This window comes from Natrix helvetica (assembly GCF_964273705.1).
Source record: "Natrix helvetica genome assembly, chromosome: Z".
NCBI lineage: Eukaryota > Metazoa > Chordata > Lepidosauria > Squamata > Natricidae > Natrix > Natrix helvetica.
Genome location: NC_138554.1, coordinates 52,907,705 through 53,027,891, shown reverse-complemented (window position 1 = coordinate 53,027,891; position 120,187 = coordinate 52,907,705). Strand labels below are relative to the sequence as shown.

The following is a 120,187-nucleotide window of genomic DNA, read 5'->3' as shown; positions in this document are numbered from 1 at the left end:
AAAAAGAGAGTTTCTATCACAATACTTTAATAGGAGGAGAGAGAGAGAAATTGAAAAGTTGCTTCAGCTACAGTGGAAAACAAAATGGTCGGCTGGTAGGAAATAAAAATTGAGTGAAAAGACATTAAAGAACAGCATGATTATGAGTAAATAAAGTACAGGTAGTCCTTGACTTACAACAATGTATTTAATGACCAAAGTTACAACGGCATTGGAAAATGTGGCTTGAGAGTGTTTTTCACACAACCATTACATCATCTCCATGGTCATGTGTTCAAAATTCAGATGCTTGGCAAATGATTCATATTTATGACAGTTGCAATCGCCCGGGGTCATGTGATCACCTATTGTGATCTGTCAAACAAAATCAATGGAGAAGCCACATTCACTTAACAAACATGTTACTAACTTAATAACGGCAGTGGTTCACTTAATAGCTGTGGCAAGAAAAGTCATAAAATGGGGCAAAATTCATTTAACAACTCTCTCACAAGGCAACACTTTGGGCTCAGCTGTAGTTTTAAGTCAAGAACTATCTATATACAAATATAAGAGCAATAGCTAGGCAAAAGGATTGATTTTCATTAGGATTTACTCCTGAAAAACATATATCTTACCCATCATGATGGATTTTGTAGAATAATTATAAGAAATACAGAACTAATTAAAATTATCTGCTACAATGTCCTACCTGTCAATGACTACGTCAGCTTCAACCACAAAAATACACGAGCTCACAATAGATACAAACTTAAAGTAAACCACTCCAAACTTGATTGCAGAAAATACGACTTCACCAAAAGAGTGGTCAATGCCTGGAATTCTCTACCTGACTCTGTGGTTTCTTCCCCAAACCCCCGCAAACCTTAGACTGTCTACTGCTGACCTCACCCCATTCCTAAGAAATCTGTAAGGGTCGTGCATAAGCACACCAAGGTGCCTACCATCCCAGTCCTAATATTCCCTTTTATTCATATCCATTTCATGTATTCAAAATCATGTTTGTATTTATATATGTTATCTAATACATGCTTGACAAAGATAGATAGATAGATAGATAGATAGATAGATAGATAGATGATAGATAGAATAATTGTAATTACCCTATTGCAAAATGGCACCACAAGCAGCAATAAGAGATTTAATGGGGAAGATTTGATCTAGGAAGATCAGAGCTATTTTAACAAAGAAGACTGTCCTTCTCAATTGCCTCATTAGTTTTAAAAGAGCAAGTGGGAGTGGAGAAGTTAGGAAGTGCCTGGTTTGAAAGGGGAACAAAACCCACCATTCCCAAGTATTTCCTTCTTTTTGATGGGGCAGACAAATGTATTCCTTCTGGAAGCCTTCGTAGAAGGCTGTACCATCCAGCCGCATTACAAAGTAGAGCAGCCGAGTTACAAGACGATCTGATACTTGACTAGCTGCCCAGAGGAGTGAGTGCCAAAGCTGAGAGAGAGGAGGATGCTACCTGAAGAAGCCTGAGGGCCTCAGGTTTCACCATGACCATTTGAAGGCAACAGCAGCTGTTCTGCCAACAGGCACAGCTCGTCTCCAAGCTCCCACTCCCGAAGCCAGTTAGAAGGGAGTGAAAATTGGACCCTAAAAGGGTCTTTGGTGGGATATTGCTCACACCGTCAAACAGTAAGTAGGCAACAAAATCCCAGTTGCTGGCTGGCAGCTTTCATGCCTCACAAATCGTCTTCTGCTCTTTTCTCTCCCTGGTACAGGATGAGTTCCTTAACTTCCATATCTTCTTGCATGGCTGATTATTCATGTCTAGCTTTGATCGCCCTGGGGAAAATTATATGTTGTTGTTGCTGCTGCTGCTATTCCCATCTTTGGCAGAAGGAATGTTTGGTTATGTGTGTGTTTCCCCCCTGCCCCCCCCCCCAAAAAGCAAAAAAATACCTTCCTCCTTTAAATCCCTGGTGATTATAACGGGTGACAATGTTACAATGTGGAAAGGAAAAGAAGAGCCTGAGGGGAGAAGTGGGGAGGGGGCAAAATAGAAGAGAGTTTTGGAGTGAAAAGGGGTCTCTGTGGACCAACTCCATGTGCAAGAAGAGGTAAAGGACATGGCTGAGATGTCAAAGAAGCTGCTTAGGACTTACAACGTGCTAAAACTCCATCCTCTTCATGCTTCGCAGGATGATTTGGATCTTGGCTTTAAAAGCAGAAATACCCCAGCTCCGGGCGTCTTAATCTATCACTCTAAATATAAATTCAGGCCACACAGGGGGTTACATGGAAGGACGTATAAGTACTATTTGCTAAGGCAGCATTTAGAAAGGAGGATATGTTCTGAATCTGGATTTCAACTGTGAAAGCATCAAAGTAAGAATCCAAACCTTCTGGTATCCTCTTGACCTGGAAATCTCAGAAATCAACTAGGTCACCCAGTAGCTGTTACTCAATTAGTACCAGAGACAAAAGAGACTTCTGTCCAAATTCAGAGACATTCTTCTCTGCATTGTTTACTACATGTTTGAAAGATGATTTAGGATTGAGACCAATATCCTGAGGGAAGAGGGAAAGTCAATGAACTGTTCTTATATTGGGTGAATGTTATTTCTTGCTTAGATATTACTGATATTCCCTGTATGCAATTTGATATGATTGGATCAAAAGCATAAAAACATTACTCAAATGTTGTGGTGCATGTGTAGTATCACTAAAAAAGGGATCTTTGTGCCCAGTTATGACATGATATGATTCATTCAAGTGCTTAATGGAGAACAAATGATATTATTTTCTGCCTTTTAACTGTGGAGGGCAAGACACGTTTCAACCCAGCCCTTTGGCTTTTTGACGGAGGAAGGATACAGTTTCTGCTTGTTTCCCAAGGAGTTCACATCCATTCTGCATTGGAAGCTGAAACAGGCAAGCAAACTACTCTTCAACTACCCCGCTCCCGAACCCTGTTAAAACGGGAGGGGAAACAATAGTGGATATCTTTTTTGCCTTGATGGAGAATTTTGTGCTAGATGAACTTACCATTTTCCCACACAGAATATCCAGAAAAGAAAAGAATTGTTTATGTAATAGCTTTCTTAAATAACAACCGTAATTCTTATTTTCCTGAAATAACAACTGTTGGGGCTCAAGCCAGTGTGGAATTAGGTGAGAAAAGTATTTAGCATAAGATCAAAGGTACTTTAAAATGTGCACATTGTTCAGTTAAACTTGGCTCTTGTTGGAGTCTGCTAGCAAATCATTGTTTTAATTAGGACTCATTCAAGAACCCTGATTGGTAAAAGCAGAGGGGGGAGGGCGGAGGACAATATAGGAAGTCTTTGACTTACGACTACAATTAAGCCCAAACTTTCTGTTGCTAAGCAAGACAGTTAAGTGAATTTTGCCCCATTTTACAATCTTTTTTGCCATGGTTACTAAGTGAATTGATGCTATTATTAAGTTAGTAACATGGTTATTAAGTGATTCTAGCTTCCCCATTGACTTTGCTTGTCAAAAGGTCGCAAAAGGTGACCACATCATGAACCCGGGACACTGCAGCCATCGTAAATATGAGTCAATATCCAAACATGGGATTTCTGATCATGTGACCATGGAGATGCTGCAAGTTTGAAAAATGGTCATAAGTCACTTTTTTCCGTGCCGTTGTAACTTCGAACAGTAACAAAATAAATCTAACTCAAGGAGTACCTGTATATTAATCTGTTCATTTAACTATCATACTTCATGCTGATATTTTCTGTATATTTTCAAAGAATTTTGAGAATTATTATATACGGAAATGCTAAGAATCTGTATACCACTAAAACTCTACTGTTTGCTTGTAACCTTCAATTATTTCTTCATAAGACAACAATTTTTGAATGAATTGTATCTCAGGTGAGTTATCCTAAGGAAACCCATCCAAAATCTGGGAATAGTTACTCCCGTAGAATTGAAAATTTGCAAAGTTGTCAATGTGATCATCATTTCCAATACTCCCTTCCAGCTTCCCACAAGGAAAATAAATGTGAAAGCTCGCAGGAAGTTGGAAGTCACTCCTACTCACACTGCTGTTTTGCTTGCCCATGTCAGTTCTTAGTTTAGCTAAGGAAATGTCTTTGAAACAATGACCCAACAGATCATGTTTGTCTAGTTTTCTATTAAAGACCCTCAGACCTTCAGATCCTGCATTCAGACAATATGCTAAGGTAGGCTAAAGTGTGGTTTATATGTTAATTCTGAGAATCTAGCCATTTCTAAAAATGGGAAATAGTCAATCACATATTATACGTATATTATATACGTGTAACTGTATGTTGCTAATCAACGTTTGAAGTTCAACACATTGCATAAACTCAGCTTGAGTGCTATAGTTCAGAAGGAGCTCCTCTTATAGTTCAGGAGTGCTTCTCAAGGTTTCCTTAAACCCAGTGTCAAGGTTCTGATGATGAACCCAATCAAACCAGCAAGTCAAGAACCCAACCAAACCAGATCTCTTTAAGCATAACTTTATTGAGTACATCATTTCAGCATGCATAAAGCAAAACCAACTCTAAGTAGTTCCCACAGTTTTTGCCTAATTAAAGAATGAATTATTTCCTCCCTTCCTTTGTCCAGGTCACATTGTCCAGTTAGGTGTTCTGGTGTCTCTATGGCAGCTCCTTCCAATCCTTGCCAAAATCTGTTGAGATGACCTTAGCTCCCATGGGATGATTTCTTGTTTTCATCTGGGCTAGCATTCCCTCCCCTCATAGTTATGGCAAACTGAGAAATGAAAAGATGGCTGCATAGGCACGTTTTGAAGTTTTCAGCTCCCTAGAAAGTAAGAAGCACCTGAAAAATACTAAGCATATACATTAGCTATTTCAGGGGGTAGGTTGTCTGTAGGAAGGGTCCCTTGGCTTCTGGGGATATTTCTCATGAAATTTCTCTACTAATCTATCTACTCTTACGTTCTGCACTTTTACCCCTTGCCTCTAACATTAGGGACCCCTTCCACTGGCCTAGGTATTGGAGTTTCCCCTTGTATAGCCTTGAATCCAGAATCCATTTAACCTCATAGTTCCCCTCCCCTCTACTGTAATCAGACTTGGGACAATCTTAGCCACTGACCTTTGTTCAGACCCCACCACTGACTTTTTATGACTTTTACTATGGGGAAAGGTCCTATGTACTTTGGACCCAGGTTTTTGCAGCTTCAGCTTAAGATACGTTGTAGTTAAATATACTTTCTCCCCTACGTGGAATGGTTTCTGGGGCAACTGCTTCTTGTCTGCCTGAACCTTTTGACTTTTGGTCACTTTAGCTAGTGTTTGCTTTACACTTCCCCAGGCATTTTGAAGGAAACCCACCCACTCAGTCAAGCTTACAGAGGAAGGGGGCTCCCTAGGGTACTTTGGCATAGATACAAATTCCACCTCGTAGCTACTTTAAAAAGGGTGAGTCCTGTGCTGCTATGCAGGAAGCCTGCCAGTAGATTGCTGATAGTTGACATAGCAATGTAGGTATTTTTCTATCATGGTGTTTGCTCATTTGGTGGTCCTGTTCATACTCGGATGAAACACTGAGCTAAGCTCTTGGGAGGATCCTATCAGTTTTACGAATTCCTTCCAGAATTTAGCAATGAATTGGACCTCCCAGTCTGAGATGATTCACTTCAGCACCTCGTGCAATTGGTAAATGTGGAAGAAACGTCTTAGCCACTCTCTGCGCGGATGGGAGGCTTGAGCAGGCAGTGAAGTGACCTTACTTGGAAACTAAGTCTATTAGTGTCCAAATCAGAGTATTCCTCCCACTTTCTGGGAGCTCAATATAAAGTCCATTGTGATTTTTTCCCAGGGCAGGGTTAGCTCTGCCACTTGATGCAACAACCCTGGGCTCTTCCCTGGCCTTTTTTTCATTGCCACTGCACAACTTTTCACATAGCTCTCTATGCCTTTCTTCATCCTTGGCCACCAGAGCTGTCTCTTAACCAAATGCAAAGTCTTTAAGAACCCAAAATGGCCAGTTTGCTTGGTGTCATGGCTCCATTGCAGGTCTTGGACTCATAGGCTTTGAGAACATATAGCTTGTCCCTCTTCCATGCCAGCCCTTTTCTTGATGTTAGTTTACTCTCATGGACTCCAAACCAGGTATCAGACTGTAATTCCTTTTGCATCGTTTCAGTCAGCTCATGCTGGGATCTGGCCACATCTTCCTCATCTGTTGCCTTGTAGTTGCTTATGCAACCTGCTGCTTGGGGGGGGGGGGGATGATTTCATTTACAGCTTCTTCTTGATTACTTTTGTCCTGTGGCATGTGGGATAGAGCATCGGCTAGGAAGTACATCCCTCCACTGGGGTGTACTTCAATTCAAAGTCAAATTAATTAAAGTACTGTGCCCATCACACTTGTTTCAGGGAGAGCCTCGGGGGAGGGGATGTTCAGTGCTTCCAAATTTTTATGGTTAGTCCACACCTCGAAAGGCACTTTACTTTCTTTAAGAAATTGCCACCAATGCCCACCTCACAGCAAAACTTCGTTCTTCCACACTGCCCAGGGCCTCTCAGTCTCTGTGAGTTTTCAGGAGGTGTAAGAGCATGGCTGCAACTTTCCCCTCTCTGTTTTTATGTAGGAGCACTGCCCCCACAACCACATCACTGGCATTAGCTTGGATGATGAAAGGCTCCTGGGGGTTAGGGTGTTTTAGGACAGGGTCCTCTGTGAATAGTCTTTTCAGTTACTCGAAAGCTGCTTGGCACTTAGAATCCAGTTTAGCGGATAATTCAGTTGGGGCTTTCCTCTCTCTCCTCCCGTTTTTAACAGTTCTGTGATCGGCAGAGCAATTTTTGTGAAGGTGGGGATAAATTGCCTGAAAAAGTTTGCAGACAACAGGAGGCTCTGTAGCTGTTTGTGAGTTCAAGGAGGTTGCCACTCTAATATGGCTTCCACTTTCCCCGGATCCATTTATATTCCACCACCGATAGTCCAGGCTGGTCTTCTGGAATTCACATTAGGATAGTTTGGTGCACAGGTTTGCCTTCAAGAATTTATTCAGGATCTGGCACACTAATTTTATGTGTTCCTCCACTATCTCCATGTAAATGAGGATGCCATCAAGGTACACCAGGACTCCTTTGTACAGGTGGTCATATAGCGCCCCATTAATTAGCTGCATAAATACTGCTAGAGCTCCCTGGAGCCGAAATGGCATTACTTTAAACTGGTAGCTTCCTAACAGGCAGTTGAAGGGTGTTTTTCACTTGTCACCCTCTTTGATCCTCACTCTATAGTAAGTCTCTCTCAAGTCTAGTTTGGTAAAGATCTTCCCCTTGTCCAAGTGGCCCAACATGTCCTTCATAAGGGGAAGAGGGTATATGTTTCTATGCGCACCCTGTTTATTTTCCTAAAATCCATGCATAGCCTTAGTGACCCATCCTTCTTCTCTTAAATAGCACCAGGGCTGCCACACAGGATTTGGCTGGCTGGATAAAACTACAGGCTTTTGTCAACATAACTCCTCAGGTCCTCCATCTCTTTTGGGATCATGGAGTACATCTTTGGCTTGGGGACCTTCGCTCCTGCCAGGATCTCAATGGTGCAGTCAGTGGGGTGGTGGGAGAGCAGGATGTCACATTCCTTCTCACTCCTCCTCCAGGTCTCTGTACTCTTTGGGGATGGGCAGAGTCCCTGGTGGCTGCTTGGAGGCAACCTTCAAGTGCTCAGGTTCCCCCTCTCCAACTCTCTGTCACTTCTACTTCCCACAAGGCTTCCTTGCTGAAGGGGGGGAAGGGTCATCCACCTCTCTCCTTTTCACCACCATGTGGCAGGGACCCATTTGTCTAACCAGAACACCGTAGTATGATTGCCTCCATCATCTTTGGCACCATCATGAACTGGATGCTGCCCTATCTCTAGCTTCATGGGCTGTGTTAGGTGCGTTGCCAGAGAGCCCCGTATCACTGATCCATCCACCTGCTTGAATTTAATAGACTGGGATAGCCTCTTCACTTACATCCCCAGCTTCAGCACCCTCTGCAAACTCATTAAAAACAGGGTGCAGCATGAGTCTATAAGCGCTTTCATCTCTCTCTGGACTCCCAAATTTGGCACTACAATCTTCACCGGGATTGACAAAAGGCTGATGATCCCACTTACCATTGGAATGTTTTCCCTTTTGCCTTCATTCTTGTAGAGGCTCAGCTGCTGTTCTGTCCTGGGCATAGTTCCTCTCCTTTACTTCTGGGGGAGAAGATCTCTATGACCTGGTGCACCACATTCAACTTCTCTTGCCCCTTCTTCTGTGATTTCTTCAGCTTGGCAGGGGCAGAAGCCCTCATTGCAGTTCAGGGTGCCAGGTACTCAGCTGCCCTGTGGTCCTGCTGGCCACACCAGAAGCACAAGCCAGCTTTGCACCCTGGGGTTCCTGAGGAGGAGGCTGCCAGTGCAGATATTGGTCTCCTTCCTAACTGGTACCATCCTCTGTGCTAGCATTCGAAACCTTTCCCTCCCCCATAGTCTGCGGCAAGCTGAGAAATGACAAGATGGCTGCAACAACATAGGCACATTTCAAAGTTGATACCCTGCACACTACAAATGCTGAGAACCAGTTCATAAAAGTATCAGAGCAGGGCTTCCCTGAACCATTAAGTTATTATTATTATTTCCCCAAATTTAAATGAGATAAATGCATTGTTTTGATGTCTCTATATTTTAAGTTTTAAAGACGTGTTCATAATGCTTTATTTTCAAGGCTGCCCTAGAGAAGAGAAAGATTTATGCATTACTGTTGTGAGGTCCAGATATACCGCATTTTTCAGAGTATAAGACACACCTTCCCCCCCTAAAAGAGGGTGAAAATTAGGGTGCATCTTATACACTAAATGTAGCCCCATCCACCCACCCACCGGCCCCCATCCTTTGGCCTCTGCCTCCCAACAATTTACCTCCTTGAAGCAAATGGGAAAATGGGGCTTGCAGAAGTGGCAATAGGCTATGGCAATACCTATAGCCTGAAACAGCTGATCATTGAGAGGCCCTGCTGAAGTTGAAAGTGAAACTTGCTGTTTGCTGCAAGAGGCAAATTGCTGGGAGGCAGAAGCAGAATTTTTTCCCTTCTAATCAGGCTAAACTGAAACAGGCTGTTTGCTATTTGCTTCAAGGAGGTAAGTCAATAACTATAAATGGCCATAGAATGTTCAAATTATTAGACTTATTTTTTGAAGACTGTTCATTATTGTTCTACACAACTTAACAAAATGAAGAAGCTTTTTAAAATAAATGCTTGATCTGAAGAGGCCTAGTGCTATTGTATCTTCTTTTAAATAGCAGAGAATAACGTATACTTCCAGAAAGCCACATCAATTTTAACAGCATCTGTACTAGTATAGTCTGAACACCACAAACAGTGTTTATCGTCTGTGCTGTTTGCTGTTTGCTGTAAGGAGGCAGATTGCTGGGAGGCAGAGGCAGACTTCCCCCCCCCCCTTGCTTGCCAAAAGGAGGTGCAAAGTGGAAGACTTATGTTGTACAAACCCATGTGCAGCATTCCCAATATTCCAGAATTTTAAAGAATAAGGCAGATGCAAACTTAAAAATTGATTTTGTAATAATAAAATACATTCAGTGAATTGTAATAATAACATGTACAGGTAATACAGCAGATAACAAGTGAACTTAATAAAAGTGGTATTTTAAATGGCAGATAATTGATAGATATAAGAATGGGAAAAGTGGACCAATCATTTAACTTTTGTGAGAATCATCTTCATTGTATTTTTTGTTCTACTCTCACACCTATTAGAGGTATAGTTTCTGTCCTGACAGGAGGGTGAGACTTATACTCCTGATATGGTTGTTTTTAAACATTTTCTTCTTTCACCTGATGAATGCAGAGTGTTCCATTTTGGGGAACTATGATTTGCAATGTTTTTATTTCAATTTTCCCTAAAAGTTGAGAAACAGAGAACTATAATTAAGTATTACACCAAATAAAATCAATTGGAAAGGTTATTAGGTAAGAGATCAAGACATTAAACCCTTGCTACTAAGAGAGGAAATATTAAGGTTATCATAGGAGTCAATAAAACATTTAAGTACATTTTCAGAAACACGGATTCACCATCAGAGCCATTCATTTGCATAGTCTACAAATGTTTAAGAAGAGATTGTATTTTTTTCTGTTGCAGAGTAAAATAGCAGTCCTTTAAAGACAAGCTTCATGAACTTGGCATACTGATGATGTATTCGGCTTGGTTTTCACCAATCTCAGTACACACTAAGTAAACACTTCTGAAATAAACCTAGGGTGCCTTGGAGAATAGTTTGATTCCCTCTTCTTTGTGGCAACCCCTGAGATATTGGAACACTGCTATCATGTCTCCCCTAGTCCTTCTTTCTCTTAAGCTAGACATACCCAGTTCCTGCAACCATTCTTCATATGTTTTAGCCTCCAGTCCCCTAATCATCTTTGTTGCTCTTCTCTGCACTCTTTCTAGAGTCTCCACATCTTTTCTACATCATGATGACCAAAACTGAATGCAGTATTCCAAGTGTGGCCTTATTTTCTATTTTTTCTTTTTATTACTATATTTTATCATTATCCATCATCTCTTAAACTTTTTGGAGTTCCATCATTTATTGATTTTTTAATCACCCTTTTATTTCTCTCTCTTGGATTCTTATAACTCTTTTTGATATTTTTATACCTACTGAACATTTCTTTCGGGTTGCCCTGTGTCTCTTTCTGCTGTATTATTTGAACACCCATTGATAACACTTTCTTTTTTTTTAAAGAGATTTTTCTTTTCTCTCTCTAAACCTTTCTTTTTTTAAAAGCAATTTTCCTTTTTTCCTCTGTTCTATTGTAAGCTTTTAAGGAATTATATGATTGATTCTTACTCATTAATCCTTTCTCTTCGTTATTTTTATCTTCTTGCATCTTCTTTTGATTTTTTCTTTCCACTGTTTCTTCTAATTTCTTATCTATTTCTGAATATCAGGTTCATCCCCGCCCCCACCAATTGTTGAGTAGCTTCTACACTGATTTCTTTATCTTTAGACAATCCCCTTGTCTCCTTATTGTTATTTATAGTTTCAGGCATGTTTTTGAGCATCGAAAGACCCATAGCTCTTGATTGCCCTCATAGTTCTCAGTTGTTATGATGATTCCTATGTAACGCATGTTTTTAGAATCAGAAGAAAAATGATAGCATCCTAGACAAATCTTACTGCATTCTTTGATAAACTGACAAAATTAATAGAGTAGAGAAATGCTGCAGATATAATTTACTTGGACTTCAGTAAGACATTTGATAAAGTAAACTACAACCTACTACTTGATAAGATAGAAAAATGTGTGATAAACAGCATCATCACCAGATGGATTTGTAACTGGCTGATCAATCACACTCAATATATAGGCCTCAATGGAACTGCATCTACATGGAGGGAAGTATGCAGTGGGGTACCACAAACTTCTGTTTTAGACCAGTAGTTTTCAATATCTTCGTCAATGATTTGGATGAGGGGATAGATGACAAACTCATCAAATTTGCAGATGACACCAAGCTGGCAGGAATAGCCAACACTTCAGAAGACAGGCTTAAGATACAGAAGGATCTTGACAGTCTTCAACATTGGGGGCTATCTAACAAAATTAAATTAAATAGTGAAAAAAGTAAGGTTCTACATTTAAGTAAAAAAAAATCAAATGCACAGAAATAGAATAGCGGTTACCTGGCTCAATAGTAGTAACTGTGAGAGGGATCTAGGACTCCTAGAGGACAATCACTTAAATAAGAGCCAGCAGTGTGCTGCAGCTAGCAAGAATGTCAATGAAATCCTAGGCTGCATTAACAGAGATAGAATCAAGATTACGTGAACTGTAAATACCACTTTATTTATTTATTTATTTATTTATTTATTTATTTATTTATTTATTTATTTATTTATTTATTTATTTATTTATTTATTATTTATTTATTTATTAATTAATTAATTAATTTATTTATTTATTTGGATTTCTAAACCGCCCCCTCTCCCAAAAAGGGACTTGGGGCGGTGTACAGCCAGATAAAATGCAGATAAAATACATGAATAACAATATAAATAATATAAAAACAATTAAATACTAAACATTTAGATGGAGGAGATGAGACTGTACAAGAAATAAATATGCTATGGAAACCCTAAAAAACATCCCCAATTAAAATACCCAAACCCAATTAAAATATATCCCCGGGAGGCAAAACTAAGAGAGTGCCAGGCCAGCTGATTGAAACAGGTGAGTCTTTAATTTTTGACGGAAGGAGCGGAGGTCAGTGGTGGTTCTGATATCGGGGGGGGGGGTCATTCCAGAGGGTTGGGCCCATCACAGAGAAGGACCTACTCCTAGGTGTCGCCCGCTGGCATTGCCTAGCGGACGGCACCAGGAGGAGTCCCTCCCTGTGTGAGCGGATTGGTCGTAGGGACGTGTGTGGTAGGATGCGATCCTGCAGATAACTAGGTCCTATGCCATGGAGCGCTTTAAAGATGGTAATCAATACCTTGAAACGCACCCGAAAGGCCACAGGCAGCCAGTGCAGCTCGCGCAGGAGGGGTGTTACGTGGGAGTATCGTGTACTCCCCATGATGACCTGCGCGGCTGCGTTCTGAACTAGCTGCAGTCTCCGGATGCGTCCCAAGGGAAGCCCCATGTAGAGGGCATTGCAGTAGTCCAGGCGAGACGTCACCAGCGCATGAGTGACCGTGCGCAGGGCACTCCGGTCCAGTAGGGGGCACAATTGGCGCACCAGGCGGACCTGGTGGAACGCCCCCCTTGCCACGGCTGCCACATGGTCCTCCATTGACAGCCGGGCATCAAGGAGGACGCCCAAATTGCGTGCCCGTTCCACAGGGGACAGTTGTTCGCCCCCTATGGCCAGCGATGGTGTCAGCTGGCTGAACCGAGGTGCCGGTAGCCACAGCCACTCAGTCTTGGAGGGGTTGAGTTTGAGTCTGTTGTCCCCCATCCAGACCCCGACGGCCTCCAAACACCGGGACATCACTTCGACAGCCTCGTTGGGGTGGTTTGGGGTTGAAATGTACAGCTGAGTGTCATCGGCGTACAGGTGGTACTCAACCCCAAAACCACGGATGATCTCACCCAGCGGCTTCACATATGCGTTGAACAGGAGAGGCGAGAGGACCGACCCCTGTGGCACCCCACAAGTGAGTGGCCTCAGGGTCGACTTCTGCCCCCCTGTCAACACACATTGCTTCCGGTCGGAGAGGTAGGAGCCGAACCACCGCAAAACGGTGCCTCCGACTCCCATCCCCTCCAACCGGCGCAATAGGATACCATGGTCGATGGTATCAAAAGCCGCCGAGAGGTCTAATAGGACCAGGATAGAGGAACAACCCCTATCTCTGGCCCTCCAGAGATCATCAACCAACGCGACCAAGGCTGTCTCTGTGCTGTGCCCGGGTCGGAAGCCGGACTGGCGTGGGTCTAGATAATCGGATTCGTCCAGGTGTCGTGGAAACTGCTGCGCCACCACATTCTCAACAACCTTCGCCAAAAAGGGGAGGTTGGAGACTGGACGGTAATTAGCTAGCTCCATTGGGTCGAACGAAGGCCTCTTGAGCAAGGGTCTCACCACCGCCTCTTTCAAGGCGGTTGGTAAGTATCCCTCACCCAATGAGGCATTCACCAGGCCCAGAAGCCAGCCTCGTGTCACCTCCCAGGCTGCCAGTACCAGCCAGGAGGGACACGGGTCCATTGAACATGTAGTGGGCCGCAGCCGTCCACGCAACCTGTCCAAATCCTCGGGGGCAACAGAGTCAAACTCCTCCCAGAATGGTCTCTCAAGACTCGCTGTTGACGGCTCGTCTGGTCCACTGACAGAGGTCCATCCGCTCCGGATCTGAGCAATTTTGTCCTGCAGATATTCCCCAAACTCCTCTGCTCTTCCCTGTAAGGGTGCCCCCCGCGTCCCCTGCGATAAAAGGGAGCGGGTCACCCGAAACAGGGCGGCAGGGCGGTTATCCGCGGACGCAATAAGGGCGGCACAATGCCTACGCTTGGCCGCTCTTATTGCCACAAGGTAAGTCCGCAAATAGGCTCTTACCTGTGTTCGGTCAGATTCGGAGCGCGAGGATCTCCACCTGCTCTCTAGACGTCTCCTGTGGCGCTTCATCACCCTGAGCTCCTCAGTAAACCAAGGAGCCCGGGTGGGTCGATGCCGCAGGAGAGGTCGCAAAGGCGCAACCCGGTCCAAGGCCCCAGTCGTCGCCCTATTCCAGGCGGTCACTAGGTCCTCGGAGCGGGAGCGGGACAGGGCTACAGGTATTGGCCCAAGCTCCGTCTGGAATCTATCTGATTCCATCAGGTGCCTGGGGCGGTACCAGCTTGTAGAGTCTGGTTCCGCCTCCTCGCGGTGGGGGATAGCGCCAGGGAAGTCCAGCCGGAGGGATGAGTGATCTGACCATGACAGGGGCGTGATGACTAAGTCCCCTATTCCCAGATCACTCGTCCACTGTTCAGATACAAAAATGAGGTCCAGTATGTGGCCCCCTTCGTGAGTGGGGCCCTGAACTAATTGGGTCAGGTCCATGGCCGTCATGGAAGCCATGAACTCCCGAGCCACCTCGGAAGCCGCTCCCATCGACGGCAAGTTGAAGTCCCCCATGACCAAGAGTCTGGGGGTCTCAACTGCCGTCGCTGAGATTAGCTCGAGGAGCTCGGGCAGGGCTGCTGATGCATAGCGAGGAGCCAAGTATACAATCAGCAAGCCCCACTGCCTCCCTGGGCCCCAGTTCACACCAAGGGACTCACACCCGGGTATCTGAGGGACAGTGAACTCCCTCGGCTCTAAACGTTCCCGAATAACCACCGCCACCCCACCACCCTTACCCAGGGCCCGAGGCTGATGGAATGCCCGGAAACCTGGTGGGCACATTTCCACGAGGGGTAAACCACCCTCGTGGCCCAACCAGGTCTCCGTTATCCCTGCAAGGTCTAGCTACCCCTCTGAGATCAACTCATTGATGAGGGGGGCCTTGTTGGTAACAGACCTTGCATTGCAAAGCATCAGCCGCAGGCCCTGGCTCTGTAGTTCCTGTCCACCTAGACTGCAGGGGTTGGTACAAGCGACCGGGCATAACCAACAGCCACGGTCTCCCAACCGACCTTGGGATCTTATCCTGTCCTCGCATCCCCCCCTCCCCACGACAGTTGTAATAGGACAACCCTCTGTTCGAGTGACCTTTGTTTCCCCCCCTCCACCTCACCCCCGTCCTTCCTGGACTCACCTGTTTGCCTGGCACTGGCTCTCCTCCCGGTCTGATTGGCCCTCCCCCCCTCCCTGGAACCCCCTAAAAAAGATAAAAAACATTTTACTAAAAATCCCCTTAACTTCCGGCTCCTACACCTCTCGGGGTCCACGAACCCGTCCTCGAGGCGGGCCCTTGAAAGAGCCAAGGGCCAAACCTGCAAGAGAGGGGCCTCCCGCAGGCGGAGCAAGTCTAACCTTGAATAGGTTATTATCAACATTCCAGTGGGGGTTAAGGTGCTGTAGATGGTAAAAATAAGTCAGTCTGGGGGGGGGGGTAAGAGGCATTGTCCCCATAAGTCAGTCTGGGGGGGGGGTAAGAGGCATTGTGCGGGATCATTCTTCGATAAAGAGTGGGGGGGGGGAGAGCAGGTGTCCAGATGATGGGGTTAGACGGATGCGGCGAAGATGGTAGAGAAAATGGTAGAGAAAATGGGTGATAGCCCTAGATGGTAAATAGCAAAATAGATGATAACCCTCGATGGTCTTAGGTGGGCATAAGCTCAGGAACAAAGATTCAGGGTCCTCGGTGGGTGGGTGGGAGGCAGTCTTGGCCCAGGTATCCAGGTATCCATGATCCCAGGCAACCTTCCAGCCTCTCCATGGTCATAGGCCAAGTCCATGGCCCTAGGCCAGATCTTCCAGAGGCCTCAGATGATCCAGGCCCCCCCCAGCCACCATAACCACCATCCTATCCCACTCTGTCCTGGCTACCACCTGAAGGGTCCAATAATCCAGGCTATCACCCAGCGCTCACCCAGCGTTCCAATGTTCCTGGCGTTGGTCTTCCGGCGTCTTCTAACAACGCAGGCCTACAGGAGTCACCGGGAGCCGCCAGAGGATGACGAGAAGCCTCAGCGAAAAAGCCTCAGCAAGGCCCTTGGCAGCGGCATCTTTGCATGCAGCCGCTGCTATCTCCATTCCGCCTGGCCTCCGGTCTTCTTTCGGCCTTTCCTTGTCGGCTGCCTCACCTCCTTACCGGCCGCTCTGTCGCTCCACTTGTCTTCCTCTGCCAGCGCACACGCACAAGACGCTGAAACGCTGAACGCTGTTGTGCCGCCGCCATTCCTCGTCTGCTCTCACTCCCCAGCCTCTTCCAGCCTCTTCCACGATCTTCTACGACCTCCCATCGATCACCTCGACCACCCTGGCGGACCAAAATAGGTCCAAAACCAGCCAGGGTGGTCTATCAGTCCGACTCTCGGCCCTCCGATGGAACGAGGGCCGGAAACAGCACCCATTGCCCCATTGGAGCTCCGTAGCGTCTCCCGGAGCTCAAGAGGCGACCGCCATTGCCGGAAGCTCCTCCTCCTCCTTGGAAGGAGGAGCTTCCGGAAGACCATGCTTGGAATATTACATCCAGTTTTGGTCATCATGTATAAAAACATGTTGAGGCTCTAGAAACAGTGCAGAGAAGAGCTACAAAGATGATTAGGAAACTGGAGGTTAAAACACATGTAGAGTAGTTTCAGGAATTGGGTATGTTTAGTTTAATGAAAAGGACAAAGGTGATATGATATTAGTGTTCCAATATCTAAGGGACTGTCACAAAGAAGAAGGATCAAGCTCTTCTCCAAAGGACCTGAAGGTAGGACAAGAAGCAATGTATGGAAACTAACCGAGGAGAGAACCAACCTAGAAATTTACTGACAGTTAGAACAATTAATCATAATTCAAGGAAATTGGAGGCAGAACTGGAAGTTCTAGTCTTTTTCATAGAGACAGTTAAAAACAATAAAAGTGATGGTTGCAATCATGGCATGATCAAAGTTCTTTCTCTTTTTAATATATAGCACTATTTTTACACACATACACCATGGATGCCCCTGTCCATCGCTAGAAAATCAAATTTCATTGGTCTATGCTGGAAAAAAATTGAGATGGGACAGGATTTGCACCCATATTATATAATGTTGTCCTCCACTCACATGATCTGCCTACACTGTATCACTCTATGTCACTTCCAGTTTGCTCGGAGGATTGTTTTGACCGCTCCGAAGGCTTCAGGGACCGTCCGAAGGCTTCCCTGACACATCCGGGGGGGAGGCTGTTTTCGCCCTCCCCAGGCTCCTATAAAGCCTCTGGAGCCTGGGGAGAGCGAAAAAAGAATGTAAAAATGGGGGGGGGGGGACGCCTATAGTGCACGCACGCACACTGAGGGTTGCGCATTGCATTGTGGGTGCGGCACGCCTGTATACGACCCCCCTGCGCTCCCCCCACTTATGGCACGCGAGCCAAAAAAGGTTAGCCATCACTGCTCTATGAGATGCTTCTTTAAATACAAAATGTCCTTATCTTCATATCATATTGCCCATCATAATACTCAGTATTACATTGGTAGCTGTGAACAGACTGTCTTCTCTGCCATGAGCATGAGCTGTGCAGGTAGCTACTGTATCAATTATCAAAACTTTCTGTATTCAAATTACTAGTAATTTCCACTAATGGTTTACATAATTGCAGTCATTGTTTTGCAAAGATGCTAAGTTGTTATGAAAAAGTGGAACAGAAAATGAATAAGATATAGAAATTTTGGCTTTGTTAAGTGCCTGCTCCAGTCCAAACATTCATTAATAGTATCTGCTTCTTTATTAAGCATCCTTGGTACTGTGGATTTAACATTCTTTTATCATGCATTTCTCTCAGTAGAGTTTCTTCTGCAATGAGAAGTTTGTAACATCACCCAGGTTATGTCCTGGTGTTACTTTTTGAACTGTTCTCCGGAAGGGTATTTTAATACTGGCTCTTATTTCACCTCTAAGATTCTCATCCGTTAGGAGTTAAGTCCGCTTCCTTCAAGGCATCACATAATCTCAGAAAGTAAAAGAACATTCTTTGTGCAGGTTTCAGAGCAGGAAGTTTAATGTCTGACACCAGAACCATAGCAGGAAATAGACACAGCCAACCCACATTGGGTTACAGGGACATTTTAGGTTTGGTGGAAGTCTGCTTTTTAGAGTTGCCCTTCAATCCAATACTTAAAGTTAAACATTTGGAAACCTGACTTCTTCCTTACTGATTTTCTTACTTATTTCCTTACTGACCACTCTGTGATTGTTCCCAGATGTGTGATCTGGTTATACTGTACTTACAAATTATACAAGAAACTCATATAGTGTTCATAGTGAGAGACATTTTCAAGATTGCTTGATTAAACCCAACAGTGGTTGTTTCCCAATCTGTTCAACACTCCTTTTTTTCCAATCAGCTAGAAACAGAATTCAATACAGGTAGTCTTCAACTTATGACCGCTAGTTTTGCAACCTTTTTTTGCCATAGTTGTCAAACAAATTGATGCAGTTGTTAAGTGAGTTGCACAAATGTTGATCATGTATCTCTGTGGATGCTGTGATGGTCATAAGTGTGAGGACTGGTTGTAATTCACTTTTTCCATGCTGTTATAACTTCATACAGTCACTAAACAAATGGCTGTAAGCTGACTACCTGTAATGATTTAACAGAATAATACCATGCTATTTTGCAATGTCCATCCCACAATCAAGATCTATCTAAAAGATTTTGAGAATTCAGCTGGGAGAGCTGCAATGCTAATTAGTAGCTATCTACTTATAGCTGTGATGCCTTTTATTTCTTTCTATTAGATGAATAGTTCCTGATTAATTAGCAAAGAATAATTTTAGAAAGAGAATTTAAACTTGGTTGTCTCTTTTATTTTCAAAACTGTCCAAAACATAGTGATTGAAAGTATATGTTACGTTAAGAATGTATATCAAAACAGATATAGCTGAAGGGTCTGACCTCCCTTATACGACTTAGAAAATGAAAGCCATATAAATAGTAAAAAAACCCATGAAAGTTATACAAAATAAATTAAAATATAGCTACAAACAAATTAAATACCAGAAAAGTTTTTTCAGTAAAAATATTTGCACCTAATGCTAAAGTAATAACAAATCTCCTTAAAGAGAGAATTTCTGATGTTGGAAGCCACAATAAATGAGGTACAACTTCCATTTATAACCCACCTTACTTTAGAAGATCAGAAAGATCCATATAGATATAGAAACTGTTAACATCTCAAATACCCTGGACAGAAGTTCAGCAACTATTACCAGGAAGGCTAACTCTGATGTTGTGTACTCTACTCCATGGGGAGATGTTACCAGCTTGGGGAAGGCAGGTTTTGCAGTTAAAAGGTTAAAAAAAAACCTTTGTTCTTGAAAAAGACCTGATCAAAAGGTGTGTGAGCTAGTGAGATATATTTTATTTATCACTTCATTTTGAGTATGTATTTTTGTACTGTTGAGATGAACCTGAGGGTTTAATAATCAATGGCTTTAGAAAGAGCAAATAGGGAGGAACAACATAAGATAGATGTGAAAAATCAAGTGGTTAGTATGAATGAAAAGTTAAAAAGGTTAGAGACTTTACACCACAAAGATCTGGATATCATGGTTATTACTGATTCTGCATAGAATGATTTTAAAACTAGATGGCAAATTTATGGTTTAAAAGCAATTTTGGTCTGAAATCTTTAAAGGGAAATTCTTGCTTAGTATAGGTAAATAGTTGCCTATTTATTTTTAAATGGCTGCATGGAATTCTGTTGCAGATCTTGTGACCAAAGCTGAATGCTTGTGTGGCAATATGGGCTTAATCTTGTTCCTGTGTTACAAATGCTGAAGTCACTGCATTGGCATCCTTTTGACTAGGGATGGTCTTGCTTTCAGTCTGAATCTCTGCAGCAAGAAAACTTTAGCAATCACACTCATTTTGGCTTCCAACTGCATCTGGGGACCTGTAGCTAAGACCCCCACCCATAACTTGATAGGTCTCCTTGAGCCTTCATTTATACAGTATTGCCCAATGGCATCCATTTGCCTAGGAATTATTTATCCTCTATTTTTTAAAAAATGAAACTGTTCTTTTTAGCTAAGGAGGATTTGAAAGGACATGACTAGCTAATAAGCTATGGCATGCAATAGCTGTGGTCTGTGAACTGAGGCAGGCTTCACATTATTTGGAAAGACCACAAGCAGCTGTGTAAAGCAGGATATGAGTAAAAGGAAAAGAGGGAAAGCAGCCTAGGAAATAGACTGCAGGTAAGGCTGTCAAATGGCAGGGTAGTGAGCCTAGCCTTGTTTTTCTTGTATATGGCTCATCCTGCTTCTGTCCTTTCCTCCTCTTCCTTAGGAGGAATGGCCTGAGTCATCTTGTTGCTGAAACCCAACACTACCTATGATGGCTCACAACAGCTGGAGAAAAAGCAAAGTGCAAAACTCTCTCCAAGGCTGACTGCCTAGAGAAGGCAAGACACACACTACCAACTCCCCTCCCCCATAGAGTTTACTTTGTCATGTCTAAAGGAAGGAGAATTCCCTCTGCTACTGGAGACCCCATCTCTCTTACAAACTGTTCTAGATAGGTCAGGTTCATAAATTTAGCATCAATACAACATAATATTCACAAATATACAGTTTACATCTTTAAAGAGTTTTATGACCTTTTTGATTTCACACACAATTTTCTTATATGATAGGTCATTGTTACTCTGATTTCTTAAGTTGGGTGATGAAAAGCCTTTCTCTTTCTACATAATACCTTTTGCTTGATTTCCTTTGGCACAAACAAAAGGCATAGTTACTTGTTTCCTGTCTATTGTGTTTTGATGAGAACTGGAGATGGTATAAAGTTAGGCCAACTGTTTGAACTACAGTATGAATAAATAAATGAGCTTAGTTAAAACTTGATTCTCTCTGCCTCATTTCTACATTGGTATCTATAGCAGGAGTGACTGTAGCCACTTAACATTATTATTTGAATAAAGATTCAAACTGATGCATTGAATACTTGTAAGCACTTTATAAATGCTTATTATTTTTATAATAGTTTATTCAGGAATTAGGACCAACTCATCTTATGTTCCCCCCTTGTATTCATCTTATGTTCCCCCCTTGTATTCAATGGATTTCATTTGCAGATTAGGGACAGCATTCTACGTGCCATTAAATTATTTTGAACTGGGGGTAGAATAAAATTCCCTTTCAGGTTTTGTGAATCCCAAGACTTCTAGAAAAATTTGGAGACATTTCTAAAATAATATGTTCCCAATTTCTATAAAATAAATTGGTTTTTTAAAATCTTTGCTGCCATTCACAGCAATAGCAAATCTATAGTTTATAATACTCCCAACAGCATTCTTTGTAAGAATAGTAGAGTGGGAACAGTGGAAGTACCAGTGTAGTGCTGCCCCCTCTAAGGGCACTGGAGTCAGGGTTCGTCTGGCCTTCTTGGTATGGCTGCTGGTCCACACTGGTCCGTTGCTCAGACATCTCTACTGGCCTGGGTCATGTAGTGGAGTGGTAGTCTTTTTTTCTCTCTCTCTTTCCCTCCCCCTATCTCTTCCCCCCTCTCCCTCTCCCCCTGCCCCTAATTCCCTTTTGCCCTGCCCCTTTTCCTATCCTCTCAGGCCTCTTTCACCATTTCCCCCTTAAGCCTCTTTTCCTATCCTCTCAGACCTCTTTCGCCATTTCCCCCTTAAGCCTCTTTTCCTATCCTCTCAGGCCTATTTCGCCATTTTCTGAAAATGCAAATAAACCAGGACATTGGTTGGCTTACAAGATGAACAAGGAAAGAGAAAAAAGGCTGAGAAGTCAATGGTGGATGAAAAAGGGAATATACAACATTTGAATGAAAAAAAGAGAAAAATAATTGAGAACTTCTACAATAAGTTGTATCAACATGAGAGGGTTCCAGAAGGGGAAAATAAGACAATATTTAGAGAAAACTAGAATAAACAAAATCCCAGAAAAATTTAAGAAGGCACTAGAAGAAAGAATTACAATGATGGACATAACAGAAGGCTTCAAAAGGTAAAAGAAGGGAAAAACACCAGGGCCAGATGGATTACCAGCAGAACTGTACCAAACACTACAAGAAGTATTAAGCAAGGTAGTGTTGGAACTATTCAATGACTTATTAAGGGAGGCAAAAATGTCAGAAACATGGACGGAGACATATATAATGCTTATACCAAAAGAAGAGTCCAATCTATAACAAGTAAAGACCTATAGACCTATTTCACTATTAAATGTGGATGATAAAATCTTTGCATCAATAATGGCAGAAAGAATGAAGAGACTTTAAAATGAATTTATACACATAGACCAAAATGGATTTCTCCCCAAGAGACAGATCAGAGACAATATGTGAATTGTATCGAACATGCTAGAGTACTATGAACCCACCCAGAAAAGCAAATGGATTTGTTGTTTCTGGACACTCAAAAGGCCTTTGATAATGTGAACTGGCAATTCATGATAATGCAATTTCAAATGATGGAATTTGGTGAGGGATTTATAAATATGATTAAAATGATAGACTAAACGGCAAAGGTAATGGTAAATGACAGGAAAGATAGCAATTACGAAGGGAACTAGACAAGGATGTCCACTATCGCCATTATTATTTATACTGACACTAGAGATTTTGAATACAGAAATACGACAAAATAAAGAGGTAAAAGGTATGAGGGTTAAGAAAGAAGAATATAAATTACAAGCATTTGCGGATGATTTGGTGTTTATTATGGAGGATCCAATAGAAACAGGGCCAAAACTAGTTAACATAATAGAAGAATATGGAGAAGTAGTGGGCTTGAAGATTAATAAAGATAAAACAAAAATTCTGGTGAAAAATATGACAGAAAAACAGAAAAGAGAGTTGATGGGGAAACTGGATATACAGGTGGTGAAAAAAGTGAAATATTTGGGTAGCCAATTGACATCAAGGTGTATAACATTAAAGGAGGATAACTATTTTAAGGTGAGAAAATAAATAGAAATAGATTTAGAAAGATGGAAAAACCTACAATTATCATTGATGGGAAGAACAGCAGTAGTAAAGATGAATATATCACCAAGATTGTTATATGTATTACAAATAATACCAATAAAACTAGAGAAAAAATTCCTTGAAAGTATGAATAAAATAGTGGGGAGATATATATGGCAGGGGGAAAACGCAAGAATTAACATAAAAATGTTGCAAGATGAAAGGATTCGAGGTGGATTTGGATTACCAAACTGGGAATTGTACTATCAAGCAGCGGGACTAGCTTGGATGAAAGAATGGATTTTATTGAGAAATACAGAATGGATTTTATTGAGAAATTATTGACACTGGAGGGACATGGTTTGCAATTGGGTTGGCATGCTTTTTTGTGGTATGATAAAATGATAAAGTAGGGCACATGGGGAGGGGGTTTAACATCGCTACAACACGACATGCAATCTTGGGGCTCCAGGATTGCTGTTGATATCTCTGTTGCTGGATGATCCTTTTTGGATCTAAACCATTCCGACGGAACGGTGATAGTGAAGGACATGTCCTGCTGATCTCAGGGGCATCACAAAGCCCCTGATTGATCCAGGAAAAAGCTGTTTTTGCCGGATACAAGAGAAGCAGCCAATATGGCTGCAGAAGGTTGGGGCAAGCCCCTGAAGTGGAAGCAGCACAGGAGAGACAGTGTGTCAAAATGGTGAGAAAAATCTTTATTATTAGAGAAGAGAAAACCCAAAAGACTCAGAGTTAAAATAAAATTGAAGACCGAAGGAAATAAGTGGCGAATTTACCCTGGTTTAAAAATATTGTGTTATATTTTTCACTTTAATTTTGTTTGTTTTTTATGGACGGACTTTTTACAAATGCCTCTTACTTTTAAATTGGACTGGTCTCCCCCCCCCCCTTTCTTCCTCTATACTTTCCCCATTTTTTGTGTTTGTGGATTAAAAGCCTCTTTTCTCGCAAGGCTCAGCCAGATCATAATCTTTAAACATTTTTTTTCCCTTTCCGGAGAAAAACTCTTTCCAGAGTTCAGAGTTTAGAAAAGAGAGCCAAAAACAGAGGGAAAAGATGTAACACTGCCATCTAGTGGCTAGAGGCTTGGCAATATCTGATATTACAAAGCTATTTGCTTGGTTTACTGAAAGGGTCAGTGGAAAAAACTTCACTGAATTTGTTTGAAACCTAGCAAAAGCTTTGGATATTTTAGTGGCAGTGTTTATAACTTGGAAAAATGGCACTATATAAAGAAGAAAAGGAACTAACATTGCAAAAAAATTATGTTAGAAATTCAAAAACTCTTAATAACTATAGAAAGAATTGAAGAGAGTCTTGAATTTATAGATCAAAATACAAAATATCCAAATACAGAAAGTACAGAGGGAAGAGTTGAGAATACTTACAAAACAATGATGAAATTTGAGGACAGAATTACAGAGACATATGAAAGTGATAAGAAAATTGTTGACATTGACAGCAGATCAAGTGTGGAGGGAAATGATAAGTGCAGAATACGGAAAGGAGAGATGGATGAACTGGAACTCAATCTCAGATGTCAAAACATAGATGAAGAAAGGGGAGAAAATTTGGCAGAAACAATGAGAGTAATTTCAGCAGAAGCACCAGTGATAACAGAAGTCAAGCAGATGAACAGATGGAGGGTTTCAAATTCTTTTAAGATATCCAATGAACAACAAGTTGTCAAGAGAAGTCCACATAAGACATCAAGAAAAGACTTAGAATGCAGATTCTACAAATGGCAAGAGATATTGGACTCCACTATTTCTGGAAGGATACAGGATGATGAAATGAAATGTCATAATAAAATTTAGTGAAATGTAGTTAAACTTTGAATATTATGTATTCAAATAAAGTAATAATAGCTATAGTCAAATAAATGATCAACAATGATAATAAAGCATTTATATATACTAGATTGATAATATTAAATTTTATATAAACTGTAAGTGAGGATGATGGAGATGATGTTGAAAAACCTTTTTATAAAAGTTAAATAATTATATATAGAATAGAATATAAAGATGTAATATCATTGGATGATTTCAGGATGATGTAATGAAATGCCATAATATAAATTTACTTCAAATTTAATATGCCTCATATAAAAAGGATGTAATAATAGCTATGCTTAATGGAAGTTTAACAATTATAATAATTTGTATAAATGTATATTAGATTGATGATACTAATAATGGAAAAAACATGGAACTGAAAATTATTAGCAAATGTTATTAATGCTAAAATAATAGAATGGTTTAGAATAGGATACAAAAAATTCTTCATTATTGGATATATTGAAGATGATATAATGAATTATTATAATATAAATTGATACATATTTAGAATACCTTGTTTAAAATGGTGAAACAATAGTGATAATTAAACAAATGAAGTACAATAATAATGTATACAAAGATATTTGATTGACAATAAGTGATTTTTGATAAAGCTCAAGTGATGACTATGGAAAGGACGGAGAAAGATTTTATAACCAATTGACACACTGTATGTAGTTGAAGAGGTTTTTTATGTTATATGTTTTGCGTGTTTATGTTTGAAAATAAAAAAATATATTTTTAAAAAAGTAGGGCACATAGCTATTTTCACCGACATTATGTAAGGAATGGATTATTAACAATATGGGGAAAAGTGAAAGGGAAACATTATTTAGAAATACCAATGTGGCTTTCAACAATGGAAGCATTGACACATCCAAATATTAGTAGTATGAAAAATATTATTAGATCAAAGATATCTTAACAGAAAGAGGGGAACTAATACAAAAACAAGAATTAGAAAAACAAGAGATTGATATAGGTTGGTTTTCACAACTGCAAATACAATCAAGATATGAAAAAGATAAAAGGGAGTATGGTTTTAACTTAGGAAGTTCGGAGTTGGATAAGATACTTATGGGAACTGAAGAAAGAATAATCAAGGAACTATATAGCAACCTATTAAGAACTATGTTAGAAGAAGAAGTGCTTAAAAATACAATGGTAACTTGGGCAAAGAATTTTGGCCATATGATTGAACTAGAAAAGTGGCAACAACTATGGGAAAGGAGTTATAAATTAACCATGTCAACAGCTTACAAAGAAAACGTATATAAAATGTTTTACAGATAGCACATGTCACCAGGAAAACTAGCAAAGATGTTTAAAGACAAGTCAGGGAAATGTTGGAAATGTCAACAAGCAATAGGTTCATACTATCATATGTGGTGGACATCAGTGACGTGCGGTGAGGTTTATGGCTGATGAGGCATTGACACAGTGGTGGTTTTCAAAATTTTTTAGAGCCTCTTCTGTAGGTGTCACCTGCTTTGTGGGAGTGGCTTGCTGGCCATGTGACTGGGTGGGAGTGGCTTGCCAGTCATGTGACTGGGTGGGAGCAGCTTACCGGCCACGTGACTGGGTGGGGTGGAAAATGTGGTGAAACTCACTTAACAACACTCTTGCTTAGCAACCAAAATTTTGGACTTCTTTCTTTCTTTCTTTCTTTCTTTCTTTCTTTCTTTCTTTCTTTCTTTCTTTCTTTCTTTCTTTCCCTCCCTCCCTCCCTCCCTCCCTTCTTTCTTTCCTTCTTTCTTTCTTTCTTTCCTTCCTTCCTTTTTTTCTTTCCTTCCTTCCTTCTTTCCTTCTTGTGTCTCTCTCCCCAACTTATTTTCTTTTCCTTCCTTCCTTCCTTCCTTCCTTCCTTCCTTCCTTCCTTCCTTCTTTCTTTCTTTCTTATCTCTCTCTCCAACTTTCTTTCTTATTCTTTCATTCTCTCTCTCTCTCTCTCTCTCTCTCTCTCTCTCTCTCTCTCTCTCACACACACACACACACACACACACACACACACACACACACACACACACCATTTCCCTCATGTCTGCCAGACTGCCACTGACAGCTCTCAAAGAGAAGGAAGGACTCCTGCCTTGGGAAGGGGTTGGACTAGATAAATCTTATCTGTCCAGGGTCTAAATGGATGAACAGATTCCTTTTGGAATCCACTCATCCCACTGGCCAATCAAGCCAGTCACATGGACAATAGCTTAAGATAGCTTACATCCAAGAGATTGCAGGGAGGAATTTATTTCTCTTCTTCTTCATTCTGTCTGCAATCACCTAGGATCTCCTAATCTGGGATATGAGAATGCTTTGGAAACACTTTGGTGGGTGCTGATAGAAGGAAGGAATGAAGGAGGCTGCAGGGCAGACTCATTTGCTTGGCTAGGCTATCTCGTTTTGTGAGGCAGATGGAGAACGAAAGGAGATAGCCGAAGCAAGTGAGCCTGCAGACAGAGAAGGCAGCATTGGTAGCGGCGCATTGCTGGGCAGTGGTCAGGGAGGGGGAGGGCATAGCATTGCCGCCCTTGCCGTTGGGGCTCTTCTTGTGGGACATGCTGGCTGGCGCTGCTTTAGGGCGCTCTGGCCGCCAGCTACTCTGCACGTAGCCCGGCTCCCAGTGCGAGCCGCTCAGGGAGGAGGGGAATGGGACTGTGTGTGCAGGAGGCTCCTCAGCGCTAGCCTCAGATCAGCACAGCCGCGGTCCCATTCCCCTCCTTCCTGAGCGGCTCGCACTGATCTGAGGCTAGCCATAAGGAGCCTCCTGCACACGCTTGTACGCTTGCAAAGATCAAAGTTGTCACAGTCCTCCCTTTTTAGAGGCTTTTTTAAGCCTCACCTCAGCATTCGCCTTTTCCCTTTTACATTTGTTTTCTTTTCATGAGAGCGGTGAGGCTCTGCCTCTCCTGCCTCCCCTGACTGCATGTCACTGGTAGACATGTGCAGAAGCAAGTAAATATTGGACTAAAATAAGAGTATGGTTAAAGAAAACATTACAAGAAGAAATAGAATTTAGACCAGAAATATTTTTACTAGGTATTATCCCAGAGAAATACAAGAAGAAGGATACTTATTTGATCATACATGTAACTACACCAGCGAGAATTGTATTTGCCCAGAATTGGAAATCAAATAAGCTACCAGCAGATGAAGAGATAATAAAAAAGATATTAGATTGTGCAGAGATACATAGGTTGACAATGAAAATAAAGGATAAAGAGGAATTGGACTACTTCAAGACATGGGAAAGATTTTATGATTGGCTAGAGAAAGCAAGCTAGAAAAGAGAGAGAAGATAAGGTACCCAGACGATGCACTATTAAATGGAAAAGAGAGGGGTGGGGAAGAAGAGGAAAACAGAAAAGAAAATATTAAATATGTGTATATATTCAAGAGCGAGATATAAAGGGGGGAAACATAAACAGGGTAGACTAACGAAGGTAAGAGAATAAGAAATGATACTAAATTATATTTGGGTTGGCGGAAATACCATCCCAAGGAAGCAGGGGTGGGTTCCTGCCAGTTCTAACCTGTTCTATAGAAGAGGTTCCACAAATCTACAGTGCCGTTTAGAACTGGTTCCAGCTCCCTCCCCCTGCCCATCCGCACATCATCAAGATGAAGAGCGAGAGGAGGAATTCTGGGAGTTGAAGTCCACAACTCTTAAAGCTGTCAAGTTTGAACACCCCTGGATTTTTTTTTCTAAAGGGTTAGGGGTGCAAGAGTTGTAATTTGACAGCTTTAAGACTTGCGTTCTTGGGACTTCCGGTTCCGGCGGCTGACAGCGATGGGCAAGTGTTTGCTCGCTCTGGCTCCCCGGTGGGCTTCCCCACTTCTTGGGGGACACAGGACGCCCCGCAGAGGCGTCCTGCCAGAGGGGCGGCACCACGGGGGATCCCTGGATCGGCGGCGGCTGGCGGGAGGTCCCCCGCCTTGCCGAAGGCACCGGGGTGCAGATCGGAGGACACGTGGGCGTTTTCGCTGAGAGGCTGTGCGGAGAATGAGCAAGCAGAAGGAAGCAGCTGCGGTGCGGTGAGGCGCAAACCCCCCTCCACTCCCCGTACTGACTTGAGGAATTTGCCAGCAGTTTAAAACCTTTTCTTTCGGCTGATTTGAGAGGCGTGGCTGGAGGGAGGGGGATTTCCCCCCTCCTTGGACAGGCGGCTTGGAACAATTTTGCTCTCAGCCCCAGGGGAAGGAGGAGGGGGGAGAGCCAACCAATGATGCCACACCCTTGCTTAAAGTGATTCTCTTTGAACTTAACCTCATAATATACTGATGATCTGAAAACTTTGGGAATTTTGAAAACTTTGTTATGCCTCTAAACCCAAAGCTGGCAGGGCAAGATGGCACACTTCCGTTGTCTTCATGAACTTTGAAACCTGACTCCACCTTTAAAAATTCAGGCTTCCGGTCTTTGTCTCTGTGCTACTCAGATAAATCTCTTGTGGATTGCTACTCTTTGAACTCCCTGGAGTGAAAAACTTTGCTCTACTGCCAGGGTGATTAGAGAAACTCTCTTCTGCCTGGACCTTCTGCCTCCTGGACTCATCTGGCTGCTCTGCCGTTCTGACTGTCCATTATCTACACTGACTGAACTCTTTACTCCATAAACAATGCCTCCTAAAAGACCACCTCCTGGAAAGCCTGGCGTTGCTACCTCTGCCCCGACATCAGCAACTTCCAGCCCTGCTACACAATCAAAGATAACAGACCTGATGCAACCTAAAAGTACAGAGATGGATTTCCAACAAATGCTTCAGCAACTTTTACAGGGACAAGAGGAAATTAAGAAACAACTGAAGGAGATGAAAGAAGAAATTAAAGAGAATCAGGCCCAAATTTATAAGTACTCACAGAGACTGGACCTTCTGGAGGGTGGGGCGGCTGAGATGAGGGAGGGGGTGGAGGTGGTGCAGAAGGGAAACAAAGAACTTGATACCCAACAGATGAAAACAGAATTTGAGAGAATGTCCTTTTACCTTAGATTTCAAAATGTGATGGAAGCAGATGATGAAAACATAAGGGACATCATGACAAATATTTTGGCTGAATACATTCACAAAGAAAAACAACAGATGGAATGGGAGATAGATCTGGTTTATAGAGTGAACTCAGCCTATGCTAGAACACACAACGTACCCAGGGAGGTACATATTAAATTCCTTAGAAAAAGCACAAGAGACGAAATTCTGGGTGCACAAAGGGGGCAAGCCTTGACAGACCATGATAGGGAAATAACCATCCTGAAGCAGATCCCCAAGAAAGTGAGGGAAAAAAGAAAAAGTTATTCGCAATTAGCGAATAAATTATACCAGAAGGGGGTGTGGTTCAGATGGCTGATGCCTGAAGGTATGTTAATATTCTGGGAGGAGACAAGAATTAGAATCAATACACCCATAGAGGCACAGGCCTTTATGGAAAAAAACAAAACACACCTAGAAAAAACAGAAGATCCTACAACAGATATGCAGGACACGGGAGGGACCGGAGCTCTGTCGGCGGGGGGAGATGGGGCAATACCAAGAAAGCTCAGATCACAAAAATGAATAAGAAAATCTTTTTGACATAAACTGATCGAAAGTACCAATGGAATTAACATGTGGACTATATACTACTATGTATCAAACTGATTGAAAGTACCAATGGAACTAATATGCTGACCATATATGACTATGTATTAATGACTTTTACCTAGATGTATACTATGAGTTTGGAGGGAGGGGGCGCCTACCACACTTTGCAACTGCGAAAATTTGTATACCTTTTCCACTACCTTTTCCCTTGTAAATTTAAAAAAAAAACCAATAAAACTTTGTTTAAAAAAAAAGAAGACTTGCGTTCTTCAATGCCAGAGTTCCTGAGCCAACATGACTGTATGAGGAATTCTGGGAGTTGAAATCCACAAGTCTTAAAGCTGTCAAGTTTGAACATCCCTGGGTTTTTCCCCCCGAAAGGGTTAGGAGTGTGAGGATAACTTGACAGCTTTAAGACATGCTTCAAATGCCAGAGTTTCTGAGCCAACATTTTGGTTGCTAAGCAAGAGCGTTGTTAAGTGAGTTTCACCCCATTTTACAAGCTGGCCATGCCCACCCAGTCACATGACTGCCAAGCCACTCCCACTCAGTCACATGGCTGGCAAGCCACTCCCACCCAGTCACAAGGCTGGCAAGCCACTCCCACAAAGCAGGCCACACCTACAGAAGGGGTTCTAGAAATTTTTGAAAGGAAGCATAAACTGAGTTTTGAAATTTACGCCAACAGTAATAGAAAAAGAAAGGGAGAGAGGAGGAGAGAATGAAAGGAAGACAGTGGAAAGAAGAAAAAGGTAAGGGGAAGAGGATGGAAGGGAGAGAAAGAGGAGGATAGAGGGTAGGAAGGGGAAGAGGTAGAGTAGGAGTAGGAGAAAGGTGAGGGAAGAAGGAAGGAGAAGGAGAGGAGGAAGGAAGAAAGTAGAGAAGGAAGGGAGGGAGAAAAGAAAGGGAAGATAAGGAGGTGTTATAAAAGAAGGAAGGGATGGTAAATAAAGCAACCAAAATATACATTATAACATGAAATTTATTTATTTATTTATTTATTTATTTATTATTCATGCTTCTAGACCGCCCCCTCTCCCAAAAGGGACTAAAAGGGAAATAAAATAAATGAAATAATAAATGTATAAGAATGATAAATGTAAAGAAGAATAACAACTATGTGAATGTATACTTTAAATGGTGTGTAAGAGAATAAAAAAAACAAAAAATTCTTGGAAAAAAAAGTATCTTTTCTGTTAGATCGGGTGAATGAAGGCACACTCAGGCTTCAGAGTAACAAATAGCTCTTTATTAGCACAAGTCAACTATGTACAATCCAGCAAAGCTTCAGTCTGACAGCAGCCCTTTTATAGGGAGCTATCAGACCCTTCAACCACTCAGATTGAATCTCTGTTCCTGCTGGAACAGAGGACCTTGGTGTAAACCATTACCAATGTTTCTGGTATCTAACATTTTCCTATCCTCCCAGGCCTCTTTTCGCCATTTCCCCCTTAAGCCTCTTTTCCTATAATATCAGGCCCCTTTTTATCCCTTTCTCTAGGCCTCTGTTCCTATATTCTCAGCGCTCTTCCTCCATTTCCCCCTTAAGTCTCTTTTCCTAACCCCTCAGGCCTCCTTTGCCATTTCCCCGCTAAGCCTCTTTTCCTACCCTTTCAGGGCTCTTTTTATCCCTTTCTCTAGACCTCTTTTCCTACCTTGTCATGGCTCTTTCTCCATTTCCCCCTTAAGCCTCATTTTTTTCCTATCCTCTCAGGCCTCTTTCACCATTTTCCCCTTAAGCGTCTTTTCCTACCCTCTCAGGCCTCTTTGTATCCATTTCTCTAGGCCTCTTTTCCTATATTCTCAGGGCTCTTTCTCCATTTCCCCCTTAAGCCTCTTATCCTACCCTCTCAGGGCTCTTTTTAACCCTTTCTCAGGACCTCTTTTCCTAACCTCTAAGGGCTCTTTCTTCATTTTCCCCTTAAGCCAGTGGCGGCCCGAGTGTTCTGCCAGTGAAAACAGGCTCCCAAGCTCCGTTTTCAGGTATGATGGCCTGCTGCAACCCTCTGCAAGCAAAAATGGAGCTCCCAAGCTCTGCTTTCACTGGCAGAGGCACCACGGCCCAGTCCTTTGCTGTTTCCAGGCGGCCCCGTGGGCCAGATCTAAGCACGCCACGGGAAGGATCCGGTCTCTGGGCATTGAGTTTGACACCCCTGATCTGTGTTGATAGATTCAGTTAAAATATATAGAAATGAAATGATAAAGCCTAACAGTTTACCTAACGACGGCAGCAAGATTGTTGGTGGCGCCAATATTGGAAGAAGGAAGAGTTGCCCACTATCCAAGAATGGACGTTAAAAGTAGTAAACTTAGCAGAGATGGCCAAAATTTCAACATATCTGAAGGACCATTCAGATGAGAAGTACAAGCTGGACTGGAAAAGATGGATTGACTATATTCAAAACAAATACTGGACTAAAAAATTTCAGTTAGCTTATGAATGAAGCAGTGACGTGCGGTGAGGTTTATGACTGGTGAGGCACTGACACAGTGCTGGGTTTCAAATATTTTTAGACTTGTGGACTTCAACTCCCAGAATTCCACAGCCAGGCATGCTCAGTTCCAATTTAAAGCGACAGCATTTGTTTTTCTTCTTTGCTCCTTCTTTCTTTTTCTTTTTCTTCTCCTTCCCCTCCTTCCTCCCTCTCTCCCTTCCTCCCCCTCTCTCAAACACACACACACACACACACACACACACACACACAGAAGTTGGATTGGACTATCTCTCCTACCCCTTCCCTCTCTCACTCACTCTCAAACAAACCCCCCCACACACAAAAGTTGGATTGGATATCTTTTCCAGTGGCTTGAAAGCAGCTCCTCTGCCACCCCCCCCCAATTCCCCTGCTGCCTTTCCCAAACACCTCCACCATTGCAAATGCAGCTTGCTGTCTGGGTGGGAAATGCCTGGAACACAATAAAGCCCACCCACCACCTCCTGCTGGCAGGCTGGGGTGAGAGGAGAGGCAGAGAAGCTGGAGGGGAGCCGAGCCGAGCCTTCCAAAAGAAAGAGGCTGGGGGGAAGTGTGTGTACTACAGCATGGCTCTTTGCCTGGCTTCCTGCCTCCTCCTGTGGTCTCCTCAGTGCTCGCTTGTGCTCTCCCTCCCCAAGTGTAGTTTGATTGCAGGTGGAGCCACGTTGCCTTTTCAAACTTGTAATCAGTGAAGCTGGGCTAGATTTTTATATAGTTTTATCCAGCTGTGTGTGTGTGTGAGAGAGAAATGAATGGGGGCCTGGGGAGGAAGTCACTACACTTGGGGAGGGAGAGCACCAGTGAGGTTAAGCAGAGTCATCCACGGTGAGGCAGCAACTAGCTCAGCTTTTTCCTTTTACTTTTTTTTTCATGATGAGAGTGGTGAGGCTGTGCCTCACTTGCCTCACCTGACTGCACGTCACTGGAATGAAGGCATAAGGAATGCTACAATTTATTCAAAGCTAGTTTAATAAAGGGGGAGTTAAAGCACAAGAATAGTAACATGTTATAATTAGTTAGCTTATGTTAGTGTGTGGTTCTTTAATGTTTATACCCTGTATTTTACTCTGGGAGGTCGGGGGGAGGGAGGGGGGGAGGGAAGAGGGGGGGATGGGGGAAGAGGGAAGGGTAATGGGGGTAATAATTGTAAAACTTATTAATTTTTTTTAATAAAAAGCCTAACAGATTGTACCACTTTGTCTTATCGGTAGTGGTTCCTTAGGGTTTGTTTTCTTCAGTGCACCTCAATAAATAAAAAAATTAGTACAGCAAGGTAGTAGACTATTGTGTTTAATGTTTATTGGCAAAAAAAGCTTTTAGATGAAGACAAATTAAAAATTGAAATTCTTTTTATAGACTGAAATGCTACTGCCATTTTTCTGCATGTACATTGGAAGTTTAAAATTCCAAGAAGAAAGCTTTCTAGGAATTACATGTAGCTGAATGCATCTAATGCTATCACATAAGTAGTTTGCTAATGGTGTGTAATTAAGTCCAGTCTAAAATTCATTTTTTTCTCTTTTTTCTCATTAGTCTTCCCTCCATTGTTTTGTGACTCTGCATAGAATTGATCCAGGAGCAGAATGCAAAGATGGCAACCGTGCCCTACATGCCAGGTCCGGACTGCCTACGCCCTTTTACCCGTGAGTCCCTTAAAGCTATAGAGAAACGGATTGCAGAGCGGGAAGCTGAGAAATTGAAGAACCATCATGAGGAGGTTCTTGATGAAGAAAACCAGCCAAAGCCCCGCTGTGACTTGGAACAAGGAAAAGGCCTCCCACTCATTTACGGGGATCCTCCTCCAGAACTCATGGGAGTTCCTCTGGAAGATTTGGATACATTTTACAGTGATCAGAAAGTAAGTAGGAAATGTTAAAGAGAAAGATAGAATTTAATAATAATAATAATAATAATAATAATAATAATAATAATAATAATAATAATAATAATAATAATAATAATAGCAGAAAGCGGCTTTACTCAGCTTCCATTCTGCGACAATATCTGTAATACCATCAAACTTCCACATCTGCCCATCCCAGGTCTTTGGTAAGGACTCAATAGGTAGACAAAAATATCAAACCCAGTCTGAACATCTGACTGACTGTGCAATGATCAGTACTACTACTACTACTAATGTAACAGTGATACCTATTGTCATTGGGGCACTTGTTACCATGTCCAAGAATTTTCTAAAATACGTCAAGAAATTGCAGCTTCCTGCGGTAAAACTCTGCTGTTTGAAACATTGTACATTTTAGGAAGATACTTGGTTGATACCTAGGATGCTGGCAGCAATCCGTATTAGCCATTAGCACCAGTCAATGGTATTTGTGATGCCATTGAATGACTGTTCAGTTGACTGGGTTTCATGTTTAATGAATAAAGTATATAATAATGTGAAATGGCATTATGAAAGTTTTCCTTGTTAGCCTCCCAAGTAGATCAGACTGGAAAGATGAACAGTATTAAAGTATAGAATATAAAGTAAGGAATTAATTCTATTGTAAAGCTGCATTAATAGAATCTGGCAAGTCTGAATATATAAATTTCCCACTGTCTCTTTTCACTGCTTGGTAAATTAGGGTGGGGGTAGATTTTTCTTTTTTCTGCTCTTAATTCAGTTGTGGACTCTCCCTGCCTTTTATCTGATCGCTCCTGAGGCAGCATCCTTTTTCCTCATTTTTCAGAGTCATTCATTACATCCCCAGACTTGCACTCTCCATACAGATGAAACTCAAAAAATTAGAATATCGTGCAAAAGTTCATTTATTTCAGTAATGCAACTTAAAAGGTGAAACTAATATATGAGATAGACTCATTAAATGCAAAGCAAGATAGTTCAAGCCGTGATTTGTCATAATTGTGATGATTATGGCTTACAGCTCATGAAAACCCCAAATCCACAATCTCAGAAAATTAGAATATTGTGAAAAGGTGCAATATTCTAGGCTCAAAGTGTCCCACTCTAATCAGCTAATTAATCCATAACACCTGCAAAGAGTTCCTGAACCTTTAAATGGTCTCTCAGTCTGGTTCAGTAGGAATCACAATCATGGGAAAGACTTGACAGTTGTGCAGAAAACCACCATTGGCACCCTCCATAAGGAGGGAAAGTCTCAAAAGGTAATTGCAAAAGAAGTTGAATATTCCCAAAGTGCTGTATCAAAGCACATTAATAGAAAGTTATGTGGAAGGGAAAAGTGTGGTAGAAAAAGGTGCACAAGCATCAGGGATGACCGCAGCCTGGAGAGGATTGTCAGGAAAAGGCCATTCAAAAGTGTTGGGGACTTTCACAAGGGGTGGACTGAGGCTGGAGTCAGTGCATCAAGAGCCACCACACATAGACGGATCCTGGACATGGGCTTCAAATGTTGTATTCCTCTTGTCAAGCCGCTCCTGAACAACAAACAATGTCAGAAGCGTCTTACCTGGGCTAAAGAAAAACAGACCTGGTCTGTTGCTCAGTGGTCCAAAGTCCTCTTTTCTGATGAGAGTAACTTTTGCATCTCACTTGGAAACCAAGGACCCAGAGTATGGAGGAAGAATGGAGAGGCACACACTGCAAGATGCTTGAAGTCCAGTGTGAAGTTTCCACAGTCTGTGTTGATTTGGGGAGCCACGTCATCTGCTGGTTTGGTCCACTGTGCTTCATTAAGTCCAGAGTCAATGCAGCTGTCTACCAGGAGATTTTGGAGCACTTCATGCTTCCTTCCGCAGATGAGCTTTATGGGGATGCTGACTTCATTTTCCAGCAGGACTTGGCACCTGCCCACACTGCCAAAAACACCAAAACCTGGTTCAATAACCGTGGGGTTACTGTGCTTGATTGGCCAGCAAACTCGCCTGACCTGAACCCCATAGAGAATCTATGGGGCATTGCCAAAAGAAAGATGAGAGATATGAGACCGAACAATGCAGAAGAGCTGAAGGCCGCTATTGAAGCATCCTGGTCTTCCATAACACTTCAGCAGTGCCACAAGCTGATAGCTTCCATGCCACGCCGCATTGAGGCAGTAATTGCTGCAAAAGGGGCCCAAACCAAGTACTGAGTACATATGCATGCTTATACTTTTCAGAGGTCTGATATTGTTCTATGTACAATCCTTGTTTTATTGATTGCATATAATATTCTAATTTTCTGAGATTGTGGATTTGGGGTTTTCATGAGCTGTAAGCTATAATAATCACAATTATGACAAATCACGGCTTGAACTATCTTACTTTGCATGTAATGAGTCTATCTCATATATTAGTTTCATCTTTTAAGTTGCATTACTGAAATAAATGAACTTTTGCACGATATTCCAATTTTTTGAGTTTCATGTGTGTGTGTGTGTGTTGTGCTTATGCTGATAAATAAATGTCATCATCTCAAAACATTAAATCATGCACATTTGGAAAGCAACAGTTTGGGAAGGGCTGCAGTATGGTCGTATGGCCATATCACAATGAAGAAGAAGAAGAATGAAGAAGAAAAATATACTAAAGTATATGCTTCAGTCTCTGCTTTATGACTATTAGTCCCCTAAGGTCATTTCTTCAGGATGTAACAGACTAAGACACCAAAGTTATACAGCCCAATGTCACTTTTATTATAAAGATATAGTAACAGAATCTTGCAAGGGTGAATGCACTTTCTCCCTTCCTCGCCGCCACACTCTGCACCATCTAAAATTTCTGAACGCTCACCAAGGATAGCCCCATTTAGAGTACATTGCAGTTGTCCAGACATGAATAACCAGGCCTTGAATGACTGAGTGCAGGAATTCCCATATAGGAAAGAACGCAACTGGCACACAATACAAAGTAGTAGGACACACTGGGAAAATGGTGAAGGTTAATATATATAGTCCAATAGTATTGCCTCATTGCAATTAAGGAATTCCCATGATTTTACATAAATTTAAATTTATATAAACATTTTAAATTTAAAATGTTTGGAGATCCAAAATTAAATATTGGCCATATCACATCACAGCCCCTAATAAGTTTATGTCCTCTCCAAAGATGGTACTGATTTGCCATTTCTCAATTTAGTTTTTAGCACATCATTAAACCTTCACCACATAGCATAATTCTAATCAGTTTTTCCATTACAGTAGTCTTCAATTTACAACCATTGATTTAGTCACTGTTTGAAGTTACAATGACAATGAAAAAAATTACCATTTTTCACACTTATAACCATTGCAGCATCCCCATGATCACATGATCAAAATTTGGATGCTTGGTAACTGCTACATATTTATGACAGTTGCAGTGTCAAAGAACTTAGAACTTAAAATATCTTTATTATCACTTTGAATGATCACAAGGTCATATGATCAGCTTTTGCAACCTTCTGGCAACCAAAGTCAATAGGGAAACCAGATTCACTCCACAACTACATAACTAACTTAACAACTGCAGTGATTCACTTAACAACTGTGGCGAAAAAGGTCAAAAAAATTAGGCAAAACCCACTTAGTCATTGTCTTGCTTAGCAATAGAAATTTTATGCTTAATTGTGGTTGTAAGTTGAGGACTACCTGTATATTATTGGCAATTGTTTTACAAAGACAAAATGAACAGAAATCAGCAATCCAAGATTGTATATCTGGGATTGCACTATCTTGCAAATAAGGAAGAATGCCTTATTTTTGTTGTTCTCAATTAATAAACCTCATTGATATTTTAAAGGATTTAAAACTGATGGCTATTAAACCAAAGTAGGCAAGAGTATAACAAGTTCATATCGTATGAGTAAATGTCTCCTCCCCATTTTACACTCAAACAAAATGAGGTTCATCTAAAAAATTTAAAAATTCTTTGGTATTTTTTTTTTGTCAAACTAGTCTCTTAAGATCATAAGAAAACTGACAGGAGTTTAAAACTCTGGGAAAACAGACCAGATTCCAAAATCAAGAAATATTTTAATTGAATATACTGCTATGTTTGCTCTTTTATGTGATTGAGATCCTTCTTGTAATAACTCAAATGATTAAAAAACTTGATTTGACAATCAGTTGATTTTAATGATTTAACACTTTACTTGTTCAGTATTCAAAATTAAAAACAAAGGATTTATCTTTATTTCAGACTATTATCTAGCATGAAAATGTATTTATATGATTTAAGAGTGAAACTATATTTCTATCCCAATGTCTTTCAATTGTGCCTTGCAATTTTTAATAAAACAACAGAGGTAGGGCTAAAAATGGAGCCAAGCTGCTACTATCACATAATAATTTTTTACCTATACCCATATGGTAGTGTTTCTTTTTAAATGTTCCACAAAGGTACTGAATTCAAAATATATATATCCTTTAATAAAGCTGAAATCCAGGAAGTGCCCAAAGCTGCTTTAATCATGAGATGGATGGCATATAAATGTAACTAATAAATAAAAAAGTTAAAATCTACATCATTATATGGTAGTTACAACTAAATACAGGAAATAGCAATAACAATAGATTTATGTACCACTTCATAATGCTTTAAAGGCCTCTCTAAGCAGTTTACAGAATCAGCATGTTGTTCCCAATAATCTGGACCCTCATTTTAGCCATCTCAGAAGGATAAAAGGCTGAGTCAATCTTGGGCCTGTCAAGATTGAACTCCCGGCAGAGGTTGGCTAAAATAAGGGAGACAAACAAATTGCAATCTAATCTGAACAGATTAAAATTGAATTTAGAGAAACAAGGTGCCCTTCAACAGGGAAAAGGAGAAAAAAACAGAGCACATAGAATATATATTGGAAAAGCACCATATTAGATAAGGACTTGGATGTGAACATTGGGGAAAAGCTAAACACAGGGCATCTGATACCCCTCTGGACTGCATTGGAAACAATATTATTTGAAAAAAAGTCCTTATTTCTTGTATTATGTATTGGTGAAACCACAGTAGGACCATTGCATTTGATTCTAAGAATCACATTCCCAGAAGGATATTGATAGTTAATCAAGTTCAAGGAGGGTAATAGATGTAGGTAATAGATATAGAGACTTGAGGATAGTATAAAGGAAATAAAAGATATTTATTTTGAGGTAAAGAAAATTGAAGGAATGCATGATATCAAAGGAAGGAAGGAAGGCAAGCACATCAAAGATTGCTATAGGGAAAACAGTTAGGAGCAATTTTCTATTGCCACAATAACTAGGACCAGAAATAACAGGTGCAGATTGCAAATACTTAGATTTCACTTAAATATAAGAATACACTGCAGATAAAATAGGGGAACAGTCTAGCTATGATACTTGTAGATTTTTCCTCATTGGAGAAGCAGGACAACATCTTCTTAAGAATAAGTTTGGTTTTCCTCCATAGGACAGAAGGTTAGACAAAATGCTCCTTGTGGTTCCGTCTAGCTCCATATTCTACAATTCTATTTTCCACCCTTCAAATTCAATGAGATTTTAGCTATTTATATCTACTTTTATCGAGATTTTTTAAAAATGATATGTTTATATTTACAAATGAAAAAAGTATCCTTGAGTTAATTATTTTCAGATATTTAAAAGAATTTAAATTTCCATAGAAACATTACACATTTAAACCTTTAGGATGTTTATAAGTTAATTGAATAACCTGATAATTTTCCATGTTACTATTTTTTATATTGTCACCAATAATACGTTTATTTTTTACTGCTATTTCTATGCCACTTTACTTTAAACGTTTCTATTTCAAAATGCTAATGAATGCTTCTTGCCCTCTTTGACATTACCATACTTATATCCACCAATGACAATCATTTTGGAAACAAAACAGTCTACTTTTATCTCATTTGAGTATATGAATATGTTTCTTACTTTCTATTCTAATATGCCACTGCCAATACATGTTTCAGATTACATACTTCCATTTACGATTACTAAAAATTGTGGCATTTATTGGTGGCATACTTTGATCGTATCAGCAATATTTTTCTGTATTTTACTATCCAATATTCTGCTAATGTTATTGCTAATTATTCATGGTTGCTTATTAGATAAATTTATGCCACATCTAATTATTATTTTTTAGACATTCCATCATCTACAATCTAGTGAATGCATTTAGTAGTTTTAAACCTCAGTCCAGGACATTACCAAAATGTTGAACTCTATTAATAGATGTTCATATACAATATACATAATTATCAATAAGAGATGTCATCAGCATATAAAAGCAATTTGTATAGATAATGAGAGTATTCCACTTGTAATATACATAGTTTCAGAAATTTTCACTGCAGCTTATTAAAGACATTTTTTCACAAAACAATCATCACAATTTTAATTTTTTTGAATGTATAATATCCAGTGTTGTCATATGCTTGATGATCTCTTATAAAATTTGACTGGGTAGAAAATATGATTGAAAGTAATATTATGCTAGAGTCAATGTCAATATCTTGCAACACCATTTTACAAGAAAATTAGCTGACCAACTGCATAACCAGTAAGAATCTTTGCCCTCTAAATCAAAAATTTTTTTCAGTTACAGATGTTTTGGTATTAGACAATTAAGAGCAATAATTATTTATTATGATTTTTCTTCTGAGTTGAATCACTAATTTTTTAATCTGCAGTGGTTTTAATAGTAGAGATAATGCCACTTTGTCATTTGATTGATATTTTTCTTTCTTTTTTCTTCAGACATACATCATCCTCAACAAAGGAAAAACTATATTCCGGTTCACTGCTGCTCCGGCTCTCTACATGTTGGATCCATTCAACCCTATCCGGAATGTTGCTATCAAAGTGCTTATACATTCATATCCCTCAGAATGCTTGAGCTGGATATGGAGTGGTTCCACATTGGGTGGAGGTTTTGGGGGCTTCTGGTCAGTAAAATATGGGATATCTGTGGCCAACCTTTACTACTGACAAAGCTGGCTAGACTTGTTGGAAGTTGTAGTTCATCAACACCAGTTTTGATACATGTTCTCTGCTATGGCAGATTAAGGTACCTAATTGAAGGAAAGCTGTTGCCAAAGTTATGGGTTTTTAGGGAAAGCAGATGATTCAACAGAAGATAACAAGTAGGCAAAAAAGGGGGGAAATGCTTTAAAGTACTCATATAATGGCATATGTGTATGACCTGTATATAAAAAGAAAAAGTAGAGGAAGGTGTGTGTGTGTATGTGTGGGTGTGTTATAGCAGATGTTGCAGAACATACTGCTGAATAAGATATCACCTGGTAAACAAATGAAGTACAGCTTGCAAGCACAATGATTCAGTCATAGACAAGAAGGAAAACCGAGAGTATATTGGAGCAATTTTTTTTTGAAAAAAATTTTTTAATTGATTTTTACAAATATTTTGGGGAAAAGGGTACATAAATGAGGAGAAAATTTTTGACAGCTACATCATATGGAAGGTGGTGCTCCCCTGGAATCTCATATCTCTCTCTTATTTTTGTATATATCAAAATATCATTATTACATACATATTAGCAGTAAAAAATTACTTCAAATTCTTTAACATCTTCAATCATTTACTTTATCACTTCTAACCATTGTATCAACAATTGCAATGTAGTTTCAGTTCATTTCTATGACCTAAGTTTCATTGCTGCCTCGTCCACCCTGTCTGCTGGCAGAGCCATGGCCCCTCCCCCTTTCATGTCTTGTGTACTGTCTCTTGTTCCGTCTAGAAGAGTCTTGTGTTTTTCCATGAAGGCTTCCGCCTCCATCACTGTATTGATTCTCACTCTACCACCCTCCCAGAAAATCAACAACCCTTCTGGTATTAGCCATCTAAACCAGATATTTTTTTCATACAATTTTTTAGCTAAAGAGGAATTTTTTTTCCTTTTCTCTCTTACTTCCTTTGGTATTTGTTTTAAAATGGTTATTTCTTTATCCTTATATCTTAAAGGTTCCCCCCTTTGAACCCTTAGAATCTTATCTCTTTTAGTCTTTCTAAAAAATTTAACATGAACTTCCCTTGGAACATTGTGTGTTCTAGCATATGCTGAGTTAATTCTATATATCAGATCAATATCCCACCCTAGCTGTTGTTTATCTCTTTTAATATAGTCTACTAACATTGTTATCATAGTTTCCCTCAAATCTTCACCCTCCGTTTCAGGTATATTTTGAAATCTAAGAAAGAAAGACATACTTTCAAATTCCATTTTTTCCATGTAGTTTTCAATTCCAATATTTTCTTTTTGTAGTGCCTTCAACTCTTCTCTCATCCCCACAGCACTCTCCTCCAGGACGTCTATCTTTTGTCTATTTTGCGAAGTTTGTTGTTGATTTTCTCTGAGTTGTTCATTTAAGTCCGCCAACTGCTTTTTAATTTCATCCTGTCCCTTTATGATCGTCTGGAACATTTGTTGAAACATTTCTTGAGACAGCTGTTCCCCCTCAGAAGCTTTAGGTTGTAAAAAAGAAGATAGTTGTGTTTGTTGGGGAACAGTGCTTGAGACAGAAGATGTTGATGCTGAAGCCGGTTTAGGGGGGGGGGGGCTTCTTAGCAGGCATTACGAAACTCAGAGAAAGTTATAAGTCTAGGCAAAAAGATGGTGTCTGTAGAAATGCACCGTCAGGCGAGATCACAGGCAGGCAAAATCCAATGTGGGATATTAATCTTTCAATACAACTCCACGCCAGTTGAGATCAATTTTTTCCAGCCCAAGGAAGAATATACGAAGAGATGCCTCTAGGATTCACTGGGGTATGATAATTCCAACCCAGAATTTTTTTTAAAAGAGACAGTTCATTTATAGCGGCAATAGAAAAGGGGGAGGAAATGCCATTTTGGCTCAGCCCTCCCAGGGGATCAGAGAACAACAGTTCAAAAAGTTTCCATGTATAGTTTATAAAGTCAGCTCACATTCTTTCTTTCGCAATTGATCTAGAAAGTCATTGTCCCATTGCTTGAAAGAAGTGAATATCAAAAGAGGTTTTTTTCCCCAATTCTCTCTCTCTCCTCCGAGAGAGAGATCGTATAAAGCCGCTTTTCCAAAAGGGGGGGGAAAACCCCTCTCTCCAATCATTACACTTTTCCAAGATCGAAGAGTCTTAAGAAAGCTGCTAATTCTTATTTACTTATTTGTTCAGAAAAGAAGTGACCCCGGGGGAACTCCCCCCTCACCGCATTTCAGCTGTTGCCTTCACGTGTAGCGTTTCTTCCGATCCGCTCAGGACAAAGGCGCGCGTGCGCACCCCCTATGCCTCCCAGCACCTAGGGCAATGCCGGCAGCCCCCCTGCGGCTGCCGCCACTCCAGGGGGCTCCAGCAAGCAGCCCCTTCGGCAGGGCGCCCCTATAAGGCACCCTGTGCCCCCCTAAATCAGGGGGAGCCCACCAAGACGGCGAACGGCGGATGACATGTCCGTCATCCTCAGAAACCGGAAGTAGAATGGAGCAATTTTTGAACATGTGAAGAGACCAAGAGATCAGAGTGTGTCCTATTTAAGGAATTTTAATTTCCGTAAAATTGAGTTAAAGGCTTAAAGTTTTTATTTAGTAGTCAGGAGAATCCACAGATATTCCATTATCAGCCACTGATATCACTCCAAAAAGTAAAAGTGAAGCCAAAATACAGCACAAGCCAAAGTAAGAAAAAATTGAGAATTAAGAAGTATGAACACACACTCCCTCCCACAGATTTAATATACCTACTACATTTCATAAATATATTTTACTTGTATATTTAGCTCATGCTTATATTATGTAGGTATCAGTGGTTAGAATAAATTCCCTCATTTGTTTAAGTCAGAAGTGGGGAACTATCACTCTTTTATGATTTGTGGACTTCAACTCCAACCACCATATCTGGTTCAGAAATTCTGTGAGTTGAAGTCTACAAGTCATAAAAGGGCCATATTTCCCCTTCCTTCGTTTAAGGGCTATCTGTCTGTATATTTATATGAGCTCCCATCCTAACCCTCCCTCTGACATCTACCTTTATATAGAACAGGCTGTCAATACACTTTATGCCTACAAATGACAAGGATTTCTTTTAATATTAACTTTATCATATCATTTCCTTATCTAACACTGAATGCCAGTTATGGTGTGCAGAAGTGGTATGATAGCCATAATTTCCAATATCTAAAACACAATAAATTTCCTTATTTAAAAATTTGCCACAATTTCCATCTCATTTTCCTACATCCCTTTTCACTATTCTTGTTGGCTCACATTTTTCAAGGTAATTATAGTTAACAGCTGTCTCCATCATCCTCTATACATTACAAAGCATATGGGGTTCTGCTATGTGCAGCTATCAGGGAAAGCAAGAGGGGGAATTCAAATAGCATGCTCAAGATTTTTTTTCATTGAACATAGCCTTGAGCTACATTTCTAAACAACTTTTCTTTAATTTAAAAAAAAATTGCTATCAGAAATGTACATTTTTTAAAACAAGCACAAGCCCAAAGCTTTGTTTATAGCTTTAGTTTAATTTATTGAACTGTGACTTTTTGGACCCTGGCTGAAAATGCTATTACTGTCCACAAAGGATGTAGTTCTTAAGAAATAAGTATTTTGTGGGGAAAGGGTATTTTCAGTAGAAGTCTGAGTCATTTCCTTGACTTTGTATTCAAATTGTTCAGTATGTTTATCATGATAACCATCTTAGCCAACTGTGTCTTCATGACTCTGAGTGACCCTCCAATATGGGCCAAAGATGTGGAGTAAGTATTCTCTTTTTTCCCTCCATCTTTAATGATTGTATGCCTGGTCTTTATTGCTTAGAATGGATGATGAAGAAAACTAATCTAGAAGGGCAAGAATTCAGAAGGGAAAGTGAGACCCATATGATCTGAATTCTAATCACTTTGACTTTTACCAACATTTGCCCACATTTCAGATATCCATATCAGTTTGCATGAGGGAAAAGATGATAAAACAGACTTTTTTTTCAAACCTAGAATGTCTTTGTATCTTTATAAAAGATTAAATTGGGCAGAATATTAGAAAGGGGACCACTTTCTTGGAAAGGAGGCAGATACAATCTTTTGCAAATGCTGACAGTGCATTTTTAATGATAAAACTTTCTTGGTGAAACACATGTGTGCTATCAAATTGCAGATTTCAGCATCGGGTCCACTACTTTTTCAATGCTTCAAGTGGCTGTTCAGTTTTTTATATTATATCTATTAATTCATCACCTTATTAATATTTTAAAATATATCATCAATATAATTAAGTTACCCAGTGTTGCAAAGGAGATTGTATACACATAGCATCAGCTACTCAGTTTTTATGCAACCGATTTCTGATGCACTTTGGGAAAGATATGATGACATCAGCAGGAGACCTAGGATAAACATTTTTGTCCTTTTGTAGGCCTTTTTTGGGGTGGATAGTTAATCAAAGTAAGTGTATGAAAACAGCCTATTTTGCTGATTGTTTATTTATTTAACAAGTTTGAAAAAATCACTCTGAAATTTCAGCTGTCTTTATAGCTTGCAGAAAAGGTATAGTGGAAAGTCATGAAGTTCTTTTTGTCCATTTTTAATAAAAAAAATCTTTAGGCTTGATAGTTGAATAGCTGCAAATTAGAAGGCTTTCAAAAGTGAAATTTTAATTGGGAAGTGGAATTGCATCTAGGAAATAAATATTAACCAATTTTCTTCTTCTACGTTATTTGTAATTTTATCTTATTTTTGCTGCTTTTACTAAAATAGACTGTAAAAGCTGGAGTTTGGTTATGTCACCTTAAAAAAAACAACCCTTGCTTGTTCACAGATATACCTTTACTGGCATATATACTTTTGAGGCTACGATCAAGGTACTTGCTCGGGGATTCTGTATTGACAGCTTTACATTCCTGCGGGATCCTTGGAATTGGCTGGATTTCAGTGTCATCGTCATGGCGTATGTTGCATTCTGCAAGTGTTTTATGAAAATCAGCCATGGGAAATTGAATGGGGGTCAACATGGAAAAAAATAATTCCCTGTGATATTGTATGGATATAGCAATTGATGCAACCACAACTCTTTAACCTTATTCCCAAAGTATATTTTTTCAAGGAAGTATATCATATTTCCTGAGTCCAAGAGGAATTAAAGGGAAGTTGCTTTCTAGATGACTGAATAGAATAGCTTTATTTAGCTCATGCTACTTTTTAAATACTCCCTGATTTTATATTGTTTTGCTTTTGTAACTTTATAACTTCCTTGTTCCCTTAGAGTTTTTAAATTAAAAATGAAATTTTTGAGAGCTTATTAAGTTGAAGAATAACTCAATGAATAATAAATATACACTAAATTAACAAAACCAATTAACAAAACTTATTAAGTTGACCCCTCCCATTATACTTATACATTGCAACCCAAACTGATAAATAATGATGAAGGCTGGTCCCTGCGTGACCTGGCTGGTCTCTAGCTAAATTAGCTCAGGATATATTTTAATATAATTTAAATCATAGCCACTGTTTAGGGTGATGTCTGAAATCAGATTGGCCTGGCAGAGCGTGCATAAAAGTGCTTTATAGCTATTTATTTAATTTGGGATGGATGGAGGGAACTAAATAGATATAACAGAGGATAGCAGCAGGTGGCATTGTCTCCTTTCTGTTGTCATGCCATCCAGTATTTCTTCAGCTTCCCTTTAACAATGATTGTCAAGATGATGGTGCTATTGATGTAAAAAAACAAATTTATTTATTTTAAAAAAGAATTATCATTTCTTTCTAACATATAAAAAGCAAAAATTATACATAAAATCTTATATCAATAAAAAGAATATTTGTTGTCAGGGTTGAAATGACACATCCTTGGGGTTCTCTGAGTTGTTTTCTTGCATGTTTCATTATCATAAACCTGATATTTTCTCTCCATATTTCCATACCTACCTACCTACCTAGCATTAAGTGAATGGGACCATCATGTCATAGTTTTCTGCTGACACAAGGATGGATAGATGGCATGTTAGCCTTGACTGTTAGATACAGTAGCTAGCTATCCGATTTTCAGGTATTGGCCCTAAACATACAAGGATCCCAACAGGATTTCAGCAGAGCCAAATAGTGTGAGATTGAACAAATAGTAGTTTTCAAGTTGAATCTAAAGAATGAATCCTTGAATTGTTTTACATTTGTTGAATGCAGTACTTGTACTTAATACAGGTCTATATGATTTCTTCAAAATAAATGATTAGTAAAGATTATTATCCTGGCTTTTAAAAATTTTATACATTCCGACATTTCTTCTGTAAATTGTCTTTATATTAACAGCTTTCTGCTCTTTTTGTTCTAGCTATGTCACAGAGTTCGTAGACTTGGGCAATGTCTCTGCTCTACGGACATTCCGTGTTCTTCGAGCTCTAAAAACTATCACCGTCATTCCAGGTACATCATGGGGATGACAAAGCTAAAGATGGTTTTAGGGATTTTGCTTTTTTATACAAATCAACTAGGCTAGTAGAAAGGTGAGGTAGACATACCTCTTTACTGAACCAGGAAATCTGTAATCAATATTATAGTAAAAAGAAGAACTTTGGTTGCCTATAAAAAAACAATAATTATGGTACTGAAGGCAAATTCTACATAGACATCATCTGGAATTATGAGAATAAAATGAACTTAAAGCACAGCAAAAATGACTTGACATAGTTTATGTAACTAGCCTTTCAATTCTTTACAAAATATTTTCTCTTGAAATATTCTTGCTAACAAATATAATTCATAAAATATTTTTTTTAAAAATGAATTTGGAAGAAGATCCATTTTATTGCCTAAAGAAGTGGAAATTTCTGTTCTCTCTTCTCTGACTCTTCCCCCCAAAAGGTCTAAAAACAATTGTGGGAGCTTTGATCCAGTCTGTGAAGAAGCTCGCGGATGTGATGATCCTCACTGTGTTCTGTTTGGCGGTCTTTGCCCTCATTGGCCTGCAACTGTTCATGGGGAACTTGCGACACAAATGTGTTCGATGGCCACCATTTTCCAATGACACCCTGCAGGATGCCTTAGGCTCATCCTTCACCAATGATTCCCTACAGGATGTCTTATGGAGGGATCCACTTGACAACAGCACTCTGAATGACAATTTTAATCTCACTGGGAATGGTACCTTTGACTGGAATGAGTACATTCACAATGAAGGTAAGACTACTATCATTCAAGAACTGTGCAATTTTAATGAATAAAAACATTGAAATAAATTCAGTTGTCAAAAATTAAAATTAAAAACCAAATCAGTTAGAAAAAAGAGGGAGGGGAGAAAACATAAAGTCAACTCTGTGTGTGTGTGTGTGTGTGTGTGTGTGTGTGAGAGAGAGAGAGAGAGAGAGAGAGGAAATGCACACACACACACACACACACACACACACACACATATTAATATATATTTTAAGAAGATTTATTTAACAGCTATGAAAAATAATCAGGAGATACATAGTTAAGTAATAAACACCAAATCTGAATAATTAGCTTATAATTTACCTAATGCTAAAAATATATTAATATAATTTAGTTCAGTGTTTTACAAGGGCAAATTTGGCAACTGACAACAAAAATTGTTATTTCCCATGCTGAACAAATTTACAATATTTGTGAAACAAGGACAATATTTCAACATAAGTTATTGTTGTTAAAAGTTATTTATTTATTTATTTATAAAATTTATAGGTGGGCCTATTCATAACCCTTTCTGATGTTCTTCAATATAACATTTGTCACCAAAATGACATTGCCATTAGGATGATCATATAGTATGATCAATTTCAATTAATACCTTCTGAGACAATCTTAAACAGTTGTAAATAATATAATGTAATTGTAGAGGACTGTAGTTCAATTTATGGGTTTTTCTAAGTCACTTCTTGATTACCTTCTTGATGACCTTGATGAAAGATTTGTGAATGTGTTCAGCTTTGCTATCTCAAAAAATTCTAATATGCATTTTATCTCTATGCATTTTATCTCTAATTAGATACATTTTCTAAAGAACATGGACTTAACAAAATCCTAGAATATCCCTAATTATTAAATATAAATTTAATTTTTTTTGCAAATATATACAGTAAAACATCCCTATGCTATTAATGATATGTTCTGCTTTTAATACTAGTTTTGGAATGGGAGGAAAGATGTACAGTTCTGTTTTTTAATATTTCACTACCACTACCACCCCATCTTTTCAGTTTTAGCATCTAAGTTGGCAATCTAACTTTGCCCTCTGTGTGAAACAACAGGATCAGAATTTTCATGGAAATTCTTTTCACCAATCCCTAAATCCACAAAAATCATGTGAAAGCATTCTCTTAAGACTAATTGTTGTTTTTCTTTCTCCTTTTCTATGTACTCACAAATACTCATATATATTCCCAATTTTCTAATGTATGAACGTTTTCTTTGATTTTGAAGAAAGAAGTCACTAAATTACTTTAGATTTTCATTTTTGATTTTATTCAATTCTTTTGCACTCAATTTCTGATCTTTCTCCAAGGCAGTTAGATTGTTATGACCAAATAACTCTCCATTTTAAAAGAATCCTATGACACAGATAAAATGGGGGAGGGGGGGAGAGACAATTTACTCAAAGTAGTGACTTTCATGATTATGGGGGCAAAGAAATCTGATGGGTACTATATCAGAAATTCCCATCAAGTATCTTACTGTAGATGCAGCTATATGAGACACAAGAGATACTTAGTAGCTATAGGGAGGCAATTTATTTGTGATAGTATAGTACTGTACCTATATGTTTAACCTCAAGGCCAAAAAATATATATACTCACATTTTTCAGTGTCATGGCTATAGTTCAACTTGATTAATTCCAACTCATAGTATCTGCATAGCTGTTTTATTTCCTGCTTACAAGTCTGGCTCTCCTCCTAATTTGCAATTTCTTTGGCATTCTTCTGGCCATTTTTAAATGAAGTTGAAAGTAAAAGTCAATTCTCATTCCTGTTTTTTTAAATGTTATTTTATTTTATTTTTTTGTTTGCTCATGAAGACAATTTCTATTTTCTCGATGGTGCACTTGATGCTTTGCTCTGTGGGAACAGCTCTGATGCTGGGTAAGTGAGGTCTCTCTCAATGGTTGAATCTTTTTTGGAGTGAGGAGGGGGCTTCATGTCTGAGAAAAGAATATGAGATCCAGTTTGGTTCAGTGAAAAGGTGCTTGCCTAGAAATCAGGACATCGTGAGTTCTAAGACTCACTTAGGCATGAAAGCCTGATGAGTAACTTTGGGTCAGTCATTCTCTCTCAGCCCAACTTTCCTCATAGGATTGTTGCTGTGAGAAAAAGAGAAGGCAGGAGCATTAGGAATGTTCACTGCTCTGAGTTATATGTGTATAAAAAGGTGGAAAAGCTACATACAATGCGATAATTGTCAGATCATATTAGACAGCAGAAATATATAAGAATGCACCTAATCTATAACTTGGGACAAGAGTGGTTATGGTAACTATCTAGATTACGCCTTAGATTTAGGAAGGAGATGCTTTCCTTGTAATATGTTATATTGGAATTTTTGTATAATCTACTGTAGACAATGTCCAGAAGGATTTCTCTGCATGAAAGCTGGCCGAAACCCAAATTACGGCTATACAAGCTATGACACCTTCAGCTGGGCTTTCCTTTCACTTTTTCGCCTCATGACTCAGGACTATTGGGAGAATCTCTTCCAATTGGTAAGTTTATATATTGTTACTATTTCAGGAACTTCTTTTATTTTTTTCTCCTTTTATTTGTCCCCCTGCATTTTTGCCAGTGTTTATGAAAGTTTTTGATCATGTGCGGGGATTGCTTTTATTTCATCAGATAGAATCCTAATCCTAACCTCAACTAGAGAAGAGACTGAAGACATTGGTCCAGATATTCTGAGTTTTAAATTTTTCTAAACACATATGGGATGCATGCAAGTGGAAAGATAGAAAGACTTCTTCCTCTCGTGCTATTTTTCCAGTTAAAATTTCTCCCTTATGGACTTGTATGCAGATCCCTCTTAATTTTCCTTAATAGGAGAAATAATGGGAACCGGGTAAGGAAAACAGGGTGCAGCAACCCAGTATCAGTCCAGATTCCTCTCCTTTGATTGTTTTACAAAAAGATAAAGAGGTAGGAGCTCCACTGACATATAAGAATGCAAGGATCCAATTGGGTGAATTCAAGGTCTGTTGTACTCTGCTTCTTTTCCATAATGACCGCCAACCATTATTTTATTTAGTTTGATCTAAGTTTGATAATTGTATTTCAAATGCCAAGCAATTTGTGAAGTATAGCACGGAGGCTTTGAATTTCTTCAAAATACATTGCTTAGACTAATGACTATCTAGAAAGAGTATATATGAGAATGGAATTCTGGATTTCCAGGTACCAAGGAGGATGAAATTCTTCTTTTTCTCTAGACTTTGCGAGCAGCTGGGAAAACATACATGATTTTTTTTGTTGTGATCATATTCTTGGGCTCTTTCTATCTTATCAATTTAATCCTGGCTGTGGTGGCAATGGCCTACGCAGAGCAGAATGATGCCACCTTACAGGAAGAAAAAGAAAAAGAAGAAGAGTTCCAGCAGATGGTAGAACAGCTGAAAAAGCATCAGGAGGAGCAACAAAGACTGGTTAGTTTTTTTCTTTATGTCTATTTATTTTAATTTATCCAGTTCTAGAAGGTCTATGTAAATATAGTTTTCCTTCCTCAAGGGATTCAAGGCAACTTTGATAGTTTGACTTCATTTTGGATGTCAGGGAGAGAACACTTCCAGACAAAAGGTTTGCACTAACTCTGAATCAGCTTAGGCCTCTCACAATATTCCCTATTTTGGAGACTTGACAATAGTGTAGGTACAATTCCAATTTATATGAAACAATAGCAAAGCTTTTTCTTTTCTTTTTGAATAAGTGAGCCTCTGCAGCTCTAGTAGTGGGAGAGGAGGTGATACACTTTTCTTTTTCCCACAGTTTTCAGCAACTACCTTATTTTGAAAAGCTATTTCAACAAAGGCCACTTTATTTATTTTTTTGCAGATTTTTAAATTATTTTTTTCCTTCTACAACACATTACAGTCATTATATCAACATGTCATCATATCTGTACATGTATATAATATTTCGCTTCTATATTTACACACCTTTATACACAGTTCTATATGTATTTATATATGTTTTTGGCTTAATTAATTTTCTTGTTTTGCAACCATTTGTACCAATTGTTCCAAATTTCATAATATTCCGACTTTTCTTTATCTTTTAATTTCAGTGTTAATTTGTCCATCTCTGCACAATCCAAAGTTTTTTTAATCACTAATTCGTCCAAGGGGGTATTATTTTGTTTCCAGCATTGGGCAAATGCTATTCTAGCTGTAGTTAGCAGATGTGTTAATATGTACTTAATTTTCTTTGTATATTTCCCTTTGATTATTCCCAGCAGAAAGATTTCGGGTTTGTATTTTATCTGTTCTTCTGTAATTTCTTGCACCCATTTCCAGATTTTTGTCCAATATTTTTGTGTTTCCCGGCAGGTCCACTATATGTGATAAAATGTCCCTTGTACTTTTTTTTACATTTCCAGCAGGTCGACTTCATGTTTGGGTACATTTTAGCCAATCTTGCTGGTGGTAAATGTCAATGATAAAACATTTTGTACATATTTTCTTTAAGTGCTGCTGTTCGTGTTAGTTTATAATTTGTGTTCCAAATTCTTTCCCAATCCACTAGATCTATGTTGTAACCAAAGTTTTTGGGCCACGCTATCATGCAACCTTTAACTTTTTCTTCTTCTAATGTTACTTCTAATAAATATTTGTAAATTTTCATTATGAGTTTATTTTCCAGGCCAATTAAAATGTTATCTATTTGTTGTAATTCTGTGTATATTCCATATTCTTTTACATCTTTTTTGTATCTCGATTGTAGTTGGAGATATGGCCACCAATCTATATTTATATTTTGCTCCTTTAATTCTTGATTTGTTTTCAAATTCCCTTGGCTGTCTAAAATTTCACTATATCTAACAGGCCACTTTAGATGTGGAAATTGCAGGAATGCAGTAAACATGCCTTCTTATGCAGATAGTAGATCCAGGTGGACGTAACACTTTCTCAGTCTGCTTTCCTCCAACAAAAGTCTAACATGGTTATTTACTTTTTAAGGAAAACCACAGGAACAAATCAGAGCTTCTTTTAACCCTCAGCTCTACTTTCAAATAATCCCATCCCTGCAAATAGTAACTTCAGGAATTTATTTCTATCGGTATCCTATCAGAGACAAGTTTGAAGAACTTCTCTTTAGCTGAGAGGGCTTATCCTATTAAAACTGGCAGGTTAAGCTACTGTATATAAACAGGCAGCAAATCCCACACTCACTTGTGCTGATGATGTTACTTACTTGGGTAATAAAATGTCTGCAGGCAAAGAACCAAGTTTAGAGGGTACCAAGAATTCCACATGGTTTACTGGTATTTCTAACCAAATTTTAATCCAAACAAGTATTTGCTGAATACTCCATTTTTAAAAGTGGTTTAATCACTTCTGTTGGCTTGAACAGATTCTTGTGTGTGAGTGTGTGTGTAGATTTATTGAACTATTATTTGATGTAATGTGGATAGGTTAATTTTAGAAACAAGAGTCAGTCCTTCTGGAATTCCTAATTATTTTTTTACGTTATTATTTGGCCTGCTGATTATTTTGAGTCATTATGGTTGGTTGTACAATCAATCATATATTTAGACTGGATCTGGCATTTTTATCCACCTATCAAGTCCTGGAATAGGCAGATGTTGTTTGATGTTGTTATAGATATTGTCACAGGATCAGAGGTACCCACCTCTGATGGTTGCAGAGTTGCTGCCGGTTCAGGCCGGTTCGGTTGAACTGGTAGTGGTGGTGGTGGTAGCTTCCGCCCACCCACCTGGATGTGCGAGCCTGAGCGAACTGGTAGTAAACCAGTTAGCAACCCACCACTGCACAGGATGTAACTGTTCTAAGTAAAGCTGCCTTTAGCAATTGATTGATGGTGATTTTGTCAATGCCAGGGGAGTTCAAAGGCTGCTCCAGATGTTTTGGGATTACACCCAAGGTACCTATCACTATTGGTACTGTCTTTGCTTTCCTTTTTGCCATAGTCATTCTACTTTTATTTGCAAGTTTTTGTACTTTGTTATTTTTTCCAGTTGTTTGAAGAGCCCTGATAGCATAGTGGTTAGAATGCAGGCTAATTGCCCATAGTCTGGAATTCAATCCTGATGGGCTCGAGGTTGATTCAGCCTTCCATCCTTCTGAAGTTGGTAAAACGAGGCCCCAGATTGTTGGGGACAATATGCTGACTCTATAAACTGCTCAGAGAGGGCTGGGAAGCACTATGTAGTGGTATATAAATCTAAGTGCTATTTCTGTTGCTTTCTATACTATTCTGCTGTAGTGCCATGTCCATTTTCAGACTTTTTTTGTCCTTATTGATAGTTGTTAAGTCTTAGATGTTATAAGTGTTAGGTGCTTGTTTGTCTGAATTCTAAAGTCCCAGAGCATTTTAGCTTCTTCATTTCTGTTACTTTGACTATTTTGTAGTCCTACCAGTTCTTGCTTGTAAGAAAATCATATTTCTTGCAGATATTCCAATGCACCATTTGTCATGCCATTACAAAGTCTGTGAGAAATTGATATATTTCTCCCCCCCCTCTCTCACACACACAGAGGATTGCACACTCCCTCCTCCCACTGTTGCTGCCTTAAAGTTTTAAGCATCAACTGTGAGCCAGCAATTTGCTTGCTATTTCATTCCTGAGCAGTGACATAGCTTCTCAGACTCCTTGCCAGGTTTACTGACAGGATTGTCAACAGGACTGGCTTCCTGGAGTTGCTTAAATAGAACACTTATGGGTAACATTTTTATCCCTTCAATAAATTCCCTGCATAAATATTCAATGTAACATTCTAAAGAACACAAAATGGAGTGCTGGTATTCCTAATTTAGCAACTGCCTTGCACACTAACTGTTCACAATTACAACAATCATGACCGGTCATTTACAATCTTCACAAAAATCATAAAGCAAAGGAAAGCTGAGTCATGATTTTATTTGATTAACAACCAAGTTGCTGGTACCAATAATCATGGACTACCAGCCATTCTCTGATATCCATGACAACAAAGCACTGCAATCTTAGCCCCTAATACCAATATAACTCGTGCCAAATTATCAACAACATGAGATGTTGAATGATTGCTGGCATGTCACTCTTCCTCTAACAAAAGAGAAATAATTATTTACCTATTTATTACTTTAAAAAAAGCCAGTTTGATCATGTGTGTGATTTCCAGGATCTGTCATATGCTGCTGCTTATTCAGGCAATTTCTGTTGACAGGCCCCTGCAGCCTGTCCAAGACAACTCCATATCGCACGAGGCCTTGAGCAGCTTTGGAAAATGCTCTTCCATAGCTTCTACAGTCTCCAAAACCTCATGAAAGTACACCCCATTTTTGCATGATTTTCAGAGACACTGTGCAATAGCACAGCTTTCTCATTAATTTCCAAAGGGTCCAGAGAACACAGAAAAACACACCCCATTCTTGCGTGGTCTCTGAAAATTGCATAAGAACAAGGTATGCTTCAATAATAGTTGTTGTCGGGTGTTGATGAAGGCCGACATATCAGCTTTGCTAATGTGTGACTTAGGTTTACCATCATTACCTTAGAGTGTAGAAGGCCTTTGCACAACTCCATTTGGTTTGCCAGTTGTACCCTTTCCTAAAGTGGAAGATCCTTCAGACAATCACACATGCTGTGGTCACCTCACTCTACATGCACTGTCCTTGAAGACCACTCAGAAAGTTCAACTTGTCCAAATGAGGTGGCATGAACAGTAATGGGTATGCATATGTATGTATGTATGTATGTATGTATGTATGTATGTATGTATGTATGCATGCATGCATGCATGCATGTAATATATTTTTGTGTCACTATTTTGAATATGCCTATGTAACACTTATGCTTTACAAGCTGTGCTAGTTGCCAATTTGGCAAATGGGTGCTTTTTGTTATCTGTAAAGCTCCACATGGCATAGGATCTCATTTTTTGAGGGTCTGCTTATTTCCCATAGTATCTCCCTGCCTGGTTTGATTTGCTGGGTAGGCATATCTAGGTTGTTTTGAACAATTTCATCTATAGGGGCCCTGAAAGTGGGCATTCTCTATAGTAGCTTTGGGGCACTAGAACAAGATTCCCCCACAAGATCTGGATCGCCTGACTTTGCTGCTGTTGTTGAAGAGTGGTAAAGATATGAGTCTTTATCCAGGCCTTTGGTGAGGAAGAGTGAGACACCATACATCATTCTACCTTGTTTTTCATGCTTGCAACCTTTTATCTTTTATGTTTAATTGATTTTATTTTAATTTTTTTGATTATTGTGAACCATTGAGATTTGGGCAGTTTACAAGTTTAATAAATTATTATTATTTATTATTTGATGCTGTTTAATGCACCAACATATTGAACTTGAACAGTGGAAAATTGGCCTGTGGGAAATTAATATACAGATAGCTATTAAATGGCAAATGATCTAGACTTGTTGGAATCATGTATATTGATAAGCAAATATACAAAAACATTTTGAAAAATATATTGTTTTATCATCAGAAATCAAATAATTAAAAAATAGTAATTATATGTTACAATATTTTATAAATATTGAGTTGATAATTACAGAATTCTTTGAATACTTTAGAATGCTGTACTGTATGAATTTCTAGCATCATATTTGTTATTCCAACTCATCTTCTACATTGAATCTACAACAATAATTTTCAAAGAAAGAGACATTTCTACTTGTCTGTCTTGCATCCTTGAGATTTGTGGGATCACTACTTCCACCAGTCTTAGTAACTTGGCTATCCTGTTGGCTGGGGACAAATGGAAATTGCTGACCAGCATAACTGAAGGAACCAAATAGTACCATGTTTTCCCGAAAATAAGATTCACCCTGAAAATAAGCTCTGGCCTGATTTTTTTGGATGGGCCTACTATAAGCCTGGGGGGAGGGGCGTGACCAGTATGAGAGATGGTGAGTGCGTGGGGGCTGATGGTGTCTGGCAGCAGCCATAGCCCACTGATCCCTTGGCACAGCACAAATACCAGTAAGTCTGAACATGGAGGCAGAGGCAGGGAGCGGGGGAGAAAGCAGGCGACCCAGACATATTACGCAGTTGCCTGACTCAAAAGCGCTTGATGGGAGGCTTGTGCAGTGGTACCAGGAACAGATGGGGGCAGAGGCATGGGGAATGGGGGAGCAAGGGATCCTGACATGCCGCAGGGGGGGTCTGGTTGGTGCAGCTGCAGGCAAGCTGAGAGATGGTGAGACGGAGTGGGCAGTATGTTGGGGTCACCTCTGCCTCTGCCTGGATCTGCTGTGCATTTTTCACTCAGAGGGAGCTGAAGCTTTGTTTGCTTGCAAAAGGGACAGAGAGCGATTAACTCTGTTTCAAAGTGTCCCCTTTATAAGCAGAGGAAGCTTTGCCTCCCTCTGGATGATAAGTATTTGGGTAGCTATCACCAGCCCCTGCCCTCTCCCATAGTCTGCTTACCTGCGGCCTCAATTGGGGACAAGCTCTCTGTATGCCCCATCCCCCACTCGCCCTGCCAGGAGGGCGAAGAGCCCCAGTGAGGCCAGCAGCAGCATGGGCAGTCATTTGGTGGCCAGCACAGCACCTGCTGTGGTCAAGAAGTGTCCCAGCAGCAGCTGGACCAGCAGGCAGGGTGGGTGGAGGTTGGGGCATGCTGAGAGCTTGACCCATTGCAGCCAAGAGGGTGATGCCAGTGGTAGCTACACTCCCACTCCTGTCGGCCCCAGCGCTCGCTGCCTCCTGCACTTAAAAAAAACAAGACCTCCCTGAAAATAAGCCCGAGTCCTTATTTTCAAACCCAAAAGAAAATAAGTCTTATTTTTGGGGAAACATGGTAGAAGACTTGAAAAACGTATCATAAGTAACATAAATACATACCATATGATTTCAAAATTCAAGGGAAAATTAGCAAATCACCATTTCAGTAATGTCAACAGCCTTTTCCTGATTTTCTTATGCTAAATCTATTATATTTTTGTAGCTTCAAGCACAGACAGCAAATAACAGCTCTGCAGAAAGCGTTATAGTGGAAAAAAAGCAAAAAGGAGAATTAGATGAAAAGGCTCAAAGTGATCAAGAGGGACCAAAAGATTGCAATGGTCGTGCCATCCCACGCTTGGTGTTGGAGAGATCAGCTACAATACGTGAGGTATGTTCTCCATGCACCAGGAACCGAAGATAAAAACCTAATCCATACTGCTTGCTGCCCATTCAATAGTTATGGAAATCCTCATTAGAATTGTATTGATACAAGCTAATGTGTGGATGCTTCTAGAAAAGATTAGCCATGGACTGTAAGTGGCCCATTTCATGGCTTTTACAACAGGCTCAGGCAACACATATTTATGACACTGCTGGACTAAAAATGAAGGCTGATCTGAATTAGAGTCAGACTGCATTGCTGAACTCAAAAGATAGACAGTCTCTCAAAGTTACAGACTTTCACATGTGTTTGAAAGGACTAAAATCTTGGACCATTGGACTTGCCCCCTCTCCTCTCTTCATATTTCTGCATAGGCTGTCTTCCGGTCATCTGTACCCTGATGTTGGAGAAAATTATATGCACAGATTAATCCAACATATGAGGAGGGTTAGCCAATTGTCCAGATGTGTGAGGTGTCCATCAAACAGGACTTTTTCATTTTCTGTACTTCTATCCCAGTGTAACTGGAAATCGGCAAGAAACACTGATTAACAAACATAGTTGGGAAAACAGAAGGGGAGTAAAGTTTGTAGTAAAAGATAGCTTTTCTGCTGAGTCTGAGACAGAGCAGTAAATGTTACCCCATCTAAGTCTGGTTTCCTATTTTCAAACGTCAGAATTGTTTTGGTCCTTGAGGCATCTGGCACTGAAAATATAGCAATAATAAATTTAATAATTGATAATTAATTAACTGAATGTGTAGTTACTTGATATGGTTTAGTCCTGGCAAATCCTGACAGTGAAATTCTTAAATAATTCAGTGAGTATCAATATTTATTTTGCTGATACAAAGTGACTTCCTTGGTTATATTTACTTTTGAACTCTATCCCTAACTCTAGCCCTAGCCCTAACCTTTCCTTTAAATAGTGTCATATCATAGCAAACAGCTTGAATTACTTCCTCATTACATCTCTAATTCAAGTACTACTTCAGATTCTAATGCTAATGGCCATAGAGGCTTTTTTATTCAAAAACTTACATTTTTGTCACTGTTTTTTTTAATCTTGGATCTCATTTTTTTATTACAGTCAAATCCAAGGGAAGAACAGGAGAAATCTGATCAAAACCATTTGTATGTGGATGGTGTTGAGGGAAAGGGTTTGGAGAAGCGAGTAGGGAGTGCAGTCAGTGTGGTCTCCAGTACTCTTGAAGGTAAATGACTAGGTAGAAACTAGATTACTTCTGAATTAAAGACAGATATTTTAATAACATTTTCATGTTTAGTGTATTGTAGATTGCTCTGAAATATAGTATAAGAATTGAAGATAAATTAACCAGATTATTTGATAAAGGCTATAATATTTAGCCAGAAATTTTACAAATGGACAACCTGCTAGATTTTTCCAGTAACCAATGAAAAAGTAGTTACAGAAATATTTGACATGCTGATGAAAGAGTTTTGAAAAAGAATAGCTCTCTGCCATAAGTCTCATGCCTTTTACAACAGCCTTCTATAATAGAAAAATGTGTCCCTCTTATATATTATACACTATCCACACATGATAATACAGTATTAAATTATAAAATGGTTATAGTTCTATTAGCTATTTTGTGCAACAATCCAACAACTTCAGTCCAGCATAATGAGGAGATTAAGAAATTCTTTTCAGGCAGACTCGATAAGAAAATTCCAATAATTTCCACAGTACAGAAGTTGTAATCCTATACTGTTTTAAGTGCCAGTTTGAGGAACAATGCATCAATCAATCAATCTCATTGATTAGTTGGCTAAAGTTAGCACTCTTAGTAATTCATGATTTGCTTCTAGTGGAATTGATTTTGTTGTAGATATCTCTTTTGATTTTTGTTTTTAGAACTGGAAGAGGCCCACCAGAAGTGCCCACCATGGTGGTATAAGTTTGCCCACACTGTATTAATATGGAACTGTTGTCCAGTTTGGGTGAAGCTAAAGCACATTCTTAAGCTCATTGTCATGGACCCTTTTGTTGATTTGGGGATCACCATCTGCATTGTCCTTAATACTGTCTTCATGGCCATGGAACACTACCCAATGACTGAAGAGTTCAACAATGTATTGAATGTGGGCAATCTGGTAGGAGAACTGCTCTTCATTCTTTGATTTGATAGTGTGATATTTCTGAGGTGTTTGCAAGAAAGAAATGACCACTAATACCACATTAATCTAACAATTGGCAAGATGGAACAATAGGTGGTACTGTTTCCAACAGTAACTAATCCGATATTTCTGATATATATATATCTTTGATGCCTAGAACAATTGGTACACCTGTATCCTCCGTGATGCTTGCTTGTTTGTCAGCCTTACTATTGATCATTTTCATATTGTTTGAGAATGAATAGCACATTTCCATAGATATCTTATTAAAACATTTTGTCTTGTCTTTATTTTGATCATAATCAATTGGCTGACAGTGACTATTAGTTCTTTGAGAGGGAATAAGAACTTTCATTATATTAATTACACTTTTATTAATCTACATGCAGCACTATTTTCTCAGTTTTTTCCTGCTATGCTCAGAGCACAACTCTAACTTAAAGTTGCCAAGTTTGAGAAACACTGGTGTACAGCTTTCTCCAATGCTCAGACAAAAACAGATGTACAGTATTTTAAGGAAACCAATTCATGCCAGGGTTCAAAGTGGTTAGGTAAAAAATGTTTAATTTTAGTACCGATTTGGTCCTTCACCTGCCTGGACAATTTGCCAGGTCATTGGACCTTAGGTCTGCAGCTACTGCTACTTAATTCCTTGTTGCCAATGCCTCATTTGTGGATGAGAGACCATAGTAGGTATTTTGAGACCTGGTGGACAGAGGGAAAGTGCCTCTCTAGGAAATGGGGCTACAGGTTTTGGGTATAAAGTGAGCCACAATCTAAGGACAGGGGTGACGAGGTAGCTTTGGTTTTCCAAGAGACTCTCTGCAGATAACCAGATGCAAATCCCTACATTCTGAAATTGGATTCTAAGGATAAGATGGGATTGTTTTAACTGTGTCAACCTCATTGCAGTGTAAGCTGAATGACTTAGTTAGGTTGTTGGTGGAGTTCCCCAGGCTTACAAACTTGGGAGACTTTAATCTGTTTTATTTGGGCACAGAAACAAAAGTGGCTCAGGAGTTCATGGCAGCCATAGCCCTAATCAAGGTCACTGAGATCTTGGTATACATGGAAAGAGGAGAAGTCACAAACTAGATTTGGAATTGGTGGACATGAATTTTACATGCCTATCCCTTGCTGTAATGGTTCATGAGAATGATCTTGGGAAACAAGGGTAAGAGACAGTGTTGGAATTCAGCCAGTTCAAGCCAGTTTGGGCAAATCGATGTTAAAATTCTGTGCCGCCATACTCCGCCCTGCCCCGCTCTGCTCAGTCACTCCTCATCCTGTCTGCTCGCCTGGCATAGCTGCTGCTGCTCTCCATCTGGCTCTCTCACTTGCCTTGGCCACATGGTCTCTGAGGGCCAGCCAGCTTGCCTGCCTTCAGCTGCATCTCACACGATGCTCTCCGCATGGTCCAGCTGAGCTGCCCTGATCTGCCTGGCAGCCTGGGTGAGCCTGCAAGCAGCAAGGCCCGAATCCTGGCCTAGCTGCCTCCCATGTGGCCCAGCCAGCTTGCCTACATTTTGCGCTCTCCACGCAACCCAGCTGGGCAGCCATATTAGCCTGGGTGAACCTGAATCCTGGCCCAGCTGCCTTTCATGTTTCACAGCCAGCTTGCCTGCCTTCCCCCCAGTCCCCGAGGTTCAGCATGCTTGCCTGCTGCCACTGCTTCATTGCCTGCCCTCTGGAAAGCAGTGGATGCTGCAGAGACAGATTTCCTACATACCATTCTAGCCCAATTCTGGCTGCAGGCATGCGATTGTGAGGGCAGGATTTTCCAAGGCCGGTCATAGAGGGGAAACAGAAATGAGTGCATCTCTCTACTCTACTGTGTAATGACTTGCTTCTATGAATATTGCTTCTGTGTTCCTGACACTGTATTCTGAATTCTGCTATTTGGTATTGTATATAAAGAAGTTTCTTATATATAATTGAATCCTGCTGAAGTTCATTTACTTATGTGCTTACTTATGTGCTTACTGGATGCACTGCTGCAGTCAACAAAAAACTCTGACGGAGTTGGCCATGCCCATTCAGTCACTTGACCCTCCCAAGCCACACCCACTCATCCAATCACTAGAAGAACTGGTTGTTAAATTACCTGAATCCCACCACTGGTAAGAGATGCTGCCTAGAGAAGAATCAAATAAAAGGTGAAGGGCACCAGAGCTTAATAACAACAGTGAAAGAAACTTAGAAAGGAACCACCTATCTATCAGATGGTAAAAAGAGATGGTGGGAGATCTGTATTTTCAGTTTGCAAGATTATATTAATGTAGCTCTACAATAAAGCAGAATTAAACATCTTGTCGAGTTTCCTGTTTGATCTATTTAGGAAGCTAACACCTGTTGTAAGATGCTAGGATATGTTTGATCCAACCCAGGCACCTAATGGACCCAGATGGGATTCAGAGGGAGTTTGGAGTTATACCTATACATGGTATCTTGGTGAATAATTTGGGGGTGGAGGGGAGGGGAAACCTCTGCAGTGTTCTCTAGTAGCTCCCTCCCTGGAAAACTATCAAAATGTTTTCTGCCATCCCCTGAAAATATATGAAGTGTCTGCTGTTGTTAGTTGTAGTGTATAGAAGATGATTCAGGACTAGCTTTTGAATGCAATATTTTTCACTGGCATGTTTTTAAAGAAAATAAATTCCTTCTTTCTTCCCATTTTTATAAGTCAAGTTTATCTATTCCCTTGCAGGTATTCACAGGGATATTCACAGCTGAGATGGTGCTTAAATTGATTGCTCTAGATCCTTATGAGTACTTCCAGCAAGGATGGAACATCTTTGACAGCATTATTGTTACTCTCAGCTTAGTTGAGCTTGGTCTTGCCAATGTTCAAGGTCTGTCTGTACTACGATCCTTCCGTCTGGTAAGTGAGTTATAGGAAGTTTTCTGCAGCTTCAGTATTTGATACCACACCACTGAGGGCAAAAGCCATTCTTGGCATAGGATCAGATTATCTGAAAGACCACTTCCTCTGATTACATCAGGCATCTCCACTATATTTGGCAAAGTATGCACATTATGGTTGCCATCAGCCATGGACCTTCATTTGATTGTTCCTAGGAAAGCACCTTCTCTTCTCTGATACCCACTTTATGGAACATTCTTCCCTCTACCCCTTTGGGTATTCTGAAATGCTCTCAGGAATTCACCATGTTGTTGAGCCTGGGGTTCTTAGGTAGATACCTGCTCAGATGGTTTTCATTATTTTTATCCTCCTTTTCCTATGGTTTGTATTTTCACTTTTATGATACTTATTAATAAGGTTTTATATATTGTATCTTTAACTTTAACTTTATTTAAATTTATAAACCGCTCCCTCTCCCCAAAGGGACTCGGGGCGGTATACAGTCAGGGTAAAAAACACCATACATACATATAGATAGAGGAGGCAATATACAAACTGTACAGTAAAATACAATTAAGAACAACGTTAAAATCAACCCCTAAAATCTACCCCAATATTAAAAATAATTAAAATTAAAAATAACTGCCAGGAGGATAAAAATAGAACTATAGATGGGCTAGGCCAGCTAATTGGAACAGGTGGGTCTTGAGTTTCTTACGGAAGGAGCGGAGGTCAGTAGTGGTTCTAATGTCGGGGGGGAGGTCATTCCAGAGGGTTGGGCCCATCACAGAGAAGGCCCTACTCCTGGGCGCCGCCCGTTGGCATTGCTTGGTGGACAGCACCCGGAGGAGTCCCTCCCTGTGAGAGCGAATTGGTCGCAGGGATGTATGGGGTAGGATGCGATCCCATATATTTTGTTATTTTTATTTATTGTTTCTATTGTTTCTTGTTCACTGCCAGAGTCATCTTCAGTGAGATGGGCAGTTATATAAATCTGATTGGTGATAAAGTAAAATAAATATTTCCCTCTCCCCATACTAAATTAGATAGGGGTATGATGTTTGCTGCAAATTGGGAAGCAGTGCAGAGAATTGCAGATTAAATTGTTAGTGTGAAAACTGGGAAATGCTTGCCTGAAGATAGTCCCTTGGCTTGCATTATACTAGCTGCATGATTGCTGGAAATAGCAAAGCATCTGCCATTATAGCAATAATGGCCTAACAACAGTTCCCCAAGTATTGTCTGCGGACCCCTGCCACAACCCTTTCAGGGAGTCCACAAAGTCAAATAAATAAATTCAATAAATAAGTTCAATAAATAATAAACAAAGATTTCTCAGTTCTAAATTTTAATACAGTAAATATCAGTACATACAGTCCACACAAATAAAAACTTTCAATCATTTTTAAATATGTAAAGGGAGGTGGGGTGGAGACCAAAATATTTGAGAACTTCTGGCTTTTAATATAGTCTAATATTGCCATACAGATTTAGCCTTCTTAATTTCTTGATTATACGGTATTTTGTTCTAAAGAAAACAATTTCTAATTCTTGTGGAGCTAGCAGAACGTTGATGTGTATAGATGCATACATATACCATGCATGTAAAAAAAAAAGAGCAGCACAGATAATTGTGCATCATGTTCTCCTAGCTCTCATGGCAATCCAGTTTACATCATTGCAATTTTTGTTGCCATTTACAGTTTCCAGCTTTTTCTCAGTGACTCTTTTTAAGATGCAATGATTTGGGGAGGGATGCTTCCCCATGGAAAACCACCTAGGTATCCTATGACAATTACATGCAACACACATATGGCCCTTCTGTGTTATATATTGAAACAAGAAAAATATATATCAAAAAGCTGTTATGAGTAGAAACAACTGAAGTCTAAAATGGAAACAGAAGTTTGTGATTTCATAATGTGTAACTTTAATGTACTAGAGATGCCTGTATTACTTTGGCTGATCCTACCTCCTCCGTTTACCTATTTGTATATTTAAATATTTCTATATTTTGTATTCATACTGTTTTAATATGACTGTACACCGCCCCGAGTCCTGTTTAGGAAAGGGTGCGGTTTATAAATTAAAGTTTATTATTATTATTATTATTTGGCTAAAAGCACAATTCCATAAATTAATCATGATCCATCTTTCTTTTTCAGATGAGAGTTTTCAAGCTTGCCAAATCTTGGCCAACTCTCAATATGTTAATTAAGATCATCGGGAACTCAGTAGGTGCCTTGGGAAACCTCACTCTAGTCCTGGCCATCATAGTTTTCATCTTTGCTGTGGTGGGCATGCAGCTATTTGGGAAGAACTACAAAGAGTGTGTCTGTAAAATTGCCAGTGACTGTGAGCTGCCACGCTGGCACATGCATGACTTCTTTCACGCCTTTCTTATTGTCTTCCGCATCCTCTGTGGAGAATGGATTGAGACCATGTGGGATTGCATGGAAGTGGCTGGACAGCCCATGTGCCTCATTGTCTTTCTAATGGTCATGGTCATCGGGAATTTAGTGGTGAGTACAGGAATATAAGATTAACTACTATCAAGCATGGGTGATGAACTTTTTAAATTTAGGTTTATGAAAGTCACAGAGATATGTGAGAAAGACTCACTAGTTACTTAGAAGGGGTTCAGTCCTATGTGTGTTGTGGTAAAAGACCTGGAATGTTATTTAAAGGCAGAAATGTGTGCCTTAATATGTTGAGTTTGTCCTTATGTATTTCCTATTTTAGAAAAGACAAAATAATGCTGCTGAAAATTAGCTATTTCCTATTGGATTTCTTTGTTATGCTCTCCTTGATGGAAACTTCAAGAGACTGTAAAAATAGGTCTCAAGTTGCCAACTGCTTTTATTTAAAAAATAAAATAAAATGGTCAGATCTTTTTTCAGTTTTGTTTGTAAAAGACAGTATTTGTTTAAACTTGATATGATATTAAACTCCTTTTTTAGATTTTATACATACAATCTATGTATGTATGTATGTATGTATGTATGTATGTATGTATGTATGTATGTATCCACAGTAACTGAGAAATAGCTAGTTATCCAATCCTTCAACATAATGAAAGGAAAGTTGCTATCACAAATGGAGACAGACTAACTACACATTATATCCAATATTTAAGAAGACTTCAAAGACCAAGTGGATGTGCAATCAATACCTGAAGCTGGAATGTCTTTATCACCCTTATCCCAAGTGGATGTGAGGCATAAGATCATAGATAAAGGAGCTATAATCAACTCTCAAAACCGATTACCAAAGCTCATCAGAGATGTACCATCAGATAGTATGCTAGAAGATGGCAATAGAGCCCTCAGAACAATCACTACTGCAACAAAACTCAAACCAATGGACTGATATATGCTATAGCTACTGTAATCCTGAATATGTTAGGCTACACAATTAAGAAGAATAGTAGTATTTAGCTTCCCTGGAAAATAAGGTTAGAGTTAAGATCAAGGCAACTTAGAGAGAGGTTAGTCAGTTGGTGGAATAAGATGTCAGGATTGGAGATTAGCTACTGAAAAGAAATGCAAGGGCCTGACTCCATCTGACTACTAAACAAAGGCTTGTAGCAGTGGCTACCAAGTTAAGGAGATACATGAGAGAAGCAGAAGCCAAGAAAATAAATGGATGTCCTCCAAAACGATCCACAGGGTACTCCAACTACAGTGCAATAACATAGTAACAGCAGAACCATCAAGAGCAAAAATTGAAAAAAAGGAAAATATGGGTAGTATTGGCTACCAGGCTAAGGAGATACATTAGGTAAGCAGAGGCCAAGATGATAAATGCCCTCTTTTCCAAAGAACCATAAAACGTGTGCTCCCAACTGCAATGCAGTGCAGCAGCAGAGCCACCAACAGCACAAATTAAACAGTGCTGGAAGGACATATGGGAGAAAGAGAAGACACATAAAACAAGTACAAAATGGCTGTAGGATCTGAGAACAGACCACAGCAATATCCCAGAACTGGGACCAGTCATCAGTACAGTAGCAGATATCCAACAGCAGGTTAAGAACATGAAGAGCTAGACTAGTGGTTCCCAACATGGGCCCCATGCGGGGGCAATTTGATTTTTAGTGGGGGCAATTTCAAACTTGTTTTAACCAAGTTAATGGCCTTTTAGGCTTCCTCCAGGTGAGTAGAGTTCACTTTTTGAGTAAAGTAATAATTATATGTCACAGAGGTGGGGGAGGATTTTAGAGATGCTTAGGTGGGGTATGGGTAATAAAAAGTTGGGAACCACTGAGCTAGACAGTACCTGGCCCAGACATGATTCACATGTATTGGCTAAAAAAACTAGCAACAATGCATGACCTAGCAGCATAGATGAACCAGCTATTAGTAGCAGGCTCCCACCAAACTGGCTACCCCAAGGAAGGACAGTATTGATCATGAAAGACCCCCACAGGGGAACAGCAACATCGAACTACCAGCCAATATTTATCTTCTCACAACATGGAAAGTCTTGTCAGGCATCAGAGCTGTCAGGCTACAGAGCTAAGGGTGGCCAGTACATGAGCACAGCATCAGGAATTACACCAGAGGTTCAAAACATAAATTGCTCAAACACAGAGCAGTCACCCTAGATGTAAGGTCTAGACAGATCAATCTGAGCATAGTTTGGATTGATTACAATCTATGACTCAATTTTACACAAATGGCCTGTTAATAGCTAACACTATACAAAATCAACAGGACATCAAGGGCCTTCCTCAAGAAGTCAGTGGGACTATGGAAAAACAAAGTCACTTCAAGACAGTTCACACAAGTGGCCATCATTTGTAGCATATATCAAAATGATATGCTGTGCATAGCCTTGAACCCCCTCAGTCAGATAATCACAAAAAATGGATATGGATACAAATTCAAGAGTGGGACTATCATCAGCCCTCTCTTTTACATGGATGACAGCAAGTTGTATGAAAAGAATAAACAAGTCATCAACTCACTGATCTATCTGACACTGATCCACAGTAAAGACATTGGAATGTCATTCAGACTAGAGAATTGTAGTCAGATGATAGTCAAGAGAGGGAAAATAGTTAAGAATGATGTGATAGAACCAGCAGGGGGGTCATAAAGCAGACATATGGACCATTGCAAGTACCTTGGTATCTCACTATCATATGGGAACCACTTTGAGGAGGCAAGGAAAACAGCAACGTCGAAATACCATTGAAGGAACAAACAGCTCCTGAAAAGCCAGCTCAATGGGAAGAACCAGATGAACATGTATGCTTTGCCAGTCACATATCCTGCCAGTATAGTGAACTGGCCAAAGACGGACAAGGGAGCTGCCGATGTGAAGACCTAGAAACTCCTCACAATGTATGAAGGTTCCACCACTTAGAGACTATGTACCACACAGAAAGGGAGTGGTCGGGGTTGGTAAGTACCAAAACTACTTGCATGGATGAAACCTAGGACATCCAGGTGTTCATCAATAAAATGGCATCCAAAGATGAGCTACTGAGAGAGTACCTGAGACAACAGCAGATGTGAGAGAAAGATCAAGTAGAGGAAGTGTCATGGCAAAACAGATAGCTGAAATTGCTGACTTTGGGGAATTCTGCTTGTAGTTAGAAAGGGCTGTACTAAAAAACAGTACAGAGGCACTTGTCATAGCAGCACAAGAATAGGCACTAGACACCAGATCCATGGAAGCAGGAATTTACCACATTAGACAATATCTAAAGTGCAGACTAGAGGTAGGTGTGTGTGTGTGTGTGTGTGTGTGTGTGTGTGTGTTAGTGCACAGACACATATGTGCAGGTGCACATGCAGCCACACTCCAAGCATTTGAATCAATTTTGACTCCAGGCAACTGCTGGCAAAACAACAAGGAAAGAAAAAAAGAGCTCAACTACCTATTGTCTCTTGCCCACTTCGACATTTCAGTTGCTGTGCTTTTTTTTTTGACCTGTCTCCCACATTCCTCTCTTGAGTCTCCCTCTATATTTATTTTTTGGATGTCCAATCTAAGTATTCCTCCCACCTCTACACTCTTCCATTGCCTATTTTGCAGTGGCCCCTGCCTCATTTCAAATGTATCTTCCAACTTTCTTAGTACGTTTTCCCCCCTGGCTTAATTCATAAATCATTATTATTTTTGTTATGATCTCCTTCTTGTCTTTTTCCTTTTTTATTTCTTCTTTTGGCTCCTTTCTTGGACGTCTTCTGTAGTCATCATTCCTTGTATAGTGTTTTCCATTTTTCCATAATATCCTTAAATTCTTTGTCTATAATGTCTTTTATATTTTGAAAAAGTAAATCCATCTGATAATTCCATTCATTTCTCCTTTTTCAGTATCTTATTTTATTTTTTTTAAAGTTAATTTTCATCCAACAGTGCAAGAACTATTTATTTAGTCTTTAAACTATTCTTCAAGAAGTACACTAGTCCCAATTCTTTATATTTCATAACACCCAGTTCCATTCGAACAGTCTCAGAGGTTATCAAAAAACCTTTATATCCTCTTTGCAAATTCAATCCTCTAATATAGTATTCAAGTGTCTCTTTAATTAAATCACTTCCTTGTAGTTTCTTCTTTTGTCAGCTAGTGGCACTCTCCATTTAAATTTCGATTTACTAGTTTACTAGTTTTTCATTGTTGTTTGAGTTGTACAGCCAAAATAAAAGCAGAGTACATTTTTTTATTTATATATAATTCCAATATTTAAAAAATACCTTTCCAGTAGTGCTTTTTCCCAGATTAGGAGTTTGTTTATTTCATTATTTCATAGTCTGTTGCTTATTCTCCTTCAGCTCTCATTTCCGGTTAGGTATTTTTCCCCAAAATGACCCAAAGTGCTTAGGCGTCACTTTAACTCTCAATTCTGGGCAAATAGTTCTGGATTATTTCTTGGGGTTCAATTTAAGGCAAAAGAAACATCCTCTCTTAGCTATTATTCTTCGGTTGTCCCAGCTTTGTAATGGCCATCTTTAGGCTGCTGCTTCTTCTTCTTGTAGCTAAGATGAAAAAAATACCCCAGGTCAGATAGGAGAGCTGCTCCTTGACCTCATAGAGTGCTCCTCATTGCTTCACTCACCCCCTTCAAGGTGGCTTAGGCTCCCTCTGGAGCCCTAGTAATAAACAATATAATATGAATCATCATAAAGCTTTGTGTTAATAGAAACCTAAACTTTGGATGTGATACAAGCCTATGTATTATTATCCAATGATGGTTTCCAATTTGAATTTTGTGTTGGATTTGTGTTTCAAATACAAAGCTATTTTTGATATTATTTGTATATTCCATTAATTCCCATTGATGCATCTAACTGACATTTCTGACTTTAAATCAGAAATATTAAATTTGCAAAGAATTTTAAAGATTCCACTGGTTTGCCTCTTGGTCTTCCCATCTTATTGGAAGCAGGAAAGCAAAGATATATTTTAGATCCTGAATTACCTCTCAGTTTGCAAAAGAAAGATGTTATTTTGTTAAATTTTCTATCTACTTGCACTTTTTCGATAATCAAAAACAATTCACTTACAATCCTACAAGCAGATTTTGTAAGGAAAAGAAATGTAAAGCAAGGTGTTTTTGGCGCTCTTTGAGCATGATTATTTGCTTGCAGATGTTTTATTACCCAATTAGGTAATATCATAAGTGTATGGGGTCTACTCTCTGTATATATATGGTAGCTTGCCCTATCATTGTTAGTGCCCTTTTCTCCTTGATAGTTCTTACTTGGATTTTTGTATTTTGCTTGATTATTTGTCTTGAACTCCCTGCTTACCTGGGTGTTGGCAACAATGCCCCACTCCTTTGCTCTCTTTACTATGAGCATTGATTTGACTTTTAATAACCAGTGGGTACAATTCTAAGCAAACTATTTTATTACAGGAACCTCCACTTTTAGTTTCTAGCAATGCTTATAGGGTTTGGGTGCAGCCTAGAGACAGTACTATAAGATAAGCTGATCCTAGAGGATGATGCTTTGCTTTTAGTTTAATAGCTTTCTATTTAGCTTTAATACAAAGGATCTCAAAAATGAAAGAGACAGGTGGATACCAATGGAGGCATGTATTCTACACACATAGGCAAATATAGAAACTAATATTTCAGAGATAAACATAAAAGCTTTCCCACTAAAATATTTTTTGTACAAATTAAGATTTTGCAGCAAAAACTTGCATCTGCTGTTCCATGTATTGGCCAATAGTTGATATTGATAAAGATTATTCTCATGAATGTGATTGTTCTCATAAATATGCATTGTTCTCATTCTTTGTGGAACATGAAATAATCTCTGGGAAGACTGTGAAAAGCAATGAAGATTACTCAGTGTAAATTCCCAAAGTGATAGATTCAGTATACACAACTCAGTGTGTTAATGAGAAGCATTTATCTGGAAAAATAATCTGGGATCTGCATGCATTCATTGAAGAAGCAGAAAGGGATATGTTCCATAAGGCCCTGCACACAGTCACTCACGCGCTGGTGACGTCTCGCCTGGACTACTGTAATGCTCTCTACATGGGGCTCCCCTTGAGGTGCACCCGGAGACTGCAGTTGGTCCAGAATGCAGCCGCGCGGGTAATTATGGGGAGATCGAGGTTCTCCCATATAACACCGCTCCTGCGCGAGCTGCACTGGCTTCCTGTGGCCTACCGGGTGCACTTCAAGGTGTTAGTTACCATCTTCAAAGCGCTCCATGGCACAGGGCCTAGTTACCTGCGGGATCGTGTCCTGCCCCATACATCCCTGCGACCCATTCGCTCACACAGAGAGGGTCTCCTCCGGGTGCCGTCCTCTAGAGATTGTCAGAGGGCGGTGCCCAGGAGTAGGTCCTTCTCTGTGGCGGGCCCTACCCTTTGGAACGACCTCCCCCCAGACATTAGAACAACAACCGATGTCCGCTCCTTCCGCAGTAAACTGAAGACCCACCTGTTTCGGCTAGCCGGCCTGGCATAATTCGACAACTTTTCCACCCCTAGGTCATTTTTAATTGTCAATTTTAGTTTTTAAACTATTAATGTTATTTATTGTAATTATTTATTTATTTTTTACCTCCTCTGTATAACACTGTGCTAACTGTTGCTTGTGTACATCGCCCCGAGTCCCTGTGGGGAGAGGGGGCGACTAATAAGTTTAAATAAATAAATAAATAAATAAATAAATAAATAATAAATAAATAAATAAATAAATAAATAAATAAATAAATAAATAAATAAATAAATAAATAATAAATCCTCTTCCATCCAGGATGGGTTGGAGAAACCCTGAAAAGAAAGAAAATATACCCTACAATCCCCCTAATTTTAATGCTAGATATGTAAGTAATCAGGTATCAGTGTTGCTGCCCAACATCCCACCAATTGCTAGGTTCAGATTCTTTTTCTGCCAAGAGTTTTCCCCCTACAATTTATTGCTAGATTCAAATATGGTTGACTTACTTTAAATTGAAGCACATTATTTCTATGGGAAAATAAGCAAATGGAAATGCAATTTAGGCAAAGAAGTTAACAAAGAGAAAGCCTCTCCACAATATTAAATAATTCCATTTGTATGCATGTGACTTCCAATCTCCATTCTGTTATCTCTCATCTCAAGTCAATAATTTTTCATGTTAAGAACGTTATAGTTTGACCTAAGAAACTTAATATGTTTTTAGAGTCTCTTAAGCTAGCTATCCTTTTTTTCATGATTATCAAGTTATGATTTATGAAATTTATAAGAGTGAAAACCCCTAACCTGAGTCAATGTTACAGTGATTAGTGATTGGCAACTGTAAGTAGTATTTAAAAGAGACCTCCAAGAGCTTAAAGGAAACCAAAGGAGTTTATATAAAAGTCCTAGTTAAGTCATGAGGCATAAGACATGTGTAAATAGCCATGACCTTGAATATCAGCAAAACCCCTTCTCAAATGTATTCCTGGCAGGATTGAAGCACAAACATCAACAGCTGTGAGTGGGCAAGAAGCAAGCTTTTCACAGCAAACACATTCCACTTTTTTTGCTGATGTTACTGTACTGGCATACCTAAGGGTTTTTTTGATAAGAAAATTGTGAGAATGCACAGGATTTTCCTTTCAGCCAAACATGGGAGATCAAAAGAAGATCCCAAATTCAAAAGAACATTTTTTTACTGGAGCAAACAGATTCCACATCTTGTTTCCATCAGAAGCCAGATAGATGACTATAAGAAATCCCAAAGCAGATCGTGCAGAGTCCTTTTAAGGGCTGTTTGCACTTAAGAATTGGTATTCATGGAATATGGCTTGTGAATATTGGAGGATCTGCTTATCCATTATGGCTAAAAGTAGCTGAATCACCAGAAACTTGTCTAATCCTATTATGAACCCATATATAATCATGGCTATCACTCACTTTTTGTGAATAATTCTTGTAAATTAATACATTGTGTGATCAAGGCCTTCCCTTTTTCCTGGTATGAACTGTTACCACAGTCACTAAATCCTGAAGTCCAACACTGCCTATTGCTCATCAGATTTATTTCATGAGAGAAGAACTTTATCTCCTTTACCTACTTTCTTCTTTGGCCTTTCCCAGATCATCATGGTTGCCACCATTCTAAAAATATTAGGTCATCTCTCCAGATGCAACATGCAAAATAGTGCAAATAATAAATCTTTCACACAAGAATAGGTCTCATTGTGATTTAGCAATCACTACATTGTGTTATCTTATAATATTGTTTACCAAATTGAGCAAGTCATTTTCCATAATTTTTTTCAAAAATGAACAAATATTTTAATATTATTTTTGCTTTTTGAATGTAATAATATTGAATCAAGCAAGAGTAAATCAAGTTAGATTTTATATTTTTATTATATACAACTGAAAAAATATTGGTTTCTTTAGGGGGGTTTAACTTGGGGAGATATTTGCTATAGTTTTTTTTTCCCATCTTCCTTTGGACAATGTCTAAGAAGCAGATAATTAGGAAGGGAGTTTATTTATTTGAAAAATAGCTTATCCATAATTTATATATTTCATTGGCTTTTACCGTACTGTATATTTGTCACAGTTATCAGAAAGTAGGCCATAGAGAAGTTGATGTAATAGTGTAATACAAATGAGTTGTGACTCGAGACCTGGATGTGTTTCAATGTTTTAATGTAATCAACCTGCCACAAAGTTCCTGGCTGACAAATTGATAAATAAAATAAGGATCAGACTTTGTGCTTATATGCAAAGAATAGCATCCTGTTCAAATTGCAGGAAATGCTTGGATAATGGTTTGAGGCAACAACATCATCCTTGGAAACCAGCAAAATAATAAAGGGGAGTAGCATAGGTCTATTTCAAGGTATTTAGTTCTCGTCAGCTAGCCATACCCTTCTGGGATTTGAATGGCTAGCTGACAAGAGCTAAATAGCTTGAAATAGATCTACACTAGTCTCCCTTTATTTCTTTGTCAGTAAATATAAGTTTAACACAAAAATAGTTTCTCACGAAAGTGACTACCTGCAAAAGCCCCTGGATAGTGGCTGAAAGGCAAAAGTGGAAGAAGTATGCTCCGTTCCATATTTGGGTATACCAGTTGTCCTGATAGACCTCACTGGAAAACACTTAAACTGTGTTGTAATACAGCATGTACTTATTTTGCATGATTTATATAGAATTTGGATTTTCTTAAATGAGAACATAGATTATTTGGCAACATAAGATATTTTCTTATATCTCTTTTCATTATCTTTATTTTTCTTAAATTTTGTGAATTGGTTGGCAGAACCTATCCTTGGTTATTTTCTCCTATTGTCCTGGTCACATCAGCACTGGGGACAAAGTCCCCATTTCAGAACATGTGAAAGCATTCTGAATATTTTTTAAAAAGTGATATTTGCTTTTGTCCTTTTAGGTACTCAACCTGTTTTTAGCTTTGCTGCTTAGCTCCTTCAGTGCCGATAGCCTGGCAGGAACCGATGATGATAGTGAGATGAACAATTTGCAAATTGCAATTGGCAGGATCAACCGAGGAATTGATTTTGTAAAGAAACATGTCCTGCTGCTGCTTCACAGAGAACTGAAAGAGAAAACAGAACTATCACCTGAGGAACCAGATGATAGTAAAAAAGAAAACTTTGTTCTCAACCACATGGATACTCTCAACCACGTGGACCCAGGCCAGGATTTCAAGTCTGAATACATGGATGGAATAGTAAAAAAAGAGCAACTCATTGATGAACTGGGACAAATGAATTTCATTAATAATCCCAACCTGACCATAAATGTGCCTATAGCATCTGAGGAGTCTGATCTTTATGATGAAACTGATACAGGTGAAGAAACTGCTGATGACATCAAGGTGAGTTTCCCCCCCAAAGATTTTAGTGCAGAGATGCATCTGGCTGGAATTGTTTTTAAACATATTCACATTCAGCATCTTTTGCTGAGACTATTCTCAAAAATGTTTGTCCAAAAGGTAGGTTGTGTTTCATTACCAATTGCATTATGCATTGAAGAGGATTCTGGAACAATTCCTGTTCACAAGTTATGTAGCTTTATGGAGGGAGTGAAACTAGATAGAAGCAAAATTGAATGAATAGCACTTAGAAATAATGGCAACATCTCCAAATATACAGTACATTTCCATAATGCCATTCTTTTTACATAACTCCTCTTACAAGCTTATAAAAAAATCTATTGTTTTTCAAATGCATCATATCATGATGATGATTATCTTCATATATCAGTATGTTACCTCTATTTATAATCTATTTATGTAGTCACTAGGACTCAAAAATGACCAGATGGCACATATTCTACACGGCATCGCGGGAGGAGTCACAGTTGGGTTATTATCACAGCCTGATTGGTTGAGACTGAGTGTCAATCTTGAAGCCACGTCTCTTCCTCTTTGCTCCTGTTTGTTACTGAGTCTGGTCGAGGTGACTGTGATTAGATTTAGCTCCTGAGGAAACTTTTCTAATTTGATTTAATTGGCTATTCTTAAATTCTAAAAAGAGAGCTGCTGGATACATGATGGAAATGAAGGTGAAGCTTTAATTATGAATGGATTAAAGTGTGTGAATATTAAAAAAAACCCTATAAATTGGTTATAATCATCTAGTTGTGAATACAAACAAATTCTTGGAATTATGGTAGTTGCAGGGGTAGACTGCAGCATTTTGAAGGAACGTGACTAGGAGAAAAGTTTATTCTACTAGAAAGACTGAAAAAATGCATCTTTTTTTCACCTAGAATCCGTAGATGATCTTAGGGGGAAAGTGGACATGGGAAAAAATGGAAAGAAGTGACAAAAATCTAAAATAAAAGTGTACTGACTAAAAGGTAGAATAATCCACTGGTAGAATAAATAGAAAGATAACAAAAGAAAAAAAGATATGGAACTGAAATTACTACATATGTTTGTGAAATTACCATATAGGAAGTATGATAAGGGATCGGGATCTTTGTGAGATTAGGAAGAAGTTTGGATGAGGAAAACATTTTTAAAAAATACTGCTAAATTGTGGATAAAAGTAGTTATTGTATAATGAATCTAGCAACAAAAAGAATAGATGTAATGTATAGTGTTAAAGAAAGCAAGGGACTATTAAGACTAAAAGAGGCAGAAATAACGTAATGATGATTTTGCTTGTCAATGTTCTGACTGACAAGCCCAACTTAAAGTAAGCACGGCTGAGACAATCCAATCTCTTAATGCAAAACTTTAATGAGTACATCATATTGGTGAAGATGAGGGCAAAACCAGATCTAACTATTTCCTGCGCAATCCCATATAGTTAAAGTTCAAGATCTCCCTCTCCCGCTATTAGGCCAGGTTACTTGTCCAATGAAGACTTCTTGTACTGTTATGAGAAAGTCTTTTTCAGCTCTGGTAAACACCTGCCGAAATGTCCTTGGTTCCCATGGCTGGCATCTTGATGTCAGGAGCTCTGTTTTATCTCTCCCTTCCCTCCCCCTATAGTCTATTGGCAATCTGAGAATTGATAATAGTTATAACAGCAAAAATGCCATTTGAAGCTTGACATCTGATTCATAAGAGGTAAAAAGTCATCCTAAATGAAATGGTCAGTGCATCATTTACAATACAATAAGAATGGAGAAATAAACATGTTTTACCATCTTTTATCATGCTGCTGTAGCTTGAGCTCATGAGCTCATGCCCATCTTTAATCCACTCCAATCTTTTTCATCAGCACTACCAGGCATCTGTTCTGTCACTCTGTATTGGAGAGCTGAATCAGGTACTTGAAGAAAAACCTGAAGTGGCCATTGAAAGGAGTGTACTAGTTTTTAATTGTCTTTATTCATCTGCCTACCTCCTCCATGTACACGTATTCGTTTATTTTGTGTGTGTATTGTCCATATTGTATTTTATGTGTTTTTTATTGTACGCCGCCCCGAGTCCTTCGGGAGAGGGTGCGGCTAAGAAATAAATTATTATTATTATTATTATTATTATTATTATTATTATTATTATTATTATCTTTTTTTGTTAACACATTTTAGTAAAAGTCATAACCTACCTTTTCATGATCTGTATTTCACTTCACCAAATGCATAGAGTTGCTAGATTGAAGTAGGATTTAAATCGAGGCAAGGCAGAAGGTGAGAAGGGAGAGGAAGGTAGACCAGCTATTCATATGCAGATTAAATATGAAATAGACATACTTTTAAATTGTAAGCTATTCAGAGTCAATCATGTAAGATAAGCAGCTATATAAATGTAATGAATGGATAAATAAACGAATGAATAAATACATAGATAAATACAAGTATCTTATCAATTAACAATTGTACTTTGTTAAAAACCTATTGTGTTTGTTGATACCATCTGAAATTGCTGAAATCTCTTGGTGTTTGTGAGTTTAGGGATTTATCAGCCACTGGTATTGTAAATGAAGTCCACTTTTCCAAAAACATCTCTTTTCTGTTTAGTGAAGTCCATTTTTCCAAAATAGTCATATAAATAGTTCTAAGAATCTGAAATCTGTTTTTACTATTTTGTTGTTTTGAGTCCTGATCTCAAATTTGTACTCATCAATTATTTTATGTAAGATTTGTCTCATATGTCCTATGTAGAATCCAGAGGGGTACTGCTGGCAGATTATAGCATATGTCACATTAGAGCAAAAGTATATGGAAGTACCTCAAACCTTATTTGTGTCCTCCTAATGTTCTTCATGTAGATGTTGGAACAAGATAAATACCGTACCTGGATCTGTTGCCAGACTGGTTTGTATAATTCCATCAAAGTTTCCAAATTGGCCATTCCTATTTCCAGCCAGCAGAGCTGTCTCTGTATCCAATTCTGATATCCTAGACTTCTTTCATTCTTCCCACTTCTTCTTTCTACCTTTAATCTGGACCTATCAAAACAAAGTAGTCTTCTAACTGAAATTCCCATTACATTTTTGCAATCTCATATCAATATCCATTCCTTCAGCTTTCCTCTGTTTTCTCAGTCCAGTCTTACTAGGTTGATGAAGGCAGGAATCTTCCTCTCCTGCCTTCACTCCATGAGGTTCTATTTCTTCAATCTGAGTTTCAGTCAGACTATCCTGATCTTGGGTGTTGGTGCTTTCTCAGTGATGGCGTTCTCAGCGACAATCTGGTCAATTACTTTTTAACTATCACTGAGTCAATATATTTCTGTGCCACTTCAGCTTAGATGTTAATGAATCCCATTCTTCTTCCTTCCTGACAGTTTATTACTTTCTTTTTCTTTCCCACAATTGACATGTTTACTTTTACTCTGTCTGTCTGTCTCTCTGTCCATCCCTCCTTCCCTCCCAAACCACCTTAATCCGGCTCTGCTTTCTCTTCATTTTCTTGCCATGCCACAACTCCATAAACTCTTCAATAATTCCAAAATTCCTATCAACAGCACCCCTCCAATCACCTTTTTCATCATCTCTTTCTTCCAATTATATTTTCCTAGTTGTTTTTTAACAGCTAGTTGACCGCCTCCAGTCTCTTCACTTTCGTTTTATGTTTTATGCCCACTATATAGATACTTGCCAGCTTTGGTGGAAAGTCATAATATTTAGAACTCCCTCCTTTGCCCATGACTTTTCTATCTCCAACAACTATCTCTGTTACCATTACTCTACACCAAGAGAGTAAAAAAATTGGTAGGAGTGAGGGGTTAGCTATTCTTTCCTTGTCCAAAGGAAAACTGTAGTGGGCTCCTAGGCAGTGACATCTTCAGGTTGCCATAACAGTAGATAGCATATTAAGGATGCTTTCCAGGTTCCAGTGTAAGATGCTAATTGGATAGCAATGAAATATATATTGAAAAAGGCTCACATAATAAATATTCAAAGAGAGCACTGCTCTGAATATAAATATGCTTCTTATGAAAGGGACTTTCAATTTGTACAGAGTGGTCTGTACAAATGGAGTGTGTGAGTGAACATAGGATCTAAAATTAATTCAGTAAGTGCCTAAAGGTTTTATCTTTTTAAATGCCTGTAAGCCATCAAAATCTGGAGCCGGTTTTAGGTGTGGACACTCAAGAGGACTCAGGACAACCATAATATTGGTATTGCTGGATATTGTGAGTTTTGGATGTCAGTGATTAGGAATTAGAATATGTAGAGAAGAATCCTTTTCAGCACATGTAAACTATAAACCATCTATCAGATAGAAATGCCCTCCCAACATCTGGAGCATTTAAATAGAAATGATGGGAATTTTAGGAGATAAGTTGAGGATGCTGTGTTTAATTTGTGTCCCTGTTATCAATGTCATTGTTTACAATAAATGATGATAAATAAAATCATGAACATTTATAGACTGTTTTTTCCTGAGCTACTAAGAGCCTAGGATCAGTTTCCTACACAAGTAGGCATCATTGCTTGACATTTAAGAAATAGGACTTCCACATTCGAGACTCCAGCATATTCTGAAGCCTCAGTATTTTCCGAAGTTAGAAATAAAGCTCAGTTTGGGAGCCTCTTTCCTAATGTCAAGGCTCAGGAGCAGGAGAGCAAACTTTCTAAATATAAAGAGAAGCTAAAATTTAAGAAGGAGCAATTCAATTGATGGCAGAAGATTTCCCATACACAGTAATGTTTATGTGAATAGGACTATATTAAAGTGACACCTAGTGGCAAATTCTAGCTATACAACAATTTTTCTCAAATAAGAAATATATGCAGTTATTTATAGTTTATCCCGCATATGTCCTCCTCTCCTTAAAACATGTATACTTAAACATTAGTATGAATTATAGAGTTGAAGCACTGTAATTTTTTAAAATATTTTTTTTCAAAACAAACACAAGCACAAAAAATCTTCCTTCTTTACATACTGTAGAAAGTGTATCAGTTGGTTACAAAAGACTTTTGTGCATCTCTTCCACAGTCATCAAGCATAATTCATATTAACTCAAGTATTTTAACTCAGATATTTATAAATGTTGCCATCATCATACCTCCATTTTCATTTGACTATAATTGTTTAAACGTCCTTCATCATAAAATATACCAAGATTTAATACTTAACCACATACTGGCATTTCATTTACTATTTCTAAAATCCTCCAATAACACTGAATCCTTATGTCCTATTGTAGCTAAACATCCATAATATTTAGTAACAAAATTTTCTAATCCTCCTTTCCAAATCACTGTTTACAATTTACATCCAGACTATATCCTGTATCATAACATTTCCCCCCTAATAATCAAGACTTAACTGAATCTAACTTAGTTCTTTTTTATTAACCTTTATATATAATCCAAGAGGATTTCTAATCTTCCTTTGATGGGTACCACTCAATATTCATATCCAATTATTATTTATCATAACACTACACATTGTATTCATTATTATAATTATCAATTATGTATTTAACTATATTTATTGTCACTAAATTTCACTAAGTTTAACTAGTTTTAAATTATACACTTCCATCTATCAACCTGTATCTTTCCAGTAGCAAAACAGTCTCATGTCTTCTGCCATTTGTGGTGTCAGTCCTCTATTCATCTCCTTAATCAAATTTGTATGGACTCCTCTTAGCAACTCCTTGCTTATAAAATCTCTCATTTAATTTTGATGCCCTTCTTCTGTTTCCTTAATCAGCTTATCATTAATTGTCAGTAGTATCAATGATGTGGCTAATAAAATTTATCTCTTTAAGTCCATAAATTCTTTTGTTTTTTCTTCTTCTGTGTCTTTTCATCTGGGGTAGAGTTCCTCTCCATTTAATTCCTCTTTCAGTATTCCACTCTTTCCATTTCCAGAAACAAACCAATCACCATAAATATCAGCAGATTTAATTTCTTTATGGTAATTTTCCTCTTCGGTTTTTAGAATTCTAACCTCCACTTTTTCCACTTGATAAACATCTCCAACTTCTTCATTATATTTTACTGTTAGATGCTCTAAGTCTTCTAACTTTTTCTCCGTCCTCTCAAATGTGTTTGATAATTTCTGAATTTCTAAGAATATCTTTTGCAGGCTTAAAGTTTCTTTCTGCTGTTGAAGTTGTGCCATTATCTCCAGCTAACAAACACTGCTGCTCTATCTTGGAAGGTTTTTACGAGATTAAGCATAGATTCACAATAAAGATTTATTTTCACTTTTCTCTGGTTAAAGATATACTTTAAAGGGACATCTGCATGCTTTTCTTCTTATCACTCTCTATAAACAAGAAGTGAGATCTTGGAGTGCCAAGCCAGGATAATCAGTAAGAAAAGTAAAAGTGTTTCGTTTCCAATACACAAACCTCCAGCCTCCAAGTAGCAGTGTTATTGTTGCAATTTTCTTTGTTTCTTTTTGTTTCTTTTTTGTATTTCAAGTTAAAAGAAGATCCAATTCTTGAACGAGTTAGAAAAATGCCCACAGTAATAAAAGAGGAGAATTTTAGTCCATAGGTTACAAAGAATAATAAAAGAAAAAAAAAGAAGAAAACTTAATCCATTTATTTTAAAAGGCTTGCATAAATTCCATCCATGAACATACCACTTTAAAAATAAGATAAGCCACTGTCCAAAACCATTTCAAACTTAATTCCGCCACTTATTTCTTCTGTTCTCCAATTTAAATTAATTTTAAGTTTTTTATAGGCAGTCTCTTTTAAAACGGTAAAAATTCCTCACCAGCTGGAAACACTTTCTCTTTCCGTATCCTTCCGTTTTGGAGCCGCTCCGACTTCATCAACGTTGGCTGGATTTTTTGTCGCTGATTTGAAGAACTTCTCTTGCATCGATTAGGGACTTTGCGATGTCCCTGAGATCAGCAAGACATATTCTTCCTGTTCACCATACCTGCGGGATGGTTTAGGTCCGATTGGACCACCCAGCAACAAAAGTATCAGCTGCGGTCTCGGAGCATCGAGATCGCACATCTCTATCGTCGCAATGTTGGCTCCTCCTCCAATCAAAGCTCTGTAATTAAAGTGATACTTTTTCTAACATTCTACCACATTATGTGCCCTGGGAATTGCATTTATTGCAACCTAAAATGCCAGGTTCAATAAATACATAAGTTTATAGAGACTAAACATCAATTAAAAAGAGATATAAATGTAGCAGAATTTCAGAGAAATCTGCAAAACATTACTAAGCAGCTGCATTGTAATGAACGAATCATCACTCTATTTGTAGTTTTATTTGTATCTGCCAAAATTTCCTTCCCTGCCTTCTCCTTCTTATTCCCATCTTCCTCCCTCCCTCTCTTCCTCTCTTCCTCCCTCCCTCCCTCCTTCCCTCCCTCCCTCCCTCCCTCCCTCCCAGGATATTTATTCATTTTATAGATTTTTATTGTGCCACATTTTTTTTCATATTATTGCATGCTGATTATAGTTTCACAATAAACATGATAGAATTAAAATAATATGCAAGAAAAAAACAACAAGAGATGCAGATGGTTCAGTATGTAAAAGCTCTTTGAAAAAGTTCCATTTTTAATAGCTCCCCAAAATTCAAGATGTATATAATATTATAAGATTATATATGTATATATAGTATATAATATTATATAATATTATTTCATGAAGAGAGGTGAGGCTCTGCCTCCCTTGCCTCCCCTAACCGCACGTCCCTGTTGGAAGAATCTTTCCCAGGGAAAATGGCAGTTGTTTGGTTTTTTAAAAAAGAAATATAATAATGGGGCCTTGATATTTGACACTAGAGAGAATTAGAGGATAATTAATTAGTTTTATTAATGAGAGAGAGAGGGAGGGAGGGAGAGAACCCCTTAGTGGATGTTTTTGAATATTAGTCTTCAAAATTGCTTTATATGATAAACTGTGTGTCAATGAATTTATAGAAGATGAATGGAATATAACAGATAACATTAAAATTAATTTGAATGTAAATATGCCAAGCAATTAGAAGGATATGGGGAAATATGTGCTGGAAACACAAATGAAAGATATACAATTATTAAACCAGAAGAATTTCTCATTTTTATTTATTTATTTGTATCCTGCCTTTATTATTTTTACAATTAACTCAAGGCAATGAATATATCTAACATATCTGTCTCCTCTTATTTTCCAAACAACAACAACCCTCTGAGGTGGGCTGAGAGAGAGGGTCTGGCCAAAAGTCACCCACATGGCTTTCATGGCTAAGATAGGAAGGTGGGACAGTCTCCCAGTTTTTAGACTTATCCTTTAACCACTAAATCAAGACAACAACTTTAGCTCTTTGTCACTCAGAAGCTGCCTGCCCAGTCTGGTATAAATCACCACATGCTGGAAAAGTAGATGTTGCTCTGAATGAACCTAGCACAATTATTATTGGTTCAGTTGGCATTGTCTCAGCAGCATACAGAGAGAGGCATAAATGATCAACGTCTAAGCAAAACTCTCTATGGCTTACAACCAGTTCATCAGAGATTAAAATCTGGGAAATGTTTCCTTAGGTCAATGGAATATTTCAAATAATTTAAATGCAGAGTGGGCCTACGGAAAGCTACAACATTGGATGGAATCAATAAAGGAGCTGACATCTAGGTCTGGTAAAAGCTGGAAAGTATGGAAATAGTTAAAGAGACTATACATGGATATAATGTGGTACAGTGGTTAGAGTGCAATACTACAGGCTACTTCTGCTGACTGCCGGCTGACTGCAATTTCGCAGTTCAAATCCCACCAGGCTCAAGGTTGACTGAGCCTTCCATCCTTCCGAGGTGGGTAAAATGAGGACCCAAATTGTTGGGGGCAATATGTTGACTCTGTAAAACCGCTTAGAGAGGGCTATAAAGCACTGAGAAGCGGTATATAAGTGCTATTGCTATTGCTATAACAAGATCCAGAGACACTCTGAAGAAATGAGGCCATCCAGTAGCTTCTATTCTTTGTGGTTGTGATAACATGCAGAAAACAACATATATTATACCTATTCTTTGTGTCCTGATGAGTGTACAGTTAAGGACTTCATGGCAACACAACAGAATGAAATTAATGTTGTTAGTTTCTGGGCAAGATCTGTTTTAACTTGTACATGATTTAATCTTGTATTTTATTTTTAAATGTTATGTTGTAATGTATGCCTTACTTTTATTGTGATGCTTCTGACATAAATAAACAAACCACTAGATCAAACTGGCTCTATTTTATAATGTAAATATTTTATGATATAAATTTGGATAACCTTCTTTCTGGATTTACTAAAGAGATCTGTTAAAGTCTTGAAGGACTTTGAGAAGTGGGGAAAAAAGGACAAACTTTACTTTCTGGATGTACAACAGAGATAAAGTTTTGAAAGATTTTTGGGTTAAAAAAAAGATGAACAGAAAATAAGTTCTGGAACTTTGAAAGGGTTAAAATAAAAATTGTTAAATTTTCCAAGAAATGAATATAGGGTTGTCCTTTTGATAAAGATTAAAATAGAAAAAATAATTTTATTTGGTTACCATAGCGGATTTTTGTTGATAAAGAATGAACGACAAGATTTTTATATTTCATTTTTTAATCAAGAGCTGAGTTAAGGGATAAAGGGTATATGTTGTACTAAGGGATGGTGACAAGCTATTAAATTTGTTTTTACTTGCTGAGATGAAGGAAGAAATTATTTTTTTCCTTTTCTACACAGGTTTGCTGTTTTGTGTTTCATGTCGAGATTGACGGTGGTTTTCTCTATGTTTTTGTATACTGTTTTTTTTAAAAATAAAATAGAAGAGTCTTCCAGTAAGTGGATCTCCGTTATCCAAAAATTTAAGAGACTGCAACCACACAACTATCAATCCATATGATTGGCAAGAATCAACACAGGATTAGTCCTCTCTGTAATATATAAAGAGTTTTTGCACTGAGCATTGGTGTTTTCTAAGAAAAATGGTATTTGTGGAGTCTATCTATGAGAAACTATTTAAAAGCATGCTATTATTGATCTACAGATCTTTTCATGTAATTCTAAATCCAAATCAACAACTATTGCTGCAAATGCTTACCTTGTTGACTATTATTCTAGACAATTTGTGCCTGGATCAACATGATAAGCATAAGGCACATTATTTGGTGGGGCAGATATTTGAAGCAAATTCCAAATTGCCATTTTGGCAGAATCAATTCAAATTACAACTGTTTTATTTGGCTATTAATTGTCTCTCAATCTAAGCGAATTCAAAGAGAAGGAGCCTAGTAGATGCTGCCTTGGACCTTGAAAGAAAGGTGGGATATAAATCCTCTTATTCTTACTCTGGTTTGTTGCACAGATGTTTAGACTGGCTTTAGCACTTTTGTCTACCTATTGAGTTTTTCCCAAGGACTTGGGATAGGCAGATATGGATGTTTAATGGTCTTAAAGACATTGTCACAGGATGCAAATTGTTCCTAGCAAAGCTGTCTTTTACAATTGAGTGATGAGAATTTTGTTAGTGCCAGTGGTGTTCAAGTTATGCTCTAGTTGTTTTTGGATTGCAACCAAGGCACCAATTATTATCAGTACTACCTTTGCTTTCTTTTGCCACTGTTATCCTATTTCTATTTGCAGGTTTTTCTATTTTGTTATCCTTTCCAGTTGTTTCTATTCTGCTGTCTCCAGGTACTGCCACACCCTCTATCTAGACTTTTTCTGCCTTTTGCATTGGCAGTTGTTAAGTCTGGGTTATTAATGTGTGTGACAGGTACCTGTCTGTTTGAATTCTAAAGTCTAGAGCAATTTAGCTTCTTCGTTTTCTGTGACTTTCCAATTGTATTTCTTCCAGAACTTCCAATGCACTATTGTTACTACTTTGTCATGCTGTTGTTCATATTCAGTTTGTGTGATCTTATTTCAGCAGCTAATCAGATGATCCAGTGTTTCTTCAGCTTCTTTGCAGTGGTGGCATGTTATCTGTTGGTCAGAGGTGATTTGCTCCTGGTTTGGCTCGCTTCGGCCCACTTTGGCTGAACTGGTAATGGAATTGAGGCCTGGGTCGCAGAACTGACAGCGAACTAGGCCTGACACGCAACCAAACTGGCTCTCTCGCCACCGCTGGGCCGCTGCCATTTTGGTTTTTACTGATTGCATGTGCGCAGTTCACTGTAAATTGTTCTGCGCAAGCGCGAAGAACAATTTACATTGAACAGCGCATGCATGGGTTGCGAACTGGTAGTAAAACTGGCAGCAACCCACTCCTGCTGTTGGTGACTTCTCAATTCTGAATTTGTATGCATTTGTTTTTATAGATTGGTCTTGTGCACCCACCTATTTTCCTTTGTAAGTAGAGTCTTTCAACATCATTGCATGGATGTAGACCATCCTTGTCTTGTATCCTTTTGGATTGTACATGAATTAATTAAATCACCATTTATGACAATTTTTGCATTCTGTGACGTGTAGATTGCTTTAATTCCTTGAATAAAATTTACTCCAAAGTCCATTTCTTCCAATACCTTAAACATAAAGCCCCAATTCAGGTTGTCAAAGGCCTTCTCTGCATCTAAAAAAATTAAGGCAGCCTCTTAAAGAGAAAAGCAATTTTGAACTAAGGAGAAATTTACTAACAGCGAGAACAATTATTCAATGAAAATTGCGGGTGCTCTATCACTGGAGGCTCTTAAGAAGAAACTGGATAGCCACTTGTCTAGAATGATATAGAGCAGGGGTCCTCAAACTATGACCCATAGGCCGGATATGGCCCACCAACACAATGTATCCAGCCTGTGCAGTGGTGGAATTAAGCCCACCCCTTGCCTCCCAGCCACTCCTTTCATGCCTGGCTTTTCCTGCCACTCTTCCAGCAGTCAGCCTCTCATATAAACCTTGCAGAATCTAGACGCATGTCTGTGTACTTTTGCTCATTGCCTGCCCAGCGGGAAGGGGGAGGCTGATGACTGGCTGGGCCCGTTTTAATGGAGAGGCATCCTCGCCAATCCGGCGCAGCATGGAGTCCAGCTGACCAATTCCTAGCTCAGGGCGAGGGAAAGAAACAGAGAGACAGACAGAGAGAGAAAAAGAGAGATTTAAAAATGATCTAGTAAAAAGAAAAGTCATCCAAAAGAGTAACATGCAAATGAAAGCAAATAAAACACCCCCAGAAGCAAAACATATTAAAGTTTAATTTGTGTGTATTTTTTAATGGACTGCTAAATTGGCAAAATGGATTGCTAAATTGGCCATGCCCATCCAGTCACATGCTCACATGCCCACCCAGCCAATCTGGCCCCCCAACAGTCTGAGGGACCATGAATTGGCCCCCTGTTTAAAAAGGTTGAGGACCCCTAGTACAGAGTCTCCTTCTCGAACAGGGGCTTGGACTAGAAAACCACCAAGGTCCCTCCCAATACTGATATTCTGTTATTCTGATTATATTTCAGATGGTGTTTTTCCATATAGCTTCAGATCGTCCATGTAAAGGAGGGATAGTCGGGCAGATGTTTTTGATAGCCATGGCCTGAGTTATTCAGTATTGTTGACAGAGAAATCAATGACAAATTGCAATGACAAATAGTAGTGGCAATTTTGAATCTTCTTGGAAGATTTTTCTATTAATATTAATCTCTCCCAATCTATCACCATTGACCAGCAATAGTCTTCTTCATTGTGCCATTGAGTTTTGCACAAAGCTTCTGATATTTCTACTGAATCCCATTATTTATTGGCACTTGATTATCCAATCATATGGCAAGGAGTTGAATGCTTTCTTGCAATCAATCTATGCTACTTTAAAGTTGGTCTTTCTTCACTTGTAGTTTTCCAGAATCGTCAATTAGGTGTTGATCTTTTCTTCCTCTGCTGTTTTGGCAGTCTCTTTCTGCTCAGATGAAAAGAGCTTGTTTTCAACTAGATGCTGTTATACTGCATAAACTATAACAACAGTAACTTGAAAGTTGTTGATAAGTAGGTAATTAGCTACCTAGTGCTGCCCCTTTTGCTGGATCTTTCATTATTAGATTTTGTCAGATGTTAGCCACTCCTCAATTTCACCTCCTTGCAGTATGTTGTCAACTGCTTGGCAATCATAAGTCCTGAAGTTATTTCATATTATATGGAACAAGTAGAAAGCAGATAGCAAGAATATATGGATTACAGAGTTGTAAATGATAGGTTAACTTCTCTGTAGGTAGTGATTCATAGTAATCAAATTGATTTGGTTAATGGCTATGATGGATGTAGGATTGCAAAAGTAATATTTTAATCTAGATTTCACCCATTTGAAAAAGTTACACTATAACCCGTGTTCTGAACCAGGATAAACTTTTGACCTACACACTCATACACATAAGCCAAGACAGATGTTTGAGGGAACCAAGCTTAACTGTATTAATTATAACTTTAGTTGTTTGTCACAGCCAACATTATGGTAAATAAGAAAACAGCAAAGATTTTGAAATTTGGTAGGGAAAAAAACAACATTGAAGAAGTCTAAAATACTACTGTAGAATTTACAAAAGATGAAATCACATGTGGCCTGTAGAGCAACCTGTAGCAAATCTAGTTTAAAATGATTCACAATGGCTTTGGTTAAATTAGATTGATTCTGGATTTTAATCAGGAGCTATTCCACACTGTAGTTTAAACTGTTTCTCTCTGATGTTCCCCTAGTTGTTTTTTAAGTCAGCTTCAGAAAGTCCAGTCCTTATTGTAGTATATTGACAATGGAACTGGGCTGGGCTCATTTTAAGGCCTGATTCTTGTACCCCTGCTTTTTGCAACTTTTGTACAAGCTAATCTACCTATGCTTCCTTTTTCCTTTTTCCTTTCCCAAACTGCAGGAAATAAAATGCAATGATCTACAATATGCTTGCTCAAGCACTTCTTAGCATCCTATACTCTTTCCTGCAATGTAAAGCTTTTCTAAAATCCAAATATATAAACTCTTGCATGCGTATACTTAGTTTGTAAACCCTTCCTTTTATTAGAATTAAATAGGAGCATTAATAATGTTGACAATCTCACAAACTATTACTGCTCCTTAGCTTTAAACCAAGGGTATCAAATTCGATCCAGTTGCTGGCTGCATCTGGAGTTTGTTTGCCGTTGGGGGCTGGGGTGGGTCTGGCCTTATCATTGCAGCCGACTGGGTGGGCATGGCTGGGCCCAGGGCAGCAGGGGCTGGTCCCTCCTCATCTCCAGGATGGCCCTATGGGCCAACTCCGTGGCCCCTTGCAGGCTGGATCTGGCCCACAGGCTGCAAGTGTGACCTCTGCTTTAGACCATCTGGGCCAAGTAGACACATTCCAGCCCACAATATTCCATTCCTTTCTTCCTCAGTGGTCTCCCCAAATTCAGGAGTGCTTCCACGATCTTATCCTGGGTCACTTTAGAATGAGCAAGTCTTTAAGAGCTAAAGCTGTCTAACATTCATCCTGGTTCACCAGCTATCCAAATTTAGTACCAAACAAACTTCCTGCCAGCACATTAGCCCTGTTTATGCATCCCTTCTCCCCAGAAAGCTTCTATGCAAGTGCGATTGCTTATCTCTTTAACTGAACATTTTTCTCAGTTGAAAGCAACACTTTCCTTATCTTTGTCAAAATATAAGAATAAAGCATATGTCTGGACAACCACAAGACAGAGTGTTCTATTTCTTTATTCTGTCACAAGTATTGAAACCCTGGTAGAGTTTCATTGTTTCTAGATGTTTCCATATCTTAAATATAAAATCATATTCTTTAATTCCAATAATGAACTATTTACTGAGATGAATAAGAATACATAATTACACTTCTTTTATTAACATGCATTTGTAAAGGGAGTTGATCTGGCCTTTCTTTTTAATGTTAACCTCCTCTGAGTTAGAAACATGGCCCAATTCTCTAACCTAAGGGTGATAAAAACATAAAATAATTTATAATCTAATCTGCAGGATAATATCTTGCCTTCAGAAGTAGCTATATGTAAGTCACTGGATCCTGGATAAAATTCAGTGAGTGTCTTCCTCTCAGATAAGTCATTGTAACAATTTCATATGAACTTGATGTTAATTATGACAGTGTCCATTTTCTACACACACACATGCACACACGCACGCACGCACACACGCACACACACACCATCTCAAATATTCAGAATATGCTGAATTATTTTTTTATTAGTCTCCCAACACAAACCATTCAGTACAATCATTCTTAAATTTATGGCAAACACTTTGGACAGATTTACTCTTGCTTCCTAAAATGAACCAAAGGCTTAATCTACTGTTCTCTTGCTGTCTTCAGAAACCACTGTCGGATGGAACAGATTCATCCATATGCAGCACTGTGGATTATAAGCCCCCAGATCCTTTGGAGGAGAAAGCAGAAGTTGAAGAAAATATGGAGAATGAAGGTCCAGAGGAATGCTTCACTGAAGGTATCACGGTCATAAAACAAGCTCCACTCATCAAATTTGCAGATGACATCAAGTTGGAGAAGAATAGCTAACACGTTAGATAATAGATTCAAAAATGGAGCATTTCTGCAAGTGGGGGCTATGGTGGGAAATCCACCCCTTGTCTTTCAAATTTTGCTGCTTTCCTGCTTCCCGTTTTCCAGCACATCTCCGGGTGATTTTTCTTCTGGCAGGGTGCCAGGTTGACTTCACATCTAGTTGCCCAGGGCAACTTGTTCTGCATCCACCTGGTCCTGCTTCCCCCTACCCCCCACCCCAACTTGTGCATCCACCTAACTACGCTGACCTAGTCATCCTGAGTCAGCCTCCCAGAGTCAGTCACACCGAGCTGGCTACACCTAATCCTCCATGTCAATCTGGCCACACCCAGCCAGCCATGCCCACCTGGCAGTGCTTAGATGGCCGTGCCCACCCAGTCATACTCACTTGACTGCAGTGAGTTGTCATAGACCCCTATTGACTTGGGCAGGGTGTTGAACAGAGGAGTTCTGAGGTCATGTCCAACCCTATTATTCTGATTGATTGATTGATTTTAAATTTTTATCACCCATCTTGCAGCAAGGCGACTCTTCTGTACTTTTCAAATATTCTCTTCCAGCATATGTGAAAAAAGAGTGCTCCAACATGTACATAATTCTAATTATGTATTAATTATTAAGAATAATTACTGTTATCCTTCTCATCTTTTCTGCTACCTTTTCTACTGCTCATCTTTTCTACTGCTATTGGTATTTTAGGATTATCTTTGTTGTTTGTATGTTCTTCTGCACTGAAGACAAATTCCTCGTGTGTCCATCACACTTTAAAATAAAGTGCTCTGCTTCTCTTCTCTTCTCTTCTCTTCTCTTCTCTTCTCTTCTCTTCTCTTCTATTCTATTCTATTCTATTCTATTCTATTCTATTCTAAATTCCTTTGCTGCTATGATAAAGGAGTCCCAAATTCTGTGGTCAGCATTAAGAGCATATGAGAAAATAACAAAATGTCTGCGCAGTTTGCGGTGAATGAAAATTTCAAGTTCACAGCATAGATTTAGAACAAGGTAGAGCAACTGCAATGTTAAATGACTCACTCTTTCTTCCCTTGCAGCCTGTGTTCAAAGGTGTCCTTTCCTGTATGTTGATATCAAAACAGAAAAGGGAGCGAAGTGGTGGAATCTTCGGAAAACATGTTTCAAAATTGTAGAACACAATTGGTTTGAGACCTTCATTATCTTCATGATTCTCCTCAGCAGCGGTGCTCTGGTGAGTGTTTCTCTTTTGCAGTATGTTTTCCCCTACAGTAATACAAGTTAGAATGAGAGTGATTTTTAATTGCTCTCATAATATGCTTCTTCTAAGAATATAGGCTAATCTTCCTAGTTTATTAGATTCCATAAGTACCATTATGAATTCAATTTGAGGTATAATAACACAAATCAATTGGATCCAGCAGATTATGTTTATGATCATGTTGGTGATCCAGTCTCTTCCAGAAAGGCAGTTTCAGTGTAACTGAAAGGCTGCTGCCCCCAGATAGCTCCAGTGCCTCTATGTTCCCAGAATAAATAAACTCTTTGAACTATTTATTCTAGCTAAGTGCCCTCACTTAAAATAGCTTACAAGAATTAAAATAGCTATACAATAATGCAATGCATGAAAGCCAGAGCAGATTACTCTCTACATTACACTTGAAGAGAGGGAGAGATTATTAATTTTACTGCAGTTACCTGTTACCATATTCCACAGACTGTTTTGTAAAATTTTAGTAAACTGTGGGTCCAAAGTAAAAAAGTCACTTGATTAATCTGGGTTGCAGAGAGAGATTTATGAAAAATTCTAATAAAACTTTTATGTCAATCACTATAAAATTTCATTATATCTATCTGTTCTTATCATCCTGAGTCACATAGACTATCTTCCTCATATAGTTGTCTTTGAATGGAGCAGATGGAAGAATATTAAACTGAGACTGTGACCAAGGTCTGTAATTTGGCATTTCCAAGATGATAACATACACAATGAACTGTAGACTCAAATTTCGTCTCCAAAACCTAGCATGACTAGGAACAGACTTAAGTCATTTTACCATTTAGCATCATGGACTTTGCTTGAGATGCACCCAGTAATCTAAAGAGAGCAAGCAACAACTCTGGAGAGAGACTTGGGTTAGCAGTTCATGTCATAATGTCCTCTTCCAGGTCAAATGAAATTTACTAAATTCCAAAGATTATTGAAACAAGCAGCTCTATTGGACTGAGATTGAATTTCAAAAATTAATCATTACCAGCCAAAGCTGAGTCTTCATCTTGAGTAAGTCAGACTATCCGCAAGACATTGTTCAGAATTTAGTACTTGCTCTGCAATTCTCCTTGATAAGTGTAGCACCAACTAACTACAAATAATATTTAACAAGATTTAGCTTGATGATTTAGATTTCTTATAGGAACAAACTATTATGGTTCATTAAGTGGCTAATAAAGCAGTTGGGTAGAATTTTATCAACCAGTAGTAAGAAATCAAGAAGAGGCTACATCAGGATTCCAAATGGTCCTTGGGAAAGATGGAATTTTCTACATATTTCCACACTTATTTGTACAATGACAAATCCGTGTGTATATTTATTATATCTCCTGTTCAGTAATACAAGGTTATGCCCAGAAGGGTAAAGACTACTTAGATTGTGGCTGCTTTTGCTGCTTTTACGTATGTCTTGTCAAGAGGTCTCAAACACTACTCTGCCTTAATTCCCTTTTCAGGCTTTTGAAGATATCTACATAGAACGCAGACATACAATTCGCACCATCTTGGAGTATGCTGATAAGATCTTCACATATGTTTTTATTCTTGAGATGCTCCTTAAATGGGTAGCCTATGGGTTCAAGGTCTACTTCACCAATGCTTGGTGCTGGCTGGACTTCCTCATTGTTGATGTAAGTTGCAGTTTTCTAGAAGTACCGTATTTTTCGCCCTATAAGACGCTCCGGAATATAAGACGTACCCAATTTTAAAGGAGGAAAAATCTAGAAAAAAAAGATTTTTGGGCTAAATTGCCACTCAATTTTGGGCTCAATTGTGGTCATAAGTTTTCTTTCTTTCTTTGTTTCTTTCATCTCTCTCTCCCACTTTCTTTTTTTTTCTTTTCTTTTTTCATTTTTTCTGCCTTTCTTTCTCTTTCTCTCTCTGTTTCTCTGTGTGTCTGTCTGTCTGTCTGTCTCTCTCTCTCTGTAGCTCTTTGTCTCTCTCTCCCTCCCCCCCTCTCTGTCTCTCGCTGTCATTCTTTCTGTGCGTCTGTCTGTCTCTGTATCTCTGTCTCTCTCTCTCCTCCCTCCTCCATCTGTCACTCTGTATGTGTGTGTCTGTCTGTCTCTCACTCTCCCTCCCTCCCTCCCTCCCTCTCTCTCTGTGTATGTGTTTCTCTCTCCTCCCTTCCTCTCTGTCTGTCACTCTGTGTGTACATGTGTGTGTGTGTGTGTCTGTCTGTCTGTCACTCACTCAATCACTCACTCTCTCTCTCTCTCTCTGTGTGTCTCTCTCTCTCTCTCTCTCTGTGTCTCTGTCTGTCTGTCCCTCTCTCCGTCCCAACTGGAGAACAATCTTTTCTGTCCCCCTACCAGCCCATTCGGGAAGATCAGGAACGCGAGGGGGATCCCCCCCCCGCAGATGGGCTCCGAACCAGCGGAACCTCGTCCTTCTTTTTAAGCAGGCAGCTATCAGAGAGAAGAAGGCAGCGCAACTTTTGCAGCCGAAGATCGCCTTCTTAAAGATCGCCTGCTTAAAGATCACCTGCTTAAAGATCGCCTGCTTAAAAAGAAGCCTCGTCCTTCTTTTTAAGCAGGCAGCTATCAGAGAGAAGAAGGCAGCGCGGCTTTTGCAGCCGAAGATCGCCTGCTTAAAGATCGCCTGCTTAAAGATCGCCTGCTTAAAAAGAAGCCTCGTCCTTCTTTTTAAGCAGGCAGCTATCAGAGAGAAGAAGGCAGCGCGGCTTTTGCATCCGAAGATCGCCTGCATAAAGATCGCCTGCTTAAAGATCGCCTACTTAAAAAGAAGCCTCGTCCTTCTTTTTAATCTGGCAGCTATCAGAGAGAAAAAGGCAGCGCGGCTTGTGCAGCCGAAGATTGCCTGCATAAAGATCACCTGCTTAAAAAGAAGCCTCGTCCTTCTTTTTAAGCAGGCAGCTATCAGAGAGAAAAAGGCAGCGCGGCTTGTGCAGCCGAATATTGCCTGCTTAAAGATCGCAGGCTTAAAGATCGCCTGCTTAAAAAGAAGCCTCGTCCTTCTTTTTAAGCAGACAGCTATCAGAGAGAAGAAGGCAGCACGGCTTTTGCAGCCGAAGATCGCCTGCTTAAAGATCGCCTGCTTAAAGATCGCCTGCTTAAAGATCGCCTGCTTAAAAAGAAGCCTCGTCCTTCTTTTTAAGCAGGCAGCTATCAGAGAGAAGAAGGCAGCGTGGCTTTTGCAGCCGAAGATCGCCTGCTTAAAGATCGCCTGCTTAAAGATCGCCTGCTTAAAAAGAAGCCTCGTCCTTCTTTTTAAGCAGGCAGCGCCGCGCTGCCTTCTTCTCTCTGATAGCTGCCTGCTTAAAAAGAAGGACGAGCCCCGATGCAAAAAAACGCCATGGACTTGCGAGTGAGTGACAGCGGCGGGGCTTCCAGGTTCATTGACCAACCAGCAGAAACCCACCACTGCCCAGGTGGCTACATTCGGCCTATAAGACGCACCCAGATTTTCACCCTCTTTTTTGGAGTAAATCAGTGCGTCTTATAGGGCGAAAAATACGGTAAGCAATCTGGGAAAGATTCCCAAAGATTCCTTTGGTCTTGCATTAAATCTGATTAATCATGTGATTCTGTTAGGTTCCATTTCAAATTTTAGCCCTCAAAATAAGAGAAAACAGCTTCCTTCTGATAAATATTTAAGGACACTTGATATAAATTCAGGAATCAGATTATTTTCCCATAGCTAAATTAAAATGCTATTGACCCACCACTAAGTTGGCAGGAAACTATGCTATCTTGTAATTTGATGTTCCTATTGATGATCCATATACTGCCTCTATTGAATCTGTTCTGAATGGCTGCTGAATGATGTCTTGTTTATGATTTTCAGCACATGATCAGCCAATCACTTATTTAATTCTACTGGCTTTGCCACCTTCTTTAGGATCTTACCAATTGGCAAGAAATCTTCCACTAATCATGGTGTGGGTTTTATTGCAAGACACCATCTGGTGGAACAGAATAACCAGTAGAATGCTAAAATATACAGCTTATTTCTTCTTGCACAGAACTGAAAGACTTTGGTTCAATACTGCTTTTCTCCCCAGCTATTAAGGGAGGCAACAGAAAATTTTTAGACATAGCTAACCTGGAAGGGAGGCAGGAAATGTGTATGAATGAATCTGAACTATAAGGATGCTACTGAGCATCCTTCTGAAAGAGTCTACTCCTGATCTTTGACTCTCCTTCCATCAATGTAATGAATGGCAAACTGTATATGTACACAGTCTTGTAACATTGGATGTTGTCTGCTTAAAGCAATACAATGTTTTAACACTGGTACAGTTAAAGATAACTGTCTCTTTCATGGGCTGGGCACAAGATAAAGGCAACATCAGGGGAAAATGGCCTAAAACAATATATTGCCAGGACATGTTTGTATGTATCATGGTTATAATTAAAGCAGCATATAGCACAGGGGATTCCGGAAATCTGACCCAGATGCTCCTATTTGCAAGAAATGGGACTACATTCCTTCTTCTATAATTTTATCATTTGTTACTACTAACCATTTCATTTTCTTTTTAATCAGGTCTCCCTAATTAGTTTAACAGCAAACTGGCTAGGCTATTCAGAGCTGGGAGCTATCAAATCCCTGAGGACACTCCGAGCATTGAGGCCGCTCCGGGCTTTATCCAGATTTGAAGGCATGAGAGTAAGTGTGGTGTGACAATCCATGATTTCATTTCTCCAGTTTCCTTCCATGCCATGGGAATTTCAGAGGGTATGAATATAATTCCTATAGAAAATAGAAATAAAGCCCAAGCTTTTACAAAAACCAAAAACAAAACCATTTACAGTATTTTGATTGGCCGTATAGGTTACCATTTTTTCTCCATTGTATTTACATTTTGCTTTCTTTGAATGAAGTTAGAATAATAGAAATAGAATAGTTCTATTTTGTTCTGAGAGATGATCACAATCCAAGACTATTCTAAATATTATAAATAGATGAAGATGAAAATTGGAGACATTCACTCCAGGAAAATATGATGATGATAAGGATTATGATGATGATGATGATGAGGAGGATGTAGTAATAGTGATGATGATGCTCAACTCTCAATGACTCTAAACAGCTCAAAACATTAAGCAAAGAAGTTACAAAAAAAAACAACCCGATATAAAATAAAAAACCATGGCAAGTGGCCTGGGTGAAGAGTCAGGTCTGTCCCATCCCTTGCCTTTACTTTCCAAAGAAGAAGGAAGGGTCCCTCCTGAAACGATTCCTCCACCCTTATTTCTTCTGTGGCTAACATAATTCTTGTCTGATCGTTGCTCTGGCTGCATTTCTTCCTCCTCTCTCCCATTCTCATAGCCTATTACACCCTCCAGTCAATGGGAGAGATCCTTGAGAGTTTCACTTATTTTTTTATTTTTTTATAATATTATTTTAAATTAGATTATAAAATATTATGCAATTATTTATTTATTATGATCTTTTAGGAACCAGTTCTCTTGATTCTTATTTTAATAAATGTATAGACTACTCACATCTCAGAATTATCTATAGCAAATGAACTCATATGTTGCCAATAATTGTGAAATATCTATAGTCATGTTAATATTGTATCTTACTGACTTTTCTGCACTAGTATAAATTTAACTTGAATTTTTATCTCCAATCTAATTCAGAATATAAACCAAAAACATCTTTTTAACAGGCCATATACTGAATTTGTGAAAAGTTTTGAAGCTGAGCTACTTTTATTAAATCCTGAGTAGATTCTTTCTCCTGATACTAGGTGGTTGTAAATGCTCTTTTGGGGGCCATCCCCTCCATCATGAACGTCCTCTTGGTATGCCTGATCTTCTGGCTCATCTTCAGCATTATGGGGGTGAACCTCTTTGCAGGGAAGTACTATCGCTGTGTCAATACCACCACAGGTGATCTCTTTGAAATCGAACATGTAAACAACAAAAGTGACTGCATCAATCTTATCAATGTTGAAAATGCCACTGATGTCCGTTGGGTCAATGTCAAAGTCAATTTTGACAATGTGGGATTAGGCTATCTCTCCCTTTTGCAAGTGGTAAGTAAGCATGCTTCTTTCCCTTAGGAAATCTTCTATTTTAGCTGTAACCCGTCTTTCTTATATAGAGGCTCACATGAGAAACTGCCAACTAAAGCACTGTCTAAAACTATCCTTCTCAGCTGGTCCTTTGACGTATTTAATCCTGGCCAATAAGTTGATTTCTTCCAGGAAGAAAAACATAGTTTGAACCCAAATTATTTTGACCCGTTTTTAGTCCAGTTCAATGTTTAGAACACCTGGGCCTAAGAGAGATGCTCCAGAGAAGAAAGAGCAAGTTGATCTGGATGTGCAGAGAGAGGGGACCAAAGCCTTTTATTGCAATGGCATTCATTTTAGTAGATTTTTCTTAATACATGGAATTTCTAATGTCTCTTCCCCACACAAATATTAAAATATTGGTTTAGTTAGTCTGATTCAATTCTTTGTCTTTTGGGGTTTTAAAGAAATATTTCACCAACATTTCACTCTAAGAACACCTTTGTCTGAGAGAGTTTTCTATGTTTTGATATGTTGTATTCCAAATTAATATTGTCCCCACTAACTTTCAGCTTGACTGATTTGATGAGAATGCCTTATTTCTATCAGAAAACTGGTCTATAGAATTATTATAGGACAATCACCAACTGTTTGGTATGATCAGTGCAAGGATGCATTGAGATTAATTTTGATGATCCCTGTGGCTATCCCGCCCTAATTTGTATTTTTTCCTATTAATTTCCTATATTTTCTCCTGATTTAAACTATCTTCTCCTAATTTCTCTTGAACCAAACCAAATTTTCTCTGTTTGTGTGATCAGGGCAAAACCCAGCCTTACACTGTACAGGAAAGATAATTACAATCCAATGAAGATGAGTTTCTACTTTGTTTTTATGAAGAAATTACATGCTGATGTAAACATATTCTATTCTAATTCCTCCATTTGTTCTTTACAAACTAATCCAAATTATTCAGAACAAACATATTTGTTTATCCTGTACCTGCTCAATAAATATATTTTAGCAGATAGTTCTAATTTTCACTAAAAGGAATATCCAAATAAGTTGATATAATCTCCTTTCTCTCACTGTTTTAACAAAGACAGTTGTGTGATTAAATAAACATGGCTGTCCTCATCCTTTCTTATTCTCTCTTCACAAGGCAATTCTATTTTTTATTCTTTTCCCCTAAAAAGTTAGAAAATGAGAATGAAAGATGTAACTTCCAACCTGGGATATAAATTTATATATGTTTTTACAAATTCACAGTCCCCTATACTAGAGGTGGGCTGCTGGGGGTTCACAGGGGTTTGGGGAGAACTCTAGCTAAGATTGTGGGCAATTCAGAGAACCCCCAAATCCCGCTCATGGCTGGCCCTGCCCACCATGCCCCTCCCCTCCCAGGAGTCATCACGTGGACCATTTTGGATGCAGGCAAGTGCAGGGTGCGTGTGGAGGCTCAGGGAGGATGAAAAATAGGCCTACCGGAAGTTCAAGAAGGCCAGAGGGCCTTTGGAGCCTGGGGAGGCCGTTTTCACCCTCCTGGAGGCTCAAGGAAATCTCTGGAGCACGGGGAGGACAAAAATGCCCTCCCGCACCATGGTGCAGGAGGCCAACTAGGCCACAGCCACCATCGCTGTGGCCACCCAGCAATCGGGCAGAGAACCCCTTAGTAATATTTTTGAAGCTCATCTCTGCTCTATTCTCAATCAAAATGAATATGCCCTGCATTATGTTTCCTTGCAGGCCACTTTCAAGGGCTGGATGGACATCATGTATGCAGCTGTTGACTCCCGCGAGGTAATTTGAAAAGACAATGTTGCTTTGCCCCTTCTGAAGCTTTCATGGAGGAATTAACAAGGGGTTCATTGCTTCCTTTGCCTTTCCAGCAGGAGGAACAGCCTCAATATGAAGTGAATCTCTACATGTATATCTATTTTGTCATCTTTATTATCTTTGGGGCATTCTTCACTCTCAATCTTTTTATTGGTGTAATCATTGACAATTTCAACCAGCAAAAGAAAAAGATAAGTATCTTTAATTTGTTTTATTGATTTATTTTGCTTCGAAAGGCATATGCTCTCTTTCAAATAAGTAGTTCTGGAAAAGTTTTTACCAATAGTACAGACAATCAAATTACCCAAATTGCATGCTTCCTGCAACTACTCAATGTGGCCAGAATATTTTACTTTTGGCAGTTCTTCATATGAGAAAAAGGGTACAGTGCAGCCTTCTAGTGGTTTGGTTTATCCATGGCAGAGGCCAGTTCTGGAACCTTATGACAAATGCTGTTCTGATTTTCCATAAAGATTGTTCTCTACTTTCCAAGCATTTTAATTACATACACTAGAGCTGACCAAGGCAAATCAAGGGATAATCTTATAAACATTACTTAGAACTGATTCACAGATTGCTGTAACTGCAAATTGAATAACTGAATTATAGTTAAGTTTCAGGGATCAGATTGAAGCCCACCTTGCTTTCCCAGAGCCTAAGAACCTGTCCTGAAAACCAGAGCTGTGGAGTAGGACATGCAGCACAGAGGTGGTGTTCAGCCAACTTTGACAGGTTCTGGAGACAGTTTGCTTGCTACAAACCCATTTAACTATGGTGAAAACATATCAAGTGAATTATATGCTGGATCAAATGTTGCCTGGATCAACAAAACTTGCATTGAATACTATGGCTAATATGATACAGCACTCGGCTCCCTCTGCTAGGCATGGAGTTAATAGGAAACTGGAAGATGAGTGATTGCCAAAACTGATCAAGTTAGCAAGAGAAGTTTGGCTAAATTATGAAGAATGTGAATGAAGCTGTCTAGACCCGTGATGGCGAACCTATGGCACGCGTGCCACTTGTGGCACGCGGAGCCATTTGTCAGGGCATGCGAGGCGCTGCTCTGTCAGCTGGCCAGCGCATGTGCGCGCGCTGGCCAGCTGAGTTCACCTTTTTAAAAGCTATTTTTCGCCTTCCCCAGGCTCCAGAGGCTTTATAGGAGCCTGGGGAGGGCGAAAAGAGCCTCCCCCGCCCCCCCGGAGGCTTCAGGGAACGTCCCGAGGCTTCCCTGAAGCCTTCGGAACACTTAAAACCAACCTCCGAGCAAACCCGGAAGTGACTTCCGGGTTGCTCGGATGGTCGTTTTAAGCGCTCTGAAGGCTTCAGGGAAGCCTCGGGACGGTCCCTGAACAGGCACGAGACGTGCGTCTCCATCGCCCAGGCCCGGATCACCTCCACTGCGCGGCGCTTCAGGCTTGGTGTCCTTGCGCCCGGCCTTCACATCGCTGCCGCTGCCGCCGCCACCGCCGCTAGGACGGGCTCGGCCGAAGGGAAGTCCGTCAGGCTTCAGCTGCGCCGCCCTCGCCTCCTCCTCCTCCTCCTCTAGCCGCGCCATCGCAAGGATTAAGGCGAAAGGGGGGGGACGGGGAAAGCGAAGGGGGCTTTGTTGTCCTCCTTCTCCTCCTCCTTTCCCCCACCGGCTTGAATGCGGCGCCGGGGCCCGGCAGGCAGCGAACGAGTCGGAGCCTGCAGGGAGGAAGAGGGTGAGAGGCGGGTCCTGTGAACGGTGGCAGCAGCGGCGACAATAGTCGTAACTTGCCGGCGGGCCGCCCCGGCTGGGAGACAAAGGAGGGGAAAGGCGGCAGGCAGCCGAGTTGCGACTATTGTCGCCGCTGCTGCCGCCGTTCACAGGACCCGCCTCTCACCCTCTTCCTCCAGTCGGCAGGCTCCGACTCGTTCGCTGCCTGCCGGGCTCCGGCGCCGCGTTCGAGCGTTCCGTGAAGCCTCCGGGGGGGCGGGGGAGGCTCTTTTCGCCCTCCCCAGGCTCCTATAAAGCCTCTGGAGCCTGGGGAAGGCAAAAAAATCATGCAAAGCCCCCTTCGCTTTCCCCGCCCCGCCCCCTTTCGCCTTAATCCTTGCGATGGCGCGGCTAGAGGAGGAGGAGGAGGAGGCGAGCGCGGCGCGGCTGAAGCCTGACGGACTTCCCTTCGGCAGAGCCCGTCCTAGCGGCGGTGGCGGCGGCGGTGGCAGCGATGTGAAGGCCGGGTGCAAGGACGCCGAGCCTGAGGCGCCGCGCGGTGGAGGCAATCCGGGCCCGGGCGATGGAGACGGACGTCTCGTGCCTGTTCAGGGACCATCCCGAGGCTTCCCTGAAGCCTTCAGAGCGCTTAAAACGACCATCCGAGCAACCCGGAAGTCCGGGTTGCTCGGAGGTTGGTTTTAAGTGTTCCGAAGGCTTCAGGGAAGCCTCCGGACGTTCCCTGAAGCCTCCGGGGCGGGCGGGGAGGTTTTAAGTGTTCCGAAGGCTTCAGGGAAGCCTCCGGACATGCCCTGAAGCCTCCGGGGCGGGCGGGGAGGTTTTAAGTGTTCCGAAGGCTTCAGGGAAGCCTCCGGATGTTCCCTGAAGCCTCTGGGGCGGGCGGGGAGTTTTAAGTGTTCCGAAGGCTTCAAGGAAGCCTCCGGACGTTCCCTGAAGCCTCAGGGGGGGGGCGGGGGAGGCTGTTTTCGCCATCCCCAGGCTCCTATAAAGCCTCTGGAGCCTGGGGAAGGCGAAAAAATCATGCAAAAATGGGCGCGTTGTGCGCGCATGTGCACTGGGGGCGCGTTGCATTATGGGTGCGGCACGCCCGCACACGACCCCCCCGTGCTCCCCCCACTTGTGGCACGCGAGCCAAAAAAGGTTCGCCATCGCTGGTCTAGACTATTCCAACAGAAACATTAGCTCAAACAAATCAGCTAATGTATGCAGCACTTTATGTTACTACTGAATAATTGGGCTTGAAAACTGGAAAGAATAAAGCAATTAAGAAGGGAAAACAATTTGGCACTGAAAAGATGCAACAATTGCTGTTAAGGCAGGAAAAATAGTTGACAATAATGGATTCAAACTTGATAATGCAGAGTTGATAAAAGAAGTAACACCAGAAGGATACAAGTACTTAGGAAGCTTCTGACCTGTTGCACAACCAAATCAAGGAAGCTACTTCAACAAAATACATAGAGTGAGTTTGGAAAATCTTGAGATCAGAGCTGAGTGAAGGAAATATCATAAAGGCAATTAATACCTGGGAAGTGCCTATAATATGATACTCAATTGGAATAATTGATTGGACTCAGCTAGAAGTTGATAATTTGCATCAAAAGACAAGAAACTAATAACAATGCACCATGCTTTGCATCCAAAAAATGATATTGATCGATTGTACTGCAAGAGGACTCATACAAATGAAACAAACTATGGAAAAGGGAAAACATAGCTTAAATGACTACATTAAAAAAAGCCAAAGCCATCTGCTGAAGACGAACAAAGGAAACTCTTGAAAACAGCGAGATTGAAAGCAGAATATCAAAAGGAAACAATTGAGTATCGAGTTTGTAACTGGAAGAAGAAGCCTATTCACAGTCAATATCTAAAGGACATTGAAGGAAAAATAGATACAAAGCTAACACAGAGAGAGGAGGAGCCGAAGTCGTGACGATACGACATGCGATCTCAATGCTCTGAGATAGCAGTCGACACTTTTGCCACTGGGTGGTCCAAATAGACCTAAACTGTCCCGCAGAGACAGTGAGCAGGAAGAATATGTCTTGCTGATCTCAGGGACATCGAAAAGTCCCTGATCGATCCAAGGCAGAGTCTTCAAGCTGGTGACAAAAAAATCCAGCCATTTGGCTGATGAAGTCAGGGCAGCTCCAAAACGGAAGGATATGGAAAGAAAAGTGTTTCCAGCTGGTGAGAAAATTTTATCGTTTTAAGAGTGACTGCCTATAAAAAATTTAAAATAAATTCAAATTGGAGAACAGAAGAAATAAGTGACGGATATAAATTTGGAATGGTTTTTGACAGGGGGTTATCTTTTTTTTTTTGAATGCTATCTTCATGGACGGAATTTATGTAAGACCTTTAAAATGGACGGACTAAGCCTTCTTCCATTTTTCTTTTTCTTTTCATTACTCTCTGTAACCTATGGTTTAAAATTCTCCTCTTTCATTGCTGTGGGTGTTTTTCTAACACATTTAAGAATTGGACTTTCTTTTCAACTTGAAATACACAAAAGACATTTAAAAATTGCAACATTGTAACAATAACACTGCTACTTCAGAAGCTAGAGCTTTGTGTATTGGAAATGAAACACTTTACTTTATCTCACTGATTATCTTGGCTCGGCATTTCAAGGTCTTACTGCTTGTTTACAGAGAGCGATAAGAAGAAAAGCACACAGATGTTCCTTTGAGGTATTTCTAAGCAGAGAGAGGTGAAGATGAAATGATAATTTTGAATTGAAGTCTAACCTTTGCTAAAAATTTCTAAGGTAGAATAGCAGTGTTTATTAGTTGAAAACAATGGCACAATTCCAGCAGGAGAAAGAGGCTTTAAGTCTGCAAAAGATATTCTCAGAAATATAGAAATTATCAAATACATGTGAGAGGATTGAGAAGAAGTTGGATAACAGTGCATTTAACAGCAAAATAGGATGGAGAAGTTGAAGATGTTCATCAAATGGATAAGTGGCAGTTAAAATTCAAAAAACAAGGAGGAAAATGAATATAAAGAAACTAAAACTGCTGATATTTATGGTGATTGGTTTGTCTCTGAAAATGAAGAGTAGAATATTGAAAGAGGAATTAAATGGAGGGGAAACTTACTCCAGATGGCAAGATACAGAAGAAGAAAAAATAAAAGAATTTATGGATCTAAAGAGAGAAATTTTATTAGCAATAGTTTTGTTAACACTACCGACAATTAAAGATAAGTAAATTAAGGAAACAGAAGAAGGGCATCAAAATTACATGAGAGATTCTATAAGCAAAGAGTTGCTAAGAGGAGTCCATACAAAGTTGATTAAAGAGAAGATAAGAGGACTGATACCACAAACAGCAGAAGATATGAGACTGTTTTGTTACTGGAAGGATACAGGTTGATAGATGGAAGAATATAACTTAAAACTAGCTAAACTTAGTGAAATTTAGTGACAATAAATATAGTTAAAAAAATAATTGATAATGATAATAATGTATATAATATGTAGTGTCATGATAAGCAATAATGGGATATGAATACTGAATGGTACCCATGAAAGGAAGATTAGAAACCCTCTTGGATTATATATAAAGATTAATTAAAAAAAGAACTGTTAGATATAGTTAAGCTTTGAATATGAGGGGGAAAATGTTATGATACAGGATATAGTTAAATAAAGGAGGGATAATGATAAGGTATATATAGGCATGGGTACAACATAAGAAAATTGCAAATAATGATTTGGAAAGAAGGATTAGAAAATTTTGTTATTGAATATTATGGATGTTTAGCTAGAATAGGACATAAAGATTCAGTGTTATTGGAGGATTTTAGAAATAGTAAATGAAATGCTAGCATGTGGTTATGTATTAAATCTTGGTATATTTTATGATGAAAGACGTTTAAACAACTATAGTCAAATGTAAATGGAGGTATGATGATGGTAACATGTATAAATATCTGAGTTAAAATACTTGAGTTAATATGAATTATGCTTGATGACTGTGGAAGAGATGCACGAAAGCCTTTTGTAACCAACTGACACATTTTCTACAGTATGCAAAAAAGGAAGATTTTATGTGTTGTGTTTGTTTTGAAAAAAAAAAGCTAACATGGAGATGGTTGAGATCGGGGATGCTGAAGAAAGAAATGGAAAGCTTCATTTTGGCTGCCCAAGAACAATCCCTGCAGACCAATTCCCTGAGAGCAAAAAATGCAACATGTCAGTGACAACAGCAAACATTGCTTATGCAACAAGAAAAATAGTATCTTATTGCAGTGCATCACCTTATGAGTAGCTGCAGCAAAATCTCACAAATTAATTATCTACAATGTCATGATCGAGTTGCCAAAATCATACATTGGAAGCTTTGCCAGATGTTTGAGTTTGAATGCTGCAAAAATGACTGGGAACACCAAATTGACAAAGTTCTTGAAAATGAATAGGTCAAAATCTTGTAGGACTTTTAGAATCCAAACAGAAAGATATCTGGCCCACATACACGCCTGATATCACTATTGTGGAAAAGAAAAATGTCTAGTTCATTGGTATTGCAATATCAAGTGATGCACAAATGGAAGAGAAACAACTAGTAAAAAAATAACAAAATACTGAGATTTGTAAATTGAAATTGAGCCGATTGTGGAGGAAGAAATCAGTGGTTATACCAATAGTAATAGGAATGTTTGGAGCAATAGCCAAAGCATTGCCTAGATACATGGAAATTTTGAACTTACCAGATCTGAATATTCTGACATTGCAAAAAACCCCACCAAACTTGGAACTGCCTATATACTCAGATGTTACATTAAGAGCTCTTAGGTCCTTGGTTAGGACTTGAACTGTTAAATTTTTACCAGTCCCAGACTATGAATCGAATTGAAGATTAAACAACAACAACAGCAACAGTAATAGTGATACCCATTGTCATCAGGGCACTTGGTACCATGTCCAAAAAAATGTATAAGATACATCAAGAAATTGCAGCGTCCTGCAATAATACCAGTAGAACTGCAAAAAATTGCGCTACTCGGAATATCATATATTTTAAGAAGATACTTGGTTGATACCTAGGACACTGGCAGCAACCCGTATCAACCATTAGCACCAGTCAATGGTTGTGATGCATTTTTGAATGTTCAGTTGACGTAGTTTCATTTCAATGAATAAAGTCTAATAATGATGATGATGATGATGATGATGATGATGATGATAATGATGATGATGATAATACTATATGATTTTACATCATGTCTAATAAGGGTGATTCTTTTTTTTTACTTTGGAGGCAAAGATATCTTCATGACAGAGGAACAAAAAAAATACTACAATGCCATGAAGAAACTAGGTTCAAAAAAACCAGTGAAGCCCATTCCAAGACCCCAGGTATGCCATTCTCAGGATCCAAGTCTATGGTCAGTGTCCATAGGTTTTTTCTCTCTCAGAAACAACCCTCCGCCCCATATTTAGATACAAAAGCTAATCTAACTAGTCAGAATATTAATTGTCTCATAAAATGATAATATATTTTTGATTTAATAAACTTTGGCTGGGCAGATTTTGGAAACAACTGGCAAAAGCTCTCATACCATGTGTTTTTGCACATGCCTGAGATACCATTTGGATTTAATGGAGATTCTGCTTTAACTTTCCCACTAACCTGTACAGTGAGAATTTACTGTACAAGACTCTCGGGATCATAAAAATAAAGAATACATCCATCAATATATAACCCTTTAGAATTATGACAACTGCTATGAAGTCTATTCTTCAGAAGGTAAACATGAAGAAAAAAAAAAGAATTGAGGTCAGGTTCCTAACAAGTTTTCAAATATACCCTTAATTGATTACTATCTTTTTCTACCAACTTTTTCTATGTCTTTCTTTCCTTTGCCTCCAAGTTTCTTTTTTCTGGATTCCAAGTTCTTCATTTCCTACTGTTTTCTAATACCAACATCTGACTTTTTTCTGCCCATGATAACTACTGCAGTGATTTTTATAGAAGCATTATCATTAGCTTTTCTAGCAGTTGTGAAAGTGGGTATTGTATATGAATGGTTCCTACAGAGGCAAACTGATATTATAAGTGATTCCAGGTAATTCCTTAGATCATTATTTCTCCCTCCCATAGATCAGGTCTTAGAACAGTGGTTTTCAACCTGTAGGTCACGACCCCTTTTGGGGGTCGAACAACCCTTTCACAGGGGTCGCCTAAGACCATCCACCAGCGTCGCCCATGCTCAGGAGCGCGTCCTGAAGTGACAGGTGCAGGTGCAGGAAGAGCGCTGTGTGGTGAAGCAGCCTCCTCCCAGCTGCAGGTGCAACCTAGATGCCGCCCTGCCCGGTCTCCACACCAGGGAAAGCCGAGGCACTGAAATGGGAGAGAGACGGGTTCTTCTGGGTGATGGATCAGCCTCGGCTCTGTCGGAAGTCTGAAGTGAGCGTGGTCGGCGGTGCCGCTTCAGCCCAGCTGCCTGCACAGGAGACCGGCGGGGCAGTCAGATATATTTTAAACTAGAAAAGAAAGAAAATGGCCAAGGATTCAAGCTGCCTTGGGACAGGACGCTGCCTTTGCCGCCCCCGCCCCCGGTCCTGTCCTGAGGGCTAAACTGAACTCGGAGGCTTTTTGGCCCCCGGGAAGGGCTGGCAAGAGAAGCCGGAGGGGAGGACAGGCCTCGCCCACCCATTCCTTCCGTCCCTAGGAATTCCACTCAGGACGGAAGCACAGTTCGATGTAGCTTAAGCCTCCGTTTAAAATCCCATTTAAAGGGCAACTTCTTAATCTGTGTTTAAGAAAGAAAGGAAGGAAGGAAGGAAGAAAGAAAGGAAGAAAGAAAGAAGAAAAGGGAGGGAGGAATGGAATGAAAGAAAGAAAGAGAAAGAAAGAAAGAAAGAAAGAAAGAAAGAAAGAAAGAAAGGAGGAAAGAAAGAAGAAAAGGGTGGGGGAAATGAAAAGAAAGAGAGGAATGGAAAGAAAGAAAAAAAGGTGGGAAGAATGGAAAGAAAGAAAGAAAGAAGTGAAGGGAGGGGGGAATGGAAAGAAAGAAAGAAAGAAAGAAGAAAAGGGAGGGGGGAATAAAAAGAAAGAAAGAAAAGGGAGGGAGGAATGGAAAGAAAGAAAGAAGAAAAGGGAGGGAGGAATGGAAAGAGAAAGAAAGAAGAAAAGGGAGGGAGGGGGAATGAAAAGAAAGAAAAGAAAAGGGAGGGAGGAATGGAAAGAAAGAAAGAAGAAAAGAGAGGCAGGGATGGAAAGAAAGAAAGAAAGAAGAAAGGGGAGGGAGGAATGGAAAGAAAGAAAGAAAGAACGAAAGAAAACTGAGTGGGGGGCGGGAACGGAAAATTTAAAAAGTAAACTTAAGTGAAACTCATTTAAACCACGAACTGCTGCTGGAGGCAGGCAGGGAGGTTGTTTTATCCTGGAAAATCCCAGCCTGGCTCATCTTCTCCCAAACCAAGAAAAAAAGAAAGAAGAAAAGGGAAGGGGGAATGGAAAGAAAGAAAAAAAGAAAGAAGAATTAGAATCTAATCACTATGCTTCAATTATGTTCAATTTGTAATAATGAAAATACATCCTGCATATCAGATATTTACATTACAATTTCATAACAATAGCAAAATTACAGTTATGAAGTAGCAACAAAAATAATTTTATGGTTGGGGGTCACCACAACATGAGGAACTGTATTAAAGGGTTGCGGCATTGGAAAGTTTGAGAACCACTGTCTTAGAGGATAGTGATATAATCACAAATGGTGAGATTAAAATATTTCAGTTGATTTTGTAGAAGTTTGGAAATATTAAGGTTGACATTGTATGAATTAGACTTTACAGGAAGTATCACAGCCCAACTTTAGCCATTTTCCCACCAAAGTTCAACAGCATTATCTCAGCAAGTTCTGAAGTCCACTAAATGGTCTGTGAGTCACCCATCCCTCTCTTAGGAAATCTCACAAATCAGGGGCCAGGGGTCTTAATATAATGATGAGAGATTCTAGGGCAATACAATGATCTTGGTTTTTCTCAAAAAATTAGGAAATAATTCAGAATCAAGAAACTTATTTCTTCTTTTAAAAAGTAATATTTACCACTTTTTGTGTCTTCAAGTAGCTTCAAGACAGTAAAAATTGGAAATTTTTACTTTTGGGTAGCATACTAAATGATTTAGATTTAGCCCTTCAGCACTTCAATTTTTTTCTTTGAGTTTTTCTCCATTTCTCTTCCTTTTCTTTCGTTTTCATGTTTGTCATTGTCCATGTGTCTTGCACCCTTCCTGTCTTTCTGTCATACACACATGCATATCTACCAATTATTGAAGAACAAGTATCAAGGGATGATCTTTGACTTTGTGACTCAGCAAGCTTTTGATATAATCATCATGATCCTCATTTGTCTTAACATGGTAACAATGATGGTGGAAACAGATGAACAAAGCCAAACCAAGATAAATATCCTTGCTCAAATCAACTTGGTCTTCATTATCATCTTCACATCTGAATGTTTTCTCAAGATGATTGCCCTGAGGCACTACTTTTTCACTAATGGCTGGAACATCTTTGATTTTGTTGTGGTCATTCTCTCCATTGTAGGTAAGAACAAATATAAGCATAACTGATTTGTTTCTGAAATACTTCAATCAAAGATATGTACAGTGGAGATAGCAAAGCAGGATTAAAGGTGGTATAGAATAAGTATGATAAGCTAAAAGCTATTATGTAACCAACATACTCAAACCCAACTCCTGGAGCAGATCTGTGCAAATAAATAATCATGTAATCCAAATCTTTTTCAAAATAATATTAAACATGAAGGCATGCATGAATAAAAAAGTTTAAAATATTTTTAAAAGTGCCTATTAAAATGAAGAGAAAATCAAGGCTGAAAAAAAATAGTAAAATAGATTTATATTTAATGGCATGATATGCTCATGTACAAAGGAAATTGAAATTGAGCTGACAAATGGTACAAAATAAAAATTGTAATCATGGTATTGTTAAAATGGTATTCCCACTTTCTCCTTAACAAATCTTGAATGTACTATCGATGATTGGCGGTTGTGATAAGATATTTCTGCTTTACAAAAAAAGCAGAATAATCTTTGAAAATTATTCCAGAATTTATCTGTTGCCTTCATTACTTGGCAGGGAAGTTTTCCATTCCTTCTCCTGCTTCACCCAGCCTCTACAAGGTAATCCATTTGATTTCCTACCTAGACACTTCCAGGAATATTGCCAAATCTCCCCAATTATTAAAAGAATAGCGATGCATTTTTTTTGCTATACATAGGCAATCCATTATGAAACTAGTAAACCTCATGACTATAAGTGAGATCTGCAATTCAATCTACATTCTGTTTCCGTCCTTTAAAAAGCGATGTTTTGGATCATTCTTTTTAGATCTTGCTATCTGTAGATCACTCAGAGCTATTTCTTATCTCTTCCTAAACAAATGACAAATCTGACCAAGAAATCATTTTTTCTTGTCATATCTTCATATTTTTGCCTTCATCCTATGACCAATGCAGAGCTGACCACTTAAAATTATCTTTAGCAATTCTAGTTTTAAACCAGAATCACCAAATGGGAAGGGATCTTGGAGGTCTTCTTGTCCAAACCCCTCTTAAGCAGGATACCTGTACTATTCTGGACAAAGGGCCATCCAATCACTTCTACAAACCTCTAGTGATAGACCACTCACCACTTCTGGAGGCAAGCCATTCCACTGATTCATTGTTCTCACTGACAGGAAATTTATCATCTTTATTGATCTCTGCACTCTTTCTAGAGTCTCAACATCTTTTTTGTATTGTGGAGACCAAAACTGGACACAGTATTCCAAGTGTGGTCTTACCTTTGCAGTATAAAAGGTACCAACACTTCACGTAATCTTTTGTACTGTTCCTCTGTTAATGCAACCTAAGATTGCGTTGGCATTTTTTGACTGCTGTCACACACTGCTGGCTCATTTAATTGGTTGTTCCACCAAGTCTCTTAGATCCGTTTTGCAGTTACTGCTGTTCAGGCAGGTACCATCTATTCTATATCTGTGCATTTGGTTTTTCTTGTCTAAATGTAAAACCTTATTTTTCTCATCACTGAATAGTATTTTGTTAGATAGGGCCCAGTGTTCAAGTCGCTCAAGATCCTTCTGGATCTTGAGCCTTTCTTCTAATGTTGGCATGTTGTTGGCAATTCCCCCACATTTGGTGTTATCTGCGAATTTATGAATTCCTATCCTTTCATTTAATCATGTTGAAGAGTATTGGGCCTAAGACAGAACCTTGAGATACCCACTGCATACTTCCTTCCATGTAGAAATAGTTCCATTAAAAACTACACAATGAGTGCAGTTGATCAGCCACTTACATATTCCATATGGTGATGATACTGTCTATTCCATATTTTTCTATCTTACCGAGGTATGCTATGATCTGTTTTATCAAATGCCTTAGTTAAGTCCAAATATATTGGGTACGCCTCATTTCACTGGTAATTTAGTCACTTTGTCAAAGAACGTAATAAAGTTTGTATGACATGACCTGTTTTGGATAAACCCACAATGGTTTCTAATAATAGTTTTGCTTGTTTCTAAATGTTAGCAGATCCACTGCTTATTTTTTCTTGGTTTGTCTCTGCTATTGATGTCGAACTGATAATTCCTTCAGAACCCTGGAATATAATCCATCTGGTCCTAATGATTTGAATTTACACTCAAGTAGATAGATGTTGCCTTTTCATTTGATTTGCCTATTTTGATTTGTATTCTCAACCTGCCTTTTATAGTACTGTTTTTATTTGGTTGAACTGTTTCTTCCTTTTGTAAAGACAGAAGAAAGTAATAAATCAAGCAATTCTGCTTTCTCCCTGCTGCCTGTTATCTTCTTGCATCTTGTCCCAATAGTGAACCAATCGTTTCCTTGAGTGTTTCTTATTTTTTACATGTTGAAAGAAACTTTTTTTTAATTATATTTTTAAACATTTCTTGAAAGGCTTAGTTAATTCTAGGCCTTAGTTTTCCTGACTTCATCTTTGCAGATATAGATAGATAGATAGATAGATAGATAGATAGATAGATAGATGATAGATAGATAGATAGATAGATAGATAGATAGATAGATAGATTCTGCCCACTGTATATTGCTAATTCTGCCAGCTTTATAGGATTTCCATCCAAGAACTTTCACATCTTTTACAGTTTATTTTACTGAGGAGAGCTGGGCTATTTTGCCTATTCCATTCTGGCTTTGGGAGCAATGATGCCAAAAAATGGAGCTGGACTTCTTGGGCTTCTGCTATCAGCATCACCATTCTCTAGCAGCACTGGCTGATTTCCTTAGCATTGCCTCCTGCTTCATTCCATGACATCTTCAACAGGCTTAATCTTTAGCCAGGATATTTTTTAAACACAGATTTATTGGTATTCCAGAAGAAGGCTAGATCTGACTACAGAAATAGCCCAACTGACAGGTCACAGGCATGAAGAAGGAGGAATGGTACAATCACAGCAGTTAGATGGACATAGATGGGTGGGTGTGGCCAGGTGGGCGCAGAAGACTGGTCCTGCTGACTCAGCTCTGCCAACTTGGCACAGACAAGTGGTAGGGACAAGTGGGTATGGCCAAATGGATGTGGCTGGGTGGGTGCAGATCGTGGGCAAGGCTGGGTTGGCATAGAACAATTCACAACAAGATGTGGAAACAATTTGGTGTCCCAGAAACTTTTCGCCTCCCCAAACTGCTGACAGCCAAGCATGTACATGTGGACGCGCACACACACAACACAAATCACATTCTCAGTTTGGGGACTTTTGTATGCATCTGTGCTTGGAAGCTGCCAGTCGTGCCCGGGCTTGAGGAGTAGGAGCTCTGTTTTGGCATTATGGGTGCTCATTGTGCCTGGGCTTGGGGTGTAGGAGCTCTGTTTTGGCATGCTGGGTGTTCACATGAGTGCATGCACGTACACACACACACACACATCATTCCAAGCTTGGGGATTTGCCTCATTCTTGCACCACAAGTTGGCAGTAAGATGCAGATCATGGATCAGAAAGGAGTAGCTTAGAGGAAGTTTGCAAAGGGAGGTACTGCAAAAGGAATACTAAAGAGAAAAATGAACAATGAGGTCCCTCAGTGTCTGCATTTGCAGAATTGAAAATTTGTGTTCCAAAGGGGAGCTTGCAGCTTGCTAATCAAGGTGGGGAAGGACAACAGTTTATAAAAGTCCCCAAACTTCAAATGGGATTCATGTATGCATGCATGTGCGCACGTGAGCACCCAGCACACTAAAGGAGAGATCCTTCTCTCCAAGTCCGAACACGACAGGCAATTTCCCAGCATGGATGCAGATAAAAGTCCCAATGCAGAATGGAGTTTTTGTATGTGTTTGTGCATGCACGCTTGGCTGCTAGCAGTTCTAGATGTTATATAACTATAATGCAACATCAATTGCACATACTTCTAATGTGTGTTTTTGCTTTGATAATTTGATTCCTGATAATTTATTTTCTTATCATATGTTGTAAGTTTTTGTGATAATCTGGGTAGTGCTCACTTAGCAACAGTAATTGGGACCAGAATTTCTCTTGCCAAGCCAAGTGGACAGAAACACCAATGACAAGTGATTGCACCCCTTCAGTTCCAATTACCATCATTAAGCAAACCCCATAAGGTCATTAAGCGTGACCGTTCAAAACTCAAGACCCACCTTTTTCAACTAGCAGGCCTGGCTCAACCATAGCACCATTTTATTTCTCCTGGCAATTTTTAAACTTGTAATCTCCATTGGGGTTTTAATTTGAACTTATTTTAATATTTCTATGTTATTATAATGATTGTATTGTGTTTTATACCTCCTCTGTACAATGTGTAATTTTATAATATGTGTTTTTATTTATTGTACGCTGCCCCGAGTCCCTCTGTGGAGAGGGAGCGGCTAACAAATTTAATAAATAAATAAAATAAAAAATACATCACATGGTCACCATTTGGGACTCTCTGCTGGCTTCCCCAACTTTTCTTGTAGGAAGGCAATAGTGAAGTTTGCAATTACATGGTCATGTGACTATGGGTGCTTCAATATCATGATTGCAAGCCAGTTACCAAGAACCCAGATCATGAGCATGTGACTGTAGGATGCAACCATTGGCACAATGGGATGCAACTATTGAAGTACAAAGACCCATCATAAGTGCCATTTGTTCAACAAAGTTGTAAATTTGAACAGTCATTGAGTGAGAAGTTGTTAGGAAGAAGAAACCAGCTTTAATATATTTATCTTTCTTGTTTCTTGTTCTTGCCACAGTTCATCATTTTTCATACTCATGAACATAATTTTTTGTTCCAAATTATCGAAGGTTTCTTTACATCTAAAAATATCATGGCCATTTTCTTTCTTTTCTAGTTTAAAATATATCTGATATCATCTCTTTAACATCTCTTCAAAACAAATCCAGCCTGATTTGTGAATATCACTTCAGTTAAAAGTCATTTTCTCTCTTTGCAATTATTGCTATAAAAAGTTTATAATCTACATTGTATAATTAAATATGACTCAAGACATAAAACTCTATATAACTAAAGAAAACTTAAGTAATTTCCCTCTTTATAAATCAAAGAAATTAAAGCTTTCTTCCAGGAACAAAGCATTACTTGACATTGCCAAATTTCATTCATTTCCTAAAGTAATGATTTAATCAGAATTTTCTGGAAGATCTTGTAGTGCACTTTCAAAAATCTGTTTGGTCTTGAAGAGTTTTCCATTTCCATTTTGGAATTATGTTTTTGTTTCCTCCTTAGTAATTGGCTTATTAAAAGTTTCCTTTTGTTGTTGAATCCGTTTTGTAACTTGTATTGTCTAAATATTCTTCAATCTGTTTTAATATATGTTTGCTATATAATAATTTAATATGATTACATGTCAATTTCTTGCACATTTTCTGCACCTTTTTGTATCCTTTTTGAATCTAAAGTATTTCACAAATATTTAGAATCCACTCTTACTTTTAGGTGACCTGTTTCTGTTTCAGATTGATAGTCCCTCTATAGTTGAATTTGATATTAGGGGGAATTTTGTATGTAAAATATTTATATGATTACAGTGAATTATTAATAATGATTTTTGAAAATTGGTGTGATATTTTGTTATATTCTGAGAAAAAATGCTTTCCTGTCTTTTAGGACTTGTCCTCTCGGATATTATCGAAAAATACTTTGTATCACCCACTCTCTTCAGGGTCATCCGATTGGCTAGAATTGGGCGTGTTCTTCGGTTGATCAGGGGAGCAAAAGGCATCCGAACTCTGCTCTTTGCCTTGATGATGTCTCTGCCAGCATTATTCAACATTGGCCTCCTCCTATTTCTGGTTATGTTCATTTATTCCATTTTTGGAATGTCAAACTTTGCTTATGTTAGGAAGGAATCTGGCATTGATGACATTTTCAACTTTGAGACGTTTGGTAACAGCATCATCTGTCTTTTTGAAATCACCACATCAGCTGGTTGGGATGGTTTATTGAACCCCATCTTGAACAGTGGTCCCCCAGACTGTGATCCTCATCTGGACAATCCTGGAAGTCACGTGAAAGGTGATTGCGGCAATCCTTCCATGGGCATCTGCTTTTTTTGCAGTTATATCATTATCTCTTTCTTGATTGTGGTTAACATGTATATTGCCATCATTTTGGAGAATTTTAATGTAGCCACAGAGGAGAGCAGTGAGCCTCTCTGTGAAGATGACTTTGAAATGTTCTATGAAACATGGGAGAAGTTTGATCCTGATGCCACACAATTTATTGCTTACAGCGTACTTTCTGATTTTGTGGATACCCTGCAAGAACCGCTGAAAATTGCTAAACCCAATAAAATTAAACTGATCACTCTGGACTTGCCTATGGTTCCTGGAGATAAAATACATTGCTTGGACATTCTCTTTGCCCTGACAAAAGAAGTTTTGGGAGACTCTGGAGAAATGGATGCCCTGAAGGAATCAATGGAGGAGAAATTTATGGCTGCAAATCCTTCCAAAGTATCTTATGAGCCCATTACCACAACACTAAAACGAAAACAGGAAGAAGTCTGTGCCATCAAAATCCAAAGAGCATTCCGCCGATATCTGTTAAAACGGTCAGTGAAACAGGCCTCATATCTGTACAGGCAGAGTCAAGATATGGACACATCGAAAGAAAATGCTCCAGAGAAAGAAGGAATGATTGCAGACAAAATGAACGCAATGTATAGCTCACAAGTAGAAGTGGAAAAGTTCCCAGAAACAGCTCCATCTCTTGTACTTGAGCCAATAAGCAGCCCTGAGATTAAAAAGGATTCTGGTGAAATGAAAGAGCAGGACAATAATGGCAAGAAGGGAGATGATTCTGGAAAAACTAAAAAAAGTGAGAATGCCAAACGTGGTGTAAAAGAGTCATCTGTATAATGAACACACATATAGACAACAAATGTTGGTGTATGGTTCCAAATGATCTTTTTCACAAAATCCTTTTGACATCTTCTATTTTAGTACACAAACAAGTTTTTTTTGCCAGATTTCAAGTACTTCACACCACTTCAACGTTGAAAGCAGAACTAATCTGATTTCTGGCTTGTTTGCTTGTTTTTAAAATTTACCACAAATTGCAAAGTATTTTCCCCCCTTCTTTGCTCATAATGTAAATGTGCAGCATCTCCTCTTCTGGTGAAAAGACATCCTAGTTTCATGTTAGTTCATATGTTCCATAGAATGCTCCAGAATCAGTTTTGATTATTCTAAGTACCAAATCATATCGAATGAGTTGAGAATCAACTCTTTATTAGTAGAATGATTAAGCAGTGGAAGAAAAGGGGAAAAGAAGAAAGTCTTTAATTCATTATAATCAGGTTGAAGCTTTGAATGAAAACAGATCATTTCTGTAGAATTTCACCAGAATCTCTTAAGCTTCATGTGCTTAAAAATGTGCCAATAATAACTGTTATTTAGTTATTGATCTGATCAATTATGCAATTTTTCTGAAGACTGAATATTTTACTAATTTATTCTGCTAATGCTGGGGAAATGTCATTGGGCATGAAAGCCTTCAATTGAATCCCTGAACAATATATGTGTGGTAAGTTTGTATATATATATATGTATGTATGTATGTATATATGTATGAACAGTTTATGGCTTCTGACAATTCACTTATTTGTATTCTTTCACTTCTTTTTCAGCCATAAGAATTAGAAATATGCTTTCTTTTTCAGTCAAAACAGAAGTTTCCAGTTGGCTGAAATTAATGCCCATTGCTAAATTCTGCCCACATGCAGAAATTGGATATGATCGTGGAAAGCAAAATATGCAAAGCCAGATCTTAGTGATTAGTGGTTCTTAAATCCAGTTTGAAATGTTTGGAAAATACTCATCTTTAGCAATTTCCTCTCTTCTTTGTATGTCTTTCTTGAAGATGCTAGCAGTGAAAGTTAGGATCTGTACTTGTGCTCAGATATTAATAACTAGGTGAGGGTCTCTGACTTCTTTAAAAATAATAATATTAATAGACATAAACTTTGGGTTTAGGATTCTTTCCAGCATGTGTGGGTGCAAAATGAATGGCATGGACTAATAGTTGAAATAACAGCACAGTTTAGGAACACAAAACTGCAATGTCTTAAATATGATTCAATTTTTTATTTAAATAATTTGAGCAGTCTTAAAAAGATTTTTGTTAGAAGTGGCTGGAAGTCCAATTAAATTTTAATTGGACACTACCAATATAGTTTGTTTCTTTTCAACAAAAAAATATCAAATGTGATGTGCTAAACTGTTCTAAGGATTTATTCTTTATGTCAACTTCATAATTTTTCTAATTCTCAAGTCTACAGATAATCTTGGAATGTAAGCTGCATTTTTTGTTTGTCAATCCACTTTTTTCTCCTTTAAAGAACTCTGCTTTAGAATGAGGCATGGATTACATTCTGATTCACAGTCCAAATTGCTGTTTGCATCTTCCTATTCTCTCCCCCACTAACTACCTGTCCCTTAATCAAACAGGATTCCTTTTTTACTTGTCCCATTATTCAAAATCTGGCTTAATGGCAGCCATTGCTCCCAGTTCTACGTATTCTTTAGGATTTATGTGAATGTAATCAAACTTAATGGGTGGGTGTTAGAAATCAACAATTAAATTAGCCATAATGTCATGCCCTATAAATAAATAACCTGTAGTACATCCAAATGGTAAATTGTAGGGGTTGCATAATCTCTGCTACAGATATATGTACTATGAAAATAATAAAGATGTAAATAAAAAGAATAAAGATGTATCTTTAGATGTATCTTGGCTGTGTCCTAAGTCTGCTGTTGTTCACCCTATTGACCATGATTATTGTGCAAAGCTTGCTTCAAGCCATATTATGAAGTATGCAGATGATACAACAGTATGGGCCTTATTCGGAAAGATAATGAGGATGAGGTAAAAAGTTTGGTCAACTGGTGAAATAAAAACAGCCTGGTTTTAGATGTAGGAAAAGCAAAAGAGAGAAAAGGCAGGCTCAACCATACACCTCTGTGTACAAAATATTCAACTATGGAGATAGTTA

The 120,187-nt window shown here is 39.1% G+C and overlaps 2 protein-coding genes across 2 annotated transcripts; both read left to right on the top strand.

Moving 5' to 3' along the window:
- Window positions 1-34,545: 34,545 nt before the first annotated feature.
- Window positions 34,546-41,809, top strand: LOC309401570 (sodium channel protein type 4 subunit alpha-like; the record flags this gene model as incomplete). Its single annotated transcript, XM_081970640.1, has 2 exons — window positions 34,546-34,812; window positions 41,579-41,809. The coding sequence occupies 2 exons, from the start codon at window positions 34,546-34,548 to the stop codon at window positions 41,807-41,809; spliced, it is 498 nt and encodes a 165-aa protein (XP_081826766.1).
- Window positions 41,810-45,489: 3,680 nt separating this feature from the next.
- SCN4A (sodium voltage-gated channel alpha subunit 4) lies at window positions 45,490-119,874 on the top strand. Its single transcript, XM_081933334.1, has 23 exons — window positions 45,490-45,572; window positions 46,630-46,758; window positions 48,145-48,236; window positions 48,675-48,989; window positions 50,846-50,909; window positions 51,385-51,526; window positions 52,244-52,456; window positions 58,937-59,104; window positions 60,188-60,311; window positions 60,974-61,212; window positions 63,944-64,117; window positions 66,265-66,621; window positions 75,953-76,399; window positions 91,667-91,799; window positions 92,926-93,080; window positions 94,574-94,747; window positions 97,626-97,748; window positions 98,839-99,126; window positions 100,852-100,905; window positions 100,995-101,132; window positions 107,907-108,011; window positions 110,941-111,211; window positions 116,797-119,874. The coding sequence occupies exons 1-23, from the start codon at window positions 45,493-45,495 to the stop codon at window positions 118,047-118,049; spliced, it is 5,238 nt and encodes a 1,745-aa protein (XP_081789460.1). The 5' UTR covers window positions 45,490-45,492; the 3' UTR covers window positions 118,050-119,874.
- Window positions 119,875-120,187: the final 313 nt, after the last annotated feature.

Coding starts and splice junctions, on each gene's coding strand:
- SCN4A (XM_081933334.1), top strand. CDS start 45,493: ATGTTTATCATGATAACCATCTTAGCCAACTGTGTCTTCATGACTCTG. Junction 46,759..48,144: donor TTCAGTGTCATCGTCATGGC/GTATGTTGCATT, acceptor TTTTTGTTCTAG/CTATGTCACAGAGTTCGTAG. Junction 111,212..116,796: donor GGTCATTCTCTCCATTGTAG/GTAAGAACAAAT, acceptor CCTGTCTTTTAG/GACTTGTCCTCTCGGATATT.